General features: G+C 38.8%; 6 protein-coding genes across 6 annotated transcripts; 4 read left to right on the forward strand and 2 right to left on the reverse strand.

Annotated features, from left to right (window-relative positions):
* Positions 1-1,366: 1,366 nt before the first annotated feature.
* On the reverse strand, positions 1,367-67,034 carry tafa3a (TAFA chemokine like family member 3a). The gene is made up of 7 exons (XM_079460922.1): positions 66,925-67,034; positions 66,712-66,765; positions 63,823-64,390; positions 25,020-25,132; positions 7,547-7,696; positions 5,377-5,501; positions 1,367-2,082 (listed from the first exon to the last, which is right to left on the reverse strand). The coding sequence occupies exons 4-7, from the start codon at positions 25,129-25,131 to the stop codon at positions 2,071-2,073; spliced, it is 399 nt and encodes a 132-aa protein (XP_079317048.1). The 5' UTR covers position 25,132; positions 63,823-64,390; positions 66,712-66,765; positions 66,925-67,034; the 3' UTR covers positions 1,367-2,070.
* A 2,498-nt stretch (positions 67,035-69,532) lies between these two features.
* On the forward strand, positions 69,533-81,803 carry ppm1j (protein phosphatase, Mg2+/Mn2+ dependent, 1J). Its single transcript, XM_079460920.1, has 10 exons — positions 69,533-70,143; positions 75,300-75,417; positions 77,148-77,474; positions 77,549-77,661; positions 78,461-78,545; positions 78,685-78,803; positions 78,947-79,010; positions 79,320-79,427; positions 79,943-80,094; positions 80,381-81,803. The coding sequence occupies exons 1-10, from the start codon at positions 69,887-69,889 to the stop codon at positions 80,526-80,528; spliced, it is 1,491 nt and encodes a 496-aa protein (XP_079317046.1). The 5' UTR covers positions 69,533-69,886; the 3' UTR covers positions 80,529-81,803.
* A 450-nt stretch (positions 81,804-82,253) lies between these two features.
* On the forward strand, positions 82,254-94,112 carry rhoca (ras homolog family member Ca). Its single transcript, XM_079460921.1, has 5 exons — positions 82,254-82,392; positions 87,941-88,098; positions 89,418-89,538; positions 91,036-91,166; positions 92,227-94,112. The coding sequence occupies exons 2-5, from the start codon at positions 87,943-87,945 to the stop codon at positions 92,398-92,400; spliced, it is 582 nt and encodes a 193-aa protein (XP_079317047.1). The 5' UTR covers positions 82,254-82,392; positions 87,941-87,942; the 3' UTR covers positions 92,401-94,112.
* Positions 94,113-94,240: 128 nt separating this feature from the next.
* Positions 94,241-102,387, reverse strand: mov10a (Mov10 RNA helicase a). Its single transcript, XM_079460254.1, has 22 exons — positions 101,881-102,387; positions 101,545-101,650; positions 101,301-101,470; positions 100,797-101,038; positions 100,439-100,694; positions 100,184-100,315; positions 99,940-100,102; positions 99,702-99,853; positions 98,879-99,049; positions 98,555-98,702; positions 98,310-98,471; positions 98,106-98,209; positions 97,860-97,957; positions 97,686-97,784; positions 97,182-97,293; positions 96,975-97,092; positions 96,041-96,232; positions 95,767-95,829; positions 95,567-95,692; positions 95,236-95,324; positions 95,035-95,147; positions 94,241-94,750 (listed from the first exon to the last, which is right to left on the reverse strand). The coding sequence occupies exons 1-22, from the start codon at positions 101,997-101,999 to the stop codon at positions 94,692-94,694; spliced, it is 2,994 nt and encodes a 997-aa protein (XP_079316380.1). The 5' UTR covers positions 102,000-102,387; the 3' UTR covers positions 94,241-94,691.
* Positions 102,388-102,807: 420 nt separating this feature from the next.
* capza1a (capping actin protein of muscle Z-line subunit alpha 1a) lies at positions 102,808-108,410 on the forward strand. Its single transcript, XM_079460617.1, has 9 exons — positions 102,808-102,907; positions 105,085-105,148; positions 105,270-105,321; positions 105,571-105,634; positions 105,888-106,094; positions 106,210-106,289; positions 106,927-107,077; positions 107,663-107,725; positions 107,848-108,410. Exons 1-9 carry the CDS (start codon positions 102,869-102,871, stop codon positions 107,986-107,988), a joined length of 861 nt encoding a protein of 286 aa, XP_079316743.1. The 5' UTR covers positions 102,808-102,868; the 3' UTR covers positions 107,989-108,410.
* A 1,622-nt stretch (positions 108,411-110,032) lies between these two features.
* st7l (suppression of tumorigenicity 7 like) lies at positions 110,033-120,992 on the forward strand. Its single transcript, XM_079460489.1, is given in 15 exon segments — positions 110,033-110,234; positions 111,067-111,149; positions 112,108-112,267; positions 112,346-112,400; positions 112,606-112,721; positions 112,843-112,921; positions 113,213-113,372; positions 113,374-113,484; positions 113,668-113,782; positions 114,323-114,395; positions 114,496-114,598; positions 116,950-117,100; positions 117,208-117,300; positions 117,496-117,635; positions 120,800-120,992. Coding segments are annotated over 15 exon segments (1,704 nt in total). The 5' UTR covers positions 110,033-110,065; the 3' UTR covers positions 120,896-120,992.
* The last annotated feature ends 2,976 nt before the right edge of the window (positions 120,993-123,968 follow it).

Below are 123,968 nucleotides of genomic sequence, written 5' to 3' on the forward strand. Positions count from 1 at the left end.
AGGACTGACCTTGAATCTTTTGCAGACCATTATATGTATGCAGTTGGAGGACGCTTTTATACAAAGCAAGTACAGTGCACTTAAGGTCTGCATTTTATCTACTGAATATACGGAATTGAACCCACAACCTTGGTGTTAAAAGTGCAACGCTCTAACAGCTGAGCAACAGAAGAAGAAGGAAGGAAAGACTGAACCTTCACACTATTGTCATAACCCTTAGCACAATGTACTCAATACATGTGAAGCCACAACTTTTCCCACACATACATTACACGCACACACAATGTTAAATGCTTTTATCTCTACTCTTTGACGAAAACACTTTCTTTTAGATGAATGCTCGCTCTAGTCTGGATAAACACATTAGTACATTAGCGTGCCGTTATGAGCACGTGTCTGAACATGATGTTTATGACACGTTTAGAGTTTGTCTTTGTGCGGCTTGTAGCTCAAAGTAAATGACATCCCGACTAACCTCAGCATCTCTTCTTGTTCGGCTGTTGATATTGTTAATGGTAAATTAGCTAGATGAAATTGCTGACAAATGGTATTATGCTGATAGCATTAGCCCTGTCCTTTACGAGTCGGTCTGAAGCATTCGGTGACAGCTGCATGAGCTCAACCTGCCTCGCAGACTGCATGCTAATAATCTGGCATCTGCACAAAAATCTGTATTTCAGAGAACAAACAAAGAGCCTTTGTGTCAGTTTTTAGTGCAAATATTAGCAAATATTTTTATACGATTGAAGATTAGATCCAAGTTGGTGAATGTGTTGCGGCAGATGGATATTACAAGATGCATGCTGGTTGTCTGTTTGTTGGGTGTGCTGTTTGGAAATAGGTGTAGGAACCCGTACTGTATCATTTGTGAGATTGTTGGTCTCGGACAAATCTTCAGAACGAATGAATCGCGCTCATTGCCTTTTTTGTTCACTCTCTTTTTTCCGTCTTCAAAGGCTGACTACGAAGTCATTTTGGATTTCCCATCACAACCCACTTTTGAGTGAACCGTGTTGTTCGACTGACTGTTCGTTCATCATTCAGTCATAAAAGCCGACTGAAAAATAATAAATGTGAATATAATTATTTTGCAAAGTGGCTAAAATAATTCTTAATAATGATGCCCCACCCATAAACATAGCCAACACGCTGAAGCAGATCGTACCAAAACTGTTAATGTAAAGATGTTATTAAAAACATTAATTTAGACCTTTATTACTGTTGGTGTTTTATAGATTTTACAGATTTTAAAGTCATGGCCAAAATGCAGATTAAAATGATGTGTTCTTCTGGTTGCAACGTCCCTGCCAATAAAAGCAGTTTCTCTTTTATGATAGAAAGGTAATCATTCTCCAAACGTACGATTGGACGAGATTTCCCATAGAGATACTTTTATTGGGGATAATACTGACACTTTTACTCAACAGCAGCCACCGAGGCTCTTAAAAACAAACAATAAATCTTTTTGCTATCTTCATTTTCACTGGACCAGACCACTTCGGCTTTTCATCCATTATTAATAACTGTAATTCTTTTCTTTATACTTGCCTCTCGCTTGCACAAGTCCATTTCAAAATGGAGCAGAGTGCCCCAAAAGCAAATCCCAAAATCATTCACCCCACGCTGATCAAAAGATCTCGCCATCGTAGAAGAAGAAAATATTGGCATCAAAGGACAGGGAACTGAATATTAGTGCTTCTGAAACATATATGATTCAAGTAGTAAGTGAACCTTTCAAGTCCACATTTGCTTCAGAAGGAAATATAATCCGTTGTGTCTCTAAACCGATCGTGATGATTCATGGAATATTTACTTTACATCGGGTGTGATGATCTTGTCCAACAATGTTGTATATAAAACAAAGATGAGAGTGTTGCAGACCAAAAATAGAGGGAGATAGAGAAAAAGTATTATCCGTGTGTTTAAATGGTCCATTCCCAAGGAATATCAGAATTCAGCTAGGGTCCAAGAACTTCCAATAGTTGTCAAGTAGACTGAAGTCAATGTATCTTCATTTCCATTTCTTTGATCCAAAAACACTGCTAGTCCCAAATGTGTATTGATCCCAGACTATCGTGTGACCTGAAAAAGAAAAGGGCAAGTTATTACACCATTATTGTCTGCACATTTTTGTCGGTGTACTATATGGCAATGTGATAGTGTCTACAGTGAAAAAACATAAATGTGTCAACCGTTAGATATTTAGTTTACACCGTGTTAGGATGTCGGAGAAATACATAAAAAATGTATGCAATTTATATAAGATTAGATGTGCATGTGTTACATCTGTGGAAATGCCAGACTTAAAGTAAAAATAATCATAATAATAAATAATCATTAATGAAATGAAATGAAACGAAAGAACATAAATTATCTGATGATGGAAGAGACTTTATCTCTTGAACTTTACAGACTCCAGCCATATAAGAATGGAAAAATCTGAAGTTTCCTCTAAGGCACAAGGTGTTAGAGCTAGGATTGACACATGCATGCTGTATCGTCACCTACAAGTGTCATTAACCACACACTCAGCGGTTGCAGACAGAAATAGAGAGGCGGCACGCTAGGGGAACGAAACTGTTAGTTCCTCTGGATCTGAAGGGTTTAGCATGCAAGTCTGGTCCTGCTCCAGCGCTGTAACACAAAAGCACGACTCCGGGTTCACAGGCCGGGACAGGGCAGGTCTCCATGGCCGTGAATGGGAGCGGACTGGCAGGCAGCTGAGGAGAGCGCAGTCTAATCTACACCTTCAGGTCATTGCCAGCAGGCAGCCAGAGGACACACAGAGGATGTGGAATGGGTTCTGGACACCTTTCTCCTCTTTGGTTCTGAAATGTAGTTCGGTGGCCATGACTAAACTTGGCAATTTGATTGAAATTTCAGGCGGGCGAGTTCAGACCCGAGCAAATGTTCAACACGAGACAAAATTCATGAAAACATGAAAATCTAGGATTGTTTTCATTTTAAACTTGATGAACAAAAAGCTAAGTTCACCCCAAAACAGAAATCTGTGTCTAGACAATGGAAGTCAACATGTTGTTCATTGTCCAACATTCTTCGAAATATCTTATTTTGTGTTCTGCAGAAGAAAGAAAGTCATACTGTACAGGTTTGTAATGAGGTTGAATAATTGTTCAAAGAATTAAAATCTTTAGATGAACTATCCCTTTAAAGACGTCCTTTGGTGTCAATAGCAGCACTAGATTTCAGAAACCTCAGTCTTCGCCCCAGCCCAAATTTACGCCATTGGTTGAGTCTATGCTAGAGAATACAACCCTAGCTGTAAACATTTCTGTTTCTGCAGTAACCACACATAAAGTTGTAATGCCTTTTATTTTTATATTCTTTGAACAAACTACTCTAACAATTGTTGTGTTTTTCAACCCAACGATGCGTCAAAAATGGACAACCCCAACCGATGAGTTATGAAGCATCAATTTTCAGAGTGTTGGATACAAATCAGAAAAATGTTTAGTAGGCCTGATTCATTCAGTAAATCACTTCGTTTTTCATTTTTTGTAATTACTTTCGTATCATACTGTATAAATAAGGGTAAAACTAATGTATATTCAAAAGACAACACTGATGGTGGCTACATACACTAGTGTATATTTTATATTACATTATGTGTCAAACGCAAGTTATAATCTCCAAAAAATCTCTTGACCGCATTATAGACCTTTGGAATCGTATCTTTTTCAAAACACATCAGCTGTTACAAAGTCACCCATTAAATCACTATTCAAAAACATGATCTTCAATTGGCTTCAACTACATCATCTTTCGGGATCTCCTCCCTATGTTCGCATGCCTATGGACGACCTGGAGGGCCCAGAGTTTGAGAAAAGCTCCCCACAACCTCCGAGGTCTGCCTGCCGTTGACGTGAGCACAGCGGCATGAATTATTAACAAGGCTAAAGTAAAAAAGGTCTGCCTCACACAGGCCCCCGTGCCCCATGAATAATGGAGAAGCTGAGTGAAGCGCAAGCATTTGGTGAGTCAAACCCCTCAGCCTGATGGATGGCTACAAGCCCAATGTGTCAACGAAACATACACGGTCGCTCGCGAACACGCGGCAGCAAACATCAAAACAATAACTCGCATTAACCTGGGGAAGCGCATCGGTGCCCTGCATTGACTTTCCTAAATATAATGCCAGGCTGCGTTTCTTTTGCCTGGTCTTTTTTCACACAACAAAGGCTATACAGGCTCCAGGGTCGTGTTTTATTTTAAGGCGACGTCAAAAGCGAGAGCGTACAACTAATAAGCTGATAACATGACAGGTTATGAAGGCAGAAAGCCAGGGCGTTCGGTACAAGACTGGAAGCATTCGGAAACATTCGCTTATAGACGGTCTTGTGTTTTATAGACGGTTTCAAAGCAACGACATAAACAAACATTACTGCCCATGCCCGCTTTTGTGGCTATACCTAAATGCGACATAGTTACAGTACATGACCCATTTAACAAATTGTTTATTTCATGCAATTATTGTACAATTAATATTCATATAAATTGATTACAATAGATTATTAGCCACTAGCCAGACCGATAAACAAATACTGTACATACTTGAAGTTAATTTTGGGCCAGGTGTATGAGTCCGATGAAGCCGTCTATAAAATGGCCGAGAAAATATCATTCTTCATTCTACAATCTTTTGTTAAAATAATAATTTAGAAAAAATAATTTCCCAAAACGTGGGAACGACCTGAAATCATTTGATATTGTTAAATTACCCCAATTTTTTATAAATATTTGTTTTGACGGATTGATTACAATTTGTATTACCATAATTTTACTACAAATATCACAGGTAAACTACGGTTACTGTAGGTTAACTATGGTAAATTTGCGGTAACCATGGTTTTGCTAACCAAAAAATATGGCAATTTTCATAGCAATGTTTTAAAATATATGTTTTTTAGTTATTGAATATTTTTATTTATGCAGTGTTTTATTTTTCTAACGATATAGAGGATTGCACACAGAATTTCACAGCTTGCTGACTGACAAACATACAGTACATGTAGTAAGGAAACTGTTTTGTAGGCCACTATAAGGTTTGTTTAAAATATATACAGTATAACATCATGAAAATATGGGTCATAGTCCACCCTGCCCTAAATAGCCAGACTGGTTATTGAAAAACATGTTTCCATTTTACTTTCTTGCAAGGGGTGGATTTCTATTTGTTATTAAATATTTGTATACATTGAATGCTCAGATATGAGTTATATAACCTGAATGTTTTATGACAGAAAAAGAACTGTGCTGTCATTGGATGGGTTTTGTGAAAGTGTATTAAATCAATGTGTATTGTGAAAAGTATGTTACAAACATAAAATTTTACCGAAGTCAAGGCTTCTCTCTCACCTTAGTTGTCTTGACTTTGTTTCCCGTACTGCAGCTCCAGCCCTTCAGATCGGGCAGAACTTTACACTCCTCGCCCTCCATGCAAGGATGCATCTGACACCACCACTTCTGTGCTACTATAGAAGCTGTGAAGAGAGAGAGAGAGATTAAAGATTTCAGTCCTTTGCTCACTCTGTGGGATCTGCCAAGGCGGCAAAGAAACATCCCAAATCACCACGTATCCAATATTTTGAAAGATGAGGCAATGAAGATCGAGAGCAAAAGAAACCTCAGAAGATCTGACTCTCATTCACTGACAAAAGAAATCCAACTACGTCTTTCCATCTCTCTTTCCCAAAAAACATTGATGCTGGTGATGCAGGGAATGTTTGATTCCAAGCCGACGGTTTGAATCCATCACTCCATTGTGGGCTTTGAACTCACTGTACTGTGTGTCTTCAGGGATAAAGGTCTACCTTCCAGTCAAGATGACAGGAGCTGAGGTGGGCAGAAGTTAGATGTAGTCAAGCTGTAAGACTCAATTTTTAATTCAGGCCAAAGTGGTAAAGGGTTGGAGCACATCGAATCAAAATAGAAGCTTTGCTGTGGGTAGTCCAAGCCTATTGATTTTCTGAATCCATCTACAAGCATTTCTTTCATAAAAGCAAAATATAAATATGTATATAAGCTTTCTCTCAAGAAACATTCTTTAAGTTCTAAATCGAAAGGTTTTTTTTTGTCCCCATATATCCGGAAAAAGCACGCGTTGTTGTCTTGGTCCTCAGCAAGGGGTTGCGAGGACCTGTCAGATGCATTAGAGGGCAGAAAAGAAGATCAGGATCGATTGACCCGTCTGGCGAGGGAGGCTGTTGACATGTTATTAGACAAGCGGCCCTCGCTGCACTTCAGCGAACAGCAGGATGACAATGTCACACTCAAACGGACCTCTGACACTCAACTGACAGAACCGACTGATAAGACGGACGGAAATATGGACAGCTATGCTTGAAAAACGGACGGCACGCTTTAAATTGATCATTTGATTTAGGTGCGTTAAAGTTATAAAAGACAAAGGAAAACAGGGTTTGTTATTTGCATTAACAGTCTTGTGTGAAACAACATTTTGTGCATGATGCAACGAACTACGGTTTTGTGGACAGGTTTTTAGGGTACAACCATGCATGTAGATTTAAAAATGCATCATACTACTACTGAAGGTCCAGAAATCCTTATAGCTACATCAACAATATTATTCTTTTTTATCCTTATTTATAAAATAATATATGGGCAGTTTCACTAAAAAGGTTTTTAGGATACAAAAAGCACAGATATTAACAATTGGTGGTTTAAATACAAATGTGAGATCTCTCTTTTTAAAGTTTTTAAAGCATTTGTTTTATTTTTAGTGCATGGTTTGTCATAATCAGGTACTGTAAGTGCCATTTTCAGGATTGTCACATCCATAAAAGTACATATTCCTCTTAAATGGACACATGGAATTTAAAATAAACGACTTTATGTTCTGTGTGTTTTGTGTTGTGCATTATAATTCACAGAAAGTTTGTTGTCTCCCAAAAACCTTGTCGATTTTTATCACATCCTTAACGCTTGTTTATTTTCCTTTTTTAAATAGAAAACGTGGCATAGACTGATATTTTTCTGATGTTTTAACTCTGTCAACAAGGGTTCAGAAAAATATGAACAAATGGTTCATTATACTGGTAACAAATGTTTTTTATCATCAATAACGCTGCAAATGCTCATATGCAGGAATGTCATTTCTGAAAAAAGTTTATTAAAATATGTTTTAATTGGTGTATCGAATATTGTCTTTGTACTATAATGCATTAATAAAATTGAAATGTTAATTGTTTAAATTATATATAAATACTATTTAAAAATATAATATAATGCAATAATATGAACATTTTACATAAATATATATATATATATATATATATATATTTTTATATTAAATATAACAATACAAAACATAACAATAACATATATACACGTACTATATATGTGTGTGCACGTCTGCACTTAAAATGTATATTTATTTTAAATATACAGCACAAACGTACAGTATACAGTAAATGTACCAATGCATCCCATGTCCATTCTGTTTGTTACAGTTCACAAAAAGCAAACACGCAACAGATCAAAAGTAAAGAGACAAACACAATCTTACCGTCCACGCAGGAGGGAGCTGCTCTTGTCGTCCCTGCAACCTGCCCAGGGAAGCAAGAACACTTGACAGTTTGGGAACGTTCCTCGATTTTATTCTTGTTGCAGCAGCGGTGGGCTGCGATGACCTCACAGGTTCCTGCTTTGACGTGCACTGAGGAAAAACAGCAAGGACAGACAGTCTATTAAAATCAGCCAGCTGTTTCAACCTTCCCTCGCCGGCGAGCAGTCAATGCATATTCTGCGGTTTGCTGAAATACGATGGAAACAAATTCCACGGCGTGGAAGCGGGGTGCTGCTTTATCCGTGTAAATGCACACAGTTTGCAGTGTCACAGGTCAGATATCAGATGAAAATGGTATTCCAAAATCAGCAGGTTGTTTTGTGTTTTACTTTTGTAGTAAATAAAACGAATAGCATGTGAAATAATAACTGCAGACCTTTAAGTATCCCGAAGGATCCATTTATTTGTTTGTCTGATTTCTATGTCCTTTCTATGAACAACAGCACGGTGGGACATATAAAAACGTCTGTATTTACCCATCCTTTTCAAGCACTTATTCAAGAGTTTAAAAAAAGGAAAGCATAAAAAACATTTTGAAAGTTTTAGTGTACCTTTCAAAACAGCCTTAATTGCATTGGTAAAGATTTTCAATTTAAGACTCGAGTTAAAAATTGATTGAAAAAGAGGCCTCCATTTTCCCATTAGCTGGCCAATCTCAAAATCTCATCAACAACATTAAAAACATTTTGCCTCCAATCAATAAAAGGCCTTTAACGTGCACACAAAAGGGTCTGTCGAGCGGCGGGCCGATTGAGGCCATGGAAAAGAAAACAGAGATTTGCCGATGCGAGGGCTGCCGGGTGAAGGGCTGAACGTCTTTTGTGTGATTATCTCGCATCCCGCGCGCACCGCAGGACCAAAGTTAATTTCGAAAAGTTTGAGGGGATGCAAATTGAATATTCAACGGTGGAGTTTGTTCCAACAGCTCATAGAAAATGATTGCTTTGACGAATTCGATGTGCCTTACCGCACTCATTTGTGCATCTTTGAACCGCTGCGCTTGTAAAAATCCATAACAACAACAAACCGAGGTGGGCGATTCAAGAGGATGGAAAAGAGGCTGAAATCTTTAAAGCTGGGTTTAACAGTCGACAAACGTTGACATACATGTGACATACATGTGACTTATTATTGACTTACATATATTGACTTATATAGTAGACCAGAGGTGTCCAAAACTTATCTCTCTATTTTTGTCAAAAAGATGAATATTTACAGTTTCATTTTCCTCTGGTTAATAAAGTAAGTTCAAGTTTGCTTTCATTCTACCCCAGCATCACAAATAAATGCAGATTCTATTATCTCCAGACAAGAGAGTGTGCACCATGGGTACACCGGGGTTGAATAAATGAAGCGATTCGGCTACATAAGGTGATGTTTTTGCTATTCTGGCCCTCGATCTAAAATAAGTGTGACATCTCTGTGGTCGAGCATGGGCCAACGTCATCGACACACATACCTTGGGCAGAACCTGAATAAATAAAATTGAAATTACATGCAAGCTATATTTGGCACCATAAATGAATGTTTGTTTGGCACATTTAAAAAGTGTTCATTGACCCAGTCACATTGAAATTGAATCATTTTAAAATGTAACTTTCCTAGGAACTGAATGTGTTGAGTTCTGATCCTGGAACAGCCCTTTACCTGCCATGGAAAAGCTTTGGATAGCATCATTCATTAAGCTGTAGGAACAGGCTGGAAGGGATCGGAGAAACAGTGCGAACTACTGATTAAACCATAACCCCTTTCAACCAAGGTCATAAACAAGCCAACCCAACCTATAGACACTACATGTGTATACGTGAGCAATCGACTCCCCTAAACATTCAGCGGTCGGTGCTTAGCAAGGTGCCCCCAGCTCAACGCAGAGAATAAAAACAACTATTCATGTCTCTACGTTAGCGGTCTGAAACCTTTTCTTTTTCTGGACATCTGTGCAAAATGTCAGTGGACTGCGATCGATAATTTTCACTTAAGGTGCTCGGGCAGGTCGTCCGGTGGAATCGGGGGGTGTCTGCCGTGCCAGCAGGTAAAGCCTGATCTGGACGCTAACAGTGATGCACGCTGGCATTAATCTAAGTCCCCGCTTTCAACAACATCCATCGAAACCTAAACCGACCAGTACCATAGTGCCAATAAAATAGAAGGGGACAAAGAAAGCACAAGGACTATCTTTCCTAATTTGCATAATTTACATAATTTTTTATTATATGATCATAAACAAATTGTTTTTATTAGATTTCCATAATATCTTTTTTATTATGACATTATTGATGCACGCTGGCATTGCTCCTAAACCCTGCTTTTAACAACAAAACAACATCCACTAAACCGAACTTGCCCAGTTCAATAACGCCAATAAAATGGAAGGGGAGGAACAAAGCACAAAGACTTTATCTTAACTCATTTACATAATTATATATTATATGATTACATGTACGTTTTTATTTGATATTAATATAGAACATTCCAATTAAAGTATATTACATGATATTATAAAATGCATATGTTATCTTATTTTTTTATTATAATATAGTATAATAAACACAATATTCTACTATATTAGATTTTAATTATATAATTGTATTCTTTTTATTTTTACATTTAAGAACCCGAAAGACTCAGTTTATATGTAGGTCTTTTGCGTTGAGGTGGAATAAATGACGTGTCATATGGTCACTTCCGTGCGATATAACACGATGACAAAACTGCTCGCTCTTCCAAACGAAATCAATCTAAAAACTATACGTATGCTTCGGCCAAAAAGTCTGTCAATGACAAACATATGGTTATTTCACAGGATTTGCAAATGTTGCCGGCGCTTGTCAGAAGCGGTTAGGATCTAAAAGTCTCCATGCACTTTCTCATTAATGCGAGTTGAAGGGTAAAATCAAATAACATTGGGATGTGTGACATTTTCGGCAAGGGTAAAGGCCATTTAAAAATAAAACGGAACAGATTGCTGCCTCAGATGCAAGCATGGGCATTAAAGGGATACTCCACCCAAAAATGAAAATTCTGTCATGAATTACTTGTTTCAAACATGTATGCATTTCTTTGTTCGGTTAAACACAAAGAGAGATAATGTAATAATTTTGGCGACCAACAGTTCTGAACCGCCATTGACTGCCATAGTAGGAAAAATGTTAATGGCAGTCAAAGGTGCCCCAGAACTGCTTGTTTTCCTTCATTCCTCAAAATATCTTCTTTTGTGTTCAACAGATCCAAAATATTACAAAAAATATTCCCTACAATTCTAGCCAACGGTGCTTCAGAATTGTTGGCTGCTAACATCATTCCAAAAATATTTCCTTGTGTTCAACATTTTTAAGTGGAGTATCCCCTTACTTTTTCGGTCTGCCGTTGATGGGCTTTTAGGAGCTGCGAGGTCCTTTTTCTCCGAACAGTCAGCGAACATATCGGCGAATAACAAAAAAGCAGAGAAAAACTCTCAAATGTTTCTGCTACGCTTCTATCAAATTAGCATAAAACAGCCGACCTCCGTTTAGCCGCGCACGCGAGAGAGATAAATGACAGACTCTGTGTTCGCAAAATTGTTATTCAAAGGTTGTTTTTCACATCGTGATGAAGAGGCTGAATGAGAATATAAGCGCACGGTACTTAACCGCTAAAGTAAAGGCTGTCTAAATATCACTGTACAGTTCAGACGAAATGCGGAAAACAAATTACTAAACCATCATTAGATGAGGGCACGCCAGAACGGTTATTATGTTGCCATGCCACACAAAAGCACAAAGGGATATCATGAAAGGTTTGACGTGCATTCATTGCATTCTTTATATTTCTCAACTCTGCTTGAATGTTTTGAACACAAACCTTCGTTCGTACCCTTAAAGCTACAGTGACAATTTCTCAGTAACTGGAAAAACTTGAATCTGTAACACATGTCAGCTCGATACAACAAACCTAAAAAAACTAAAGCCAGTCAAGAATGTTATCTATAAAAAGGATATTTTTTAAATAGTTTACTTTTTTTATCTGAAGAAACAAACATTGGTTCAGGTCCCAGTTCAAGCAGTGAAGTCTGTTAGTTCAATCTTCAACCAAACACAACATCATCGCCACAGAGCCGCGGTAGTCTGACTCTCCAACCCAAGGGGTTGACAGACAATATCAGCCTCAGCGGTTCAATGGAGCACAAAGCGTGCGTGTGTGTTGCGTGATATTCCGAGCCCGATACGTTCAAGAAAGAAGGACTCTTCACAGCAGCAAAGAACCATCTGCTCCGCCATCAATGTTCTACGTTCAATGAGGAGGAAGGGGAATATTGATTTAGTCATCCGAGAGTTAAATAACATCATGAAGTATTCATTAAAGTTGCACTGACCAGATCACGCCAGCACATCCGCAGAACACCCTTTAACTTTAAAAAACACAAGTCACATTTTAACTTTAGTAAGTTTAGGTAGAAATCCACTAATGTATCATGTACAACAATAATACAATGCAAAAATATTGCTTTCATTGTGCAATTTTAATGCTTATTAAAAAGTAATGAAAACAAATCATTCATTTTGATGTGTTTTGCTTTGGATGTAGGCCTACTGTATGTACGTATTAACTCAATAACAGATAATGCATTGCATATAAACTATATACCCAATTTCACAGAGAACATTAAAATCTATATAATTCATTTTAGGAAAGGCCTTTTTGTTTGTGAATAAAAATTTTAATATGTGGCATAGGACTGAGAAAAAGTGTATTTAATTAAAAAATATACTATGATAAGCTACATTTGTACATGACAAAATATAAGGAGTGTCTTGGAACGTTCTTAAAGAAATAGTTCAGCCCAAAATAACAACTCTGTCTTTATTTATTCACCATCATGTCATTTAAAACCTCTATATGACTCTTTCTTCTGTTGAACACAAAAGAAGATATTTTGAGAAATGTCTCAGTGTGTACATACAACGGAAGTCAATGGGGTTCAATGTTCTTCAAAATATCTTCTTTTATTTTCTGCAGAAGAAAGAAAGTCATACAGGTTTAGAATGACATGAAAGTGGGTAAAAAATAAAATAATTGTTATACTTACAGGTGAAATATCCCACTCAATTCAACAGTACTAGGCCTATATTGAGTAGCACATTAGTGCTAGCACATTCTCCAAGATGCGAGGCAGGAAATAAGTCCAGTCCTTTTACTCCCATCAAGCTAACTTTCGCCTCGTCCGTCCTAACACTTATTACTCAGTGTGACTGTAGTGAACAGAACGAGAAATACTTTTCTCTTCGACCAGAGACAGAAATTGAAGCAGAGTGGCAACCCTATTACCATACCATCGCCATGGCAATTTACAGCAAGTCACTTATGAAATTGTTATGAGGCAATAGGAGGGCTAGCCATCTGGCCTAAAAAAATGGAAGATCAAACGTCTCGACTCAACTGCACCGGTTACCTGATCGGAGATGTTTGGCTGTGTTTGTGAGGTGTGACGGTCTCTAAAAAGTCTAAATGAATAGATGTCACATCTAATGCGTTTTACCGGGTCAGCTCTTTGACACAAATGCGTTGTGTTTTTATCTGACACCAGACGCATTGCGATAACCATCGGGCCGTGAAAGCGTGGGCTAGGGCTCTGACAGCAAATTTTCGCCTGCCAGATACGGCCGTTGAGGTCCTGCTTAAGAAAAAAAACACACACACGCACGGCTAAACTTTGTGGTTAGCGAAGGGTAATATGGAGTCATCACTCCCAAAACAAGAGCGAGTCTAGGCAGAGGTCCAATCCTTGTGCTGGTGTAAACAGACCTGAAAAGCACACAACATCTTGATTTTAATGCTGAGACGTATACAGTTGTACTGTATGCTGACTGGTGTCTAGTTTAAGAGTCTTTGGTGTCATTTGAATCAGGCCAAAATCAGATTTTTCCCCCTCATTTGACATAGTGTAGATGTTTGACATTGACCCAAAAAAATATAAATGTTCAATATTGATATTCTAAAAAAGGGGACAAACCCAAACGTTGGGTTAGAAATGAACCTCTGCTGGGTTGTTTTAGCATAAAAAGCTGCGTTGATTCAATCCATGGGCCAGGTATTTACATTTTTGGGGTTTCATTTATAGTGAAAATTCTGTCATCATTTATTCACCCTCTGTCATTTCATTACGAATGAAGAAGATATTTTGAAGAATGTTGGTAACCGGCACCCTTTCACTTGCATTGCTTTCGTGTCCATACAAAAGAAGTGAATTGGTGCCGATGCGGTTCGGTTACCAACTTTCTTTGAAATATCGTCTTTTGTGTTCTGCGGAAGAAAGAATTTATACAGGTCTGATGTGACAAGAGGTCGAGTAAATGATGGCAGTATTTTAATTTTGGGGTAAACTATCCCTTTAACTGGCAGGTTGGGTTTGACCCAACTATTGGTTACAAACAAACCAGCATTTTTTTAGCTTGAAAGGTTCAGCTTAAAGCTACATTTACATTTAGTGTATTAAATGTATACACTTTTTATTTTAGCCAAATTAAGCCTACCACAGTATACAAAGCAATGTTTTTGAAAATTTTATTAAAAATCATTTTTCTGTCTAAACAACCAATATCATTAAATACTCTCACTAGGATACACAATGCACATATTAACACAGCCTCTCATCGACCCCTCCATTGCGCGAACACAAATGTGTGTAGTAACAGGGAATGCAACGTTATTCTTACTTTAAGAAGGCCATCTTTTCATCTCTTGGTGTGAGCTCACAAACTCACAGCAGAACGTGAAACATCCATTATTATTTAACACAACCGGAGACATTTTTCTGTTGGCATTACATTTATTAAAAAGCTTTGCAATTCTTCCCTAATATGCAAGATAATCATTGTGCGATAATCGTCAAATCTGTATTTACACGAGCACTTAAACAGATTCAGAAAAATTATATTTGCAATTTAGGTCAACACATTACCATAGCGCTTAATGATGCAACGCTAGTGATTCCAAAACAGTCCACAGACCATTGCTTACCATTCCCCCACTGTAAATAACATTCATCACAACGCTATCCGTTTGAAGGATCTATCTGGCTTGATCTATCTCCATGGTGTGTATTTTACTGCAGACGCCAGGGTGCACATTTTGGTCAAGCAAAAGGTTTGGTGACAGATTGCCGTGGCCGACATATTCGGAGCACATGGGCCAAAGGCTCAAATGAACCTTAGTCCCACACCATCCATCTCCACATTGCACCATTAATGGCCGTCTCTGATCAATGTCTCTCCCCTGAGGAATCACACACACATCTCAGTCAATGGTCTCTGAATGTTATTACATTTCGGTTGTCGTGACAAAAGCAACACACCGAAACTAATAGAGTCGGTGTCACTGTTTGATGGCCGCCTGGCGAATGGCAGATGAAATGAAAAGGTGAAGAACATCATTGCAGAAATAGTATTACGTCCAAAGAAAGACAAAAGAAGCAGTTATTATAGATTTACTTATCAAATATATACTGCATAACGCATAATATGCACAATACTAAAAACAGATATACGTATATCTGCAAGATTCATTCGTGGTGCTTAAATAAACATTAGAAGCTTTACTGTAAGTCTTGCCTGGCTGCCGTTTGGTTTATTTGGGAATTGAAGATCACTTTTCTCACTTCTGAGACTTTTATTACACCTGGCGGTCAGGGCGTTTTTGTCTAGGCGAGTACTTTGAAGAGCTTTCAAGATGATAGCGTCAATATTTAGTTACTTTTCACACACGTTAGAAGCACATTCAAGGTCATGAGACATATTATCTAGATCCAAGCATCTCAAGCTCCTGAAAATAAGCAACGTAACGTAAAATATCATTTTTGAAGGATGTTTTTATTAAAAAAAGACAAAAGATTTAATAGTATGCGTGTTCTGTGGTGTAGCTTGTACATGCACAAATCTCAAAGCTGTTAAATTATGGTTATTAATATCTAGTCTACCAGAGGGGTAATAATCATTATAACTGCCATTACTTTAAAAGATCGATGCTTTAATGTCTCTGTCTAACTGTTCATATCATTCCAATAAACCCATGACTACCAAAGCTTAGGAAAAAATACAGTACAATACAACGGTTTCTCTTAAACTGCAATGAGAATAAAAGTAGATTTTGGCTCAATTCTGTCACAGCAATCTTATGTTTTCTGGAGTTTCAGAAGAATTTCAACAAGGTCTCAAACGGTGCTCAAATTATTATTATTTTAAGCTTTACACTCTTACTATATTTCAATACTTGTTTTATGTATATCCTCTAAGAACCTGAAACACAAACCTCTTAGACAAACCTGATACTTTCAATTGTATATAAATCTTTTTTTGACTTTCTTTAAAGTCAGTGAGTAGTATAGCTGTCAAGTCGTAACGCTCAAATTTCACAGAAAGGAAGATATTTTCTTTAACAGAAATCAACGAATGGCTCCTTGGGACGACTTTTTCCTGGGTTAGTGACATCATGAATCCCAAAATTTACATTAATTCAGCCCCCTGAAACACGGAAGCGGTAGACCAATCAAAAAAGACTGGCTCAGCTCAACCAATCAGAGCGTTTCAAAAGGAGGGACTTCATAGAACCAGGAACTCAATAGCCAGTTTTCTTAGAATCGAGATGATTTGTAAAACACATCTTGAAATTTGTAATGTACAGCTAAAGCATTTTTTTGAAAATCAAAACATGAACACCTATCGTTCAGCACAATAAAGAAAAACAGGGAAAATACGACCCCTTTAAGAATACCTAACAACCTCTAACTAATAAAGAACATAATTTTCCTCGGGAACAGCGCATCAAGTTGTGAAAACAACCAGATGTCCATGTTCATTTATCTGAATGTTCTTTTATTGCATTTGCATTCTCTGACTGCAGTCATGTTTGCTCTAAATAGCATGCCGTCTCCACCTTAAAGTGCCAGGAATGTTTTATGTCTTACATATGCACACACACACACACACACACACACACGTACATGTTCTGAGCCTGCAATATACGACTGACAGTAAAGATGTCATCACACTTGCTGCCGTGGTAACAAACAACACCAATCAGCTTCCTGCGCAGTCATGTTCAAGTTGAAGGTAAGAGGACCGTGAACTGAAATAAACAAAACCACAACTAATCTTGACAGCAATGTTTTCCAATGATCTCAAAGAGCTGTTGATCTGAAGATTATATTATTTGCTTCCATTAGAAAACTAGATTAGTAACTAATGAAAATCAGCCAATAAGAGCCCAGAATCGATGGGAACTCGCCTCCGTCGCTTTGACCCGCCAGCCTGACAAGCGGGTCTGTATACGGCGCCACCATGGCAGCAGGATCAGATGGCTGCTTGTCGGAACTGGATTACTTATTCCTGTTGCAAGTCTTGTCTATGGTGTTTTGTGTACATGTTTTTCTCCTCACCTTCCCCATATTATGCTTTATCTTCTTCGAAAAATACATTTCGTTGCACTGTGCTTGTATGTGTGTAATGACAATACATTGAATCCAATCCAAAAATTCTGTTTTAAAAGCATGTATTGGTCCGACCTCAAGAAAGAATAAATTAGAGCCCGACCGATATGGATTTTTGGGGGCCGATGCCGATGCCGATATTAACTTGAAAAGAGCCGATTTATAAGCCGATATTTTGATTTTGAAAATAAACTGGATATTAGACCCTTTTCCTATAAACTGCACTTACACAACATTCAATAGCAAAATATCTGCCTGTTCTAGGTATGTGGGCTGTATAAACCATTTTCCAGAAGGGATGTTAAAAAAAGCCTTAGATTACAGTCTCAATGACTAAACAATTGCACATTTAAAGTATATATTTTTCAATGATCACAAAACAGTCTGGTTTTAAACATTTAACACTTTTATTTACTTCCAGTTGAAGCTGGTTTTAACAGTGTGTACTGTAAATAAATTATAAGTTAAAGTTAAAGTAAAAGAGCTATACCAAACAAATTCAATATTCCACAAAACCATAATAAAATTAAAATAAGTTAAATGTATAGCTACATATACAATAAATAAATATAAAATAAATAAATAATACCAAAATATAATTAAAACAATGTAGAATGTTCTCAAAACGTTGTAACCTTTAGATAACGTTCCCCTAACGTTGTAACCTTACACAACTGTCTGTGCATGAGCAGGAATTAATTATTATATATTGGCAGGAATGAATGAACAGGCAAACTTTAACTTGATTAGTGTTAGAATAACGTAACAGTTGTTTTTTCAAGGCACGCTGTACATAACTTCTAGTCATTTACTACACGCGCCCCCTGCCACAGATACGCGGTCATTATGTGGGAAACACTGCAGATATATTTACAATAAGTTAAACGCTAACGTTATAGTTTGACCTCTTATTAACGTTCGCGTTCTGACAGCGGGCTGACCTGGGCGGACTCGGAGACCGCCAGCACCCGGCGGAAGAAGCCGAGTTTCAAGCTAGCGGCTCGCCGGGCCGGCCGATCCGGGAAAGAGGCGCCATTTCCGGATTGAAAACGGCCGACGTTTCGGTCCGTATCTCCGCGAGGGAATGTCGCAGCGATGCGTGGCCGGGCTCGTTGGAAAGGTCTCGGCCGTCCCGTTCGAACGACGCCGCTGTTGTCAACTGGGGAGTTGCAGACCGCCCTCTGGTGGGCAAACTATGCAACACTCATAACATGAGTGAAGCATGAGACTCTTTTTCTCATGTTTTATCGGCCGTTATAAACGCCGATGCCGATTTAAATGCCATTAGCTCATATCGGCCGATAATATCGGCCGGCCGATATATCGGTCGGGCTCTAGAATAAATGTAATGTTTTCTAGGATGACTACAATAAAGATAATTTAATGTTGTATAATTAAATACACTGTTGGAATTATTCTGGATTTCATTAACACTATGTTAATCCATGTGTTGTTTCACCGTTCTGATGTCTTAAAGGGACACTTCACTCAAAAAGGAAAATTCTGTCATCGTTTACTCACCTTCGAGTTGTTCCAAATCTCTATAAATGTCGTCGTTTTGATGAACACAGAGAAAGATATTTGAAAGAATGCTTGTAGACAAACAGATTTAGTTCCCCATTGACTCCAATAGTAGGAAAATGACAGCAAACAGTTCAGTGGCACTTTTGACATTGCACTATGGTAGTCAATAGGGGGCAAAATCTGTCTGGTTATAAGAATTCTTCCAAATGTTTTTCTGAACAAATAAATGTATGCAGATTTGGAACAACTCGAAGGTGTGTAAATGATGACAGAATTTTCAGTTCTTAGTGAAGTATCTCTTTAACTATCATTCTAAAATGTGGAAAAAAAGTAGCATTAAACATGAATCTCGGGAACAGGGTTCAGACTAGGTGATCAACAACAGCAATGCATGCGAGAGCCCTCATGACTCGCTCCATGACTCACTCGACGGCATCTTTTTGCGTCGAGGTGAAATTCTGCAAGTATTAATTGTTAACTGCCCGAATTACAATGAGCGTTGAGCAAAGCTGCCGCCAAAAGAAGCTGAAATATCACACTTATGAATTCTTAACAGTCTAAATGACTTTAACTGAGGTCTATTCAAGAATCATTAACCTGCTGCATGTTAGCTGCTGGTCATAATTAATTCACATTTGAGCCGAACATGGCATTGCTCTCTAACACTTTGTTAGTCATAATTTAACCAGAGTCAGTTTTCTCGGAGTATCACCGGTCATTCTGGGTCACGAGGCAGCGATTGGACAGTGTATTAAATATGAGCCCTAAATTAGTCACTGCAAAATTGATTTTTTCCTCTTCTGGGGATGAGTTATTGGTCGCTTTTCATATTTCCTATTGAAACGGAAAGATGGGGCAGAGCGTAACGCGAAAAATGATGACAATTACCAAGCAAGTTTCAGACTGTGTAAATACAAAATGTGCCTTTCAAAATGCACATCTTGAATACGTAAAAACATGTCCCATGGGACATTTTAATCGCTCGGATGTTGCTTTTGGATTACTCGGAAGATATTATAGATCTCTATTTGATTTAAGTCTCAGATATTTCTCCTAAAATTGCTTAAAAAATTAAAATAGAAACAAATGAGACGATTGTAAAAAGTGTGGAGGTTTGAATGAAGGTAGGCTGTAGAGGTAAATTAATCTGGATTTGGGTCAATTTGATGGGAAATTATTCAGTTCATATTGAGATCTTCAATAATATTGATTTATGCCCCAATCTCAGCTCAGTTTCTGACATTGTTCAGATCTCAGGACAAGTATCTGAGACGCAGAAAACAGATAAATAGAAGCCAGTGAAAACAAATTTACGTCTCTTATGTCTCAGATTTTGATGAAAGATAACAAATATCTCTTAAACAAGGTCAACTGCTCAATGATATTGTTTGTTTATTTGATGTCGACTATGAACGTTATTCGTCACATTATTAAGGCCTAATACGCATAGTATCGCCTATATGAAGAACTGATAGACTTCACCCGTTCTAGTCCTGTTCTAAAACAATCCCTTTAACCAGACCCAAACCACCTGCATTCGTTTTCGAGAAACGAAACCAATCAATGGTGACAACCAACAAACCTGGAGAAAGCCACACGGCCTTCTCTCCTCTCGCACACATTCTTTCACCCCTCCCGCGAAAGATGCGCGCTCGTAAATGTCTTCCAGGATTGATATCATATTATTACTTGCACTTATTGAGTGGGTAGTTTCAAAGGGACAGTTATTAAAGCAAATATCTTTAATTTACGATCCGGGGCCATCCATCTGTTCTAGTAATAACAGCGAGGAATTACTTATTAGACTTGAGAAAGAGATATTGATATTTCCTGACAAATCCTCTGCCCGCTGAAAATATAACTGTGCTCCGACCATGAAATGCGACTCTAACGGAGGTGCGTAAACGAACCGTGAGAAAAAATAGCCTTCATTATCGTAGTGCCACAGAGAAATCTAAAACTATGATTGAATTTCACCACGCAGGTCCGCCATTTTGTGATAATCAGTGCAGATACAGTACAGTATGTGTGTGTTGAATACATAAAAACATTTTCCCTTTCTCAAGCATACTGCGCGGTGTTCCTGTTATAAATCGATTGATACTTAACCGTAAGAAAAACAAATCCCAATGAGATAAATGGAGAGCAAATGAAAACGTTCCGTGTCCCGGATATTCTTCCCCTGAGGAAAAAGACCTAGAGATCTCACAAATGTCTGCATTACAAAAAGTCAAATTGATTTACAATTCCGATATGAACTCAAACATTTCAGTTGGTTTTGGAATAAATCTATTTTAATTTAACATTTTCTTTTAAGCACTAGACCTTAACACAAAGATGCAAGACCTTTGCAAACTGACAACCTTACAATTCAGTCTTAAAAGCCGACTCTTAAACAAGACGTACTTAATTTCTTTTCTGTGTTCCGGTAAAAAATCTCTCAAAACTGATGGCTAAATTGCTGGGTCCTAGAGCTCTACAAATAACCCCTTTGAAAAAAATGCATTAAGTCATTTTGAAAGCATCACGGCGGTGACATTAACACGCTGTTCTCTGCGCTGACCGCTGGGCTGGTGTCAGCGTTTCTCTGCTAATTGCCTCCATCAGTTAAAATCGTTATGATCCTCTTTTATTTCACCCAAAATAGAAACGCCCGTGTTGCTCAGAGTCGCCGGCTGCCCGCCAGGACGTCTCAATGGCTGCTAATGAGATGCTAGTAATGAGTAATGGTCCGCCGTTTGAACAGTGATTTATATATAAAAGTCTGACGGTTATAATAATCGGAAAAAAGAGCTACTGGCTCAGAAAAGATGAATAAATATCGCTGGATGCGTTTAAAACAAAAACAATTTAACTGCACCAATCCAACGTTTGGACACATCTCATTCTGCTACTCTTTTTCATGTTTCAGGATAACATTAATTTATTAGAAACATATAAGATCTGCAATTCATAGTAAGAAAAAATGGGTACTACATTTGACATTTTTATTGCACAAGCCCTTTAGATTTGAAAGGATTTTGATCGACTTTCATATTTTATCGTTCAAAATCGTTCTGAAAGTTTATAACCATATGAACAATATTGTCCCTCTGTATGATTATTATTGCTGTATTTTCTTAAATTTAGAACGGTTTTTAAATATTATCCTTACAGCTCTGCATCTTGAAGCGTTCTTTCAAGCAGCATCGTGAAAGATGACCCAAGCTCACTTATTGTTAAAATGACATTATTCTGAGACCTTTGCCACACTATCCTGATAAATAAAATTCTTACAATCCGAGGTAAACATCACCTTAGGCAAATGCCATCTTAGACAAATGAAACAATTATTACCTTTTAAATGCAACAATTATAAGGTATGGCTGAGCTCTGTCCATTTATTTACATTTCCATCCATTGATCTTTGATTCAATCTCTCTGTTTTAATCTATAGTTTATCTTCCACCGCATCTTTAAACGTTACACCATGTCTTTACCCTAATGTGCTGTGAAATCTGTGCCACATCTACAGTGTAAGTCCCGTAGGAAAAAGTGACCTGTCCTGCAGACACCGTAATGTCACTGGCCGAATGTTCAGTTGTCTCTTTCTCTCTCTGTCACAGACTATCGCTATAGTGTGTACCGAGGCATACACTTTTTCCCTTGTAGACATAAAAACTCACTCTAGGCTGAAATTCAGAAGTCAATTCAGCCCACATGTACAGTAAGTGAATATGGAAATATCCCCTAACAGCTGAATTTAACTGAAAACCGACAGCAAGGATCCTCACATAAATCACAAACCCACAGTGGACCAAAAAGTGTTTCAACATTAGAGGCACAAAGTAAAGTGAAGAAATGATGCGGGACATTTCGCAATCGCTGTTTGTCTGCACATGTGTCTGTCTTCTTGTCTGTCTGCATACCTTTCTATATATCTGTCTGTCTGCCTGCCTATCTGTCCGTCTGTCTATAGCTTAATTATCTGTATGACTGTCTGTGTCACTGTCTGTGTCTCTGTCTGCCTGCCTGCCTGCCTCTGTCTCTGTCTCTATCTGCCTGTCTGTCAGTCTGTCTGCCTTCCTGCTTGTCTGTCCATCCGTCCGTCTGTCTGTCTATCTATTAATCTGTCTGTCTGATTTCTCTCAATTGTTTAAATGACTGTTTGGGTTCATAATCATTTGTTGCCAACAAGCAGGACATTCTTCTAACACCACAGCAGCTTCCTCAATACCTTTTTAACCTGCTCAGCGTATCACTTGGAGACAAGAGACCAGCTGTCAGATGAGATCTGATAATCAGCTCCTGCGATGTGGTTTTCACGGCTCCTTTATTCCACCCTGCATTGCTGAATCGCTCCCTGCAGCTTCTGACTAACAAATCACAAAATGCTTGATTGCTGTTTATTAATATGAAGAAGCGTCTATTTATGGAGAAGAGGGGAGAATATTATGTCCAATCAACAAGAGATGATCTCACCGGCATGGGAGAAAGTAGAGAGATGTAACGTTATGTGATACATTGGTCTCCTAAGGATCAAAAAGTAGCAAACCACAAGGGAAATCTTGTTCAAATCTGAAATTATCTGAACGATAAACGGAGAGCTGGAAAGTCTTCCACTCTTCAGTAGTACTTTCACGTGGCTCCTTCTGAGTTCAAGATGAGATCTCATCAATGTCCCAACTTGTGTCAAAGATATTTTAACACTTTAACACTTAACTCTTACTATGTGAAAATGTCGTACTTTATGGTTATGCGCCATGATGAATATAGAAATATGATGAAAACTGTCTCTGCGCTGGTGGTGTACGCTGTCATCACGTTCACGCTGTTTCTCTATGAAGGTAAGGAGCTGAGACTGCTGACTGCAAGTTAAGTTGACGGCTAAACTTCAGACTGTCAAGTTAACCATGGATTTGCGCTTAAGGTGCTTGACAGAAGCACATGCGCACCTTGATCAGAGCAGCATAAATACGATTAAAGTGTTTACACACCTTCATATTGAGATTAAAACCGACGTGCACCACATATGATGAATTCCAGGGGATTGCACAACCTTAGAAACAAATGGATATTATAATGCTTTGGATAAAAGCGTCTGCCAAATGCATAAATGTAAATGTAGATCAATGATTTTTTCAAGACATAGGCTCTGCCGTTTGTGTCTGTGTTTACAAAGCAGACGTGACCCTAAACAAGAATGAAACTGCATTTGTTTTTCTCTCTGTCTTCTCTCTTTCTTCCAACCATTCCAAGTCTCTTTCTCTTCCTCATGACTAGCTAATGAGTGCTGGCGGTTTCGTTGCCCCCCTGCTGTTATTAGGTTGATCCGTCCATGCACTCTGGGTGTGCTGGGTGTCTAACGCAGCAGGCGGTCCCCACTTCTCTTTAACATCGGGGCTAAAGAGGTTTGTTTACTGGGTAACACCTTGGTCTGACCTCCCAGAGCCACTGGGAGTAACTGTGATTAGTTCTGCGCTCGCCTGAAGCCGTGCGACCTGCATCGGGTGGAAAGCAGCTCTCTCTCTCTCTCCCGCACCACGGGGCGAGCAATCGGTGGGCTTTCTGCTGTAATCAATCACCCATTCTGCCTCCGACATACCGCACGTACACACCCGCGGGGAGAAAGGATGGAGGGCTCCTTACTTGTTGCTATCTTTGTCGCCGTGCCCAAGAAAGTGGCAAGATTTTATTTAGCGCAGGCCTTTGGCTCGATAACAGGAGATTAATTGTCGCTGCTGCTTTCCTTTGCCCCCACTGGGTCTTTGTGGCTTTCAGAACGCAGAAAGGGGTAGACGCAGCCTCACCGGGATGCAGCCTAGCGCTTGTGTGTGTGTGTTGTCTGTGTTTGCCTCGGGTTGGGTTGCTCAAACATTATTTTCCCACTTCGGCTCTTGAAACACCACTGTTTGCCACTCGGCCCCTGTGGACGGTTCTCATTATTGCAATGTGTATTCATATCTTCCACCTTTCGCTCTAGGTTTTATTTCGCTTTCACTTTTTCTCTCTTTCGCTCTCCGATGAGATTTCTATGACAAGCTTGACACCTTCCCCTTTGGCATCCCTGCGGGTCGGAAGCCAGGGTCCGGTGACCCAACGCAGCCCTCCCCCATCAGGACAGGATCCGACTTTACACTATCCATATTCATTCAGTCATTAACTAATAATGAATTTTTATGTTTCTCCTTTTGTTTATTAAAGGCATTTCATTATCTAACAGATCTTGAGGGATATCTGGCTGAGATTTACTACCCACTGGAAAAAAAAAGAGAAATCGAATATCTATAGTTTTTCCTCGATAGCAATGAGATTTAAAATAGCCTGCTTTTTCTTAGAAACATCTCACATGCGTCTCCTGTACAGTATTTGGAAACACAAATACAAGGTTGCCTGAAAAAGGCTAACACCTGCAACTAAACACTGTGTGTGTGTTTACTTGTGACTTACCAATATGACTGCGGTGGCTTGAGGCCAGACTCAGCTGACCCCACAGAGACAGCAGACAGATGCCCAACAGCAGCAATCTCCTGCCCACACACTGCAGTTCCCTTTCCCGCATCCTACAAACACACACAACACATCAAAATGAATAGAATAGAATAGTTTAGAATAGAATGGAATAGAATAGTTTAGAATAGAATAGAATAGAATAGATTGAGAGTTTCATAAACATACATATTGTGCAGTAACATACAACTATACATACAAATAATAATAAGTTACAAAACATTTTAAAGGCTTATTAAAGAGTTTCAATAAGGTTGAAGGTTGTAACTTTTCAACCTAAAAGATGAAATTTTGAAACATCTCCTCGAGGGTAAAAGATTCAAATTCTTATGTAAGAAATGAATGGCATCAACAACACATATTTGTTTGCTTGCCTTAATGAAGGCAGTTAACATAAGACTTAATAATCTGCAACAAAGCACAGTCTGCAACACAACGTTTATCTTCAATACCCCTCCAAAGAAATGTATTTGTTTTGTACCAGATTGTAATACTATGGTAAAGTAAAAAATACTATAGTAATGTGGTTACATGAGGAAATTTATTTATATGGGTTTGTTTCTGATTGAAATCAAATTTAATATTATTAACATTTCAAATAAGTTTTGGTTGGGACACTGACATTATCAATTGAAAAAAAACTGAAATGAACTGAAATAAATAAGACTTATAGAGCAATTTAAAAGCAAACAAATAAAACATTTTTTTACAATAAAAATTGAAATCAACACAAAATATTAATAAAAATAAAATGAAACAAAACTATAACAACCCTGTTTCTAATTTCTATTTTGTAGAGTATTTTAAATTTAATCAAAGCATTTAAATACATTTGACATGTCTTTAAATGTATCGGAAGTGTGCACTGATGCTTAAAGTGCAATATACCATACTTAACACAGTAACAAATCCATTTCCTATCAAAAATAGATGCATTAAAATGTCCAAACCAAATATGGCGTTTGATTTTGAGACGCAGTCAGTTAATCAGACGAGTCGCGCAAATGACCGCAAATCCACGAGATGTGTCATCGTTCAGTACGCAGCAGGACGGAGTTTCACACAGCCGTTCATTTTCTCAAATATCATCCATCCTTCAAACGTGTTAGCGAGTGACACAATCTCCTACATTCGCGGTGGTTCATTCATGTCTGGAAAACACAGCAATCTTGACATACTATCAGAGGCTGGCGGTCAGCAATTCCCGCTTCGTCTTTGAGGGGTCCGGGGAGAACATAACACACAAAAGCAATCAGACAACTCATTGCATCGAAAAGCCGAGCGTGTGCTCAACTCATCTGGAGGGGGAAGGTGAGGATTTGTTAACAGCAATATCACAGCCATCTTTTCAAGTCTTTCGCCAAGCGTGTATCTTTAAATAACAGTAAAGACGGGTTTCATACGAGGGCCGTGAGCCTGTTTGTTTGGCAAGGACTGTGAGCCTTATGTTTAGCGGTAATGTAAACTGGACTTCATGTCCTTCATTCCACTACACTAAAACAAGAGGATAAATAATGACGATAGAATTTTTCTTTATGTAGTTCTGTATTTGACTCTTTCTTCTGTAGAACACAAAAGAAGATATTGTGAGAAATGTGTCAGTGGCTTTTTGTCCATAAAATCAAAGTCGACGGGGTTGTTTGGTTACCAACGTGTGACTGACACATGTCCAAACGTGCAGTTTTTAACACTTAAATTAAACAATTATCCAACAAAAGGCTGACATCAGCTCAGCTTGCTTCTTGAAAGCATCTCTGCTCAACATAGCCTTTTACTGTTTGCTCTCTCGCTCTCATTCCACCCCATAAGTACAATTAGCCTCTCTGCCCGCAATAACCACACAAAGCCATTGGGGTTCACTGGCTTATGAGGTCGTTGACAAGTTACTGTAGTTGCGTTATTGAAAAATACACACACGCTGTAAATAGCTGATGTCGCCCTCCGCGCACCCAAAGGGCTTGCGCTTATCGATTATAAAGAGACATGGGTAAATAGAGGCCAAAGAGGTCAGAATGCATCTTTTTAACCTGGCAAAGCAACAGAGCGTGCCCGATAGGTTTAGGGGCAGGACAAACCTTCAACTGTGTTATTTGTGACATGTTAGTAGGCAAACAATGTGAAGACTTTGACAAGGCCTGTTGTCGGCCAATCATATCTTTTGCTGCGAAGCACATGACCTGATTCAGGGCGTGAAAGATGTGACGGGTGAGTTCACTCCTAATTGAACTGTCAGTCTAGTTCATTCATCACACTCAGAATGGAAGGTGCAAGATGTAAACACCGGTCCAGATGCACTTCCGTTACGTTTTTTACATTTTATTATTCTTAAATCATATATACATATATATTCATTTTTCCTGTAGCTCAGTGGTAAGAGCATAGTTCTAGCAACGCCAAGGTCATGGGTTCCATCCCAGGGGATTGCACACAGTCAGAAACAAATGTATAGTATAATGCAATGTAAGTCACTTTGGATACAAGCGTCTGCCAAATGCATAAATGAAAATGTACAGCCAGTCCAATTTTTCATTGAATCTGCATTTATTAATGTATTGTGGTCAATCCAGAATAAATTTCAACAAAATCAAACCTTAGGACTGACATAACGTACAGCAATGTGAAAGATTGACGACAAGACACGTGAAAACTGTCGAGGTCGAGAGATCGAGGTTATAAAATGAAAAAATAAACGTTGAACTTCTCTGAAAATACATATACAAATAATACTGTAGTATTGCTTAAAAGTGAATATGAACTTATTTTCTTTGCTGTATTTGAGCACATTTTCTGTTATTTTCACTTGTTTTAATTTTCTGCAAATAAATGAAAATATAAATAATATTTGTAGTTGAATGTTGGGTTAAAATATTCTCAGAAGTTCACAGAATGAAACAAAAACAATCATTTTACAAAAATACATACGCACCATTGTCTCTTAATTCTTTCCGCTGCTGTATATAGTAAATGTTTAAAATATTTGTTTAACATTTTGATTCGGTTATAAATGTTCTGTTGGTTACATTCTGTTCAAATAACAAAAAATGTAAACAGGAAGTTCTTCTGGAACAGCATCGGACCAAGATTATCAGTCCATACTTACAAAAACAGAGTTTAATAATAGTATCCCATAAAAAATTGTATCCCATTTTTATTCTGTAAATATTTTAAGTTTTATTGGTTAAACTATTGTTAATGTAGCAAAATCATGATTCATTTATGATGACCACTAATACAAAAGCAAGGTAATGTAGTGATGCCATTTCAAACGTAGCCATACAAATCACATAAAAGACTTTTATGAAACAATTCATGTTTAAAAGTTGCGCTACAACACGAAATCTGGCGATCGTCTTGACATACTGAAAATCTGCAAACTACTGTGTGCACACTGTGACTGTACATAGTACTGAACAGAATACACTGCTGATGTAGAAAGAAGTTAGTATGCTGTTTAAAAACGTATTTGCTTTGTGACAGCAGTTACCAAAACAACCCACAATTGTTTAAAAGCACATAAACCAGGAGGAAAGAATAAGTTTGATTGGGTAATTTCTTCTATCTGCATCATGTCACAGTAAAATGATCTATGGCTTTACAATAGTCGAATTGAAGAGTGTTTTTGTTTAACTATTAAATACCATAATCTTTGGTTACTGTCCTGTGGGGGGACCATGAAAAAATGTGTGGTTACTATGGTAACTATATAACCATAATTAATTCTTGTGAGGGGTCTTTAACTCTGACAAAGTTAAAAACTTAAAATAAAGGCCTTTTAAGACATTCAGGGTCTAACACAACGGGAGCAAACGACTCAAATGCGATAACATAAGAGAGAAAAGATCTCCTCCACCTGTTTTCCCATAAAAGAATGAACCGCTTTCAAAATCGAGCAATCCAGCCCACCACTACTGGCTAATTAGTCCCATTGGAACGCCCCTGGTACAGATGGCAAGATGTCTGACATATTTATTTTGACATATTTCTCCAGTTCTCTCGCTCACCCACTCCGTACAAACGGAGGCGGTAAATGCACCGACGCTCACAGATGTACATGAGCTCTCAGGGCTCGCTTGACCTTCCTGCGTGGATGTAAGTGCGCTAGTACGCGAGGACACGAGACAGAGACGCCCAGGTACGTGCGGGCCTCCCCAATGGGGATCGAAAGAACCGCGTCTGCCAACACGCTTGAAGATTCAGAACATCTGCTGGGTGAAGTGGGGAATCAAAGATGGAGGAGGTTTGAGTGGATGGAGAACGAGAAGGGAGAGATACGCGTGCCTCTGGTGCGGTTACGGGTCCACAGCATCACTGATGGGCCTTGACAAGCGAGAACCAGGAGGGTTCAGAAGCTCGTGCACAAACTTCTGAGGACAAATCCTCTTCAAACGATCATTTGTTTCGATATGCTATAAACAACTTCGTCAGAGTGCTTCTACAATTGACTCAATGAGACTTTGTTGGATGAAAAACAACAGCACATGTGTTGAAAGGGAAATTAAAAAGACAACATATGGTGACCAGGCATAAGAGAACACTTTGAATTACACTGTCAAACACGTCAAAGCAACCCTTTGGATCAATCTCTCTGATGACTTCTGATACCGCCAATATTTCACCTTTAGAACGATGAATCATGTCCAGATTTTAATTGCAGTTGGAAAACTCAATGGCAACATAAGGACAGATTTAAGCAGGGGATTTTATTCCTAATATAATAAGCCAAACCTCATGGATCATTTTGAAAATTCTGAATTTTGATAAATCTATAAAAAATATGAGACAAAACATCACATATACCTGTATATATATATATATATATATATATATTTGTATTATTTATATAGAGCTTTGAAAAAAAAGTACTGTTAGAGACCATTTCCAAATTACTTTCAGTTTTTCTGAATTTACTATTTAGAGGTGTTTAGGTAAAATGATATCTTTTGTTTAATTCTGTGTAACAATATTTCTCCCAAATTTCAAATAAAAGTATTGTTTTGATTTGCATTTATTTGCAGTAAATGAAAAGAGAAACGGGTCGAAATAACCGAAAAGACGCTCTGTATTTTTTCATACCTCAATTACTGCAAAGAAAACTAGTTTATATTCACTTTAAAGCAATACAACAGGAATATTTGTATTCAGTTATAATACATTTATTCAGGAAAAGTCCAAAGAAAATGTGTATGTGATATTTTTGTTGATATTCAACAGACACTGTACTGGAATGGCCAAAATACATATAGAAATGATGAATATAATTCATAATTGAATATTTTAAATATCTGAATATTTTCGATATCATGAATGATGATGGTTTCTAACGTGAAAAGCATAAACTGCATAACACTTGCTTTAGTTGCAATGGTAACCACTTCCGACAATGTTTGTTTGTGGCGTATATTTAGCAACAGATCAACTTGTCTCTAACTTTTGTGGTCACTCAAACGTCTGAAAACAGAGTCGCAAGGTGATCATGCCCAAATACATCAAATGGAGAAGAGAAATTGCCTTAAAAGTTCAGTAGTGTTACTGAAAGGCATGCAAAATTTCAATAGGCGGAAAATAACAATTTGTTTTAGTCTTAAACCTGATACGGCTGTGCGGTCACAGAAAGATAATTCTGCATGATATGCACCCAAAATAAAACCTTTTTAGATTACAATACTGCGGGGGAAGACTAGTCAAAGTCTTCCATATTTCATCTGTTGAATAAGTCAACACCACACTGATTCCATACATTTCAACAACACAAAGTGGTTTCCTCATCCGGTTAGTTCTGGTGGTCTCTCCACTTTGCAGTACAGCGGAAAGCCTTCGCAAATATTCTTGTACACTTCCTTTCCACCTGAATGATTTTGCAATGCCACTGTAAACCTTTTCTTAGTCTCCATGTTAACGTATGTTGGAAAGCCTGGATGCTATGAAAGAGAGTGTCAGATGCAAGAAGGTGATTTAACTGCTGTTGGCACACAGACATGTTTGTATCGAGTCTCACCTCGTCTCCATAAGCCAGTCCAAGAACATTTCATCTGATTAGAGAGTATTCAACATGTTTGGACACACTCGCACACACACACACACACACAAACATCACATCACGCTCTGCTTCTTTCGTCTCTGTGTCTGACTCATGCTCTCATGATTTCCACTGAGAGACAGGGGTCAAAGGTTAAGAAGTGCACCGGCACACTACTGCAAAGAAGATATGAAAAAAATATGTCAAATTTGATGTTTGGACAGAGTACTTTGTTTTGGGTAATAAAACTATGAACAAAAAACATATATTTGTTTGGAATAAGAGTAAAAAAATACACAATTTAAGTTATAATTTCAAATCTAGTCCAATTTATTTTCCAATTAGTTCAATGTTGTGGGCTTTACACAAATAAAACCCTTTGATTTTGTGTTCCATCATAATTTTGTTATGACCAAAATATTAAATTAGCAAAGGTAATTATCCTTAACATATATTATTACATTTTATTATAAATAATTGTACTTATTATTGTTTTTTAACATATTACGCATACATACATCCTCATGCATAAAATTAATTTAAAGGAATTTTGCATTTGCATTTTGCAAACAGCGCCACGCTCTTTCCATTTAAATGTACTCCGACAAAATCACACTAGTCGCTTAAAAGGCGAAATAATTGGCTTCTCTTCCGCCTCCACTACTTTATATGTAAAAATAAATGTATGGAGTCATAAACCTTATACCCATATTTGAGATTTGGCTCTGAAAAAATGTACAAATACATTAAAGTTCGAAAGAGTTTAGTCCAGCTCACAATGAGATGTGTGGCAGCTACAATCTTGAGTCTTGAGACATTTTCTTGAAATCATACCGAACAACTGTAGGCCTGTATGTACCAAAACTGAGCTTCTGTATGTACTGAACCATGAGATTTGTGTACCGCTATCTCTTTCAAGTCAGCCTACAAATGGCTTAAAGTTGTCTCTGCGATAAGAGGAAATATTTTGTAGGTTGTCCAGCATTTGCGTTAGCAGTGCAGGTCATGCGCCCGATTCACACAGACTGATTTAATGTGTAGTCTGAATGCACTTGCAAAATGCATAAATTGCATTTCAACAACGAAAACACAAACATCACCTTTTAACACCATTTAACTCATCTGCGGGCCAAGAAGTCTGTGAGAAGTATCGCTCACAGGAAAAATGAATTTTAAACAACCAAGCCAAATCCATCAGCATGCTATCCTGACTGCTTTTAACTGCGTCTTCGATCTAAAACATTTTGGCTTAACAGTTTGCCTGTTGGCAAACTACCGGCAATTTTCCATCAAAGCCCGGCCGCTTTCTTCCACCGAATGAGATTTCACTCGAGCAGATGATTGCTAAATGCTAATGCTAAAGCACAAGGGGGATCTGACAAATTGAAAGCATTGAAGGCCAGAGGAGCTTTAATGCGATCAAAGGCATGCAGAGTGGATCTCCAGGCTTTCCTCTGCGCCGCTCGACTGACATTGTGTCTTCCTGAGTACAAAATTATGCTTCTGTTTTGGTCAGTCATAAGACAAATAACCAGACCCGGGAGTCTCAAAGCTCTAATGCAGATAACAGAAGCCACAAATTGGCATTAGCTAGAGTCAGAAATTGGAATAAATACCTGCTCAGAAGCAATAAACTCTGGATGAAGATGTGGATACAAAATTAAACCGAAGAAGTCTAATCGATACATTTTTATCCACCCAACAGTGTTTAAAGTAAAGTGCTTTGGTATATAAAATTAACCGAGTTTTTTGGTTTAATTTGTAGAAAAATCACTGTAGTAACCATAGATCAACCACGGCATTTGAAGTTAAACTGGTCAAACAAATAGAAATAATTTCACCTAAAAACACATGATTGCTTCTCTTTTACTATTTTAACAATGAAATAATTCATTTAAATATAAATTAAACATGGTACTTTACGCAATACTGTTAACATAAGCACAAATGTTTCTTTCAAACAGATACTTAGTTTAGTCAGATCTACTCATCTGTCAGAGTACATTGTCGTGTTTCAAATAACGTTTCGTGTTTGTGTACAAACATAAACCTTTTAAAAAGCCACAGGAAAGAAGATAATCATTTGTGAACAAAAACACCTGGTGAATATTTTTCGAGCGTTTGTCAGAGAAATAAACACAAAGAAATTACGAATAAGATCTTTTTCCAAAAAAGTGTAGCTATTTCAAAATCAACAAAAGACATGAGCAAGGCAATCCACGGCCATTTGATCATTCCAGAGCAATTTCAGGAATAATTCTAGGAAAAATGTGATACTCAAATGAAACATGACAGAGCAACCTGAGGACAATATACAAAATGTACCCTTGTTACTGAATCACCTCAAACCGTCCTCTTATGGACTTGAACAACAAGTGTCTCTATTCTGTCTGTTCCTTACTAAAGTGCTTTACAACCGGACCACCATAAAACTCATGCGGACACTGCAGAGTTTATTTGTATAGGAGAAATGCTTGAACAGCTTGATCTCTTGTGATCTTCACTCTACGACCGATCGATAATTGTGTTTTTCTGTCTGGAATGTTGCACAAGTCATCTGTACAGATAACCACAGCAACTCTTTTCTATTTACAGAAGAATGATGCAACAAATGATATGCTTCCCACAGCCAATTTACAGCCGGTATACTGCTGTCTACCTGTTTGCCATTTGTGTCTTCTCTATATAAAATGTGGAAAAACAACATGATGCTGTATTAGTCCCGAAACTTTATATCTGTCACCACAATCAATCTGATTCTAACCGATCTGAATGCTAATCGAAATCGAAATCGAAATCGAAATGAAAGAAATCTCTGTCTTGGTGGAAGTAAGAGATTGTGAATTTTAAACTGACATATCGTCTTAATGCTTGTTATATCTTCTATTATAATCTCAATATTTAGAAAAATGCAGATTTATATATCCGTAAGGCTAACATATTTATAGTAAAAGCCAAATAAACTTTAGATTTCATGGGAAAATTCAACACAAATTCTTGTGTAATATTTTTGTATTCAATTTTAAATCGTGAATTACTCATTTGTATGTATATTTTTAATTGTTAATAATAATTACAATCATTTTTATTAACAATCAAAAATACATGAAAAGCATTAAAAGACACAACAATCTATTGCCAAAAGCTAGAATGACAAACGTTTGCCTATTTTGGTGTTATATCATCCATCGGTCACCTAAGTCTCAAGAGATCAGTCGACCGCTGCTATTAAACAGAGTTTTACCTTTTTAACCTTTTAGTAAGTAAACAAATGATTCAAATTAACGGTTTGACGGCAGTAGAACAAAAGCTCAAGGATCAAAAGAAAGAAACACGGACGACAAACACCAGCAGAGGTGCACTAAAAGACTCTGTTAATAGGCCTCTTTACAGAACTCGCTGTGAAGGTCTGCAGAGAAAGAATGCTGATATAGGATCAGAAGAGTTTCTCTATGCATTAGTCTTAGTCAGCAAGCAAAGAGAAGACGACACGTCTCTGGAACAGCGATGCCCAGTGAACCACCTCCTTGCATTATTCAAAGAACAGGCAGACAGGTTCGGCTGCTCCATTTGCTGCCCTGCTGTCAGAAAGCAGTACGCATGAAGTCTTACATTACTGACCGACGCGCCACCGCGAGAAGGGAGAGAAAAAAATACCACGTGATGGACTGAGCAAAACGCATTGACCTTATTCTATTATAAATATCAACTCAGTTTTACTGGGAAAGGATTTTATCGCTATGGTTTCTTGACCCAAGATTTGGAGAACCAAAACTAGATTCTTACTTTTTTGCCGCGTTTACCCTAAAGGTATAGTTCAGATCATTGAATTTCTGTCATTATTCACACTCATGCTGTTCAAATCAGCATCTGAATCTTTCGTCTGTGGAACACAAAAGAAGATATTTTGAGAAATGTCTCAGCGGTTTTGTGTCCATACAATGGAAGTCAATGGGATCCAGCGTTGATCGGTCACCAACGTTTTGCAAAATATCTTCTTTTGTTTTGCAGAAGAAAATCATACAGGTTTGAAATGACATGAGTAAACAGAGAACGGGTAAACATTCAAACATTTTGGGTAAACTTTATCTTTAAAGATACAGTATATATTACAAGTGTCCTCCAAAGACTCCAAAAACGTGCATTAAGAACATTAAAAAAGCATACAGTCTCTCAATTCGCAGATACAGATCACAGATTTTTATGACATCATTCTGCACTTTAGCTTCAGATCAGATTCCAGATTGATGCTGTTGAAATATTACATCAACAACAAAGCTGTGCATTTAAATGATTAAAGAAATTAAAGAATTAAAGAAAATGCGAGTAATCTATTCTTATGGAAATCTTACGGCCACAGTACTAAAACAGAACTGGTCAGAGTTTGCTCTCTTATACCTCAGGCAAGGAGATTTCAGATGTGCGTTCTTGGAATTCTTGGAAGAAATACAAACAGACACAAATGAAATTAAAGCAAAGCCTGGATCACTCAAGGCTTTTATCTTTACACAAAATATGTATAAATTTGATCGCCAGGCTAATGTTCTGCTTTTTTGTGTGTTGCTAGGCGGCTTGTGTATTTCGGGCGGTCTCTAGAGGTTGCTTACTGGTCCAAATCACAAGGTGAGAACCACACGGATCATTTCAAAAAGTCATTTTAACATCGGTCATCAAGAAGCCGCATGATTTGAAGTATCTCATCACGTCCACAGCACAAACTGTTGTAAAATGTTCAAGGTTTTGAGCGGCTACCGAGAGTAATTTGCCGTACGCAAAAGAATACTTGCATTGTGTCACACGCTAAGCATCAGGGTGACATCCCTTCGAACTGAACTGGCACGACATATTTGCTTGTTTGCCAAATGTGAAATTTCGTTGGAGCGCAGGCTAATAAAACGGCTACGGCTCTTACCCTCGTGAGATGCCGCTGACATTAATTATATATGTAATTGAGTTCTCTGGCATGTTTGGACAAGCTAATTCTCAGAGCAATTTCCAGCCTTTATTCCTCCATTTCAGTTGTTAGCGTTCCGCAGTCCTGAATTCTTTAAAATTATTACTCGGCGGGAGTATTCACAAGCCGCTCCCGGTGCATACAGATCAGCTCACAAAAACAAACGTCTCATCCAGGAATGAACCCCGATGTAACCCGGAGAACACAGAATCGCACGGCATGCAAATCTTTCACGATCGGTTTATTCAGGTGAACAAAAAGAAGCGACACAATCTAGTAAGAGCTTTTAAGGAATGTGTGTATGCATTTGATTCTCTGGGTTTTCAAACATGATGAGAGAGAGAAAGCCTGTTTGAAATACAAACAGCTTCATTTTGTCTTTCTGGGCCTTTTTGGCTCTTGTTATAAAGCACCACAGTTTTGCTTTCAAATCTGTGAAGATGCACGTATTCCGATATTATTTTGACTATAAATCTGTCGCTGTAAATTCAAACTCGACTGAATATCATCATTAAGCTTATAGCAAAGCATGTTATGTAAAGCGTTTCATGAACCCCAAATTGTTTTGCTGTTATCTCTCCAGTGTAGCATGATTCCAAAACACACGACTAAAGTTGTAATACTAAAACTCAATTTGTGCAACCATACGGCGATACAGCATACATGGAAACTGCATCAAAGCATTCAAATGATGAGGGGCTAGTTGTCACACAACTCGGAAAGAATCCCAAGTGATTCATTCGGTCCCACAACACACGTGTCAGTCACATCATAAAAGGATTCATCGCTATGTAGTTCCTTTTAACTGTAAAAATAAGCGTTTCGTGCACTTCAAAATGCAAATACTTCTTTGGACAAATGTATTCTTTTTAAATATCAAAGAACTACTGAGGGATTGTGCTGTCGGCAAGCCATCTGCATGAGTTTGTGCTTGCTTATGTGTGAAATGAACAGAGAAAAGAGCTGGGGGGAGAGGAGGGGCAACAATGTTCTCATCGCATGTGAATAGAGGCTTTTGACATCGCATTAAACAGACATAATTGCCATTTAACCCCTTTCGGGTAGCCCGGGGCAGGGCTCTGCCTCCACAATCACGGTTGCAGAACGGGGAGTTTGAGGGCGTAGCCCAGGGGCCGCCTAGGTGAGGGCAAAATGTCAATTTATTTGTTTATACAGACTCTTGTTTTCTCATTATTTCTCTGCATGTCAGTCCTATTTTGGCTAAACATCAAGTCTTTTTATGAGGACATACAGTATAAAATGCATGAAACGGTTTATCCGAACCTACATAGACATGGCTATAACTATAACATTGCTATAACATTGCTAGATGAACTTTAAAACGCTGCCTAAAATTTCAGAAATAGACAAAAGACGAACATTATGTGTTCGTGTGAAACTAATGAAAAATTACAAAACCGCTCGCCTCATGCGTGCAAACGTGTATCCAGTTTTATAGCTGCTATCATAACCAGACATTAAATTACAAATCAAATAGAGTTTTAATCTCAATATGGGTTTTCAACTTTCAAGAACACTGCATGCATTACGTGCAGTATTTTCAAAAAAACGGAAGGACAAGTCCAATTTTAACCCGGAATATTCATTAAACATGCGTAAACTGTTTTTGCAAACACTGCTGTCGCTATTTCTCACTGCATACATTATCACTCCGAGACAGGATTGCACATGGATTTCTTTCTAGTGACGTTTTTACTGCACATGCTCATACTACCCATCTTAGGTCTCGCCTAGGATAGATCAGTCGCAACGTCATTCAGAAAAACCCATCGACCAATCCCACTGTTTAGAAAACATGCAGTTTTGCACATCGTTTTGCATGTGTTAACCACAATGTAGATTGAGGTGATGTCACACGTTAGCATCTACAGCAACCAAAGTGACTGAGATCTCCTGCGTCAGCTCCCCTGCACGTCCTCATCAACTGAGCCTCATTATGACACTAAATGTAAGTACCACTGCTAGAAAAAGACTTCAGATGATACACTATTTGCACCTAATTTGATCATTATGGAGAACTATCACAGTACAGCCATTAAACACGAGCTTTTATTATGCAGTGTAGTTGGAGTGTAAGTGTAACTGTGCTCCTGTTGGATGATGGGAACAATGCATACATTATATGATTTTGTATGCATGCATGCAAGTGTGTGTGAAAATATCGAAACATTCAAGATGCGGCTACTTGACGGGCAAAATGACATATTTCGTTTTCTTTCTGGGAAAAATCCAAATTGTATTTGTCTCTAAATTAAGGGAAAAGTTCACCTTCAAAATTAATATTTTGTCATTATTTAAACGCCCTCGCGTCTTTCTAAACCTTTATGGCTGTCTCTCTTCTGTGGAACACAAAAGATGATATTTAGAAAACCGTTGGTCCTCCGTTGACATTGCATTGTTTTTTTTCCCAATACAATAGAATTCAATGGGGACCGATTGTTTTAGTTTATCAACAGTTTTCAAAGTATCTTCTTTTGGGTTTTGCAAAAGAAATAAAATGACAACAAGGGTAATTCAACTATAACATCAGTTTCATTTTAAAGGTGAAATATTCCTGTGTATTTTCCTACCCTATTGTTTTAAGCATTAACTCGCCTATTTATTTTTGTTTATTTAAATAGTCCAAAAAGCAAGACTTCCTACTTGCTTCCCACGTAAATGAGATTGATTTAGAACTTGGCAAATGTGTTGCCAAATGCTTTGCATGTTTGTTGGTGGCGTTAAACCTCCAATACTCCAGGGGGCGATAAAGATACTTTGTGATCTCACTATTTTTCACATGCTGTAGCTAGAGACTATAAACATGGCAAGAACGTGAAGAACGGACTCTTGCGACGTAGCCTTGGAAGAACAAACTTGGATGGACGCGCCGCAGTGACTTCTGGGACGTCGAGGGTGTTCCGAAAGCCCCCAAGGCTGCATTTAAGACTCCTTGATATCGAGAACACACCCAGGTACTTTCATGTGTTCTCTTTACTTGAGTATTGGAACGGACTTTGGCGGTTATTGATGCCGTAGAGCGAGAACACAAGGACACAAGACCAATGAAGAACGCATATTGAGAAACGGCCCATGTCTTAAAGCCATGACCTGAGACAAAAGTGACTGTAGAAGAAGACGTTTCGATCTGAATTGCGTTTTGAACATTTGACACCGTACGCACCTGCGCGTGGTTCCTTTCGAATTCCACCACATATTGTTTATGAAACGGTACAGCCAAACATTTACAAGAATGAAAGTGGAAAGTCGTCTCAATACAGGCATCAAATCTAAAAATGTATTCTGAAAATCCATAACTATAATTGGCTCTCTACAGATTTATTTCCACAGGGCTTATCTGATTTTACATTTAATGTGAAAACGATAAGCCCTTCCATCCACCAGATAAAGTAAATGAATTTCATTGAACGCCTGAATCAAAAGCTCAAAATCATCATTCATATTGACAAAGTGAAACCTAGTTAAGATCCATAATTCATGATAGGTAGTGCCTAGATTAAAACACGTCAGCGAAACAAAATATGAATAAACAAATGTGCGTTAAAAACATTTCATTTTTATTTATGTATGAATGAAACTAAATCCTAAATGATTTAGTCTCCATTTGAATAAACGCACATAACCGCCTGTACCTCAATGATTTCTCTCTCTATCGTGTGTCATGCAGAGACATTGATAGAGCGACATAGCTGTGTCTATAATGTAATAACAGCAGGCAAAAGTTATTTGTGTTACATGGCTCCATTTTTAAATGTCATCTGGTGAGATCAGCTCATATAAGAGCAAACTTCAGAATAAAAATATAACATGCTTATATATATATACAGTATATATTGCATCTATATAACAGGTAAAACTGATCATATATATTCCAGGGGTCTCAAAGTTTACATTCAAAGGTCCAGATCTGAATTCTCATCAACGTCAAAGGTCAGGTACTTGTTTTTAATAAACATGCTAATACCTTTGAATAACAAATCCAATTTATACACAAATTCAATTGTTGCCGTGTTTCATAGCACAAATGTCTAAACATTCTTAAATCATGATATATTTCTGCCAATGGGGTAAGAACTTGAATTGGGTACTTGAGAAAAAGTTGTTAAAGTTTCTTTAATAAAACGAGACTTCTAAATATCTTGTCAAGAAAATCTATCTTGATTTAAGTTTTATCATATTCATGGCGTCATCAAGTCGTACTTGCATTTAACAATTCCGGACATTTTCAATAACATGGCTACTAAGACTACTATGTATGTGGCAAAAACTCACTGACTAAACAACAAACCTTCCCTCAGGAGTAAACATGAAAAGTGTGGCACCGGGACACGTTCCGCTCTTGTTAGTAATACTCAAAACTAAAAGGAATAATAACATTTTTAGAGCCTGCGGGTAAAGCTTTGTGTTTTTGTCCATCAAGAAAAATAACTGCATGGTAAACAAATGCCAACTTCTTTTGTGTATGCGCGTGTTGACAGAGATGTATAGTTTTATGGCAGCTGTTCTTGATTTATGGCGCCATTATTTCATTCAGTTGCAACCTACCGGACATCTTTATCCATTATGCGCTTTCACATTGTATTCACATCTACCTTATCACCCTAAGAAAGCAGAGCCCTGAAAGGAACAACGTGGGGTTTTCATTACTGTATTGTGGCCGGGTTTAGAGATAAGCTGAAAGAAACAGTCCCGTGTCTGACCAACTGTTTCTCATTTCCTGATGGCAACAAACGTAAAGCGTATTAGCATCCGGGCATTAGAATGTATCGGCCGTAACATCTCACGCTTTGGAATTGGAGGCAGAAACATTATGTAGCTGCGTACAGCAGCAAAATTCCCAGCATGCTTTGGATGCTTTTTTCATCCGCGAAACGCATCTGCAAACGACAGGGGAAACTGACGGATCAAATAAACAAAAGACTGCAGCAAATTTAGCACGCTCCCGCCGTGAACGCTTAGCGTGCCATGGGTTCATTTTAGCATAATTAGTGTCTCTCCTCGATTTTGCAGTGCTGTTGTTCTGATCAAAATCTGCACTGATTTGCAATTTCACGCCACCAAATCATCAACAGCTGTCAGATATTAAAAAAGGAAGCTCGATTTAAACGCCGCAATATATAACCCTGCACATCCGAAGTGTGGAGGCGTGACCTTTGCCTGCACATTTAATGTAACGCAAAGTCCAAAATTAAACTTATTTTGGATTCAGTAAATGTTGCATCATTTGCTAACAATGTACACAAAACTACACCACAAAAAACCAGCAGTGTTTACTGAAAAGAGATTAAATGTTGAAAACACATAATAACCTGAAATAAAAATATATGGAATACATAGTTTTCTATAGTGGGTTGAACTGAAAGGCAGTTTTGAACACACTGCTTGTTTGTCTAATTATTTATTGTTTCATTCCTGAAAACCACCCCACTGTTTGTTTACTTGCACAATAAATTATTTCTAATAAAACACATTTATTGCAATATATATATATATATATATATATATAGAATGCACTTTCTTTGCTCATTTTGGATGTGCAACCTACCGTAGACAAAGGATACATCATATACAAATAATAATACAAAATAGAAATATGAATGTATTTTGTGATAATTAAAAGAAATAAATGCTATAAACAACATGGAAACATACAAGAGAAATGTTATGAAAATGTTATGAGACAAACGGTGTTCTGGGATACATTTCTGTATATACGCATTTTCTTACAGAATCCCCAAAATTACTTGCTGAACAAAAACGATCTCAAATTATCTTCCATTGTCTTATTACCCTTACCAGATTCACAATGTTAATCTTATAAAATGATTTATAATTTGAGCTGTCAAGATAACTTGATACGTGCTTAAAGTGAACTGCAATGTTATGTTTCAGACAGAGGTAGCGACATAGAGGCAAACGTTAGGTAAGGCAAAATCGTATTATTAAAACAGAAGATTGTGCCAAACAATGGATGCCAAACACTTGACAATTTAAGCTTTGATACAACCGTGTATCTCCAGCTAACCCGTTCTCTACACGGCTTATCTGTGCACAAATCCCCAAAAACAAGCCTGTGATACCATGAATCTCTTAGCAGAAGAAATGTTCCCTCGGCTCTCTTATTTATCCCATCCCTGAAGTTCCTCCGGTACAATAATCGTCCCTACAAAGCTCACATTGCGGGCACCTACAGGAAAGCCTTTAGAAGGTTGAGATGTTTCTTCAGGGCAAGAATGCCCTGAGCCCCTCTCATTATTTTGAAAAGAGAAACGCCTTCCTAGCAGGGAAACAAATCTGTAGTTATTCTATGATCTGTCAGGTTTCAGGCTTGAACTGAGAGCGAGCTGAATGTTAACCAGAAGGGAAGGGTTTTCATCAGGTTTGGAGGTGAGCTCTGAGCATGCTTTTCTTTCTTAAGTTAGTCACAAAAACTTCATTAAACATGAGTAAGAGGACACCTCGAAAGCTCTAGGTGTTCCTGTCAACCAGCCTATGATGTCAGCATTTTCGTTTCACATCGCAGGGTGCGAAAACGAGGAATCTGCCAAACGAAGCTGTTAATCGTCTGGCGACGTTTCTCGCGGACTTCCGCCAACCGCAAGCAGCCCGAGCATCTGTTCTCTAATCCAGAAGACCCCGTGCCTTTTCTGATAGCGCTCGCTTTATTTAGTAGCTGTCGCTTTGGATCTATCTGTCTGCGAGAGGAACGTGGCATTACTAATTATGAAAAGGCAATTCATTAGCGGCTGATGCTTTGGCAGAAGGTCAGAGAATGAAGGATGTTATGGCGGCACGATCTGTATTCGTGCGCCACAAAGGGAAGGTTTTATGATCTGACAAAGCGAGGTACGAACAACACCGTGGCATTGTTGAGGCTTGTGAAAGAGACCTGAACCTGCTGTGAGATAGCTTGATCTGCCGATGCCTCCGCTTTTGGAACACTAAGCAGTTTTAGTTCAACCGCGGAGAACGGGAGCAAGACAGGCTCTCAAACGGATCAAACCCACAGGGACGAGACCACCATGTCAACAAAAGCACGCTGTCATCCTACAGCTCCATTTTTACATCGTAGGAAATGCTTTAGCAGGAATTCTGTCATCATTTATTCACCCTCATGTTGTTAAAAACCTGCATATGACTCTTTCTTCTGTGGAAGGTATTTTGAGAAATGTTTTGGTGGTTTTGTGTCCATACAGCGGAAGTCAATGGGGGCCAATGTTGTTTGGTTACCGACGTTCTTTGAAATTTCTTCTTTTGTGTTCTGGAGAAAAAAAGTCATGCGGAAAGTTATAGTTTGATAAGACATCAGCGTGAATAAATGATAAAAACTTATCATTTCTCGGTGAACTATACTATTTAGGATTGTATAATGTTTAATTTAAATAAAGTCCATTTTAAACTATTTCGGATCAAATTTGTTTTAAAACACATAAAAATATCTTCGTCCAGTCTGAATAAAATAACTACACAAAAGGCCTTTCCTTGGCTGCTAAACTGAGTCAAAGTTGAGTCAAAAGTAAAAAAGAAGTTGGCCTAAAATGTGTAAAACAAACAATTCGATTGTATTTATATTGCGCTTTCACGATGTGCATTGTTCTTCGTAGCTTTACAGGAGAAAATAAGAAACAAAAAAAAGGTAAAACACGACACAGTACAGTTCATGTATGTGCGTGCGTGCGTGCGTGCGTTCGCGTTTGTGTCCGTGTAAAATTCTTGAGGGCTAATTCGAAAAAAGAAAATGAATAGTATATAATCATAAATAATACAAGATGCTGAAAGGGTTTGGGTTAGGGTATAGAATATACATACAGTATAAAAGTCATTATGTGTATGGAAAGTCTGCATAAAACACAAAAACACGACATGTGTGTGTGGGTGTATATATACAGTATGTCTTCAGAGAGAGATTGATGAATCTCATAAACATGTACATATGGACTTTAAAGTCAGTGCTTAGCTCAGTAAACCAAAGCTGTTGAACAGGCGCTCGTACGCTTCTAAAAACGGAAAACATTTGAAAGTTACTCTGGTGTTTTGTACATTTAACAAGCATTTCCAGTTCCCAACGAAGACACAGACGTCCTCATCAAACTTTGCTTAGGTGTCGTTATTTTTAGTCTTCATTACCTGGTGGCCTCAATGCACATCCGCCCCTTTAAGACACTGCAGGAGGAAAATAAAACAGAGGCTCGGAGGAGTAAACACAGCATTATGCGATCTGATGGCGCACCATTAAGATCGGAACAAATCCCCATAACGCTAAAACATAAGATAGACGACAAAATGAAATAAACAAATGTTACTCTGAGACTAAGCTACTGCGTTTAGTGAAGGTAACTGTATTTTTAGATCAGGTGATCGGGATGCAACATCTCAGTTGTTTCAGATGCTGACACTGCCTGCTGAGCATGTCCAAAAATACCCCGTTTCTCGCCACAGTATATGACGGCTGGTGTTAATTAAACAGTAGTTTAAATTAAAACTATGGCTTGCACTTTTAATTTCATTTTGCAGATGGTGATTTAACGGCAATTTGGTCCATCTACCACCACACACATCCACTTTACAATGGTCTTACAAATGGTGTTTTCCATCAGCTGTATATTAGAGACTGACATTTAGACTTAAATAGGAAAATTGCTTTCAATTAAAGTCCAAAACTTGGTGTCATAAGATGCTCTGTTCATGTTCCGTGTATTTTCAACCTTACAAGACAAAGAAAACGAGTCCATGTCCATGTCTTGTCTAATTCTTTTTATTTTCTGGCTTTAGTATTGTGGAACAAACTCAAATCATCAATACCTTTGACTCGTCGCTCGGAAAAACATTAGGAGACCATTCCAAAATTTGTTGAATCATCATTTCTAGATGTATTGTGGTTATTCGGGTCATTGTTTGTTGAATTTCAATTAAATCAAACCTCAGAATTGAAATAAAGTCATTCAACGGCAATGTGAAAGACTGACAGCATGACAAGACGCATGAAAACTGATTAAAAAAATATACATGTACAACTATGACTGTTGTATTGCTTAAAGGTGAATATAAACATGTTTTCTGTGCACAGAAGGTCTGTAAAAATACAGAGCATGTTTTCCGTATTTTCATCTGTTTCGTCGCAAATGAATGCAGGAATATTGTTAGTAGTTGAATGAAACAAAAACAATAATTTTACCCAAACACATACCTATAAATAGTAAATTCAGAACGACTGAAAATAACTTTAAAATGGTCATTTTTTCGCAGCCGTATATAGTTTTTCCACTATGTATTGATATATTGTTGCATTTAAATGCAAGTGATTAACTGCAATTCTTCCTTGTTGGTGGAAACATGGATAAAATATATTTTTCACTACAGTATATTTTCAGATTTCAAATAATTGCAGATGCAGACAGATGTGAAAAAGAGCAATAAATAAATGAAAGTCACTGGATGGCATAAAAATTTGACATTTCCTCCCTTTCTGACGACTTCGTTATTATCTCGGCGTCAGCTGTCATACGCACACACGCTCCTCTATTACAACTCTCAAAGCTGTCAAATCTAGCAATATGAATATTTCAAAGCTCTGTGACAAGCTGGCTATTAAATCAAATAACAACCTTCACGAAAACACACACCGTATGATTTGAGTGCAAAGAGAACTCACTCAAAATCCGCCCCAAATTACGCAAAATAACAAACGCTGTAGAGACAAAAATGTGGAAATGTCACATTTTAGGGAAGGAGTGTCTGCTAACAGAGTTATCAAAGAATCAAAGGTTCGGTTTACCCCTCCTGGCAGATACGATAACTACACCACCTGCTTTAAGAAAAACAGAATTAAAACTAGATATATGTGATAATGAAATAAAGTGTCAAGTATATTTAATTGTGATATGGTTGATGTTTTTTTTCTTTATCGTGTAACGCGTTCAAATCAGATTGTGCAGGTATAATTCAGCTCTTTTAAAATGTCAAAATTGTGCTATATTTGTCGGTAACTGGGTCTTTGGTTTCCGAGTAGCTGAATGACACGTCAGTCAAAGTTTCATCACCTATAAGGTGGAAAATCCACATTTGCCAGAAACGATGCTGCGCTCCTCAGAGATCACGCTAAAAAAAGATGACCAAGCCCTAGAGAAATGCCGTCGTGATTTCCCGGTCTAATCAAACATCCTGTAAAAGATCTTCCCACATGGTGTCCTTAAGATCTCACACTCTTCCTGTGACAAATTCCTCCCTCCATCCTCTTATATCCATCCTCCAAATTCTGTCACCCGGTTACATCAGCCTACCCAGAGGGCCAGAGAGAGAGAGAGAGAGAGAGAGAGAGATACACACATAAACAGAGAGAGACCTTGTGAAGGGGAGGGGCTTGGTATTAGCCACACCCCCATCCATTACACCTGTCCATTTATTAGAGAATGTGAATCATCTCGATAGATCGTGTGATCCCTAAACCTTCATTTGGCTCCATCTCTGATCCGCATGGCACTTCATCAGCTGTACCCGACATTGAAATGCTTTTACACATATACACGTACCTACATACGTACATAGTCCTGTAATGTTTTCTCGTAGGCCTCTCCAGACTGTAGTAAATAAACTAAAGCAATTATTGAATAATTCACGATAACAATCAGCTGACTCAAATCCACTGCCAAGGCAACAGCCCAGCTTCCCTGATCAACTTCTTAAATGTTATTTACCCGAGAAAGCCCGCAAGCCTCCCATCTTTCCACCGAACATCAACATCTTCTGCCAGACATTTCACACTCCAACGATCCACTACAAACACGAGCAAACCAGACAGCATCTGTCTCCAAGTCAAAGGCCTCTATGACACAAGCACAAAGAAACTGTGAGACGTGTACATCAGTATATAATCTACCAGAATCCTAATTTGCTGATTTTGTGACATCTAGCCATTTACAACATGTTCCCTCATAACAATGGAGCATTTTCTCCCCCTTTCCATTTGGCGCTTGTTGCTATATTTAGTTGCCTGCATTTAAGGAGCAATGCGGAGATCGTAGCGGCATCTAGTGGTGACGTTGTGAATTGCTACCAACAGCTCAGTCCACCCCTCCCTCCTCCCTTTCTAAGCACTACGGTGGCTGACACAGAAATAAGATGACTTCACTTTTTTGCTTCTTTTTGGAGAAGGAGATAACGCATTTAAGAAACAGTTTGTCCGTTTAAGGGCTGCTGTGGAACCAACATGACGAATTCCAAGCAAGAGGACCCACGGTGACATTTACATTTGGTCATTTAGCCGACGCTTTTATCCAAAGCGACCTACAAAGAGTTCGGGGAGCAATAAGCGAAATGTATATTAAACGTAGATATGTATATCACATTGCATTTCTGTCAATAGATCCTCCTAAATATATCACACAGTGCGCCTTTAATACAGACATAATAATCTAACATTGCTCATCGCTGTTCACCTTCATCTATAAACATGTAAGAGGGTTCGAGTGACTGCGGGTGGCCACAGGAATCATAATCCGTCTCGTGTTGGTCGAGTCTCCTCACAGCTCGCTCTCATTCGCTCTCTTTCATTATTTATTTCTCCTCCCAGCTTTGCTTGGCACTTATTTTGTCAGGCTGTGTGGGAGACAAAATAATTGCCTCTATATTTTCCGAATTGATTTTCTCGTGCAAGTTTAATACAGTTCTCACTGCAGTCTTCGCTGACAGCCATTGTGCTGCGGCCCTCGGATTTATTCCATTTGCGTACTCACAGGAGTTTACAAGAGACTTAAGTTTGAGCCTCATTACGGAAGCCTGATTGGTGGAGAATTTTATTAATGTCAAACAACGTCATTTTGCTCACGCGTTTATTGTCATAAAACAAATAATTGGGGCTGAAGGGACCGCGGTTTGTTAAATGAGTTACCTGTTCCAGGATTTGTTCAATTCCTTAATACAAATCATAATAGAGGATTAATGTCATCACAAAAAACGGAGGAGGAGTTCTTTATTACTAGTACAATTCTAAATATTTAACATGATATAAACTACATATGTCATAGAATTAGGCTGAACATTAAATTCACAGTCATGCAAAACATATTTTTATGAGTTTGCAAACATTTGCGGTCCTTAAAGGGACAGTTCACCCCTAAGTAAAAATTTTGTCATCATATATTCACCCTCATGTCATTCAACGTCGATGTATGACTATTTCATCTGTGCAACACAAAAGAAGATATTTCGAGAAATGTCTCAGTGGTTTTGTGGAAGTCAATGGGGTCCAATGTTGTTTGGTTGCCAACATTCTTCCACATATCTTATTTTGTGTTCTGCAGAAGAAAGAAAACAATACATGTTTGAAATGACATGGGGATATAAATTGACAATTTTTCATTTTTGGTGAACTGTCCCTTTAAATGACGCTATAGATCAATCCATAAGCCACTCTACTCCGTCAATGATGCTCGACCCCAACAGGTGAGAAACTAAATCAAACCAATATCAAAGATTCACTCTCATCTTCGCTACTCGACTGAATGTTGATTAAACCAAAGTTAGCGCGTGTAACCTGGGGGCCGGCGCCGTATATAGGCCCCGACTCTGGAGAGCCCGAAACCAGGCCAGCCAGAGAAAAATCTGGCTGGAAAACGAGGTAGAAAGACACGAATGAAAAAGAATAGCAGGCTTTTTATCCACTCGCCTGCACAGGCCTCTCCATCCCTCCATCTCGCGGAGACGGTGCACCCTGGGACCCGAGAGAACGAAAGGAAGAGGTTGAAGGAAACAAGGCAGAGAGATTGTCTGTCGAGCATCACGGGCGCGTCGAGAGGCAGCTCTGTGCTGTCAGAGGAAGGCAGAGGTCGCGTTTGCAGGAGAAAGGAACAAGGTATTAAAGTGCATTATGAAGCTCAAGCTCTCGCGCTGACATTAATGAGCAGCCGGGGAGGCGTGTCCATCCACGCACACTCGTACGCTTTTCTATTGTCTGCACTGTAAGCTTGATGTACGGGTATAAATAATAGAAAGCTTTTAAAGTTTAAAGTTAATGGCTTTTTATCACCAAAAAGACTCAAATTCGATAACTGATTTGTTTAGTGTACCTGTTTGTGCCCATTTTGAATGCTGCAATCGATAACCTATATGATAAAACATAAACATAAACAAAACGTAGTTATTAAGTACTATACACTTAAAAAAATCTACAAAAAACCTACATTTTTGAGCTAAATCAAACAGACTTTATAAGCAATTTGATTCATTTCATTTCACTCCGTCACTTTAATATATGACTTATATTTGATTTAACTTAAAAACTGACATCATTTAATCTACAGTACATCAAGAGTAGAAGAATTGACCTGCAATTTATGTTTCGAACCGAGATGGCGATAGAGAGCATTTTCAAATTGCAGTCAGGATTATTATAGTTTGCTAAAACTATCAAGACCTTTCTGTTAGTTGAGATTGAATAAAAGTCTTGAAAATTGAAATGTTGCCTTTGTAATTAAACGAATTACGACTAACTTCGCTTTTCCACCGTCGCGCCGAATCGTCCTCGTTGCTTTACCGTTCCACTCCCTGCCAATCCACGCCAGCCGATACGTAAACGGTTTTATTTTCCGCCGCAGGGCTGGGCAAGCCAGAGCCGTTTGGACAGACACAGAGAAATGGTGCACCGTTTCAAAATGATTGCTGGGATGTCAGCTGTTATGGCAGTGGAGATGTGGGTGTTCAAAAGCTAATTTAGGGTTTGCTCACTAAAATCCCGTAAGTGGCAATTTAATCAGATCGTACAACTTTATTGCCAAACTGATGTCAGAAACCTTCATTGGCGCAGGCGTTAAACGCAAGGTGTCCTTTATGTTGATCTCCGTGTGTGTGCACCGAGTGTTTTCAATTAAATCCGACAAAACTTTTTATTTGTAATAAAAGTAATTAGCTGTTCATGATGATGGATGGGTACTAACGACTGTCTCGTGTTTAATTCTGGCCCTTTTGAAGCCAAATCACAGAGAACAGCTTGTTTAATGGGTTTTGTGCTGGTTCAAGAGAACGGGTTAAGACGAGAGCGTGAATCAGCATCCACAACATCTGCCTGTTGTCAAGCTTCAGTGCAAATGTGTTCTTCGCCGCGTTTTGTCATGGTGGAATAAATTTACATCCGACCCCAGTTGTAAGACTAATAAATAAACGGCACATTTTCTGTTATCTTCGCACACAAAAACTAAAAACCAAGCAGAGATTCTCATACTAATAATGAAGGTTCTGGTTATTTGAATGAATCGATCCAACTCACAAACTGAAGCGAATGGATAAAAAAAGTCTGTTAAACGTATTTCCATCTGACTCACCTGTTTGTTTAACAACATGGTTGTTGAAGATACACATATGAGAGACTTACACACGAATAACATTGTTTCGTATGTGCATACGACTAATTGGTTGTCACTAGGTTGAGACGGGTTTCTGCAAAAACAGAATTTCACAGCGAGGCGCGAGTATGTGTGTGTGTGCAGTTTCTGATTGACAGGTCTTTTCCACTTGGCTGACATGCACTGAGCCAGTGGAAATATGGAAGAGCGAGAGAGCGAGAGAGAGAGAGAGAGCATCAGGGTGGGCACACACATACAGAAGGCAAAGACTGAAGGAGAGTAAGAGAAGGCGTTAGTGGCCACCTATGATTTCTCCAAAGAAACACAGATCAGCCTGTCAAACAGACAGGGGGGGGGAAAGAGAGCGAGAGAAGTGTCGGTGATGTGGGACGCACTTCCTTCCTGTGAAAAGTGGAGCAGAGCTCATCCAATCATCTCGTGTCTCTCTCTCACACTTTATCAGTTTTCTCTTCTCGACTCACTAAGTGATGGTTCCATAGCTTTGAAAAATTAGTCACCTCCACACATGCACAGGCACAGAAGATATGCCATTGTCATTTCTCTCCTTACATAATAATTCTTGACAGGGTCTCAAAATGCAACCCACCACAGCTCTCGATGAAAAATGAGCGATCGAAAGAAAAACCGGTGCGACTTGGTGCTTGGAGTTTGTCTAGAAGCTATATCGAGAACGACGCAGTGTGACTTTAAATTCAGAATTTTGGGGGTTTCTGGATGCCTGTCATTGTGCAAAGTTACAAGGTACATATATTGTTGGACATGCATAGATAGTTCACCAAACATATTAAAGATATGGGTAGATATTCTGCATGGTTGGTGTGGGTGGCTGCTTACTGGAATAGGTCAAAAGAGTGCATTCTTTAATGCACGTCAATTTAAATGATGTGTCCTATTTTGTCATTCACCAGGAGAAGAACATTAGCATCAGCACACATTTTCCTTCACGCTACATGATTTGAAGTGTCATTCATGTGTACGGCACGAAATAAAATCTTTCTGCTAATAAGCCCTAACTCTAAATACACCCTACCAGGAATCCAAGACTAACAAGAAGTATATTTTCTTATTCTTTCATACAATCACATAGCAGGTGCATTTATATTTCTAAGTCACACTATTAATTGCTTTTCTGCGAGCAGCTTCGTAACGCTAACACGGCGAACGTGTCAATTAATATTTCAAGTTATTAAAAATGTGTAAAGTTCCTGCAAGTCCATTACCAGAATACGTTAAAGTTACCAGCCGCAGATGTTTAAATAAGCTGAGTCGGACGTCTTTCCATTTTTCATATGAATAGATAATATGACGATTCAAATTGTGTTCTGTGTGCTTTATAAGTCCTGTGCTGGAAGAAAAAGCCACACGATCTCTCTCCATAAGTGATCACAAACTGACCGTGCTTTTGTTTCCAACGCCGTTGTAGCAATACTAACTAGCAGGCTATGAATAAATCATGTTACAGAAACGTATTTGTCATGTCAATCTCATCGTATTGCGAATAAAGAAGTTTACAAATAAAGCTTAACAAATCTAATTTGATTATTTTTAAGTGTTGGCAGAGCCTTTAAATGCCTTAAGAGCATATTGTGTTTGACTGCTCAAACTTGATTCAGGATCCGACTTTCCTCCCCCACAAAACGTGCTAGCGCTACGCCTTTAATTGATTTATTTTTATTTTAGAGTGCTTGTTAGGTTTTCAAACCGCTCCATTTCGACCGGCGAATTGCCTCGATCTTTACATCTAGTCTTATCAGCGCAAGCAGTCGGCATATTCACATTTACAGTACATATAAGAGCAAACTGCTTGATCCAAAGAGCGTGTGCCCTTCAGCCAGCTCCAACACGTGGGTGAGGATAAAAAAACCAAATATTCCGATATCCATTTCATATTCTTTGTCATAGATCAAGGCCGAGACAAGGCTCTGCGCAATGCATTTGTGATGAGAGATCTCCTTTGAAGTTCTCGACGTTCTTTCAAAGAATTGTTTAAGGATGAGTAACTTGAAGACTCTCTATGTTAGGTCAGGGAAAAAACGCGCCCTAGCTGATTTCTCCTCCACCGATCTTTCCATCTCTCTCTGCCGGTTTATTTATGAGACATGAGAGGGTCAAAAACTGTCAGAGGCTTCTATTTTAATATGTCAACTCCTTATCGTTGTAGGTTCTGCCCAGGGAATCCCGCCCACCGGCCCTCGCTGACAAGCGCGAATGTGAAACATTTCCTGTAATTGTGTGTTTTATTATCTCGAAATGCCCCCTAATTACAATCAGAGAGCCGTCGTTTCGGCTCCGACAAAGAAATAACAAGCATCAGAGAAAAATAACAACCGATGGCAATAGCATATAATTGTGATTTTCTGCCCTAAATTGCGGCCTAATGATTCCAAGCATGTGGTGGACCTGAAAGAGGTTGCTGGGAGCAGAAGTGATGCTCGAGAGATGGAGATGGAAGGAAACACAGAGCACGTACAGCAGTTGGGTGTTTCAATTACAAGAAACTGTTTAGTATAAAATAAACATTTCATGATGTTTCACTCACCCACATGTTGTCCGTGTGTTTTTCTTTGTCCGTCGAAAATTATATCATTTTTAAACATAAATGCCTCCGCAAGGCACGTCCACGACTTCCGTATTACGCAATCACGTTAAAAGGGTAGGCATGACATAGATTTCAAAATAGCTTTAAACATCCCTGATCTGCGCGCCAATCGACCATCTTAAACAATAATCTTGCACAAAGACATATAACGTGTCATTCAACACTCGTAAATACTGGGCGAGACCTTTCCAAAGAGAGTATGTAGTACGTGATGCCGTGGATCACACACTTGCAGACTTTTTGAAAGTTACACTACACGAACAAATCTTCATCAAGTCCAGACTGAAAATCTGGGCAAAATCTGAGCAAAAGTCTTGTAGTGTACAAAGAACATGATCTTTGAGTGTTCTTTATGAAAGCATATGGCCAAAACTGGTTCTTCCATGGCATTGCGAAGTACAGTACTTAGATTAACTAAAGATGAATGAACATTGAACAACTGTATTTTAAATAACATTAACAAAGATTAAGAAATAATGTAAAAGTGTATTGCACAATGTTCATTTGTGTAAGCCGATGCATTAACTGATCCAAAGGAATATGACCTGATGTTCCCCAAAAAACCTGCAGTGATGTACACTTTTCCCTGTTCAAAAACAGTCAGTAGACAAAGTGTGCTTTTGTTCTAAAAGTCCACGGGGCCAAAAGGGGCCATATTTGAAAAAACACCCAATTACAACTTTCTCTGCTCCGTCGCCGTGCGCAACACCAACTCCTACTTTATCTAAAAACCGCAAAACGCAGCAAAGCTCTGGCGGCCGTGGCGAGGGGTGACGGTAAAGGCCTCGGGACGTTCTGCGGCACTGGAGATTATGGAGACTCAGGAAAACAGAAGGTATAAAGCTGCCAAACGGCGACACGCTACGACGAGCGTAACATGGGCGTGCGCATAAGTGGGAATCTACAGGAGGGGAGGGCAAGATGGCAGCGGCTGAGTCCTGTTTCACTGTGCTGTCAGGATGGTGGGCGGTACAGCCGTGACATGCAGTGGTGGAGCAAAACTCTAAAGCTTACGGCATCCATTTGCAAACGTCTCTGAAGTCTCCTAATCATGTTGCGTTCGCTGAAACAACCGTGATCGTTTGTGATCAAATAAACATTGTACATTTAATTGCATCAAGTAAGCATTAAATACACGGTTCGAACAGTGTGGAAGTTTTTTAATGACTGAGAGAGAGAGCGAGCGAGCGAGAGAGGAGAGAGAGAGAGAGAGAGAGAGAGAGAGAGAGAGAGAGAGAGAGAGAGAGAGAGAGAGAGAGAGAGAGAGAGAGATGGAGAATTTAAGTTGTCAGGTCGATTTTTTTGGGAAGCAACCTGCAATTGTATGTTTTGGAGAGAGCAACAGAGATCAGTTTGTCATTTCAGCCATTGATATGATATATTGACAGTCTCTTGTTAGATTCACTAACAAGACTTAGGACTAAGGGTTCATCCAAAAATGAAAGTTCTGTCATGAATTACTGAACCTCAAGTTGTTCCAAACCCGTTTACGTTTCTTTATTCTTTTAAACACGAAGAAAGATTATTGGGAAAAAGTTAGCACTGACATTTCTGGGATATTATTGACTCCCATGGTAGGAAAATATCAAATGGTAGTCAAAGGTGCCCCAGAGCTTTTTCTTTTCCAAAATTCTTCAAAAAAATCTCAATTTGTGTTTAACAGAACAAAAGGAATATACAGAAATTATACAAAAATTATTTCTACTATGGTAGTAAATGGTGCCTCAGAAATCTCAGCTGCTAACATTCATCCAAATATCTTCCTTTGTGTTCAACAGAACGAAGATATGTATACAGGTTTGGCATAACTTGAGGGAGAGTGAGCAATGAAAGACTTTTATTTTTGAGTGAACAATCCCTTTAAATTTCATCAAACCATTCCCGTACAAGTTTTCCCTTCTTGGATTCAATTATTTTCATAGTTAAGTGAGTTTTGAGGTTGTATTTGGAGCCGACAATCTGCATTCTGATGGATCATCTTGTTTTACAGAAAAGAATGTCAAAGACTCTAATCTGTTTTATTTGTAACCTAATCTAACAAATGAAGAAATCTATTTGGCACCCTGGGTTTGGGACAGTAAAGTCACTGAGCCGCTCGACTCAGCGATCGAAACACCAGAGTCGAGTTTGACGCCTTACTGCTGATAGCATCTCAATTTGTCCGTCCGTGCCTTCGGTATATGTGAGCAAAACATAAACTAATGAAGCCTCGATTCGAAATCAGGTGGGCATACGCCAAATTGAAAAAGTCCCACTAAGCTCATCATGAAAATTTCAGTCTGGGCCGATATTTTTCTGCACACCGTTGCTATATTGAGAGAGCTTATGGTAATATGGTTTGCTTTGAGAGTGGCATATTGAATATAAGTCTGGCGGGATCGAAAAGGGAGTGTGGAGAGAGGAATCCGGCCCCAAGCAATTTCACTGTGTTTACACAGCGCCTCACAACAACACTGCCACATATACTCAGAGTGATGAAGCCCAGGGCGACCGGTGGCCAAACGCCGGGCAGCTGGCGTACTGGAAGAATTACATTTGAGACACAGAAAATATTACAGTAAACACAACTGCGTACGCAATAACGTTTTGTGTAGAGATGCATTTAGGTAGAGACAGAAATGCAGGTAAGAAACATGTGATATCAGATCTCATAAGTGTAGACTGTTCTTCTCCTGAGAAACAGATGCCACGTGTGTCAGAAGATATCAAGTCCGATTTCAATATGAACAGAAACATTTCTCGCCAAGAAACATTTGAGATATTAAAGCTTATAGGTATAGGAATTTGTACGGAGGGACCCAAAAATCTAAATTCTGACATTTACTCACCTTCGAGTTTCGTAAAAAATGATTTGTCTCGATGAACACAGAGAAAGATATTTGGAAGAATGCTTGTAACCAAACACTTCTTGGCCCCCATTGACTTCCACAGTTGCAAAAATTACAATGGTAGGCAAACGTGCTGCAGGGTTGTTTGGTTTCCTGCATTCTTCAAAATATCTTCTTTTTATTTATGAAGCAATTTTTCCTACTCTATGGTAGTCAATGGTGGCCAAGAACTGTTTAGTTACAAGCATTCCTCCTAATATTTTTCTCTGTTTTCATCAACAGAACAAAGACATTTATAAAGCAATTTTCTAACTGCGTTTGTGAAACCGAAGGATGATTATTGTTGAATTTAGAGGAACATCGGCGCGATAAAGCTTGAGACCTCTGGTTTAGCAAGAACACCCCAGAACAAAGTTAACATCTAAATAAAACATTGCTGACAACCCCAGGCCTCCTAAGATTTAGCAACAAACAAAAAGCCAGAAAGCACAAAAAAAGGAATCGGATGAACAGACAGAAAGACTAAGAAAGATGCATTTCCACATTTAATCTCAAAAGAACGTGTCGAGCTGCATGCAGGGATCTTCTCGCTCCCGTGGGAGGCAGGCCGGATACACTGATGACTCCCGGGCAACCAATTTGTTTGTTTATTGACTTGGTGTTTTGTCTTGGTTACAGTTCATTGCAGGCTGCCTCCACTCCAGCACGCTCCTTTAAATGGCATCTATAAAACATGCGGCCTCTCTCCTCCATCTTCCTCATTGCCACGCTTTTTTGTATCTTTTTCTCTCTGCATGCCTTTATACCTTCTTTCCTTCTCTCTTTCCTACGCTCTCTCTCTCTGTCTCTCACCCGCAACATTCGTCAAGCCTTATGCTGCTACACAGACGCTTCCAGGATGCCCACTCACAATCATTGCTTCCACAAAGCCTCTCCGCTCTCTGCTAAATCCAATCACACATGGAGCTGCATTCGACAACGGGCACGTCGGCGCGGGGAAGAATCGCTTGCAAAATATCTGGTATACAGTGTTGCGTAATATAGGCTACGGGAGTTCAGGGTAACGATTCATGGAGGTACAATGAAATAAAAATGAATCGTTAATTGGTAACAAAACCTCATAACTGGGGGCTTCCTTGTAAAAGAAAGCCCATTTCTTTATACAGACTCATAAAAGTGTTTGAAAATCAACTAGTGTATATTATATATTTTTGCGGCTACATTTACGCTTGACAAAAATGAGCATTAACGGTAAAAACATGAAAAATGCATGTAGGCTCAAAGTGATAGTTCACCCAAAAAAGACAAATTTGTCTTCATTTTCCCCCTTAAATTGTTCCAAACTCTGTTAAACACAAAAGAAGATATTTTGAAGAATGTCTGAAACCAAACAGTTCTGGGGCAACATTGACCAACATAGATTTTTTCCTACTATGGTGGTCAATGGTGCCCCAAAACCATTTGGTTACAAACATTATTTCAGACATCTTTGTCTTTAGCAAAACTACAAAACGTATATAGACACCTTGAGGGTGAGTAAATAATGACAGTTTAAGTCATTCAGACTTTCGGAAGATCGCAAAAAATACTTTCAATACAATCTTTACAGATTGAAAAAACACTATATTTGTTATTTTTGAAGCCTAAATAATATCGGCAGAAGTTAAGAGCTAACAAGAGGCTATAAACATACACCACGGTCGCACAATATCAACGTCACCACCACCAAGAAATTAAATAAAAATTGAGTAAAAACGTGTTTTTTTGGTAAGTAATTTCTGTGAATGAACATCCATCCACATGTTATAGATTTCTATGCACGTCCTCACCAAAGGATGTAGTCGCTTTATAGTAACTTGATTGCAACATGATAAAGCTCTAAATTGTCATAAATTTAAACGTTTTGTTAACCTAAAACCCATAAACTTTGTGCCTATGGAACCGAAAATGCTAAAATGCTAACTCACTTCTGGGTTTCGCATACAAAAATATGTAATATCTGTGATACTCTATTGCAATTTATTGTTGTTTTTGTTGCTATTATTTTACAGCCGAAACCCAGGAAGGTATGAAGGTCCAAATTGTGATAAATACTATTCTCAGTCCAAGTCATTTGTTCACATTTTAACACTTTAAAACATTATACAAGTCAACAACAATTCTGCTGGCCATTAACATTAGCAATCACGTTCTTCTCATATAGCATGTGCTTTATTCCTTGGCTGTTTATTATTGTTTTGTCGAGGCTTTGTCATCGTTCTCACGCACACAGATGCCGAGATAAGCCGCGTCGCCGATGAGCCATCACAGTTTTCTCAATTGGCTACGCAACTGAGCTCTGGAAACATTACAAAGAGTGTGACATCCATCTTAATGTGCGGCCTAGCTGCTACATTTACAAATGCTCTGTTAGTGGCTCTAAATCGGTAATTCAAACACGCTGTTCTGAGACTGCTTTTAATTACAAACCAAAAGATTCTGAAAAATGACCGATCTATACTGGCGACCCACATGAGAAGGTATGAAATACGACCTGCTGACATGAACAGAAGCACGCATCTAAAACGGCCGAGCGATGCTCTTCACCTCCCTGCTTACACAGAGCCGACTGGCTACATGAGTTCAATTTAACACAGCAATGGTTAGATTGCAGAGTCCCATCTCCGAGCCACAAAGACAATAGCAAATCCATCTCGCATCGGTTGCACTTTCTTCACAAGCATGCACAGCAATATCTCACCATTACGGCCTCTACATTACTACGGGCCAAAGGCTGAGGACACGATTACAACACTCAGAAAAACACAACACAGCAGATGGGCCTCTTATATTTCTGCCTCACCTCAGCAATAAATCACCAGCCATCTCATGCATGTCAAGTGATGTGAAACACTCCTGACTCTAAACCAAAGTTGCCCTGAGAGATGATCTATGATCATCTATGTATTATGGAGAACAGGGATTCTCAAACTGGTTTTGTTTCAGGTCCTATAGAGTTACGACAGATATCAAGGGGTAAGTTAAAGGGATAGCACCCAAAATACAATTTGTCATCAAAAATTCACCATCAAAACTCTTGTAAGACTCTTTCTTGTGTGGAACACGAAAGGAGATATTTTTGAGAAATGTGGCACTTTATCACTGTTTTTGTCTTCACGAGTTCATTTGACTAACTCTGCAATGTGATTTGTTTTCACCAAACGTATACATTTTTCACATATTGTCTTCATGAGAGTTAATAACATTTTTACGGAAAATTACAAAAGAGCAAGCAAAATAATGTTGAAACAGTTTTAAATGAGGATAAAGTATAGAACACCCAACCGGATCTCACAGAAATCTATTTTACGAGGTGGTTTAATCGTAACAATTCACATTGTGAATCACTGTACTGTTTGTGGTAAAGAAACACACTTTTACTGAAGAAACACACTCTTGATCCTACACTGTTAGAAAACTAAAGACCAGAATCTCTCCTCCCCTTTATTGCAAAAACCCTGAGCCCGTGGTAGCTGACCAGCTTTCCTCCTTTTCTCACACAGAAAAACCTCTTGGACAGCAACCAGTCTGGTTTCAAGAGCGGTCATTCCATCGAGACCGCACTCTAAGTCATCTGCACTCAACCTCCTGGATCTATCTGCTGCTTTCAACACTGTCAACCACCACATCCTCCTGTCCACCCTCAATTCTACGGGTGTCTCTTGACAGTGCTACAGTGGTTCGAGTCTTACCTCTCGTATTGGTCATTTAGAGTAACCTAGAGAGGTGAGGTCTCCGAGTCCCAGCATCTCAGTACGGGGTACCCCAGAGCTCAGTTCTTGGACCGCTCTTCTCCATTTATACAATGTCCCTAGGATCTGTCATTCAGAAACATGGCTTTTCCTATCACTGCGATCCGGAGGACACACCTGACAACCTGTCATTTCAGCCTGAAGATCCTACTGTTTCTGCACGCATCTCAGCATGCCTGAATGACATTTCACTCTGGATGAAGGACCATCACCTGCAGCTGAACCTTGAAAAAAATGAACTTCTCTTTATCCCGGCCGACCCGAAGACTCAGCACGATGTTTCCATCCAACTAGATTCATCAACCATTACTCCTTCCAGAACGGCCAGAAACCTGGGAGTGGTAAATGATGATCAGCTGAAGCATAACCCCAACGCTAACCCCAACGTCACTGGTGCGAAAGCTAATCATACAAAATGTGCAAATGAGATACATATTCATAGGACTTAACCAAATAGCCACATCGTAAAATAGTTATGTTTTTGCCGTGGAATGAGGACATGTTAACTTTTCAATGTATTTTATGTAACTAAATGTCTCTCGAATTTTTATGCTTCTATACTCTAAGCAGCAAACACTCGGCACAAAACCTTGTTTTACCTGTACAATATTCTTTTTTGTTGTTGTTTTTGTTAGTTCAAATAAAACATTTTAGTATACATAAGAAATTTCTAGTTGAGTTGACTAAATTCGCTGAGTTAACTAATATTTTTAACCAAAATTATTTTTACAGTACGCTATAATCTGGATCTTTTGCCTCTCTATCGCCCTCTCTGTTTGAAATTTAAAACTGCAGGATAATTTACTTATCTTTACGTAGGTTGTCAAATGACATCAAATGTTAATTTTCAGTGAACGTTCCCGATCTCTCAAATTATAAATCATTATAATAGACTTAACATTGCAAAACAGGATAAGGTAATATAATAATACTAAAAATATAGAAATAATTATTATTTTTAAACTTTGTTTCCTTTCTTAAAAACCAAAACACACATTCGATTGGAAGCAACAACAGGACATATGGGAAGTTTTTTCTTCTACTTCTTAAAAGTTAATTAGCCTTTATATTTTGCTAGCCTAACTAAACTCAATTATATGGTTAGTTGCATTTTAGTATTTGCAGTTAGCATTTTCTTCCTCTGTCTGCAACCCGAACAGTACTGAGCCGTGACCCGCTTTTGGGCGACAACCAAGCAGTGACAGTTAAAACCCCAGTTAGACACTAATGTCAGCACCACCTGCTTTCCACAAGCTTCTATTTCTGAAATCGTCCCACAATGAAAAAAACAGATTCCTGCACCTGCTTTCCACACAATTGTACAACCGCACGGAGAAACTAAATGTGATAAAGATATGCTTCATCTGTGCTTCACTTGTTCATAAGTCTTTGTTCTAATGCTCCTGACCTTAAAAGCAAATGTTAAGTCCTGTTTAATTGCACCACAAATGTCGGCAAAAAAGTATCTTGTCATCCCATTACAGCTAACGATTGGTGCATTGACCCGCCATCGAGAGGCAGTCTGAACTCCTCCTACGTGCTAAAGCGATATCTATCTATTCATCACAGAACGTAAGGTCACACTCGTTCTAATGGATCGTACCAGAGCTTGACCAGAGCGACAAATGAGAAATATCTGTTCATGTCTAACTCGTGTGGTCAGATGAAGAGGATACAAATGTTCATTTTGGACATCATCATTTTGGTTCTTTCTAAGAGGAAACTGTCCATCGACCAGGTTGCTCTTTTATAGGTCAGGGGATTTGATGGAGTTCTCAGTTGTGTTTTAATTAAGATGTTGCTCCTGAAATTGCTCAAACATATGAAGATTACTTAGTTTTAAAATGAATATCGATTGTAAAGGTAAAATAATCTCGATTTGGGGGGGATGTTGATGAGAAATGTTTGAATTTGAAGAGAAATGTTTGAGTTCATATTGAGACCTTCAATAATATTGACTTTTATTGCCGACATGTCAAATCCGAGTCAAGTCTTGAGATTTCCTGAGATTTTCGAATTGTTTTCTCAGATGAAATATCTAAGACGCAGGAGACTAAAATGAAAGTTTCCATTTGGTCCCCATTCAAACTCATAGATGTCTAGGAGAAATCTTTGAGATATTAAAGATATCATCTGTGATTTTTCTTTCTAGTAGAATAGAAATCGAAAAAACTGTGACGAGCGAACAACAAACTATTTCTCATTCGCGGACAAACTCTTTCTTTATTGACAAAAGTAACAAATGATCTTAATGGGGCTGAGGAAAATGATCCGAAATGCCAATACGAGAATAAAACCGCTCGTCTCGTTCGCCGACGCTCAGTGATCTGTCATCACTCATGTCAAATGATGCTCTGAGATGTAAGACAGATTGCGGAGCCGTGACCTTTGCTTGCGTGACCCAGAGATCATAACCAATTTAAGTTGCCCAGCAGACACGTCGGGTTAACCTAACAGAGCAGCGCCGCGAGACAAACCAAAAAAAATCTGTAGATGCCCTTTGGTCTGTCTGTCAGCAATTCCCACAAATAACAGGGCACAATAAAATCATCGCCCAACAGGCCCACAAGCGTTTTCAAAGGCTGCTGACGGCGATCTATAAAGCACAGTAATGGGTCACTTGTCACGGGGCGTGAAAGAGAAGATGTACGGCGGCTCTCCAGTTGCTCTCCCGGGAGCGCAATTAATCAAGAGCGAATAGTATCAGCATGCAACAAAAGCCGTAAGGTTATTACCGCCGCTGTTCCGCTGGATGAAATGCGATGATAGCCCTAATTGCAAAAAACAGCTGACCGCACGCCAGACGCCAAAGCGGAAGGGCAGATGAAAAGGATGGGGGCTAAAAGAGAGAAGTTGTGAAGTCACGCTCGCCCCTCATGACATCATCATCAATCAAAATGTTCAATATTCATTTGAACCAATAGGATTTCATTATATGCTAATTAGTTCAGAGCACTTTGCCTTTAAATAAGTATGTATTGTATTTACAAGGTGAATTCACAGAAAATGCATCACGGTGACGTCATCAAAGGGAAACTCGACTAGTAGGATTTTCTCGAGTTGGGGGGCGTGTCTAAAATAGAATCACGGCTGAAGCTCAATGCTATCGGTAATTCAACTAAAACAAGTATGGAGGTGACTTTATTTCATACACCGACAACGAAAGCTCTATGACAGGTTGCTGAAAGAGAGGGCGGATGCCAAAAAAAGAGAGGAGGCAGAGAAAGTTATTACATTTATATGAAAAATGCTAATGCCATTTTTTGTCTGGGGAATCAATTTTGATTTCATTTGAAGCAAATATTACATTAAGATGTTCCACTATGTCTGCCGGATTTGGGGGATTTTGCTGTGCCCAGCGAATGATGACTAGAAATGGCGAAACCACAATCAGCAAAAGTTCAGATCCTGCCAATGTGCCATCCAAACCAAATACGACAAAAGAGATTCTGCATTGGACTCTTGCCTACAAGACCACTGGGTTTAGTTGTTTTCCCAACTGGACTCCCAGCCTCAGTAATCCCTAAACAAATCTGACCAATGGAAACCAGCCTAGTGCCAAGTCATTTTTCTCATTTGTTTCATAAATTTTAATGGTCACCATTATATATTTGTATTAGCTACAAAATCCTGAACATCGCCGTCAGATTATCCTGCTCAACATCATCATCAAATCCCAAATTCCTTATTCACAGCCACTGATGTGAACACCAACATTCCGAGGTAAGAAAAAAAGCTTCAATAGAAACCGTGAAGCTCAGCCCAGCACTGATGGTGCACCGCAACAGCATCAATACACATGTGATGGGGCTTCACGCCTGATGTGGATTCCCACTAATACTCAATTACGCTCTTAATTATTCCCTCCGAATACATTCGCAAGCTGCTTAGAAAAATATCTTGTTATTAAAATGTAGATTGTGACAAATACGCACATTATTCTTGGATAGAACGAAATGAATATAAAATTCTATAAATGTTTTTTCCTTTTTATTTCAACCAAACAATATAGCCATATGTAACAAATACGCATTTAATCTTAATATAAAACAAGCGACTTTTCTTTAAACATTTTGCTCTTTTTTGCAACATAACTCAGATTTCTGAAGGGTTTGTCTTGAGCTATTTTATACCGTTCCCAAGGATGATCTGCCCTATAAAATAATTCAGGACTCACCTGTCGTTGGGCTGTCAATGAAAGTGATGGGATAACCGTCTCATTTGCTTCTCATTGTGAGAAATAACACCGGGGCACAATCAAACGCGGGTAATTTCCCTTTGCGCAAAAACGTTCCCGAGGAAAGCATCACCTACAGAGACACGAGAATGTGAAGCAAATTTAAAAAAGGAATCCTGGAGCTGAAATTGCGCAGGTTCAGAAAGTCTAAAATTAGTCATTCGGATTCCCACGCTCCAAAGTTCCTCTGAATGCGCCTGAACTTTGCGCGCTGGAGAACACTTGGATAACCAAGTGCGGTGAGATCTTAAGTTGCAATTGTTGTCGGAAAGGGTTCAGATATGCAAAATCCTTTTATCCATTGCAGCCATGTCATTTGGTTAAGGAAAGAGATGTTCAGGTGCTGCATTCGTGAGGTAAGGATGTGGATGCCCGCTGCGTTGTGTTGAGAGCGCAAGGTGAGACGCGCGACTCCGCGCCTCTCCAGTGTTCAGCGCTTCAAGCATCTGTTCGGACACGAGGGACACATCCGCGCTCTCTGCTGCAGTATATGGTGGAATGGCGAACCCTGGTGGATGAAGAAAATACAATTAGATTCCGTGTGTGTGTAATTTTGTATTATGCAAAGAAAGAAATATAACAAAAGCAAAACACTCTCGAAAAATTAATTCTTATAGGTTCTTTGTTGAGATGTGTCGTTGCGTAAAGAACTTTTATCATCCACAGAACATCTTCATTGCACAAAGGGTTTTTGCATTGCCAAAAGATTTTAAAGAAATTGTAGCATTATGAACCAGAAAGGTTCTTTGGAGCACCCAAAAATCGATATTTTACAAAAGATACCCTTTGAAGAACCCTTAAAGTGCCTGAAATTCTCTTATAGAACGTTAATAGAATCTACTGAAAATATTATTTGACTAAAATGAGTTATAAATAGGCTACTTGCAATTGCAATATTATTTCAAGTTAGTTTTGAGATCAAACGCAACATCGTTTCTTTGCATATGCTAACGTTCGGAGACTGAGATTGGTTTTGATATTGCAAACTCGCAGCATTGGCAGTTTTTCCGTTCAATAATGGTGAGAATTGGCCTCTGCTGTTTGCAGTCTCCATTAGGTCTCACTCATATAAAGGTTTCATATGGTAATTGCAGTATTGGTATGACTTCATCAGACCTGCGCTGGCTTCCCACTTCCATAAGAAGCAGATGGAAGGAATAATCAATGAGGTCAGTGATTGATTCGGCTCGGGGATGATATACACAGTACATTAGTGTTCACCTCTAATGACCAGACATTCCACCAGACCAGCATCATAAACACGACCCACCCCTGATGCCTCTTGCCCTGCACGACGCCATCAATCCTGTTTTGCGGTGGTTGTCTTTTGTTAAAAAAACATACAGTCCTACCAATGCCAAGGTCACGGGTTCGATTCCAAATTACCGTAACGTGTCTGTTGGTAATTTCGTTTTCGCCAACTATGATTTGTGTAATCTAAATGAGCATAAAGGTAGTACATAACTTCTTTTGATTTGGGGCTGAGATGTGCCCGGAATATATTCTTTGCAGCTTTTACGCCCTGACTAACAATATGCTGTTTCTTCACAAATCTTTGTTAAAACAAACAAGCAAAAATGACCGGAGACCTGTAACCTGAATCCACAATCCTTTACACAATATAACCTTTCTCAGTGTGCTGGTGTACCACAGTGAAGATGAATGGTGCGGTGAAGCTGAATTCTGGGGGTAATTTGTTCTTATTATCAGTGATGGATGTGTGTCTGTGAGATGCCGTTGTATAACCTTTACAGAGCTGGTGCTTCATTGGTCACATCACATTTTAAATGAAATGACAGCAGAGCATCACAACACAATGACGGAGGACACAGCTACCCAGGTTACCGCATTATAGGGAGACGCAGTACGGCCGTGTGGTGGGCGTATATGTGAGATGTAATAATGGCTTTTTAGATGCACCGATTTCAAAAAGAGATAAAAAAGTCAGGTTTTGAAATATATAACTTAAGTTAGAAACTTAAATCAAGATATACACAGTGCATTGAATTTTAAAGATGCTTAGATTTATTGGTAAATAAGTTAAATGATGTTGCTTAAGAAAATGCTTTGACGCGCTGTATCTCAGCAATTCGCCTAAGGGTGGAATGTAAGACTTCAAAGCCAAGCAGTTCATCACAGAGCTGTTGTTTCTTAAAGGTTAAGGCATGAATGAAAACAGACATATGGATTCATTCAATCTCATTCCATTTTCTCAAGATTTATGGGGATTTGTTGGGGAAAAAAGCTTTGCAGTGACTACAAATCAACATTTTATTTATTTTAGAGTTTCACATTCTTTATACCAAATTATGGTGAAAGGCTTGCAATCATTTCAAATCTAAAATAGTTTCATAATGAAATTTATATATGTTTAACCTTGTCTTGGTGTGGACGAATAGGGTGAAAGAGCTTTGACGTTCCTCCTGTTCTCTCAATTATGGAAAACCATTTCATTTGAAAGATTTGGAGTAAGAAACCTCACATCCCCTCACTACACCGACAAACCGAAGAGTTTAAAACGTACAGTCTATAAATAAGACTCCTGGAACACAAGCACAGTGTCCTTCCTTTGAACTCACGCATGTATCTTTCATGAATGTGATGAGCACAGCCTGTCATGTACTCAAGAAAAAGCAAATGTAATGCAGAGAGTCAGGAAGTAATGGTTCTTGCAAAAACAGCGATGCATCAATAATTCAATAAGGGTTCCTGTTATTGCCAACACAATGCAACAGGTTCACACACACAAACACAAAGACGTATGTACACATTACTGTGGGCCTGTTTACAGTATAATCAATATATATTATCTATATGCTGGCAAGTTACCTGCAACTGCCGGTCAGAGAATCGATCCACTGCCATGCACATTTAACTGCTTTCCTGGGAACATAAAGTGTATTAAAACACACACACATACACTTAATAACAATAGTTTTAGCAGAATGCAAACATATAGTATCATATTAAAAAGCATAATTTTTAATAATATAATTTTAAATGAGACAAAATAAGGAAATGACACCACATTTTATCAATTACCTGCAATTGCACAAGACTGCCTACAGGTGGCAGTGTTTCATCCACGATGAAATAAACATTCTTCAGTCTTCCATCAACCCAACTGCAGCTTGCATGACATTGCCCTAAGAAGATTCATTGTGTAACATTAACAGAAAACGACAAAGAGGAAGGACTAGAGGGCATTTCATAACATGCATGTGTTATGTTATGATAAATATGACAATAAGTGGAAAAAAGTATCAAAGGTGTATTTATTTAACAGTTAACTGTGTTATAATAGGCTACCTTCATTTGTGTTATTGAAAAAATGTAACAACTAGTTTAATTTTAATGTATGTTAGTAACAATAAAGATGTGTGTACTATAATATTGTACTATATAGTATAAGGGCTTCCATTCTGAATACACCGGAGCTGAGAAACATGTTTGTCTGTCTCCTTTCTTGTACATATTATACTTCACTAATAAGATAAAGAAACAAGTTCTACAATAGGGAATGAAAACAAATCACCAATTTAGTATAATACCCATGAAGAAGTTTAGAAGTATTTACAGGCATTATAATTTTATTCCACAACAGATTTTCGACATTATTTCTGCTTAGTCCATGTTGTTTCCTTTAAAACCTGGGTTATAATCGACCAGGTGTGTGATCTTCATTTTATTACCATCGTGTGCGTCTAGTCATCTTTGCTAAATTTGCAAGTCCCAAACATACAGGATGAATTAACACAGAGGTCACTGAATGTGTTACGACTGTTGAGAGATGCTTAAGTGACTCCCACCATTATAAATGTGAACGCTTGCTAGGCAACTAAATGTAAATGATGCTTAAGGGCATCATTTCAGTGATTATTTTGACGATAACACTTGAACATTATTGTTTTCAAGTTGTTTTCTATCATGCGAGACAGGAAGAGAGAGAAAAAAACAACAACATATTAGCTATATTAAACAAGATCACAGATACACACGCAAGAAACGTGATATACACTTACATATTCCAAATGCACAGTAACTTAAATGCACTGCTCCTTTAAATAAAGCCTAAATGTATGGAGGGGAGGTTGTATTGCCCCACAAAACCGTCATCCGTGTCTCTATGTCAACATAAAAAAACATGTCCTGACCTTAACCCAGTCATTAACCCAAACCCTGTTCACCCAAGCCCCCTGAAATCTGATTGGCTGATTTGTTGTTGCAAGATCACGTCTCGTTGAAGAGATCATACAGCAAAACCACAATACTAAGGTGTCCACTATAAAAACTTTTTGCCAGGTTGTTCCGGGTTGTTGGCATGTGGATTCATACTGGCCCAAGTCAAAAGCCCACCCCCAAGCCATCATGATATCGTGGTCCTTACAGATATACAAATCGATGAAAGGGCGCCAGGCATCAAGTGAATTTGAGTAAAAATCTGATCACTTAGTAAAAAAGCAATGTTGGCTGCTAAGCACGGGATGTGCTCCAAAGTAAATAAACTTAACTAAACAACCCTTTCAACTTCTAATGATCAGTATAAGCAATACTGCCTTTAGTACCACTAACACAAGCATTGTTTTTTATTCAATAAATGTTTTTCTTTTCACTACTAAAAAGCAGTAAGTTTGAACGCACCAACAGTATTTGAATACCTTCTTTCAAATCCAATCCTGTGGACTTTGATTCACAGTAAATCTGAAACCGTTTGCTGGAGGAGTTAGTGGTGTATTCAGTAAACAGACACTCTGACAGCAGCAGTTTGGAAACTGCACGCAGGCAGGAAGTTTGTGGTTTATGTCACAGGTTTAGCCACCATCATGAAAGAAAAGCAATGTGGCCAAACCCATGCCACACTTTGAAGTGCTAGACGTGTTATTATATGAAACAAAACGTATCCGAGTGCTTATAATGTAAGGACCGGAGTACATTTGGACAAGCATAAGGAATTGTTCAGGGTAAATACCTCCAGTGTCCTCAAGCACAAGGCATTTTTGATTTTGTACTTTGTTTTCTTGATTGTAAGCGTGGGAGGGGCTTAGATCTGCATGTTACTTTAAGGCATCCAATGGGGATTTGCAATGCAGTATAATGACAACAATACACCCATTCTGAGAATTGACACTAAAGATACCTTTGAATGAACAGAGGTTTTTTCCTTTATGTCAAAAATAAGAGTTTGTTTAAATTAGAAATGTTTCCTTCATTTTATTAAAAAAAGAGTTTAACTTTTGCGTAAAAGCAGGTGTTTTTTTCTGTAACGGGTACACTTACTTGAATAAGTGGGTTTTCTTTGTAAGTATACTTCTATTAGTATACTTCTATAAAACATAAAATAATAAATTACACTTTGTTTCTCAGAAATCAAAGGTGTATACTGGGTGTGCACGTCAAGTTTACTATTGTAGCTAAAAGTGCTAACTTAGTCCCAATTAGTATACAAGCACTGCATTGATATTAGTAGGCAGTGCAACATAAATATAGTCTACCTAAAATATGCTTGAACTTCAGTTAAATGCGCCTCATAAAATGTAGGGATGTACATATTTAGTTTGGTTACTCAATAATCCATTACGCAGCACTGCCAACAAGTGAGGAACATTTTACATTTTAAGCCCCGATGTTGCAACCTTCAGTGATGCTTGTTGATGTTTTATTTGGCAGATTCGGTGAGTATTGCAGCAGTCACCGCGTCACAGCCTCCGTCAATTGTGTAGGTACACCAGCTGGTCGGATGAGAGTGCTACAGCACGCACAAAGAGAGAGAGAGAGAGAGAGAGAGAGAGAGAGAGAGAGAGAGAGAGAGAGAGAGAGAGAGAGAGAGCATCTATAGGCGGATGAGCGGCTCAACCTCCCTAAAGCCTCTCGGGTGATGATACACAGGATTTCTTCGATGAGGAAAACACGCGTCACATGGTGTCAGCGCGATCGCTTCCTGCTTTTGCGCGTTTCATAGAGTCGCAACGTTAAGGTTTCCGTCGATGTCGCATACTCTGTCGCGATGATAAGCAAAGTTAAAAACGCCATGTCCTCGCTGGTGGGCGGAATCATACCGCACGGCCACCATCACCAGCATCCGCAGCACGGAGCCGCGCAGAACGGGGGTACGGACGCGCTGCCGCCGCGCTTCCCCTACGGCAGACCCGAGTTTCTGGACCTGACGCCGGAGCTGCTGCAGTACTCCACCGAGCACGCGTCCAGACCGGTGATCACGCTCAAACGGGACAGCAGGCTGCCGTGGCGGACGGGATACGCCGAGTGAGTTGCCTTTTCGATACGCGCGTCTTAAGGTGCGCGCAATCGTTCATTGAAGATGATGCCGTGCGAGTGACGTCATTGGAGAGGAAGGTTGACTAGCCAAGGGCAAATGTGCCAATCATCATCATCATCGTGGTACTGGAGTCAGCAAGAATCCGTTATGAAATGCGCCACAAGCATCAGCATTAACATGCGTCAGGTTACACGCCTATGCTTGCCGTGGTTTTATTGTAGGAATGGAGCAAATTTGGTTTTGGTGGATTGATTACTATTTGTATCACCACATTCTTATTACTAAACGATGGGAAAAGGGACAGTTCAAGCAAAAATGAACATCCGGTCACCATTTACTCACCTTCGAGTTGATCTAAATCTGTATACATTTCTTTGTTCTGATGAACACGGAGAAAGATATTTTAAATATCTTTCGTCAGAACAAATACATTTATACAGGTTTGGAACAACTGGAAGGTGAGTAAACGATGACGGAATTTTCATTGTAAGGTGAACTATACCTTACATGTAGAGACACCATGGTTAGCCAAATTTTCATAAGGATAAATCAATGCATCTGCTATTTACCACAGGCATCGTGCATGCCCACCTCTTGTCCACTCTAGAGGAGATGCAGTTTGACCGAGTCAGCATAGCCACAGAAATACCAGGAAGGTTTTAGAAGAAGTGGAAACGAGGTATCTCGCACCCATGGGCGACTAAGCACACATTGCTTTGGAAAATACAGTAGTGGCTTAAAGTTATATTTGCACAATATTGGCTTTTATTGACAATAGAGGTTCAAGTAAAGCATAAAAATATTAAGATTATGGTACAAAATGGAGAAAACACCACATTTCTAATATGCAAATCAATGCATTGACTCTGACAATGTTTTGCTCATGTGCCTTTATTTTTGCCATGCCTTTTTAAATTCTTCTCAATGCTGAGATTCGGTTTACACGGCAAGCACAACTATGCAAAATGCATACAAGAAACATCTTATTAATATGTTTGCTTGAAGGGCAAAAACGTTGATTGACGGATCACTTTTGGTTACTACTATACAATGGGCCTACTGTTTAGTGATATTGTATAAGAATTGAATTAAGCTTTAGGGTCTAACATAAATGACCCATTTTTTATATAGACTTGCGTATTAGATGACTAAATCCAATGTTAAAGTTTATTAAAACTCACAGCATTTTTGTATGTAACTGTTTTGAATGCAAAAATGCCCCTTGTGTGAAGTTGAAGGGAAAATCAGAGTGTATCCAGTTTCTTAAGCTTGAAGCAAACTCTCATTTCCACCACCTCCTAGCTTTCATCAGACATGGTCTGTTGACATCAAGGTCATGCCCGGTGCCTGAAATCTAAACAACAAACATGATTTGAAGTCATACCCTCAAATTAAGAAATATTACATCCCCTGAGGTTTTGGAAAGGTCTACTTGTGTTTCGGAGATCGCCCAGAAGCCTTTTCTGATCCCAGCTGTCACTGTGTGTGTTTTGTTTGTGTGTGCTTGCGTAGAGTTGGAGGAAGAGTGAATAAGAGAGAACCGGCCTTTAGCGATACTGAAATTAGCCCAGTTAGCCTTTGGTTATTTCAGCTATTATTAACTACGGCACATGACGAGAACCTTGTGACGATGTAACAGCAACGTTTGAAACGGAGTGTCAAGTGTTTGGAACTGACTGCTTTAGCAACAGTACACATATACAAGCTGCTATCAAATGGATTTTGATATGGATCAGTGTAATAAGTTGGTGTTTTTATCATGTCACTCCAAACCTGTATGACAACATTGGACCCGGTTGACTTCCATTGTATTAGGAATAGTTCACCCAAAAAAGGGTCCCTGTTGACTTTTCATAAAAATGACTATGATCGGTCAAGTCGATGCGAACCAATTTTGGGGTGAGCCTGTTAAAGTTATAATAATAAGGCAGCTTTAATAGCTAATAAAAAAACGTGTAACCATTGGGATATCTTGAGATGCTCAAGGGTAACCTAGACATTCTCACTTCTCAAAAGTGAGTGCCTATAAAAAATGTAATGAAGATATTTCATAAAGTATTTGAATGGCACTTGTAATACTATAGCCAAAAACCAACAGTTCCATAGATTTTTGTCTGCAATACAGTACAAATAACACAGGATTATATTCACAACCCATCCTTAACCCTCAAAACGACGACATACTTTGGGCTGCAGATTTATGATAACACTGTACAGCGATCATTCAACCCCATTAAAACACACACGTACACATTCACCATAGCATATAGCTGAGTCATAGACTGTGACTCGAGGTGATTGGTTTCAGATAGTTATAGCAAGTACCACAACACAACAGATGAACTCCTGTCAGCAACTGCAATGACACATGAATTATATCCTGCACAAGGACGCACTGCGATTCCTCAGATAAGATACCGCTCGGAGAGGATACGCACAATGCTTACAGTTTCTTTCATTATATCTACCGTTGCTGCCATTTTTTATCATACAAGCATATGACTAAATTATTGCCATAAATAGAAACCCATCACCTCTCTATTCTTAAACACAGTGGGTGGATGTGCAGAATTGCGCATCAGGTTTTTCAAGTGAATGAAACATGTCCTGCCGAGATGGAATGACAAACATCGACACAATACATGGCTTCAAATCTCTTTTCAAAAGTAATGGGTTTAACTTACTTTGGTTTGGATGTTAATAATCCATCTTTGAACATGTATTATTTGAGGACAGATTTTAAAAGTTATTTCCTGTTAGAGCCTCAAGAAAAGATTTTGTAACCTTAGTGCACATCTTAATAAACCTGTCATGCTCAGCGTTTCGGTCCGCAAAAGGCTTTAAAAAGGTCTAGTCACTCCAAATCGTAACCTTAACCCTAACCTCGTAACAGAATAAAGCAACATGGCCCATTTTAGTAAATTTTATATTTCTTATGCACTTAGCAGATCCTTGTATTCAAAGCCACTTACAAGCTATACATTTCATAAGGAACTGAAGTTAAAGGAGCAGTAGGGAATATTTAGCGACATCTAGCGGTGAGTTTAGGAATTGCAACCAACGGTTCACTCCAACCCTCTCATTCAATGCACTATGGCAGCTCTCACAGGACAAAGATGTAGTCGCGTTTTCGCTTCTTTGCCAAAGGAGATAACGTGTTTAAGAAATGCGCTCTGTAGATAGAAATAGCTCATTCTAAGGAAATAAAAACATAACGCTTCATTATGTAAGGTCTTTATACACCTCTGAAGACATAGTTATGTGTATTAAAGTGCATTTCTGTCAATAGCTCCTACAAAAATTACACACTGGACCTTTAAATGTACTGGACGTGTAATGTACTAAAATATGCAATAGAATTCTTCACATGCAAGCATCATCCATGCGTATCCAGTCTGGCAAACCATGCATGCATTACTGAGACGATAACTGTGTTTCCTTGAGTGTCAGATCAATGACCTGAAACGTGATAGTGCTTTCATTTGTAGTGGACTGTCTAGTCCTGACTTCCTGCTTCTATGCCCATTAGATGTTTATTGATTGTTAGTTGTGTTGTTAATCTCTCTGGTAAAGGTTGTAGTGGCTTTCACACTCGGACTGTCGAACTTTAGTTTAAATGCATGAACTGTGGTTTCCCTGCTTACGACAATGTAAGCAGGAAAAATTCCTTTGTTTCATTGTTTTCTGTGTTACTTTCAATTTTCATTTAAAAGTGTACAAACCTTATGAGGAAGAAACTACTTGTGACTTCAGAAAAAGGAACAAGCTATTAGGTGACGCTTCCTCTTTTGAAAAGCAAGCAAGTTGGGCTTTGTCATCTGAATCGCACAAGATATTATAAAAAACCTAGAATCAACCTGCTATATTAGATATTGGATAACTTGAAAGTGCTTTACATCAACATACCGAAGTTTGAAGATCTGTTATTTGCTAAATATCATACAATGCTTTACAGTAAGGATATTTTTGCTAGCTAGCATGAACTAACAATGAAATGTACATTTTATCAACATTCATTCTAATCTTAGTTAATATTAATAGCAATACAATTGAAATTAACTAATGGTAACTTTTGATTTAATTTTTAAATAAATGTGGAAATTAACATGAACTAAGACCAAAAAATGCTGTAGTACTGTTCGTTGTTAGTTTATGTCAGCTATTAAAACATGAACTAATGTTAAAGGAGGAATGTGGAGAATTTATTGGCATCTAGTGGTGACGTTGTGAATTGCGTAACGGTTGTGATCGGTTCGAACCACCCCTCCCTTTTGAAGCACTACGGTAGCTGACACAGAACTAAGATCTTGTGACGTTTTCGTTTCTTTGTTGAAGGATGTAAATAGAAATAGCTCATTCTATGGTAATAAAAACATAACGCTTTATTACGTTTGGTCTAATTACACCTCTGAACACAGTTATTTATATTATATTGCATTTCTGTCAAAGGAGCCTGCAAAAAATGACACGCAACCTTTTTATAAAGTGTTACCAATATCATTATGGTTTAATAACCCCTTCCGATTCATCTCATCGGACCTGACAGGTCATCGCTGTGGCCTTCATGCATTTTACTGCCGCAGATTAGGAAGAGAAGGTCTTTATATAATCCAGATTTGGGAAATAAGGGCTTTGTGTTCGTCCTCATGTTAGACTCCCATCATACCACAAATTATATTCAGGCGGTCTTATAGGTTTTCTAAATCTGATGTACAGTGTATGATTGTATATGTGACTTTTCTCGTTCCTCTAGTGGGCTGTTTTTATATATGCGATAAATGAGTGCATGCTGCTACCAGAGTAAATCAAATATATCAATAAGTTCAAATATTAAAGCACAGTTTGAGGCTACACTAAGGGAAACTGCAGAATATCACAGACTAGCCATCCTCTGCTCTTTAGCACCGGAGAATCAAATCCATTAATCCCTCACTGCATCCTTTCATGCATGGATCAGGTTTGTAAGCAAATACCAGGTCAGATTACTGCTCCATGCATGCAGGGATACTCTGTTTTCTAGAACCTGCGGATATACATCTTCTGCTGTAATGAAATCTTTGATATAATGTTTTATTCATTTTCTTCACTTTATTTTATTGAGACTGTTTGAAACTCATAAAATCTCTCTGTTTTTCTCTCTCAGAGTGATAAATGCTGGAAAGAGCATGCTCAATGAGGACCAGGCCTCCTGTGAGCTGCTCTACGTGAAAAAGTTGAGCAGTAAACAGCAGCGTTCTTCTATGTTACTGGAGGACGGTGGGGTGAGTAAACACACATCAGCATTACTGACTCGACATCCTGCACTGAGCATGATGGGATACACCGGGGGGTTGATGGTATATGAACCTTCGGTCATCATTTACTCGCCATCATGTCGTTTGGAAACTGCGTGACTTCATTTGTCCATTAGAAACAAAAAGAGAAGTTAAAAGAAGTTGCACTTTCGCTGTTTGTCATATAGTAACTATTGATGGGGAATGAGACTTTGAACTTTAAGTTGCCAAGTATCATTTACTGAAGGTCCGTAGCATAAAACTTTCTGCATGCATAGATACTGTATGTATGAAACATTAAATTGCTCTGTGTATTTTATATCTATATACAGCTGATGCTTTTGTCTTGAGGTATAGTGTTAGTTAAGCAATTGTAGACGATTTCATCGGATGCACGAGTATGGCGCAAAGTTTCGTGTGTTTGGTTATTGGTTTGGACTTGGATAATATGACAATTTTTTATATTTATTTAATTTATATATACTAATTTATATAAATATTTTATAGTATTTATTTATGATCCTTTGCGGAGGTCTGGTGAAAGTGTTATTTGTTTATCCTTTTAACAAAGACGCACAAATCTGATTATATTTTAACCACAAAGATGCATCTCTCATTGCCTATAATATCCCACAATTCTGTGCGTGCGGTTAAAGAATGGTTTAAAGACTGTTTTGTTTAAATTTGTGATTTTACAGCTGTGAGTTCTCTCTTATGGTTATGCTTCCTAATCCTTCGTTTCAGTTTTCAGTGACAGAAATCTTAAGAATTTTCATCATTTACGTACAAAATGTTAAATAAAACCAATGATTCCAAAAAACAGTTAAACAGAAATACAAAATAAATTTTGTTCTTTCGCATGCAATGACAAGCTTCAAAAACATTAAAAAATAATTACATTAAATTAACATTTAAAAAAATATATTTTGAAAATAAAAAATATTGCGATACTATCATATTGTGTATTGCTTTTTTCTTTTGCGACAAAAAAGCAGTAGACTTGCACAAAAGTCGTCTTTTGGGTACAGTCGTTTGTTTCAATCTCCAGCAGCATTTACTCAGGAGAGGACAGTGACCTTTCCCCTTTCCTCCTGCTTACATCAAGTGATGGCCTTCCCCCTCCTAAAACCCTTTCTCATCTCTTATAAGTCAATCACATCATGCTTACACCTGCCGATATCTCCTTGCGTGTTTACAAGAGACTTAGATGTGAACAGTAGAAGATCTATTACATACGGAGAGTCAGATAGAGAGATGACCATCAGAGATTTAAACACAAATGTTTGTTATTGCCACAGGACGTCCTTTGTGACTCTTACACAACGGTGAGCTCCTAATCCTTACAAGTTAATCTTATCAAAGGTTAAAGTCAGGCCCAGTTTTAATTTGGCCCGCGTACAAAAGCACGTAAAGAGACATGATGGCACCGGGGGCATGTTTATTTTACACGTTAGTGTTCCTGAATCTAATCTGCCAGAGCATTGCTTCCAAATCCAAGGTCAAATGCATGAATGTAAATATCAAAGCTTACCTTTTTTGGGAGAAGTTCAGCATGTTTACATCTGGATCAATGAATTAAGCTTGGGGGAGGACTACCAGTTTGTCCGACGGCATCTAGTGGGAGTCTTTTAAACACTTTGAAAACACAATTTTTGGAATTCCATTTATAAATGATAGATAAAATTCAACCCCAAATAATTAACTTTCTACCCCTTCAGGACACCACAGGCATTCCCATACACTTCTGGGGTGTATTCGATGGACACGCTGGCTCCGGCGCTGCCCTTGCGGCCTCCAAACTTCTCCATCGCATCATCCGCGATCGACTTTGCGATGTGGCCCACATCCTTGAAAACCAGAACAGCCCGCCGCCAATCTGCCTGGCCAAGAACGGGAGCCCCTTTCAGGCGGAGGCAAAGAAAGGGGCCTGTCTGGACGGAGAGGAACAAGAGGGACCGCTGGATGAACCCCGGTTCCACATGGAGAAGGACATCAGTGTGGAGAGTCTGGTGATGGGAATCATAGAGACTGCTTTCAGACAGATGGTGAGAACTTTATTGTAGACTTAATTCAACCGGTTGACGCATCATTTCAATCGTATTATTTTTTACATTTGCAGGATGATCTTCTAGAAAAGGAGAAAGAGTCTTACAGCATTTCTGGTGGCTGTTGTGCATTGATTGCAATTCACCTGATGGGGAAACTTTACGTAGCAAATGCAGGAGACAGCAGGTGGGTTAACAATCCTACCAACAAAAAAAATCACAGATGAGATCAATGAGATTCAATGGAGAGCAAAAGAAAACGCTTGCATCTCGGATATTTTGAGAAAAATAATATATTAGAAGAGATGTTAACAATGTCACAAACTGAGGTCAGATTTTTCACATCTGCAACCAAAAGTCAACATTGTTGAAATTCTCATCAAATTTAGCCAAATCCATATTGTGTTACATCTAAAGTCTACTTTATCTACTTTCCTGTTTTTGTTTTTATTTATTCATTCAAAATAATATAATAAAGTTATAATAAATAAAATGAAGCACAACTGGGAACTCCATCAAATCTTCTTAGCTATGAAAGAGCAACCAATGAGCGATAACATTTTCTTCCGGCATGTTATAATAGTGAATGAAATATTTTATATTTTAATGTTAATTCACGACCAGATTATTATGTTATGTTTATCTAACTTTCACATGCTCTAATGTTTGCATTACAGAATATCTCTCTTACTGTTTATTTACCTCATTTAATTGTACATTTTCTGGAAATTGTTAGTGCTAGAAGTGAATATAAAGTACCAGGTGCAGTCTCTAAAGAAATAATATTATCTATTATATTAAGCATTTAAATCGCATAATCACTACGGCAACAGTGACAGTTACTCATGATGATCATCTTAAGGATTTTACCCATGAATGAGAAACAAATGATACTGTGCAAGCAAACCACACACATTTACGTTCTAATTGTACAACACCTATTAGAGCAGTAAAGCAAACGCTTTAAAAGCACTCTTTTCCCACAGAGCCATAATTGTTCATAACAATGAGGTCATTCCCATGTCCAATGAGTTCACACCAGAAAGTGAAAGACAAAGGCTACAATACCTGGTGAGTTTAACGCAGCTTTATTCCATACGGACTGGCTCTGATAGAGCATCAGTGCATTATCCTGCAGACTGTCCTATAACTATTATAGATCTTTGATCACGTGATACTTCTAACGCTTTTGTGTCGATGACTTCTATAGGGATTCCTCCAACCCGAATTGCTTGGGAATGAGTTTACACATATCGAGTTCCCGAGACGCATTCAACACAAGGAGCTCGGCAAAAAGATGCTTTACCGAGACCACACGATGACTGGCTGGTATATGTGGAACCCAATTATGATTTAAAAGGAATAATTTACACTTGATATTCGATTAAACTATGCAATATTACATTTTAAGACACCTTTGGAATTACTTTCATTTCATTGTATTTTGTACCGATTGTCTTTTTTCATTTAAGGGCATATAAGACGATCGTGGAAGACGACTTGAAGTTTCCTCTGATTTATGGCGAGGGGAAAAAGGTATTTGGCCTATTTCTTTTCCAAATAGCTTAGAAAGGTCTACATTCAGTAAATAAATTGTAGGTCACGCTACATAACCGCAACTTTTGTTACAGGCCAAACATATAATCGAATGAAAGTGTCAAATGCTGCATTTCACGCGATTCTCAATGCTATTTATTACAAAGTAGAAGCAGTGAGCTGTAGCAAGCAAAATACACAATGCGGTGCCAGTTTCAGGGCTGAATGTCTGTTTTAATAAAGATTGTATGAATGTGAGAGAACCTATTTGCTCTGAAGGCACACCTGTCATCTGTGTGTGTTCTCCAGGCTAGAGTCATGGCCACTATTGGCGTAACTCGTGGTTTAGGGGATCATGACCTGAAAGTGTACAACTCCAACATTCATATCAAACCCTTCCTCTCCTGCTGCCCAGAGGTGAGCAAAGCGCATATTTATTTTTGTGTAAACAAATACATGCAAGGCCAATTCTACACTTATTTTATTGTTAAACAATCATTTATTCAGTACAAGATAGCCGGTGGAGAGAATATTAAAAATACAGCTATGGAAAAAATGAAGAAACCACAATTTGCATCTAATAAACATTAATACGTGGACTTTAGCCGTTCCATTCCAGTGTTTATTGAATTTCAATTTAACACTTTGGGAGTAGCATTGTGAAAGAGCCAAAACATTGCATCTCTTTTTCGAATGTTGTCAATAGTTCAGAGAGCGAAAGAAAATGATCCTTTTACTAAAACACATACCTATAAATAGTAAATTCCAGAAAAAAAGTGAAAATAATTTTATCCAGAGCTGTGTTTTGCTTCAAAATAATATAGATATTAAATACACACTTTACCTTTGCACTGCAGTACAACGAAGTTGTTGAAAATTTTTAAACCTGAACTTACATTTTTTACAACTTGTTTTTTTAATGTATGATTTAGGTAAAGGTGTACAACATCTCTGAGTTCAAACACGGGTCTGATGATGTCCTGGTCATGGGCAGTGATGGACTGTGGGACGTCACGACTGACAGAGAAGTTGCGGATGCTGTAACAACTTTCCTGTCTGCTCGTGAACCCAACGACCCCTTGAGGTAGACATATGATTGTTTTAATCATAAATAATGAACAAAAGATACTTTTGAAATGCTAAATAACAAAAATAATTGTTAAGCGGTGTTTCTTCGGCATCATTAATTTCACATTTTGGATGTGACCCGATTTGATTTAAACAGGACACCGTTAAAAATGTGCAGACATACTTCAAGACCAGGCTTGATAAACACTGCTGTAGTGGATTGGCTGAATTTGTGTTTCACCAGCAGATGTCAGTACAGAGTTTGTCATCTCCACCCTCCTTGTGTTTATATTTTTTTAAAGATACACCCTAGCAGCACAAGATCTTCTGATGCGGTCGCGTGGGGTTCTCAAAGAGCGAGGGTGGCGACTGCCCAATGAGAGACTTGGCTCAGGCGATGACATCACAGTGTTTGTCATTCCATTGGCCGGGCTTGAGTTAGAAACATGACGAGGTGGGTCCGCCTTCATCGGACAAGCACACCAGGACACGTCCCTGGCTCCGTCCCAGAGAAAGGGCTAGGAAACCGAAAAATCAATTTTCATCAGATCGGGCTCAGATGCGTCCCGGCTTCTCCTTGTATCCCCTTCCCTCTCCGAGTCACTTCTCTGCACGAATATCGTCAAGCCCATGTCAGGTGTGGGATGACATCATCAAGTGCCATTCCTCTGTCTTTCCATCACTTTCTGATATGTTGGGAATGGAGGGCTTGGGTGTTTTTAAAGAGCAGTGAGCCGCTTGAAATCTGCATCTTAGGCTGGCGAAGGAATGAGACAATATTGCTAAAAAAAAAATCAAACCCCAAAGGCAAGGGAAAAAATAAAACATAAGCACTTTATGTAGCAAAAACCACCTGAGCTGTAATTTAAACTGCTGATCATCTTTCCTAAAGGTCCTGACAGTCTCCAAAGAATGTTTCTGTTGACTGAATCTACGGTTTTCTAAAGCAATCAACAAAAACAATGGCCGTTTATTTGCGAATGCAGAGCTTTCGTCAGTTGTTTCAGGTTTATGGTTAAAACAAGCCTCATGAAAGAGGAAACAATGCAAATGTCTATATTCTAGAACAAATCATTAAAGTTAACATGAAATCAGAATTCATTGCCTACTTTCTACAGTAAAATTAAATTCGTAAAATTATTAAAATCAGCTCGTGCCCTACATTTCTTTAGGAAATCATGATTCTCGAAAAAACAACAACATTGTACCGTATAAATTAAGTAAATGATGCTGTATCGTGTTCACATAAAGGCAGAAATGTATACTAGTATCAACCTTGCTTCAGTAGGACTAGTTAAACTCATTTCCTCAACATCCCCAAAAAGCCATGTACACAAAACTTAAACAATCTAGTAATCTGGGTTTCATTTGAAAAAAGACATTGATGGATCTGAACCACTGAACTTACCCAACCGATCTGCTTGCAATTCTTGATTTAATTGTAGTGGCTGAATGACCAATTTCTTTGCTGTAGATAAAACCTTTCGTCGGTAAACAACCTCCATTTCATTTAGATTCGGAAATCTTAATATAGTTTCATCTGTCTTTTTGTACTCCTTGAACGTACCTTATTTCCTTGATGTCAGTATTGTGTCTGTGTCGTGTGTGTACATACAGTATACTGTATAAATATTGATTTCTGCCTTTTGAATGACGGTTCATTGTCAAGAGATTACTCTTTGCAAATAAATATGTGACATTCTAAATAAATCTATCCTTTTTACAATGACTGTCCTGTCATTAATGCAACTTGTTTTCGCTTGACTCGAAAACAACATTTTAGGTGGCGTTGTTTCATAGTGTTGTCGTTGTTGCATCACCACTAACAATAACGACTGGTAGGAATAAAGACCAACAGCTTTTACCATACGTATACATATACAGTATGCCGTTTCAGATTTGAACAGATGGATGGATGGATCCTATCAACAAATGATGCTGTCCTATAATAAATATTATATAATATATATACTATTATACTGTTCTTATGACTACTACTGTTAGTCAAGCAGTACTAACAGGGCAAAGCACAACACAGGCTCAACAGCACATGAATTCGCTGGCATTACCTCCACAGTTTTCTGAATGATGTCATTATTATCGGAAGTGAAGGGAGGGGCCGCAGTGATCCTCCTTCGGCAGTCAACATCAGCGGCGTCGCGGTCCCGTGTCATTCCCATTACTGCGGGCTCCCTCTGTCAGTCAGTCGAGCGTCGTTTCTTAACAATAATCCCGTGAAATATCTCCACACCGCGATAAAACTTCAACACGATATCCTCTGCCGGGACACCCGAACGCCTCGAAGAAAAACAAGGTACTTCCGTTTGCCTTTGCATCGCGCTTTATATGAAACGTCGGACTTTGGGAATGTTGGTAAAAACAAGTTTGAGGAAAGTAGGCGGTGGCTTGCGAACGATAGACCGCGTTGAGGTTACTGGTGTTTTTATAAAGACGTTTAGTCAGATTTCTAGTTTAAAAACTACGAGACTTACATTTGGAGTTCGGGAGATTGTTACAGTGTAACCGTTGATACAAAACCACCGCGAATCGGAACGAGTGTTCTTCGCTACATTGTAGCTGATAAAAGAAGCAATTGTTACATTTGTGTCTTTCCTGGGCTTTGCGGTCGCGAATGCTTCAGTAGTTGCGGTCAAACTTTTCCTTTAAACCCTGTCGGGTAGTTTACTAACCTGTTGTTCCGCCGAAGCGACTGTCAGGACGGCGTGTGGACTCTTCCAAACCGCCACCTTAAAATGAGCCTTAGGCCTAATGCTTCTAATGGCCCGTTGAGTGTTTAGACGGGCCTGCTGGAAAACCCTGATGCTGTTGGCCTTTATACACAAATCTGAAATATATTGTGTAAATAATGTTATCTGTTCCGAGAACATAAAAGTCACGAGAGTAGTTAATGACAGGTTCATTTTTTATTTTAGTTTAGGCTATTTTTGTATTTTTTTAGCTCTGGACATTAGTTAAATAGTTGATCCCCAGGGAACATGTAGCTACAGAGAGAAAAATGTTGGATAAAAGCAATTGAAAGGGACAATTATGTACTTTCTCAAATAATATGAGTTCATAACAAGACTGAAGAGTTGTTTCGCGTGTATTTATTGTTTTCTAGGTTATTAAAGTTATTCTTAGAGAGAGAGACACAGAGAGAGAGAGAGAGAGAGAGAGAGAGATGATGGTGTGCCACCTAATAAATTAGACATATCAAACATAGTTGTTACTGTTTATGAAAACACAGTTTTTGATATGTAAATATCTGGCGTGTAGTCTAACACATGTCGTATTGGTGCAACGGCACATGGTCCAGTAACGTTGTTTGGAATTTGAACCCAGACAAGGATAAATAGCTTACTGTAGATTGTAACTTTGCGGGAATTGCCTCATTGGCTGATCTCAGATCAGGACAACGAACTGCCTCCTGTTGTATAAGCCCTTGACAGACTTTGTCAGCCCGCCATATGGTGAACTTTGGCCCAGAAAATGCATGTCACGTCCACAACCCTTTAGGCACATAAACCATTCTGTGGATTTTATTTTGTAACCATGTGATGTGTTTTATTTACAGTACATTACAGTACAAGACAAATTAAAGCGCTACCTGGACTAGTTTTCTGTGTGGGGGTTAGATATATATTTGTGTTTTACATATATCCGTATCCTTATTGGACACATTTGTTTTCTAAATATCTTTAGATTGTGTAATAGTTTCAAAGGAAGTATTGTAAGTAGATTCTAGTTACCCTTATAATAGGGTTATTGTGCGAAAAGTTGGCAACGACGGAAATGTTATAAAAGCTGAAAAAACTATGTAGACCTTAATTTGAAAATGCCTGCTCATGTCCACAAAACCACCTTGTTGTAGTTTTAATACTTGAGCTTCTAGTTTAGTACTACCCGTTTGTTTGTTTGTTTGTCTGTGTTGTGCCGTCACCATGAATTCCACCTACACACTGTTGATCATAGAGAGATACGGACAGTAGATCACATTTGAGGAAGGTAACGCTAGTACAAACATCTTGCTTATCAATGTGTAGTGAAACTGGACCTCTTCTTGTCTTAACTCGGTTTGATGTGCTCTTTAATGCTCTTTTCTTCTCATTACCACTTTCTAATGAGAATCGTGGGCCGGCAGGTGGAAGTGAGATGGCTACAGGGTCATACACACAATGAACCGCTCTGTATCTCTGTAAAAATGACCGTCAAGTCGAGATGTGATTTTGTTTTCGGAAACCCATTTAAAATGGTTGAGTTTATTTATTTTGTGTTGAGACTACATAAATAAGTTGTGTTGATATTACTACCTTGGCAGTTGATCTGTAGTTCCCAGCATGCTTTGCATCGGACTGCATTAGGAGATACATTTTCCAGATTAACGCTCATTTTAAGTGTTTTTCCGTAAAAAGAAAGACTTGTTCGTGTTTGTTGATTTATCTTTCAGATTTAGGAGAGTTTGTGTTTTTGAAGTGCTTACTTTTGTGGGGGGCGCAAAATTAGTCATGAAGTGTGTTATTTCACTTACTGAGCAGTAACTGTGCTAATGCCATTACAGAGACCACCAGTCTCTTTTTACTTGACAATCTATGTTGTTAAAAAATCTTATTTTTCAATATGGGAGTGATCCGTGAAGTTTGACTAAGACGTGTTTTTGTTCAGCATCCTTTTCTTTCTTTGACTTGATATTTAAACAAAAAACGAAATCTATTTAATAAGTAGAATTTACTTTATTCTGGTTAGTAAGTTGTACTCAATTCTACTTAATGATATCCTCGTAACACTTTGCACGAACATTCTACAAGCTATTTCTTTCAGTGTAGTTGACTCCTGAAGTTAGTTTTACGTCCCTTGCTCTGGTTATGTAACCTTATAAAGTGCTTTAGAACATGAGGAAACTTGCAGTCAGTGAGCAGTACATCCACTGTGCTACATTGTTGTAATAAAAGTACATGATTTGTTTCTATCGTTGGAAATAAATGAAATTCCTGTAAAGCAAACCTCAGATACGAACCTGTTTTAGCCGTGTTAATAGAAACGACATTCATAAGAAAGACTGTAGTGAGTCATCAAAAACATATTTTTGTACGAGTTCACTTTGGCTTTTATGTAGTTACAGCAGCGTGACTTTAATTCTGCAGGTACGAAGAGACTTAACATGTAGTGTCAGCGCAAGAACAGATGAAATGATTGATGTACATTCCATTTGTGTCTGTAACCTGAACTACCTGCTCTTCTCTTTTCATCTGCTTCTCTTTTGTTGTTTAATTGATAGGCCGTTGTTTTAAATCTCTCATCATAATGTGTTTTCAAGTATATGAAACACAACAGGAAGACAGGAAAACAACAGGGAATTCCAGTCCTGATATCACTCATGTCGGTTCATGAGTACGAAAGCTACTGGATGATACTAAGAAGAAAGTTTATAAGGAGTTAAGGTCCGCTTTTATCTGAGATCCAAATGAAAGTGCAACTCTTTTTTTGATTTCATGTGTGCCGACTGCAAGTGTTTTAACTAACATACTAGTTGAATTGATAGACATCTATGAGGTCAAATGTTTATTCTATGCTGAAGCTTGTTCAGCCGACTGACATCAAGATTCATCTTTACTTTGCTTTAGAAATATCTGGGGGTCTCGAATGGGAATAATATAATACTTTTCTCTAGACCGTTTCATCTGACCCGTGACCTTTTTGCAGGCTTGTTAAATGTGGCCTTATCACGTAAACATGTTAAACTTTGTCATTTATAACACTGTCGTTTCTTAAATGAATGTGACCAAATGAACCTGAAAGCTGAGTCTCATCATGTGTTCTATATGTGCATATTTCTGTAAGCATGCGTAGTCTGCGTGAACCGTTACTGACCACACCTGTTGTTTTCTGGGAGTGGGGGAGTGTCCTCCATCCTGGACATGTTTGGGTGCGATTCCTGAGCCTACTCGACGAAGGCAAAGGTGCTTCAAAGGCCAACTGCCCGAACCCTGCAAACGCTGCCTGCAGCTTTAATTTCCATAGTTACATTTCTGTTATTCTTTAGTTTTGATGAGGTTACTTTTATTCTAAAATCTGAAAATAAACAACGAGCCGTTGACCCTAAACTTTTTACAAATACTGTATTAAAAATTACAAATCGGGGAACATAGGAAACATTTAGTAATGGTTAATATTGAAGTTAGTGAAGACACAATAGCAACACTGCTTGCCTTATTTGCTCCGCTTGGTCAAAAAGCATCATCCCAGATTAGCAGAAAAAACTGCTTTGGGTTATTTCTCTGAAGTCTGGCCTCTGTGTTAGTGGGAAATAAAACCCTGAGTTTCCTGTGGGTGGATGAAGCTTTGTGCGAGATGGAAAGGGCCGTGCTAAAAATAAAGTTCTTTCTTTCCCAGCACAATCTGATTGAGGTCTGTTGATAAGTGCTCGTGTTAGCGTGAGGTCAGGCTGGAGAGAAGCGTGAATAGATGAGGAGGGAGCGCTTTGGAAGCACTCGCCACGCACAGCTGTGCTTTCCTACTGACATGCATTCATCACGGTGCAGCACATATTCCCTCACCACCCACATGCAGACACATGAGCTTTACCTTCTTTTCTCTGAGTTATTGCACTGCTAGTGGCTCCTGTAAGGGGGTGAGTTGGAGAAATGGATGTCGGGCGAAGAAATACGCAATAGATAGATGTGGTGATATATGTGGAAAATGACTTGCAGTGCATTCATATCTTGGCATGACTGACTTCTGTAACAGGAACATGTGAATAATAAATAAAAGACACTCTGTGAACAAACTTCTCAGACTTTGCAATGCGTTGAACATTCATTTAGCGTCTCTTTCGTTTTCTCGACACGGAAACACTTTGATTTGACATTTATGGCAGTTCACCGTACATCATTTCACAGGATGTGATCTGAATATTTGATTGTAGATGAAAGTTTGGATAGCTAATGCAAGTATATGCGGAGAGATCAGTTCGGTTGTCCCGAGTGTGTTATGATGCATGTTTTGCTTCGTGAAAATATCATCCGCAGGGTGAGTTTATATCGGTTACGCGTTGGACAGATGTTTGTGTCAGATCGTACACGGTTTCTCCATCTGGTCCCAATTAAGCGGAAGCCTTAAGGTCTGTTTTGTCCGCGATCGGTTTCATCACTAGTTGTTTAACCAATGAGCAATAACTAGGCTGCTGTCAGATCTGAAATCCCTCTCTTCTGGCTCATTTTGAGTGCATAAGTCTAGGTGTTTGAAGACATTTGTACCATGAAAGAAACTAAACATTTTGCTACTTAAAAAATCCTCTTTGTTTTTATTTTTGAAGTCTGTCTACTTCATTTAATGATAAAGATAAATGAAAATTGTGAGTCACATTAACCAAAAAAAATGTGAAACTTGAATTCAACAGTAATCCAAATCTGAACGTTCTGCTTACTTAAACCCAAGAACTTCCTAAACTCAAACAAATGAAATTGTGGCAACGAGTATTGGAAACGTATCCTTGTTTACAGTGTATGCAAACTTTTCTAACAACAAACTGCATCACGTTTTGTGTGAACAGCTTTTTCCAAGGGGAATTTTTTTTTGTCTTTTGTCTGGTCATTTCACACTTATTTGTTTAAACATTCTTATTTTATCTCGCAAATGTCTTTTGTGTCTTCAACTACATTTGTTGAACAGTTTTTCATCCTCAACGTTACTGAGCAGGTTATACATGTGTAATGTGTGTCCATTCACTTATATGGTCTAGAAATCTGAAAAGTTTTCATGCATTTATTTTACATAAACTATTCGTTTACAAAATTATTTCTTTCAGGAGGCATTTTCTAGTACAGGGATCTGTTGTTTCAATGATAATTTGTTTGTTTGCACAGGTATGGCGGCCATAAGGAAAAAGCTTGTGATCGTGGGAGATGGAGCCTGTGGGAAGACCTGTCTACTCATAGTGTTCAGCAAAGACCAGTTTCCAGAAGTCTACGTGCCAACTGTGTTTGAGAACTACATCGCAGACATCGAAGTGGATAGCAAACAGGTTGGCATTGATTCTTTTTCACCTCATGTTTATTTTATGTGTCTTAACACATTTGGTTTTCAGTGCTTTCAGGTTTGGGTCAGTTTCGAGTTTCTCCCTCAGATTGTTAAACCCAATCTGATTACCGTGAGATTTGACATTGACCTAGAATGAGTTTCTTTTCCTTCTGATTTTCTTTTATTTATGCGTTTGTTTATTTTCGCCTGAAACCATAACATATTCTGACAGCAACGAATGTGCGATTGTTGTTTTGATTATAAACACAGAACATATCAACAGTATGAAGTCCTTCTCTCCAGATACCTCGTCCAAATATTTATCCAAACGATTGCCGAGCAGCACTGCTAGCCGGAAATAATAGTCATTGTTTGGGACAGGGCGATGTGAAGGGGTTATATCATCACGTCTGACAGACGGCTCATAGTTCTGATGTTGTGCAGTATTGACCGCTACCAAATCTAAAAGAGATTTGGCAAAACAGGAAATGGCTGTTCTTCCTGGTTTCCTGTCTGGACTCAAGATATCCCTGCCCCCGGTTTTTGTTTTTTTTACTTGCCAACCCCTATAGTTGAATTCTCATTCTGTACATGGTTTACCACGGTATCTTAAAACCGTTCTCAGGGATGCTGCTCAGAGTTTGTCTTGTTTCTCAATAAGCTATATGACAAACGGTCGAGCGCTTTATTACATAACACAGTTTTTCTGAAAATTAAAGTAAACATGGTTTATGTAATGGATAATATACAGGCAGCAGGTTGTTATTGCAGAAATAAGTCCTGACGTGTGATCAGGATAGGGGGCGAAGCGGACACTTAAATTGGCTTGTTTCGCAATAATAGCCGGCTGCTTTTACACTATCCCACTTATTACACAGCTACATATATTAATATTTTATTCATAATAATTTTGCCGAATGGTGATTTTGAACTTCCGGTTTTAAGGTAAGAAATTATGTTCAAATGTCACGACCAGGCAATTTGGTTGAATCGTCTTTTGTAAATATAAATGGCTTTTAATAACATGTATGACATCATATTTAATTTGTCAAAATGATTTGTGGCATCCGGGTTCTAATTAGTTTTGAACGGTTGGGAATAACAAACCTGCAAATGTCACAACTAGCCAATCAGAATAAAGCATTCCAGCGAGCCGTGTAATAAGTATTAAATAGGTTTTATAGTTAGCATTCTTGGTGTGATCAGGCTATTATTTATAATATCAAGCTAATTATTAACTATTATGAAAAGTTCAATGCTAAACCACTCGTGGAAGGATTTGTCAAGTCATCTTGAGTCATTCGTTGCTGTTTTCTTCAATAGGTGGAGCTCGCGTTGTGGGATACTGCAGGGCAAGAAGACTACGACCGGCTGAGACCTCTATCCTACCCAGACACAGACGTCATTCTCATGTGCTTCTCCATAGACAGTCCTGACAGTTTAGGTAATCAGAATGTCCAACACACCAAAACCATTTTCTAGCTTGCTTTTCACTTGGAGAAAGTTTGAGTCATCAGCATTGCGGGAAGTTCCTGTGTTTTGTCTGTGAGCGGAGGAGCATCAAGATAACTCTTTTGTCCGTGACATCATTGCTGTTTATCTCAACTTGAACATCCTGGTTCTTTCTTACTAAAGATCAGTGCCAGGAAGTCAAAACATTTTCCGATTTTCTTAGCATTATAGAAGTTTATTGCAGACGTTATACTTCTGAATTCACTGTGTGAAACATGAGATTCATATTGCTTTAATATTTGAGCGGTTATATTACATCAATGGCACATTCCCCTAGCTGAACGTTGGTGTGAATCACATGCTTAGTTATGTTGCATATAAATGACTTGTGTATATAATGCGATTTGAGTCGTTGGGGCAGATGTAAAAATGTTCTCGTTCAGTCTTTGCTTGGGTTTTATAACCTTCAAAAGTTCTTGAAGTGCTAGTCCATCCATCCATCCATTTTCTACCGCTTATCCGGTGCCGGGTCGCGGGGGCAGCAGTATAAGCAGAGATGCCCAGACATCCCTCACCCTAGACACTTCCTCTAGCTCTTCCGGGGGGACACCGAGGCGTTCCCAGGCCAGCCGGGAGACATAGTCCCACCAGCATGTCCTAGGTCTTCCCCGGGAAGTGATAGTTCACCCAAAAATGTTATTTCATTTGTTTTACTCATTTACTTCTGTCATTTACTCAAAAGATCTTCTTTTGTGTTCTGAGAAAGAAATAGGTCATACAGGTTTGAAATGACTACAGGGTGAGTAAGTGATGACAGAATTGACCTTTTTGTGTGAACTACCACTTTAAGGAAAACAGGATATTAACAGGAATTATTTTAACATTTCATAACTTTTTTATTTTATAAGTGGAAACTATTCTAAATATCACTGTATTTGAATATGTAATGTGAATATTTGGTTGGGCAATTAGTAATGTTCATTTTGCAATATCCTTTAGCGCATGTGTTTAAAGGAATGGTCCATCCAAAAGTGAAAAGCCTTATTTTTTCGCCATCATAGATATAAATGATTTTCTTCAGTTTTATAAACTTTTATGTGTCACTTTATATGGTTGTATTGAAATATTGCAGCTCCAAAGGGATGATAGCTTTGTGTGAGAACTTGATATTTTTAGATTATTTAGAGGATTTGACAGTGAAAAACTTTTTGTCACATACATTTGGAATAAAATTATATTTTCATTTTTGGCTGATCTATTTCTAGAAATGGTCAACACCCTTTTGAGAAATGTCGACCAAGTCAAACGGGTAAATTGATTGACAGGCTGAGAGGATGTTTGATTTCTTTAAAAGGAAGCGTAGCATGTGATGTGTAATATTACTAGTTTCTATCTCTTCAGCACTGTTTTGGTTTCGATTTAAAAAAATATAAAATACAACTATGCTAAAAGTTCTATAAACCTAAATCTTGTCTGCATCATTTTACAGAGAATATCCCTGAAAAGTGGACGCCCGAAGTGAAGCACTTTTGCCCGAACGTTCCCATAATCCTCGTGGGAAATAAGAGGGATCTTCGGAACGACGAGCACACGCGGAGAGAGCTGAGCAAGATGAAGCAGGTGTGTTCAGCAGTGCCGCCTCTATGAGGAGTTACATTAAAATGCACTTAGCAGCTAGCGTTGCTGTCATTTTAGAAGGTCCGATCATTACCGTTTCGTATCGTACCCGAGCGATCGGTCCGACTGCTGAGTGATGTGTTCTGCACCTCACTCCTTACATGATGTTTCGGGTGCAGTTATTAAATCTAGGCAGACGGGCTCGGATGTATAAGACCATGAAATGAACTGCATTCACATAACGTGTCACGATTAGACCTGCAGAGAGAGTGGCCACAGAAATCTTATTGTCCATCACTTTGAAGTTCCTCACATCCCCGACTTTTGTGTATTTATCAAATTAGCAAAAGTAGCTGATGCTTTTAGCTGGCAACAGACTACTGTACCTGGAACTTACTTCATTTACTGTGTTTAAGTAGGGCTGATCAAAAAATAATAGCGATTAATCACATCCAGAAATTGTTTTGTATATATTAAGGAAATATGTGCATGTGTACATATATTTTATATTATATATATATATAAGTGTGTGTGTGTTTATAAATAAAAAATGAACAGCACAGCACCCAGACATGTATTATGTAAACACAAACTTTTACTCTGGATGCGATTAATCGTTGAACAGCCCTAATTTTACATGAACATAAAGCGAAAATTGTTTTTTAATTCACATTTTTGGGACCTTATGTATTAACGTTGCTAATGCACAAAATATGCATTGAAATTTGACAATTCAAAATTAACCCCACTAAAAACGTAGCAATTTTTTATTATTTGTAAAAATGTTTGATTAAAAACAAAAACAAAAAAACGGTTATTGTTCAAGTACTTAAAATAAGCAGTGTTTTCCTACCCTATCCCAGTTCATTTTTAATGATTTCGAAACAAATCATCTTAAGTACGTAAAATAACCTGCAATCTTTTGTTTTGAACCGAAATATCATTAGAGAGGCAAAAGTTACAGATACCATTTTTTCATCATGATATTGTGATTAAATGCAAAAGCAAAATTCACTTCTGAACTTTGTTAAATGTGACATTTAGTTTCAACTCTTGTGTGCAGGAGCCTGTTAAACCGGAAGAGGGCAGAGACATGGCGAACCGCATCTGCGCCTTCGGCAACCTGGAGTGCTCAGCCAAGACCAAGGAGGGAGTGAGGGAGGTATTCGAAATGGCCACCAGGGCGGCGCTGCAGGTCCGAAAGAAGAAGAAGAGAAATGGATGCGTGCTGTTGTGAGAATTTCCGGTCGTGTTGACGCCGAATCGCAACGTTCTGTTACGACTCCCAGTTGACCAGAATACACCAAACTCCTAAATATTTTTGACCAAACAGCATAAATACACCGCACGATATGTCACATTTCATGTAAAACTAACAAGTGGGAAATGTTAAAAAATAAAATATACATAAAATGAGGGCTGGGCTACATTACATGTCATGTTACATGCCTTGGTTTTTCCTCAAAGGCACAACATAGTTTCTACTCTAGCTTGTCATGTAAGATTGAGGTCGATAGTAATTGTATTTTTGCACATTTATCAATGAACCTTCGAAACCGTGACAAAATCTAATGAGGTTTTCCTTTTGACCTTTTACAGATTAATTCTAAATGAATATACAGAGTAGAAAAAGAGCACAGAATTTGAAGTCAGTGCCTTTGTGAAAGTTTTCCGCAGAATTCGAATGGACTCACTCTTTCTAGACATGGATAACTACAAGCCAATTAATATATCACAAAATGCAAAAGGTTGAGTTTTGTTGGCTGTATTATATCTTGGCCCTTATCGTACATTAAGAATTTCACATTTTGAAACTTAAGTTTTTATTTGTATTACTACTTATACTCAACAGATTAAACCAGCCCCAGAATATCCTCAGAGACGGGGTTAAGTATTAACACGTAACGCAAACACTAAATGTTTAGCTGTGATCGCCTCTGAAGGTTTCCACTACTGAGAAAAGGTAAAGAAGTACACAATCTGGCTTCATATTTGTTTAGGGAGGTTTGTTTGGGTAGTATAAGCAGGTTTTGAGTGCCTTCCGAGCTCACGGAAAGCGTGTGCCTTTGGTCTTGTAATGCAGAAGCGAGAATGGGATGCTCGATCTTGATCAGATGGATGTTTATGTGCACACGATCAGTGTTTTAACGTTGCATGATAGTTGCTAGTTGCATATGTCAATTGCTAGATTTAAAAATCTACTGTAGATTCCTTTATTTCACTACTGTACCCACTGGTGCCATTGAATGTTTGGCTTTAGTTAAACGTAACTCGATGTCTCCTGTCTGTGTCGGAGCATTGATGTCGAAAGCATGGTGTAGCTTTTTTAGAATAAAGAATATTATATAGCAAGTTTTTCTTTGGGTATTTCACGGTTAATGGGTTTTTCTTGAACGCTTGGGACATCTTGCTGTCAAATTCTACATTATCAAAAGGCCGTGTTGTTGAAAGACACCAACTGGTTATGTATTTGTGGGAATGTGATGTTTTCCAACATTTAACAACCAACTTTAGATTCTTTGAAATGGTGGACGCTTGTCGAGGAGGCGTGAACCAGCTTACACGGGGCATTATTAACAAACTTACTGCAATGCACTAAATGTAAAATGAAATGCACAATACTATTCACAAAATGTTTGTCAACTTTTTTGAATACTGGTTTATGGAGTCATAAATGAAACCGCATAATAGATGATGTGCATTTGTGAATAGCACTGGTTACGTTGTGATGTCATCGTCTGCATGAGCAAATTCCTGTCTTGTCATCTAGATCAACCCTCTGCTGTGTGTTTATAGGGTCTCTTCCTTTTTTCTGGAAGAATTAGATATGATTTATTATTCCAGATTTTTACGATCACCCATAGTAACGATGATTTGTAAACAGGAACCGTATTGCAGTCGATGTTGAAATGAAGTAAACCAACCTATGTTAATAAAACACTTTTTGGGAAACAAAATAATGTGTTGCTTCTTGTTTTGCAAGTTTCACCAAAATGCATTCGTAATAATAACAAATTCCCCACAATGCACTTACAACACACAATATATAAAATATATATTTTTCTTTTTGTTTATTTAAACCCAATAAAAATTGTGATTCTTTCTAGAAACATTCTAGTAAAGTGCTTAGAAGCATTTTGAAATGCGCAAACAAGCCTTAAATTAAGCGTGCCCAACCAGGTTAAGCTGAAATTAACAAGAGGTAAACAAATGATGTAATGCGTGACATAAGGATAAATAAGCAAGCTTTTTGCATATTTCGTAATACTCTGGTGAAACAGATTATTTTTCAAGCACTATGCGTCTCATTTTCAGTTTCGACTACATGAAGAGATTCATACAATATCATGCTAGCCTGCATAAACAATAAAATCTCACTTGTATTCACTTGATTCTGAATAAAACGCTGTCAATGCAATAAATGAAATGTTTTCGTGATTTTTAATCGATACTGCTTCTTGGTTAAAAGCTGAATTCCCCGTTTCCCTTGCAGGACAGTGATTGTCTGGTTTGACAGTTTGTTGGTCCTCAATGTTCACTTCTCCACTCGGTATGCACGTGCTGTTGTAGTGGGCTCTCGTCGATATCTGTCCACAAACACACACAGGTTATAGGGGTGCTTTCCCAGACAGAGATTATCTTAAACCAGGACTGGGCTTTAGTTAAACTAGGATATTTCAATTGTTTTCAAAAACACACTTTACAAAAAAACATTACTGGAGTACATCTTGAGATATGTCAGGTCTTGCAGTTTACGATAAAAACAACACTACCAATGAAATGAATCTGGGATTAGCCTTAAACCCTGCACAGAAACCGGCCCATAATGTTCAGAAGACTTTCACGGGACGTGTCATGTAGGGAAGCATACCATCGGCGGTGATTTTCAAAGATGCCAGCCGAGTGACCACATCCTCCTCTACTTCCGCATCCTTGTAGTCGAAGCCGGTATAACCCTGCTCGAGCTTACAATACCGGATGAAACTGAGACACAAATGAGATGACAAGATTGGTCTGAGGTCCCATTAAAGTTTCAAGTTCACTGAGGTCTTTAAGCTCCTTAAGGTCTTACCTCTGCCAGGTAGGATCCTTGTTTAAGATGACCGGGTTTCCCACCACAATGAGCAGTGCTTTGGCTCGAGTGATGGCCACATTAAACCTCTGTGGGCAACAGACGTCCAACAAATGATTAAAAACCGAACTGGAATTTGAGCTTATTCATTTCTATGAGCTTCTGTGCATTCTAACTTTCGACTCCTGCCGCTAAAACCGTAAAACATTCTTATCACATGTTGTCCGATTCCTTAAATTAACATTTGTGAGACTTTATCCAGAACCATTTGGATTTAAATCCACATTAAATCAGTTTGCGTGTTCCCGTGTGGTACTGCAATGCCAAAAACCTTCTCATTTGAGAGGAAGCCGATGTTAAAGTCTTGATCCATCTTCACGTAGTTGACGCTGCTGCGGACGGTAGAGACTACGATGACTTTTCTCTCCTGACCCTGAAACTCTTCCACCGACCCCACCTGTAAAACAAACCGATTAAAGTCTCATTCTGACCTCAGAGAGTTTGTTGACAAGAGAAAACACGCAAGCTGACCTTGATCTCTTTCCACTGTTTCAAATCACCCACAGTGTTGAGAGCTTTCCGGATTTTCTCCACCTTTGAGTTAGAGAGAGACCCTTCAGTTAGAGTCAACATTTTTAGCTTTGGCAATTTGTATTTAAATGGACAGTAGATGAACAACTAAAAGAATACATTTAAAGTTGCATTATTACAAAACATGTATAATACATGCATATCATTTAAATATTTATATATTCTAAATAATTAGATGGTGGTTGCTAGGGCACTGCTACTGCAGCGGTCTTGCCTGTTTCCTGTAAGGGGCGATGATGCCGATGTCCTGAATGCCGAGTTTTGGCAGACCTTTCTTGCCCTGCGTTTCCATGAGCTTTTTGAGGTAGCTTACGATGACCTGGATCTCCGTCACATTGAAGAATGATGGACTGTTTTCCTCTCTTTCATCTTTCCCCATCACTCCATGAAATACAACAGGAAATCCCTGATTATCACAGAAACAAAGCGCTTTAATCAGATTTATTGGCAGCTAAAAAGACTTGCATTTGTGTAAACTCAACTTTTCCAGTGGCATCAAATATTAGAAACGTATGTAAATTAGTACCTATTGTATATGTTTTAATAGATTTTTATATACAGCTGCAGAAATAATGAAGAGACCGTTTCAAAGTTTGATTTCCCGTTGTTTTTTATTGTCTATTTTAGGTAAAATTATCATTTGTGCTTCATTTTGTGAACTACTTACAATATTTCTTCCCAATTTTCAATTAAAAAAAAAGTTAAGTTTTCATTTATTTGCAGAAAATGAAAACTGGAGAAACAGGTGAAAATAACAAAGAATATGTATTTTTTCATATGTATTAAATTCAGATTCGCTTTTAAGTAATACAACAGTAATATTTCTGTATGTATTTAGGAAAAGTTCAAACGTTCTTTTTTCTGTGATAACCTGGATTATTATCGCAGGTTTTATGTGTCTTCTCATGCTGTCAGTTTTTCACATTTTTATGTCACTCCTGAAGTTTAATTTTGCCGAAATTCGACAGACACTGAACCGTAATGGCCAAAATACATCTAGAAATGCTGATTAAATGGAAATTTAGAAAGCTCTCTTCATTTTTTTCGCCGCTGTATACATCATTTAACCGACCACATCGTGGGACATGCTATATACATAATAGACATATACACACAAAAAATCAGAAAAGAGCTTTTAGGTCTTTTACCTTCTTAGGAAGATGTTCCCACTGACAGAAAGTCTCTCGCTCTATCTGATCAGCAAACACCTGCAGCTCATTTTCATAGAAAAGCTCATTGGGTATTTTGAGGATGGCAGGGTGAGACCTGGGATGGAGAAAAATAATGAAAGGGTTGAGAACTGGATGGTAAAGTGATCTCTTAACAAACTCTCACTTTCTAAAAGCGACCAGCACCTGTAGTTCTGTAGAAGTTTGGTGACAAAGCGACTGTCATATCTAGGGTTGTCATCCTGGATCTTCTGATAGAGACTGTTCTGTTTCATAAGCCTTTCCAGGAGTGACTGCCCTGTTATATACAAAGAGATGTTTATTCACCATTATTGACTAAAGACGGAAAGGCATCTGTCATCATTTATTTACTCACCTCCCTTTAACTTCCAAAACTCTATAAATTACTTTCTTTGGTTGAACACAAAGAAAGATGTTTGAAAGAATGTTGTGGAATCGTGTTCAACAAAACAAAGACATTTATACAGGTTTGAAAAAACTTGAAGGCGAGTAAATGATGCAAACATTTTTTTTTTTGGGTGAACCATCCCTTTAAGATCACGTCTAACAAGCAGTATAAGCTTGCTTGAAGACATTTATAAGTTTGAGCAATAGTATTGATATCAAGCACCCCATACAAAGTAATACGGAGTGAAACATTAACAGAGGTCATACAACATCAGCAAATACCCATTCCATATAGCTGTGCCAGTGGAGATCTCAGGACGGGGCCCAGTTGTTGCGGGTCTCCGGCCAAAACCAACTGACCCTTAGCTGGGTCGAGCAGACCTTAAGCACAGAGAGGACAATGTAAGTGCAAACACTCCTTAGCTTTCATTCACGTTTAAATTTTCCTTCAGTTACCCGCTATCCCGATGACACACTCGGGCTCCACGGCCTGTCCGGCCTCATCGATGAAAATGTGTGTAAAGTGGCCCGTAGGGAGGCCGTCTGACACCAACCTGTGGAGCAAGCAAACAAAATGAATATTCATTTATAGCACGATCTAGACGCCTCACGCCAGCACAAACTACAGTAGCCTGACAGTTATGATGTTACAGGAACCAGGATTTGGGTGGAATATTATTGTTAGAAGAAGGTGTGCTGTACCTTCCTGCGGAGACCAAGGTAACCACGACAACCCTGTAGTCCATCAAAACTTCTGTCAAAGGTAAGGTGAAGCATTGCTCAGCCTCATTCCAGTTGCTGTGTTTCTGTATATAAACAGTCGATAGTGTATTTGATATCAATACATGCTTTCTGAACACGTTTTTAAAATATCGTATTTTTTGTATGTTGTGTTTTCCATCTCACCAGCAGTTTCTTTGGTACGGTGTTTGGATCTCTACTCGATGCGTACAGACGATAGAGGCGATGGCCATCCACGAATCCTAACAACCTCTCGCACAAGAGATCACAGGCGCTGTTCGAGGGAGCGCACGCGAGGACATGGACCTTTTCGCCAGTCTTATTCACCTAACACAAACAACAATACACAAATCACATTCACGGTCTGTCGCAATAGGTTGCAGTAAACCAGAATATAACGATAATGTCACCTGTTTTATGGCTTCCACCAGCGTGACAGTTTTGCCCGTCCCAGGAGGTCCAAAGATCAGGTAGGGTGCTGGTTTGGATACGCCCGACAAGATGTGCTGGACTGCCGCCTTCTGCTCTGGGTTCTTCTCTAAATCTTTGTTGAACATTCTGCGGTACAAACACGGTAAACTTTTGCATTGTTCTGGAAGTGCACAGACAGGCTCTGCTTGTTGCTTTGTGCCGTCTTCTGACATCACCGAGGAGGTTCCAGCACACGTCTGTGCATGTGTTGACATATTGTATCCGAGTATAAAGAAGGTGTGAGTGTGTAAGGGCATACAGACCTTAGATTTGGCAGTGTTATCTCTGTGATGTTATGATCCGTTGGGAACAGAACTCCTCCAAGGCCGTGATGAGCAGCGAGCTGCACCGCTCTGTGCTGGAGTTTAATTGGGAAGCGGTTGATGTTGAACTCCACGTCAAACTTCATGTTAGTGACAAACCTCTGGAGAAGTCTGTGATCAACCAGTAAAAAAAATTGGGTTTATTGAGATTCCTTAAAAATTTTTATTATTTGAAGCGCTCAGACTAAATGAAAATGAGATGCGTTGCCTCAGCAATAAACTGTAAAAAGTTTGACTTACATAGTTTAGCCACTAAAATGATTAAATGAAAATAAGTACATAAAAATTTAAACAAATAACTGTACCTTATATATATATATATATATATATGTGTGTGTGTGTGTGTGTGTGTGTTAAAAACATACCCAAATATAAACAAGAAAAGTAAATAAATAAAGTCAGTTTTCATTCAAAATAGGAATAAAAACACAATAAAACTATGTCATTTAATTTACTTTATTTACAATTTACTTTACGTCCGAGCATTTAGGTTAACTTACTCTATTAGGAATATTAAAGGGATAGTTCACCAAAAATGATCATATTTTGAAGAACGTTGGTAGCCAAACAACATTGTGACCGCATTCAAAACCACTGAAACCTTTCTCAAAAGATATTTTGTGTTCCACAGAAGAAAGAGTCACATAGAGGTTTTGAACAATATGAGTGTAAATAAATGATGACGGTTTCAATTTTTTAGTGAACTATCTTTAACACTGTTTAATAATTGTCCTTATGTGAAGGTTCATTTCCAATTTCTTACTTCTTAGAGAATCCTAATTTAACTTTCTCCAGCTCGACGCGATGGACGAAACCCTGATATACGGTGATGGGCTTGCTCTTGTCCCCTGAGACGAAGACATTGAGTTGATCTCCTCTCAACACAGATGGTCTGTTCTCTGCCACTCCCGGTACCTGAGATACAAGAACAAATAAAAAGTCATCCAAAACACACAGTGAAAAATCCTGCCTAAGAAAGTAACAAGGCACCTCTCGCTCACTTTAAGAACGAGCAGCCTCTTGTTGGTTTTGTCCTGGGTCATTGTCTTATTGTAGAGGTCGTACTTCTGGATGTCCACCTCCATCTGTATCTCCTCCAGGTGTAGGAGGAGATGGAAGCGCTCTGTGTACATCTTCATGCACAGCTCCTTCTCCAGGACCCGGCTGAGAACACACAGAAAACTATTTTGATCCTACACACAAATATGCAGAATGGAAAAAAGAACGAAAATGCAAAATGCTTGCCTCACTCTGGGAAATTGCAGTTTTGCAAAGGCAGAAAGACGCTCTGAGTCCTCCAGGTTGTGTCGGGCCAGCTCCTTTAAGTAGGGGGGGTAGTCGTAAGCACTGAGCTTGACTCGAGAAAGCCTGGAAGTACTAGGAAAAATGCGATGGAATGGAGGAACAGTTTAACAACATTAAATCGTCTTACTATTTCAAGCGTGCAATAGATAACGTGTGCAAGCATATATTTTAAATATACAGACAGATCGATCTAACCTCTCAGGCGGAAAGCCGACTTCAAAAATCCTGTTCTTTGGACGGAGTTGTCGGTTTTGTTTGGGGTTATACGGGCTCTTTGGGCCCAGTTCTGCGGATAGCTTGGTCTGGACCACTGCCTCCAGTTCCCTGACTATACAGAAGGGTTTAGCAGCGCTGGGGGGGTCCGACTCCGGGCAGAACTCAAAGTACATAGTGGCAGGAAAGTGTCCGTAAAACTGGACATTGTAGTGCACTTCGACACAATAACTCTCATCTGTTGGTTAGAGGTTACACATGAATAGCATTCAGTGCATTGGTTATCGCTTCTCATTCGATGTGTCTACGCATTTGATGGAGGTCTAAGGCTTGTGCTCACCCGGGCACAGGAGAAGAGGGCAAACACGGTTGACCCTCCGGGCGTCCACCAGAGTAAAGCAACGCATGTTGTGGAGAGCCGTGTAGTAGGTGAAGTAGACGCAGCTCTGGCCCCGATTCACAATGTGAAACTTAACTACAAACAGCTTGCCCAGTTCTTTGATAACGAAAGGTATCTTTCCATTGTCGGCCTTGGGGTCAGAGGTTATTTCAACACCACCTTTGTCCTGGATGAGTTTAGCCCTGAAACAGAGAAGCATGTGACTGTGAGGTGAAATGCCTTAAGGAACTGCTTTAAATAGCAATAAACCGTCCAAAGCATGTGACCGTATCATCTTTTCCGCACAAGCATTAATTTGTTCTCGGACATAATATAGTTTTCTCCTATGCCAGTGAAACATAACCGTCACTCTTTCATATCGGCAACACTTCCATAGATTTGTAGTCCTTTCCGTTCGATTCAATTTATTCCACTAAACAAGTAGAAATACAACATCGATGTTACCGTTTCCCTTTGAGCTTGTTGAGAATTTCTCTAGCCAGCTTCTTCTTCGAGGTCAGGACCGGGTTGCTGGGAAGAGAGGCGGAAGAGGATGCTGGGATTGAATCTGGGGCGGCTGCCTTGGGGTTCTTCTGCGTGAAGGATCTCCACTGGTCGCAGTAATACACGCGCATCTGTCAAAAGAAAAACACATTGAGAATCGCTTTAAAACAACTCGAATGTGACGTTCATCTAGTCAATATATCACCTGTGGTTTGCCATGGAAAATGATTTTCCCAGGACTTGTAGTGGCTTTTTTGAACACTTGTAAGGCGTTGACCACACTGGAAAACTTGGGTTGCTGGCTTCCATTCCTAACAACAACGTTTACCAAACAGTTGTTATTCAAGTTTAAATAATATTAAACACCAACGATAACACAAGGTTATTGCGTTAGCCAGGTGTGGTTAGGATTTACATTACATGACACTTACAATATCCTGGTTTAGAAAAGCGAAATAACAATATATATGTCCGAGTGGTTTATTTGCATGTGTGGTTTGACACATGACAAGCTATTTAAAACCACAGGAAGACAACAAACCTTTTAAACTCTAAGTTGTAAATGTCCTGGAGCTCCTTTTTGTCTGTTTTGGATGTCCTCTCCCCCAAAAACGCTAGGAAATCTAGTCCTACCTCGTATGATGCTTTGAGAGAAGGCATTGCTGTCGGTTCTGTGTGTAGGTGATGTATGTTAAGGTGTTATTTGGTCCAGGCGATTCCCGAATCGAAACTGTACAGTTCACCTAACGTGAAACTCGGTGGAAGTGATCGCTGGGTTCGTCAACAAATTACCTTGGTACAGTCAAACGAAAGGTTTTTGAATTGTGTGTCACAATTGAAATAAACCATTCGACTTCCTGACTTCTCGCTGTATTGTAATATTTTTGTTTGTAATAAGAGTTTCAGAAGTAAGAAGTGTTTAAAAATCAAATTATATTTAGAATTCGTTTCGGGTTGTTTTGCGACGCTACCTAAACATGCGAGGCAGAGCAGGAGCGACGCTTTTCCTCGATAGTGAATTGTATGGACGGGAATATTTCATTCGATCTCGACGAGGATTGGTCGATCAAATTTATATAAGTTAGGCGTCGTTGTTTCCGGTAAAGCGCGTTTATTTCATGCAGTATTTATCTGACTGTATGCATAACCAAATATGGCCTAATATTGTTTTATTCACTCAGCACAATGATTGGCATTTACATGAGGATTTAGCTGTTGAGGAAAATCAATTAAGCAAGCACATTGTGCTTACAGTCAAAATATCACCTCAATACAAAATTAATTAATTAATATTAATAACTTGTAAAGTGTGCCCCGTAACGTTGAATCACAATGTTGCAATAGCGCCATTATTAATCAAATGAATAATAATACTTAACATCTAAAATATTTTTGGATAAAATACGATTAAATACAGTACTGTATAATAAAACGAAAGTCTAAAATTACATTGCAATTTAGAAAATGTATCACGTTTATGATTGTACTCCCGTCATGCAATTTGACAGGGCAGGTCCAGTCGAGCCAAGATGGCGGACTTTGAGGAACAGCTTTCCGACGAGGAGAAGGTATGTCATTATTGATTCATACTTCACGTGATAATCTCCCTCGGTCTGTTATGTGCGCGTATACTTTTTTATCGCCCTGTACAGTTTATATGTATAACCGGTGAATATGGACGATTTAAAATATGCGGGATCCGCGATGAGGGCTGCGCTAGGGAAGCTAGCCAGCTAACTGTTAACTTACCGTACATGAAGCACGATCTAATCGATGACCGACTCCTACGTTCTACAGCCAAAAGGTGTGACTGAAACGTGCAATTATTACGATGATGTTTTTTCGGTTGAAGACAAATTTCGCTACAATATGTCTGCAGTTTTACCTAACATTGCCGGTGCAACGTTAGTTTAGTTTACGCTGTAAGTGTTGCGGGAAACATTTCGCGTATCTAAACAAGGCAAAAAACACCCTATTATGCTAGTATAGTGAAGAGTCTTATTATATATTGGGCTCATGCAGTGACTCTTCCTCATGTCTGGTTTCACATGGCTTTTGACGTTACGCGCTAACTCCGTTTGAGTTAAGTTTAGTTTCCCCATGTTGCCCTATATAGGTATTAAGTTTGACACAAAAGGATTAGTTTGATTTGTCAAGTTATTTGTCGTGTCTCATGGGAAGTGCTTTGGGCTGTAAATCGCACCGAAACAGGGGGCGCAACTTCATTTCTGGTGTTGTTTGTAATCTCAGCTGAGTGTCGGCGACCCAACCCTCTTTCGTGCATGCTCTCACATGCGATCGGCTCTTCCCGCCGCGCCCCCTCCTCCCACCGCGCCCGCCCCGATACGAGCCACAGGCTGTTCCCGTACGCGAACTCCCGCCTGTGCTAACCCGAAACGGTCATGTGGTTAGTCGTGTTGAGGCCAGTAGAAGGAGGCAAGAAGCATTTCAGAAATGCCTCGATGTGGAAAGGGTGTTGCAGCTGTAGACTTTAAGCGTCGTCATGATAAATCATTTATAATATCAGCGTTAGACAAAAGACTGCAGTTGTTGCCAAACTTGTCTTGCACTTCGGGGCACGAATACGCTTTGTTATTATTATACGGGTATTGTTTCAATCCTATTGTACGACAACAGGAAGTGTTTAATACATCTTCATAAAGAATTCACCAGTCTGGTCGTGTCACTCCCTGAAAGAAGTCACGGAAGTGTTGACTAAACAAAACATATCTAGTTTCCTTCCGTTCCGGTAAATTAGGGCTGCTCGATTATGACACGCATCGCAATCGCGATTATTTTGGCCAATATTGAGATCCCGATTATATTTATTTACCTTTAAAACAACTGAAAAATAAGTGTAAAGAAATAGCACTGATGAACCACTGTAAAGAAAAGGGTGCGCTTTGGATTTATAATACAAGAAAGGAGAGGATCGTGGCCAAATGGAGTTTTGTTTTTGTAATCGATGAAGGCTAAAATGAACGATTAATATTCGATTAATTGCACAGCCCTACTGATAATAGAGGTGTGAACAGGATTTCAGCCACAACAGTGCCTTGTTGGTTTACTGGAAGAAAAAGACCTTGTTTGTTTGTTTTTTCAACTAGCTCTGTATTTTCAGTTTGTTGTTTCATTATTGTATTAAAAAAATATTGTGATGCGCACTATGCAGAGTTTTTCGGAAACAACAAACGTGTCTGCGGTCTGGGACCAAAAACGAAATCTCCCAACAGTTGTTTGTTAAAATTGGTATCGGCCTCCCTGGTTTAGATTGAAACCAAATATGTTTATATTCTTCCATAATACTTTGTTTTACAAAGACAAAAAATACAAATGCAATACAATAGCTGTCGGTAAAGACTGGGTTTCAGTCCTGGATTTAATCCAGAATAAAGTTCTGTCTACCCTGCTGTGCCTTGCCATGAAGCCAGGGCTTACTGCTTACATGTGCACTCCTAAGAAAAGACTCTTGTCCCGCGCCTTCTAAGGAGGAGTGTCACGGAGATGACTGAACCTGGGGGTTTACTCTTCTCTCTGTGCTTGTAGGTGTTGTGTGCCACCCCGCTTTGACCTCTTATCTGCCGATGCATGTTGCTGAAAAGTTTCAGATCTAGCATCTATGAGAACTTACACATGTGAGAGTTCAAGTGATGCATCGTAAAAGTCATTTATGTGTGCACAATATATTTTTGAAACGGGTTAGGGGTTTTTTCAGCCTGCTCACGTAGCCTCTGTTTTTGCACAGGTCCGCATTGCTGCAAATTTTGTCATCCATGCTCCTCCTGGAGAATTCAACGAGGTCTTTAACGGTGAGAAACACATACCCACAGACGTCAGAAACACAAAGAGGACGCCAGGCTTCCTTCAATTTAACTCACTAACATCGTAATGTTCACAGCGTATCACATGACTCCTTTACTTTGGTTTCAGATGTGCGGCTACTGCTTAATAATGACAATCTGCTCAGGGAAGGGGCGGCTCAGTAAGTAACCCTATATATTACCGAATATGATTTCACATTGGGTTACCAATGTCTCATGATGACTTTCTTCTTTATAATCCGGATTCTGTTTAACAGAGATGCTGAATACACAACTTGTTTATGATCTGGAATAGAAATGCATCTATTAAACATCATGTTACTGGATTTATAAAAGCTTTTCTTGTTGAGAATCAGTTCAGATTATTATCTTTCTTTTAACTTAACGTGTGTTTTTTGTATTAATGACAGTGCTTTTGCCCAGTATAACATGGATCAGTTCACACCTGCTAAACTTGATGGACATGAGGATCAGGTGATGAACATTTTGGTTTTAAAGGGAAAGTGCACCCAAACATGAAAAATACTCACATTTCAGTTTTTCATAACACACAAGATGACCGCTGTCAGTCATCTTCGTTATATGGAGGATGACTCAAAACTGTTTCATTTTTACTTTTTCATAATTCATCAGAAAATATTACTTCAAAGAATGTCTGTCTGGTCGTTACATTTGTTGTTCGCCTCTTTGTGTAAATATCTGTACTTAAACTGCCTTCAAACTGCAGGTGTTGATCACAGAACATGGAGATCTTGGCAACGGGCGGTTTTTCGACCCTAGAAAGAAGCTCTCGTTCAAGTTTGACCACCTAAGGAAGGAGGGGAGTGATACTCAAGCATACGAGGGTGAGGCGGCCCTCAGACCCTGGAGGGATGCCTGCGACGAAGCTCTGAGGGCGTACGTCAAAGACCACTATCCCACTGGAGTTTGCACCGTGAGTTGTTTCTTTTTCGTGCGAATTTAAGAGGCAGTTTGGCCAAAGATGAAACTTGTTTTTATTCCTTTGAGTGAATTCGTGCATTTCTTACTGGTATTTGCTTTGTTTTTAGGTTTATGGGAAGACGATTGATGGACAGAAAACCATCATCGCCTGTATCGAGGGTCACCAGTTTCAGCCCAAGAATTTCTGGTAATCTTTCGGCACCCTTGAATTGTCCTTATATCTATGAAGCATACGTTTTGTTTTGTACTGTTGAACCCTTACAAGCATCTGTGGTGCTCACGTGGGCTGCTCTGGTTCGAGTCGGGTCAACTTGCCCTTTTTAATAAGAACAAAATATGAAAACCAATACTAGCTAGCACATAAGAGTTATGTATAAAACTCATTTCAGGTGATATAGTTCTTTAAATGTGTGGAATGGGCTCTTGGTCCCCACCCAAATCATGACCCTACGGAACTAGCTGCTATTGTGTATCTTCTGAATAGAGAACAGGTGCGCTAGACAGTAAATGTCGCTTGATCCATTGTGTCTTACAAAATAGCTTTGCTCTTTCACACAGAGTCATCAACTCACAAATTAATGGCACTAAAGAACATATTTCCTTGTCGAACTTAAAGTGAAACCAATACCAAGTATTCAAGTATTACATACAATGACTCATTAAAATGAAGTGTTGTTTAATTTAGCCAGCAATTTCTGTGCTCATCAATCATTTAGATTTTTGTTATGACGTGCATGTGGCATTACACACAACATCTGTATCCTTCACAATATAACAACTGTCTTTTCATCCTGTCGAACCTGAGCTTTCATTTCTTCACACAGGAATGGCCGCTGCAGGTCAGAATGGAAGTTCTGCATTTCTCAGTCCACCGCTCAGGTGGTCGGCGTGCTGAAGATTCAGGTTCATTACTATGAAGACGGTAACGTGCAGCTGGTCAGCCACAAGGACGTGCAGGAGTCTTTGATCGTGTCCGTAAGTTGTTCATACTTGAGCTCTCCTCACTTTTACAGTAAGTCCTGGGTTCATGTAAGGAATATCTGGCTATCCTTTGAGTGACGTTTGAGAGGGTGCGGTGCTCTCTGTTTTTAGTTGTGAAACAGACAGGAAAAGGTGTGTTTTTGGAACATTTGGTATTGAGTTCTTTTTCGGGCATGTTTTTCGTTTTGTGGCCCGATTAAAGGAACAGTTCAGCCAAAAATCAATTGACCTACCCTCATGTCGTTCCAATTGTATTCGACTTCCTTTCTTCAATCGAACACAAACAAAGAATGCTGTTTAATTATCTTTTCATTATTTTGTTATAATTGTACAATCATTTTTGTGAGGATCTGTTTATTTTACCCTGTTGTGTTTGTGGTGAATCATTTAAAGAATCATGATGCTAACTAAAAGGTATAGATGTTTATAAAGTGGATTTATGAATATTGACTGTGAAGATCTGTGCACTGTTACTGAATAATGCCATAGATTGTCTAAAAATAATTGTTTCGAGCAATGTTAGCATTTTTGCGATTGCCATTATTGATAATCTTTTTGCTTTGACTTCTCTTTAAACAGAATGAAAAACAGACTGCAGAGGAGTTTGTCAAAATCATTGAAAATGCTGAGAATGAATACCAGGTTTGTTTTCAAATCGTTTTCTTAGATGATTGCTTTGTCTTTGACTGTATTCGTGGTATAGCACATTTTCTCGAACCTTATTGCTTAAACATCTATAATGACATCAGTAATGTGCTTTCCAGACGGCCATTAGCGAGAACTACCAGACGATGTCCGACACCACCTTCAAGGCCTTACGCCGGCAGCTTCCAGTCACCCGTACCAAGATCGACTGGAACAAGATTCTTAGCTACAAGATCGGCAAAGAGATGCAAAACGCTTAGACACACAGCATGCCTTCGCTACTGCTCGCGTCACAAGCAAAGAGACAAGCAACAGGGGCCCATATCTAAACCCGAACCTAGACCTGAGTTAAAGGCAGGGCCGAGAAGGAAAGTCCTTCGAGAAATGTGTCTGTCCTTATTTTTTTGTTTTCCAAAAGCCACGGTTTGACCTCAGCTGAAAAGACTGTCTCCTTTTCTGTATTGTAGGAGGGTGGCAAGCGTGTTTTAATGGGTTTAGCAAATGGTTTGTGCTGTTGAACAAATACCTCCCGCGACACCAGTGTATAGCGTCATATATAGTCCCCCTAATATCAGGTATGCCCACCCCCTACCCTAGATCAGCGCTCTAAAACCTCCACACACTGAACAATTTATCGCACTTATCCCCTATGATCAATTGAGTCGTTTTTTGTTTGTTTGTTCTGCAACTTGACACTTGAAAGTTTTGCTTTGTGCCGAGTAATTGTTTTAAGAATTATTAGCCCATGAAAGCTCTCAGTCTGTCTCGTCTGTCATAAAAAATCATCTCAACATCTTGTTTTCCAGCGTAATAATTGGGTGCCATTGTATATGAATGTGCTGTCAATTGATCACATGTAGGATTGTGCCAAAGTGAGCGTTGTGTTTGTAGAAGAAGTAATTTCAGGTTACTGTTCCATGTGGAAATGGTCCCGTCATCATACACTGGTGTCTTAGAATGGTATATATACTGTATGCAGTTACACAAAATATCTGTTACCCCTCACATCAGCCTCCTACCCTAGCTTTTATTGCTAACTATTTTTTACAAAATGTAAGAACAAATATGATCCCAGAGGAATAAATGATTTGCACCAAACTGACTTCATTTACCGTTATTGATCTTCAAGTGCATTAACACTGTATTCTTATTGTAACTTTTTTTTAAATAATGAAAGAAATCATTGAATGGGGATATACTTTTATTATAGCAGTAAGATTTGAAATTATTTTAAAAAAAATTATAATGAAGGAACACCATAGTTTAATATACATAAAATAAGGTTAAATGTTCTTGTGACCAACAAGTGTATCTCAAATATCTGCATAAAAAGAACTGTATGTAAGTATTATTCCAAAATAAACCATTTCACCATTCACTTAAAATACAGGTCTGCAGGAAGCTAGTATTCTAATCACAGATTTATCACGGCCCGTGTTTGTGGTTGCATACTGTGACGATATACTCCCATACTATTTCTCACATAGGCCTACTCAGAGCTGTTGAATAAGAGAGTTACGACACTCGATTTCGTCAAAACACAGGTCAAACAAGAAAACATCGACTTTAAGCAAAAATATAAGGTTATGCAAGTCAAAACACAGGTCAAATATCAGACAGACTATAAATTCCTATATGCATTGTTAATTAAATAAAACTGTCAAATTCTAGCAGCCCCCCCGGCCAGGCAAACATGGCGAGGAACCCAAAACTCCATTGGAGGAGGAGAAGAAAAACCTCAGAGGGAACCAGGCCTAACCAGGGGATCCCAGTTCCCCTATAGTAGCATTTCATCTCGGGAGCAATACGAATATGTCTTTGTGTTTAATTTGAAATGTAAAAACATGCAGTTATTTCACCAAATGTATAGAAATGAACGGCCTTCAGTGCAATGTTTGGAACTAGTGCTTACAAATAAGCGTATAAGCATTTAGCACGGCGACTCTTTTGGCATTGTTCAGGGTAGAAAGTACATCTCAACATCACGTAGAAAACATTTTAATTCATCTGCAGGCGTGCCAGCGCCAAGCGTTGTCATAGCGACGTGGTACTTCCTGTTTCCTTTTCTGCAGGTTTTATTCCAAATTGAGAATCCGCATCCTTTAGAGGAGGCACCACTGGAGGACACAAGGCCTTACAAAACGAGTGTCGTGACTCTCAAACACAACGGATCTGGCCCTTCTCTGTTCTGCACAGAACAAACGTGGGTGATTTTGGACGCAGGGAGAGGTTTCGTCTATGAATAAACCAGAGCTGCTCCCCCTGCTGGAGACTATCAGCACCGCGTGTCTCCTCCAGTATCCCATAATTCTAATGTTTACGGCTGATGGGTGAAAGATGGCGGACAGCAGCGGCATTAATCCTCAATCGCCCGGTTTCACCGAGAAATTAAAATCGTGGCTGTGCTGGTCGTGGACGTACATATGCGCGCTCTGGTTCGCTATGGTCTTGACGATGGTGTACGCGCTTAGAAGTCCCCTGAAGTTACAGGAGACCGTGAACGCAGGTGCGTGTTACCTCAGGAAAGCGTCATGTTTATAGACAGAACTATGGCGGTACAATGATAAAGTGATGGCGTTAGTAGTACTTTGATTCTCGACCGGTGTTTACATCTTGCAAATTGGTCTATTTACTACAGTCATTTTGACATGTTGTCAATTCCCTTTAGCTTATACTACGGAGCACTCAGTCAATATCAGTCAATATAACTTATGATAATATACTACAGTTAACTAGTTCTCGTGTAGACAAAGTATGTTTATTGCTTTAACAAAACGTAGAGAATGAAACGTTGTTTATTTGTGTTGTTCGTATTCAATAACGATTCTGATCTCACGATGCGATTTAATTCGTGATTTTCTTACAGAATGAGATTATGGAAAATGAATGTATTATTTCTCTAATGTTGCAGTTTTTAAAACAAAAAATGACTGATAGAAACATCTCTTTAATTTAAACGAACTAAGACTTTTTCTGTGCTTTTCCCTTTTTTAAAGAAATATGTGCATATTTGCAGAAAAACAGCGGCCCCTGCTGTTCGAAACACGAACTGCGATTATTTTGACGTATTAACCGATTTGAATCGTGATATTATAATCGATTTGCAGCCAGCTCACGGTCAATCGTTACATCCCTTATATACAGATCTTGTGTCGTTTGTGGTCGAATGGCGTGCATTGGGCAACGAGTTATTTTCTATCTGATATGAACGAGAAAATATGAACTGATGTTGACAAATTGATGGATTGACAGGTGTTCTCGTTGGTGATCATTTGTTTATTGTTCTTTATTAAAAGTCATTGTGTCTCTCACGTTATCATTTTGTTGTTCGTCCACAGCGTCTGTATTTTTAAACACTCTCACACCTAAATTCTACGTGGCACTCACCGGCACGTCCTCTCTCATCTCCGGCCTTATTTTGGTAAGTTTTTACTTATAGTAACTTTACACATTTGGTAAAAACACCTTTTATTCTAAACAACACGCGGTACAGTCAAGATACATATTTTTCATCATTTTGTGTGTTCCCTGGGATTCAAATCTATGGCCTTTGCGCTGTTGTCGCAATGCTCTACCAATCGGGCTACAGGAATAGATTGACTTGAAAATAACTAAAGATTCAGTCAAACGCCTTGTTTTTATTCAACATGATGTTTTGAACTGAAAAGATACAAGATGATTGAACTGGAAGACCGTAAACTGTAAAATAAAGCTTTTTATACAGAATACAGTTAAGACATCCTTTTTCCATTTGAGAAGTTTCCACCTTTGTTGTCATTTTTGTCTGTTGAGAGGTTGATCAATTATTTTGTTGTTTGCGTATTGACTATTGTAATGGTCTTCTTGCTGGAGTATCTAAAACCTCCATTAACAAACTACAATATGTAAAACTCAGCTGCTAGAATTCTGTCTGCGGCCAGATCTTGTGATCATATTTCTACTGTTTTGGAGTCTTTACACTTGCTCCCTGTCAGGTACCGCATTGATTTTTAAATCCTTGTGTAAACATTGAAGGCTTTGCATGACCTGACTCTGTTATTGCCTGACACTCCATGTCGAAATCTGCGTTCTCCTCAGTGGGGTCTTTCAGTTGTTCCCAAGACACGGCTTCGCTCCATGGGCGATGGAGCATTCTCTTCATATGCTCCTAAACTCTGGAACTCTCTCCCGGCTGACATCAGCGAGGCAAATTCACTGGCGACTTTTTATTTTGGGATCGCTTTTACTCGATTGGATTATTATGCTGTTTCACGAAGTGTTGTCGTTGTGTTGTTTTACCTGATGTGATGTCTGCTTTGAGAAAGCAACTTTTAATGGTGCTGTATTATTATTATCAGGATGCTACACGTAATGGCTGACAATCTTCTGTCATCCTGCAGGTATTCGAGTGGTGGTACTTTAGGAAGTACGGCACCTCATTTATCGAGCAGGTGTCTGTCAGTCACTTGCGTCCTCTGCTGGGAGGAGCGGAGAACGGCAGCTCTGCCGGACTCTTCTCTTCTGTCAACGGGGACACCGAACAAAGATCAAACGTCGCAGGTTTGTGATATATAATGCTTTTTGTAAATGTCCTTTGAGACATTATAAAAGAAATGTAACCGTGCTGATATTTTTCAGAATGTAAAGTTTGGAGGAATCCCTTAAACTTATTCAGAGGTGCAGAGTACAGCAGGTATGTTCCGTTAGACCTCTTTTAGGTTTGTTGTTCCTAGGTCACAGGTTCCTTCCCCGGTTGACACATAATGGATAAACTTGACTACTAAATGCAATGTAAAAATCTTATTGTAGTTTTGTGATGAAGAATGTTCATTTGTGACCATCCAGCTCTATTTTTCAATAAATTTCGCCTAAGATGAACGTAAACCTTTCCCCTTTAGGTACACATGGGTGACGGGGAAAGAGCCCCTGACGTACTACGACATGAATCTGTCAGCACAAGATCACCAGACTTTCTTTTTGGGGGACACTCAGCAGCTCAGACCAGAAGATGCTGGTCAGTGTTATGAGCTTTAACCCCTCTATATAAAATGCCAGAACTGAGTTAAGACAGGTATATCTTGCTCACGTCCATACTGAGTGACTTCATACATTTCTCTCTCTCATGTGTTCCACAGTAATGCAGAAAGCCTGGAGAGAGAGAAATCCACAAGCACGCATCCGAGCAGCTTATCAAGCCATCGAACTAAACCGCGAGTGAGTTTCCAGACAGTCCTTTTCACTTCAATCTAAAGTAACATCAAACCTGGTCGGCACACGCATGCGTCTCGATCAGTCCACATTGCTGTAGTTTCAGTGATTATCTGCAAAAATACACTGCTTACTTTAGTGATGATGGTTATGGCAGGCAGTGCTAATAAAAGACGGAACAAGATGTGCATATTTTGGCAAGTGGCATTAAACGAATGAACAACATACTAAATCAACTTTAGCAAATGTGCAGTACGTTGCTTGTCTACATCGTGTGCATGGTTTTGTTCACGTTAGATGTGCTGCTGCATACGTGCTCCTGGCTGAGGAGGAAGCCACCACCATCGCAGAAGCCGAGCGGCTATTTAAACAAGCGCTTAAAAGTGGTATGAACTTTCACAGCTTCACACTCACATACGTTGCCACCTTGATGCTAATGCACACTTATGACTGTTTCTGTTTTCACAGCTGGGAAAGATACCAATTTACTGGTCTACATCAGAAGAAGACTCGCCATGTGTGCCAGAAAGCTAGGCCGCATTAAAGAAGCTGTAAAGATGATGAGAGATGTGAGTGCTTTGTGGTTACCATGGTAACACTATAGATGGGCAATTTCTTGAATTGAAATTTTGTAACTTTTTATGAGCTTAACATGACGTTTTTGGCTTTGCATATAAACAGGAATAGTTGTTATAAATCAATGTTGATATGTGATCGATGCATGTTGTCCTAATGATTTCTTTTTTATACAGTTAATGAAAGAATTCCCATTACTTGGAATGTTAAATATTCACGAGAACCTTCTTGAAGCCTTATTAGAACTGCAGGCATACGCTGATGTACAGGCAGTCCTTGCAAAATATGATGGTAAGTAACTCATCAGATTAATCACATTTTCAACTTTTAACAGCTGAAGAGAAGTACACTAGATGTAGTACACATCTATATATGTTTTAATTTAAACACAACCTCTCTTGGCTAAATAATATCGAAATATTAGTGGTTTATTTTGTGCTGTCAAACGATTAATCGAGATTAATCCTATCCAAAATAAAAAATATGAATAGTCATATTCAAAATAAATTGTATTCATTTGTATATTTTTCTTAAATGTATAGGTGTATGTTTTTATAAAAAATGCATTATGCACAGTACACAGACACACAGCATATTATGTAAACACAAACTTTTATTCCTGATGCGATTAATCGCTATTAATCATTTGACAGCCATACATTTATTTGTGTTCAGCTGTGGAAAGAAAGTCATATAGCATACACTGGGTAAATTATGAGAGATTTTTCTTTGACGAATTATCTTCTATGCCGCTTGTTTTTATGAAATAGGCCTATATGATAACAAAGAACATACGAGCCTTATGAATTGTGTATGTTTTAAACCCTTCAGATATAAGCTTGCCAAAATCAGCCACTATATGCTACACATCCGCTTTACTGAAAGCAAGAGCCGTGTCAGATAAGTGAGTCTGGCATGCTGGGAAATACGTTCTGCATATCAAATATTCGAATGCACGGATGATAGTTTGCTGAATGATGTTTGGATTGTCTGTCATGGTGCAGATTTTCACCCGAAACAGCCTCCAGACGAGGTCTCAGTACAGCAGAGATGAACGCAGTGGAGGCCATACACAGAGCTGTGGAGTTTAACCCACACGTACCAAAGGTGAGATACACACTCACACGAGTGTTTCATCAAGTCTTCATTTTAAGATTTTATTTCGTATTGTTATAATTTTACATTCAACAAAATGTTCATTTCAAGCATACACACACTACAGATAGGTTTGTGTTATTTTTCTGACCAGGAGGTGATGCTGTTGCAAGTTTAATCATAAAATACTTGTGTACTTGTTTCTTCCCGAAACAAAAATCAGATTTCTTAAGCGATGATTGGGTGAAAGTTTAATCTGCATCTGATTTTCACTTGTCCCTTAAAGATGTTTTGGCTCTCATCATCTATAGTTCTTTGTACCTGGCTTCAACTTGCCGATATCCAAAACACTAGATCAGACTTCAAACACACATACTTATGTGACCTCTTCACACCCAGACATTCGTTCTCAGACCAAAGCGTATTTACACACATCCATGCACCTCAGACAGGCTGTATCAGACTACAAAGAGCACCTGTTTGAGACGTGATGCAAATATAAACACACACACACCTGGTCTTTCTAATGCCAAAGATGCCCCTACTGCCGAACGGGCATCAAACGTGCTTACTAGTGAGCAAAGGGGTTGAATTTCAGGAGCTTTTGTTGTTAAGGTTATATCTTATATTAAGGTTATACATCGCTTTTTTTATTTACATGTTACATTAAAAATGTGTCCGTTTAAACTACAATGAATGTAGGAGTTATGAAGAAAGTATTGCAAAAATGAAGGCATAGTTCACCCAAAAATGACAATTCTGTCATCATTTATTCACCCTCATGTGGTTCAAAATCTGTCAAGGACTCTGTTCTGTGGAAAACAAAAGAAGATACTTTGAGAAATGTCCCAGTGGTTTTGTGTTCAGTCAATGCAAGTCAATTTGGGACCAGTGTTGTTTGCTCACCATCGTTCTTCAAAATATCTCCTTTTGTGTTCTGCAGAAGAAGGTAAGTCATACAGGTTTGGTAAGTACATTTTTGTTTTTTTAAGTGAACTATCCCTTTAATTGCATTGGAGGTGCATTGTGATGTAATTTGTCCACGGCACCTGTAACCCACACCGCACGTCTACAAAACCTCCACAGCATCATGACATCCTTCAGGGTCACCACGGTGAAGTGAGAGGGTAGATGTACGAGACAGACTCAGACGGGGGCTTATGGGAGTTCAGCGAGGGCTTAGGAGCAACCTCCATAAAAGAGGCCATCACTGACAATTGATCCCTCATAAAAGAGGTGACCGTGTTTGTGTGCGGGCGCGCTGCATAGGACAGCTGCCTGTCTAGTGTTAGTCATCATCATGAAGCTAAATTACCCATGTCTGCACAGCGTATTTTTGTGACTGATCCTTTGTGGTAAGAAGATATACTACAGTTACAGACAAACCTTGTTCAGGATTTCTGTAAATGATGAAGGTGCGCTGGATACAGCATTGAAGGAATCTGTCGTGTGTTTATTGGAATGGTGATGTAGCGTGATCGCAGGGACATTTGGGAAGGTTATCCACGGGCTAATCCAGTTTAATTCTGATGTATTGCTCTCTATAACATTCACCTCAGAGGCTTTGATCAGAGCTTTACTGACACACAGAAACGTTTGTGAGCGCAACAGTCTATTGGTTCCTTTGCACACTTCAAAAACGGATTTTGCCTGAAATGTGTACATTACATAATGTCACAATATACTAAATAGACATTTCTAGATATTTAACATATCAAGTCTTAAAAACAAGTGAATACAGTCTATTATTTGACTGCTTATTTCTCATTCATTTCTATAACACTTTTCACAATTTTACATTGTTGCAAGCCATCTTTTTGGTAAAACCATAATGGTAAAGGCAGTACTTTGGTTTACTAAAATTAAAGCTTTGAAAACGTTTTTGTTTATTGAAATCAAGTAAAATATGTTCCTGAAAACTTCTTGGAAAAAATCAAATTAAACGAAAATTGAAATGTTGACAGAAATGAGTTTTTAAACAAAAATTGAAATCAAAAACGTTATAAAGCAACATAAAAAAAATGATCAAAGCATAAACTGTAACAAAATGTCAAAAAGCAACTAAAGTAAAAAGTGAAACGAAATATGTGAAAATAAAAGCTCATTTAAAATATTAATAAACCGTAAAACAAAGCTATACAAATATCACATAAAGAAATCTTAGAAAATAGAAAAAAATGCCTTTTTCTACATTGTGAAACTTTGCACCATGACTTATTTTCATGTATATTCCTCCAGAAGGATCGTTACTGTTATACATTGTTTATAAAGGTTATTGTTTGGTTGCCAGTACTGTATCTGAATTTTCTTTTGTTATGGCGTAGATGTAGATCTTTTATAAGTGTGTCTGTCTATGTCCTCAGTATTTATTAGAGATGAAGAGTCTGATTTTGCCTCCGGAACATATATTAAAGAGAGGAGACAGTGAAGCTGTGGCATACGCGTTCTTTCACCTGCAGCACTGGAAGCGGGCAGAGGGGGCGCTCAATCTGCTGCACTGCACCTGGGAGGGAAGTACGTACGCATGCATGAAATACAGTTTTGTGCATTGAGACAGCGATTTCGCTGGGGTGAAATATACCAAGTAGATGTGAAATGATGCATCTTTTCTGCTCTTGTAGCTTTCAGAATTATTCCGTACCCTCTGGAGAAGGGTCACCTCTTCTATCCTTACCCAGGATGCACAGAGACCGCAGACAGAGAACTTCTGCCTTGTGAGTATAGAATTCTTCAACATCTGTCAATTGTAAGTTGACTTGTGACAGAAATCAACATCATCCTACTGTTTACATGCGTGATTGTGTTAACAAAAGTATCGTTGACTTGCAACATGCGCTGTTTTCAAAGCATCTTGCCTGTATTAAGTTCAATACTTAGATTTTTCATCCTGTTCTTTTTCATTGCACCAGCGTTTCACGAGGTCTCCGTGTATCCGAAGAAAGAGCTTCCATTCTTCATTCTCTTCACAGCCGGCCTGTGCTCTTTCTGTGCCATGCTGGCCATGCTAACACACCAGTTTCCTGAACTCATGGGGGTCTTCGTTAAAGCCGTGAGTACCTGCACCGCTCACCATTCTCCGCAGCGTTTCCTTTTTTAACCTTTTGCATTTTAAAGTTTTCACACTAGCCAGTCATTTCAGCCAGTTACTGCAATTCTGACACTCTTGTTTGGACAAAATAGAACCGGGAGACTGGTCGAGAGACACAACAGATGTTACAAAGCCCGTCTCAAACCTTATCGTTATGTCTAATTACTGCACTTTGCATTTGTAGGATGGTATAGACAGTACTGATTTATCATTTAAAGGACCAGTGTGTGATTTTCTAGGATCGCAATGTAAAATAAATAACTATGTGTTAGAGGTGTGTACATAATGTTTTTATTACCTTAGAATGAGCTATTTCTATCTACATACACCTGGTCATGTTGTTTCTACAGTGGCCATAAACGGCTTTTCCTGTGTCAGCCACTGTTGTGCTTGGAAAGGGAGGAGAGAAGGGTGAAGTGAGCTGTTGATTGCAATTTGCAACCTCACCACTAGATGCCACTAAACTTCATACTGAACCTTTCAATTTTGGGGTCAGATTAAAAGAGAAATGTCAGGTGTTTTTAACACGCACATGAAGTAAACTGCAATTATATGTTTCAAACAGAGATGGCGATATAGAGGCAAAAGTTACGGGTCACAGCATTAAAATGCATTATATACAGACCAAGTACATAGTATAGTTCACCTGGTCAGATGTCATGTATAGGATAACGTCAAACATAGTTTTTCTGTTCAGATTCTTTTAATAATCCTTTGCTACAGTCGTGGAATTTTGTTTTTCTGAAACAACAGATGTAGAATATTACAATATTATTTGACTCTTTTTATTATGCATCATAAAGTAGTCTATCACAGACTCGTAAATATATAAACACGCTGACGTTTTTCCACAGAGGCGTTTGTTTTGGGAAAGAACATTTACCGCCAAGCTGTCGAGTCTGTTAAATGTACAGGTCTGAGTATTCAGCTGTCAGTGAGGTGGAGAGTGTTCGGTAGTCTTTAAAAGGATATTCCACGCAAAAATGAAAATTCTCTCATTGTTTTAAACCCGTGTGACTTTCTTTCTTTCGCAGAAACCCAAAAGAAGATATTTTGAAGCATGTTGGTACCCAAACGACATTGACCCCTATTGACTTCCATTGTGTGCACACAAAACCAGCGGGACATTTCTCAAAATGTCTTCTTTTGTGTTCCACAGAAGAAAGAGTCTTTTACGACATGAGGGTGAAAAAAAGATGACAGAAGTTATATTTTTGTTGAACTTATCCCTCTCTTGTAAGCCAAAAACACGTTATTTCCAGTTTAATGTTGTTCTTCTCGGGGAATGATTTTCAGCTGCCGTAAACTTGGCGTTGTGAGGACGCACAGCCTCACGGACCGTTATCTTTTTATCAACTTCGTTCGTCATGTTGCAACACATATTTACACTAGCTCTATCTATATCCTGGATCTGTGTTAAAATGGATGATACATCTCCAGCCTCAGTTTTCCTCCCTGTCCCATCTTCAAACCAGCGCGTCCTTTCCCATATTCCGTCATAAACATCTGTTCATCCATGAAATGTATTGCTTCAAAAACACATTAGGAGCTTGTTTAGGGTGGATTGAACTGCACGTGTTTATTTTAAAGGCATGGTTTCACGCCAGTTGCATAACTGGTTGCCATCCAGAAATGTCTTGTTTGTGTCAGTAAGACCTCCGCGAAGTATCCAAGAAGGACAAACTCATACCTCTATCTAGCCCTTCAGGTACTTAAAGGGACAGTTCACCTATCCACCTTATGTTTTTCAATGCGGATGTAAACGATGTGACGTACTTCCTTTTTGTGTTAAGACTTCCGTATTATTAGCCGGTTAAAACAGCACGCTCATATCACTCGCAATACAACTGTCATTGAGCTGTATGTGTTTAGACATCGGGTGAGCCACTATAGCTAAAGATGGCGGCGCACACATTTACGCCAAAAATAATGTGGATATATTAAAGATCTTTCATCAGTTGCTCGCCCTGTAGAAGTCACATTAACAAGTTTTGAACCACATAAGGGTGAATAAATGATGACAAGAACATTTATTTTTGGGTGAACTGTCCCTTAAAAGTATCTTGTGCATTCGCTTGCAAAAATTGTACTTCTGTTTAGTCTTCAGTATTTGCCACAGACGGTATTACCAAAAAATCTTAATCCAAAATTCAAATCGCTCATGATCTCAGCTTAGTTTGAGCCTTGGAAAAACTAAAGGAAAGTAGATACCAACGTTACTTCACGAAAGGTTTGTCTGGTTGCAAGGCTGCAATTATTGTTAAGTCAGAGAAAACCTTTACCAGTGATGGGAAATTACAGCTCTAAAATATTTAGCTTTGTTTGTCCAAAATATGTCCCCTCATTACTGAAAATACTAGTTTATATTTCAGCAGAGAATTTTGAATGCCGCTGTCTGTTATTAGTGGTGCTTGCTATTTTATTTTCCACCCAAAACTCGCAACTCGCCCTGCAATGTTTGCACCGTGGACATGAGTGAAACATCATATGGGCGGACATGCAGTTTTTGCCTGGTGGATGGTGAAACACATGAAATACGTGTTTCATTACACAAAATCATTTCTTACTTTGTACACTTGGTCTTGTTTTCCAGAATTCTTAAATCAAGAAATCACAATTCTTTGAGAAGCACAATGCCCCAATATATTAAAAATTAGAGTTTTTGCTTAAAACAAGAAAAAAATATATACTATATCTATATAAGAGTGAGGGAAGAACTTTAGACTAGAAGTAAGTTTGACTTCTTTATTAAGCATTATTTTACCTCAAGGTTTAATTTAGCTCCTTATGTAAATGTATCTTGATTTGCAATTTTTTGATATTTGTATTGGAAAACAAGACAGAGAAACAGAGCAATAAATTCATTTTCTTCATTCTTTGCTATTAGATTTAGGAGCAAATCTAAACTACAATCGTACTGTTTTATTGCTTCTTACGTTTGAACCTATTGTTTTATAAGTATGAAAAAATATATTAATTTTCATAAAGACATTCGTGCAATATCTCTGGTTGTACAGTAGTTAAATTCTAAAAGTACTTTAGTAAGATGTGAATCTTCTTTTAGAACTGATACATCACACAATCTAACTCTTGTCTTCTCTCTCTCTCTCTCTCTCTCTCCGCAGTTCTTTAGCACTCTCTTTGCACCGCTGGGATTTTTCGCAGATAAGATGGAAAGCTTCATGCCCTCTTGCCTGTGGTATCAACTAACCAACGTCTGACAAACACCAACTCGCACACAAACCAAACACTACCGTACATGTAACTCGAGATGCCCCAAGCTATTCTAACAATAAAAACGTTTAGGCTCTTTGGTGTAATTCTGTTTCGCTTTTCTTTTTGGTCCTGCTGGTTGAAATATGACATCATTGAGTGTGATGCACACGGCTTAATAAATTTTTTTACATTTATAATATAATGCACAGTGTTTCTAGATTGACGTTTCATGCGCCAAATGCCCGTCCCGTAAGATTTGTGCCATGACTGGCTTCATTTAAACTTACACAACCCTGCTTTGGCTGCAGGACGTGTTGCCATGATGATAGTGTTGATCCAACCAATGGACAAAGCGTTGGCCTTGTGTACCCCCTAAAAAAATCACGGACAGTAAATTACGTGTCTGTTTTTAGCAGAGCTCACAAAACAAAGTTCAGTTTGACTTCCATAGCTGTCAGTGAAGATACAAGCCATTGTGATGACATTTGCCATTTCTATTTGTATATTCCGTACGTTCCGACTTGAAGTCTAAAACCTTTTGTTTGTAAACATGAAATGGCAAACACACTTGAAATCACCTTTGCAAAAACTGTACCACAATATTCTTAATTGCTCGACATTTGTGGACACCATATCACAGTTTTGTCAATCGGTTTATATAAACCAGAATTTACAAAGCTTATTAGTCTTTAAAATCTGTTCTGTGAGCCCAAACTATGTGTTTTACTTCCCCAGCTTTCTGTCCTGTTTCTTTCAAAGCCCAGCTATTCCTCGCAACATGCTTGGCACGAGCGTAGTTGTTCACAGCTACATATGAGACGAATGCATAGTGTCAATCATCAAAGGTCTTTATAGCACCTGCTTTGTTTGGCTGCCTTCCATACAAGAGACCGACAAGGTCACGCAAGGTTAGACTCAATAACCTATGTGTGTCTGGATGTGTCCGAAAAATGAGTGGAAATTTGCGTATACCGACAGTGCCTGAACAGTTTAATGCCCTGAGAAAACAAGCCAGACGTTTCGCCTGTGATGTTGTATTAAATATGGGCTATTCAGGGTTGTTCTGGGATTTGTTCAGGTTTGGCACCTCAACGCAGACTTAAGCCACGTAGCGTAACACAACCACGTGAGAACAACTGTTCCAACGAAGCAAACAGCCCCTCAGATCCTATACAAGTATTTGGTATATCAAATAAATGCACATGAATGCAGCTCTTGGATGTTTATATTTCAAATCGTATAGCATACTTAGAAATTCGACAGTTTGTCCTGAGAAATAACGTAACCCCATTGACTTCCATATGAACCACGAAGACATTTCTCAAACTATCTTTTTGTGTTCCTCGGAGGAACAGGTTTCCATTTGTTTTTGAGGCTCTTTGTTTCCGTTCTACATGTAGACTCCTTTACCCATGATCCTCTCGTTCGGTTCAGTACGCTTAAGTCTTTACACATCTTCAATAAAAATGAAGGTTTGTGATCCTCCCCGAGGAGCGCTGGGGTGCTTCTGTTCTGCACTGAAAACAAGGGGAGAGTTACATTCTTGCTAGCTGACTCAAGAGATAAGAGTTTTTATGTGTTAATCCTGCGCCGCCGGCCTGGTAAGCTCCGTCTGACAGCAGGCGTGCTAACACTCTCACCAATTCACTTCTGAGAGCCAAACCACGCTCGTCCTTAAAGGTCAAGTATATATAACGCTTAACTCCCCTATAAATCTGCCTTCAAGATCAAACGCTTGCATTGGATCTGTAAATTACAACCAAGTGTAAGCATTGTTCCCAATGTATGTGAAAGATAAACGCAAAACACGAATTAAACAATTGAATTCGACTGACAGCTTTTTATTTTAAAATGTAGTAATCGTAATATTATTGTTATTGTGAATTTGTTTGTTTTCAATAACCGTGCAATGAAGATCGTCACTTGTCTTAATAACGATTCATAAGAAATGCTTTCAATATGAACGCTACTCGTAGTCCATTCTGTTTGAACGGTAAACGTAATTCTTTAACTGATCATCGCGTATCTTTGGCACTATAAAGTCATCACGTTTAGGGGTGTAGCGGTACATACGATAAATTGTATTGTAGAGGGATGACAATTCTTTTTAACAATTAAAAAACGTTGTTTAATCCTACTGGTTCCGACATATGACCTGTGTCAGTAAATTTCAGATACATTGTTTACATTCATAAGGTTGAATCAAACCTTGTAACTAGCTGTAAGTACTGCAAAAAAGTCATAATAATAATAATATGTTTTGCTCAAAATATCGTGATATTATCATACTGTGAACAAAGTATCGTATATTGTATCGAACCGTGAGCGTAGTGGACCATTACCTTTTCTGAATGAATTGACCCCAACCCTACCTTAGTTTGAGCATCAGTTTCAAAAGAAATCCAACTGTTATATCTCACGTAGAGCTTGAAGCAGCTGGATGGATTTCAACATAACAAGATCATTATCTCGGACAATTGAACATAGTTGTCAGGACCACACACATATCGGGCTCTGAGGACGCCATCACATGACTGGATGAATATACACAACATCCTCTGGAAAGAGCAATCGTCATTCCGCTCAAAAAACTTGTGAATTGCATTTGGGGTTTCGTCACGTTGCCTCTCTCAATATACGTCCTTCTACGGATTAGTGCTCTAATTGAAATGTTAGGCCGTTTTTGTTTGTGAACATCCATAAATTTCAACACTAACCGCATAGTGCTTATGTGCTGCCAAGGGGGTAATTTTACAATGTCTAAAAGTAAACAGAATCTGACATGTTTTCCACAAGTCTTTCTCAACACAGAAGTTTTTCTGGCAGGAGGAGGTGTGAGGTGAAGCCGTTGAACAACGGAAAACATAATCAGACTGGCTGTGGGAAATTTCTGAGATTCCATCATTGGAAGAATGTGTCTTTTGGATGGGAGCACCAAAATGAAGCAACAATAGAGCTGCTGGCGCCCACGGAGACTTGAATCTTGATGCAAGAAAAGCTACGAGCAGGTTGCTTTACAGCCTGATAGTCATTTACATCCTCGGGACGGCTTGAGATCAGATTCACTTGTCCGAAGGA

This window comes from Barbatula barbatula (assembly GCF_947034865.1).
Source record: "Barbatula barbatula genome assembly, chromosome: 7".
Lineage (NCBI taxonomy): Eukaryota > Metazoa > Chordata > Actinopteri > Cypriniformes > Nemacheilidae > Barbatula > Barbatula barbatula.

Bases quoted from the DNA above. Each gene is read 5' to 3' on its own strand.
- ppm1j (XM_079460920.1), top strand. From the start codon at position 69,887: ATGATAAGCAAAGTTAAAAACGCCATGTCCTCGCTGGTGGGCGGAATC. The intron at 77,475-77,548 runs GTGAGAACTTTA...TTACATTTGCAG, and splicing joins AGACTGCTTTCAGACAGATG to GATGATCTTCTAGAAAAGGA. The intron at 79,428-79,942 runs GTGAGCAAAGCG...TGTATGATTTAG, and splicing joins TCCTCTCCTGCTGCCCAGAG to GTAAAGGTGTACAACATCTC.
- mov10a (XM_079460254.1), bottom strand. From the start codon at position 101,999: ATGCCTTCTCTCAAAGCATCATACGAGGTAGGACTAGATTTCCTAGCG. The intron at 101,039-101,300 runs GTAACATCGATG...TCTCTGTTTCAG, and splicing joins AACAAGCTCAAAGGGAAACG to GGCTAAACTCATCCAGGACA. The intron at 95,693-95,766 runs GTCAGCTTGCGT...TTTGTTTTACAG, and splicing joins AACAGTGGAAAGAGATCAAG to GTGGGGTCGGTGGAAGAGTT.
- rhoca (XM_079460921.1), top strand. From the start codon at position 87,943: ATGGCGGCCATAAGGAAAAAGCTTGTGATCGTGGGAGATGGAGCCTGT. The intron at 88,099-89,417 runs GTTGGCATTGAT...TTTCTTCAATAG, and splicing joins TCGAAGTGGATAGCAAACAG to GTGGAGCTCGCGTTGTGGGA. The intron at 91,167-92,226 runs GTGTGTTCAGCA...TCTTGTGTGCAG, and splicing joins AGCTGAGCAAGATGAAGCAG to GAGCCTGTTAAACCGGAAGA.
- tafa3a (XM_079460922.1), bottom strand. From the start codon at position 25,131: ATGCGGGAAAGGGAACTGCAGTGTGTGGGCAGGAGATTGCTGCTGTTG. The intron at 7,697-25,019 runs GTAAGTCACAAG...GTTTTTCCTCAG, and splicing joins AAGCCACCGCAGTCATATTG to TGCACGTCAAAGCAGGAACC. The intron at 5,502-7,546 runs GTAAGATTGTGT...CTCTCTTCACAG, and splicing joins AGCTCCCTCCTGCGTGGACG to CTTCTATAGTAGCACAGAAG.
- capza1a (XM_079460617.1), top strand. From the start codon at position 102,869: ATGGCGGACTTTGAGGAACAGCTTTCCGACGAGGAGAAG. The intron at 105,149-105,269 runs GTGAGAAACACA...CTTTGGTTTCAG, and splicing joins ATTCAACGAGGTCTTTAACG to ATGTGCGGCTACTGCTTAAT. The intron at 106,290-106,926 runs GTAATCTTTCGG...TTCTTCACACAG, and splicing joins TTTCAGCCCAAGAATTTCTG to GAATGGCCGCTGCAGGTCAG.